The sequence below is a fragment of the Manis pentadactyla genome, chromosome 8 (assembly GCF_030020395.1).
Source record: "Manis pentadactyla isolate mManPen7 chromosome 8, mManPen7.hap1, whole genome shotgun sequence".
In the NCBI taxonomy this organism is placed as follows: Eukaryota; Metazoa; Chordata; class Mammalia; order Pholidota; family Manidae; genus Manis; species Manis pentadactyla.
The window spans coordinates 51832628-51976806 of NC_080026.1; the positions used below are offsets into that span (position 1 = coordinate 51832628).

General features: G+C 43.3%; 1 long non-coding RNA gene across 2 annotated transcripts; it reads left to right on the top strand.

Moving 5' to 3' along the window:
* Window positions 1-4904: 4904 nt before the first annotated feature.
* On the top strand, window positions 4905-72734 carry LOC118929299 (uncharacterized). 2 transcript variants are annotated; one of them, XR_008998851.1, is made up of 5 exons: window positions 4905-7916; window positions 21930-22023; window positions 27217-27292; window positions 65111-65278; window positions 69386-72734. It is a non-coding gene; the product is annotated as an uncharacterized LOC118929299 (long non-coding RNA). The 2 variants fall into 2 exon arrangements; XR_005031536.2 differs by lacking the exon at window positions 4905-7916 and having other exon boundaries at window positions 20815-22023.
* Window positions 72735-144179: the final 71445 nt, after the last annotated feature.

The following is a 144179-nucleotide window of genomic DNA, read 5'->3' on the forward strand; positions in this document are numbered from 1 at the left end:
TGCAAGGAAATTTGTAGAACTGGAAGGGATTCAATAGCAATTTGATGCCAGAACCCTCCTATTGACTTTTTGGAAGAGCATGATGAAATTTACTTTTCCGGAAAAATATCTGGATGTGGGTTTAATGAACATTTAAGACACTCACTAGAGTCCTTTAAAAGGTGTCACTAGGAAGATGCTAACAAAATAGTGAACTACTTTATAGATGTTTGGAAATATTAAAATGGTACATTTTCTCTCATTAACTTGCTTACTTAAAAGTGTAACTTTCCTACATACATATTCAATAACAAGGGAACTGAAAAAATATAAAATGTTAAAATTCTAAAAGATTAAGAATAATACAAGGGCTTTGTATTTATTATTTCTTTCATACAGATGTTCAGAAAAGATATTTCAAACATTCTAATATCTTGTCATCCTTTTTTAGAAACTAAAACTTAAAATATTAAAGGATTAAGCGATTTGTCTATGGTAACGTTAAAGGAGAGTGTCAGAACTGAAATCCAGATGTGAATCCTGTTGTCTAACAACCATATTTGCATTTTGCATTTAAAAAAATCATGTAAGTACAGTTTAGAGGCCTAGCAAAAGTGTGTTAATATTTGTGAGTGTTTACAAAAAGAGTGTTAAGATTTGCTTATTTCTATCTATATTTATAGGAAAAAAGAAAATTCTAGTAAAGTTCACAGGACATGCAATCCAAAGAAAAGTAAGCAATCACAGCAAATAGAGGGAGATGGCAGACAGTTGCCACCATGCCTTGCCTAGTATGGGATTCCTTAAATGTCAAACCATCTTGTGCTGGTCTTTAAGAACCTTAGATAAATTTAATGTTGGTATTAGAATAAAAGATTTAATTCTGAGATTTAGTTAGGTGAGGCTATGGTTTGGACATTCACCAAATTGGAATACTGTACCTCCAACTTTTTATGACCTATTTCTTTAAAAACAAAAAGGAACATCTCATAAAATCATTTAATTCCTATCGGTAAGATTCCAATCCTGGCTATTTGCACTCAGACACATAAATACAATGAGCTACAAGACACTGAAAAGAACAAAAGTAAAGTCAGATATTTCATAGAATTTCATGGTTACATAGGGGCTAAAAGAAGCAAAATGATTATAACCTATTCAAATAAGTTCTTGTTGTTACCTTTTCTTATGAAACAGAAATTAGCCAACATGGACTGATTTTCTCTTGATGAGAGCAAAATAGATTTTGCAAAAGAATGTCAATCCACAGGAACAGTTGGCCCCTACCAATGGGGTTTCAATAATCTGTTCCAGTGGCTTACTTATTCTAGTCTGATGTGTTTAGCAAAAGAAAAAATAAGTAGTATTATTTAAAACAATTATTTTGTGTGTATAGCTGACAGTCCAGTGATACCCAAAAATCTAAACATTTAACAATAAAATTCTTTTTCCAAACTTTTTCCTTTTTTGGTCCATTTTATATATAAAGGAGACACAGATTGCCCTCTGAAAGAAAGAAGGAAGGAATGTTTGAACAACTAATTCGTGGACTGCAGTTTATTAACTGGAGTGAATGTATGCATTGGCTCATCTATTCCTGTGTCCACATGGTAATACCTCTTTACCAAGGGGAATGCAAAACCATTGAGAGAATTAAGATTCATACTCAGAATGGAAGTTCATACAGGGGAGAGGAAAACATGGAGCAGGCAGACTGGATTTGAGCCCTAGCAAAAGAGCCCTGGTAGACAGAAATAGAGAAATAGGTTTCCTAAAGTGACTGCCTAAATATAGTGTGTTTACTAAAAAGCTTGTCACAGACAGCTAAAATGCAAATAGGAATAATTTTGATGGACTTGTTGGCAAGCCTCCTCAACCCTTCAAGCAAATTCTTGAGTGAGGAAGTTGATTTTGAAACATTCTCGGGACTACACACATGTGAGCTTCATGGGGGCCATTATCTCTTAGCATTTAAGAGATAGCTAGATTTTAAACATTTTTCAAACTGTGTTTATTCTATCTATATTTGCATCATCAGACCAATTTATTATTCTTAAAAATGTCTAAGATGTCAGTGTCTGTTCACTTGATTAGTTTGGTAAACTGAGGCACAAAGAAATTTGCCCTGAGAAAAAGAAAATGCGCACTTAACCACAGCTAGAATTCAGGTTTCCCAAACTGCAGTTCTTTCTCTAGCCCACTGGTGGGCTGCCTCCTATTTCTATTTTCTTCACAGGTTCTTCTCTACATACATAGGAATACCTGCACAGGAGATAGCTGAGTACCCATAGGCTGTCTTCATACACCCAGCATGTGACCTAAGGCAGTTCACTTGGACACTCTGGGCCTTTGTTTTTCTTGTGTGAAAGACGAGGTGCTGAACTTGATGCGATTTCTGCTCTGACCCTTCATATGATATGGTCTATGGGAATAATGGGAATACAGGAGATTTTGACAAACCCAAGTCCAACACTATTCTTCTGACACTTATGGTATCACAAAACAACACAGGAAAATGACCGGTAGGTGCCTGCCCATTGTTTGGGGGCGTTGTGCCATCCAAATAAAGTTGTGAGGTTAAACAGCTATGAGATCATCACATCATCTGAGAATGTGTGTTTTTGGTTTGGGCTCAGATTCCAGGCTAGGAGTGTCTACACCACACTCTATACTTTAAGTTAGGGATAAAGCATCTGTATCAGCATTAATAGGCCCAACTAAAATGTCTCAAGACTTACAGAAAATGCTTCTTCCCACAGGAGAGCTCCCTACCTTATAAATATTAAAAATACATGTAAATCAATAAATAAAAATGATCTGAGATTCAATATACTTTCCACAGGCCATCCAGAGTACTGAGGAGGATCTCATTGGAAGGAAAACAAAAAGTCCCAAACAAAGAAGTTCCATGCACTGACAGGCATTTGGCTGAATAGATCAGCAGGATGTGGAAACTTGTTTTGAGGTTTTTTTGTATTCTCACCAGGATTCTACTGCATAATAGCTGTGGGGCTTCTTTGCTGGGTATATACTGAATTTATAAAGGATGCTATGAGAGCAAGTCATCAGAATTCTCATGTTTTGAAATTTGTTGTGACGTTATTAACTATAGTGAAACGTTATGTTTATAACATATGGCTTTCATTTATTTGGGTCTGATTATGAAAAAAAATGAAGTTGCTCAAATTCTATATATTTCCAAAATGGTTGTGATGGGAAGCGCTTATGTGGAGATGTTTCATTTAAATTATCTTTCACAAAGCAAAAAACAGCCATATTCTTCACTTTACATATAGAGTACTCAATAGATTTAAAAATGATTGTTTTGGAATCAGATTTCTATGTTCGGTGAATTCAGAGTGTGGGAAAGGCTACACAACCCCTTTTAGCTGTAACAGGAGACATTCTTTTAAAAGCCTGGAATGCTGAAGCACTCTTATACTGAAAACATGTCAGGACATGCCTTTTTGGGATGCTGTCAAGTGGTTTAGGCTCAGAATTCTACATTCCATACTTTTGAAGCTGTTTTCTGTTGGTCGATGACCTCTTGATTATTTTCATGTGGTAGGTGTTCAGGCCAACCTCCCTAGTTCCAAGTAATTAAAAAAAACAAAAAACAAACCCACACTTCATGAAGTGTCCATATTTTAGCATAAAGTTACAGATTGTATGAATGCTAGGCTTATAAAGGTCAATTCTGAGCCCAGTCACAGTTTCAACAAAAGTCAGTTCAAAATCAGGCACACATTATCTAGAATGCTTTATTCTCCAGTGCTCATTCCTGCTTCTTAGTAGTGTCACCATGCTGTGAAAAAGTTTTCACCTTGAAAGAGCTGTTATTTCCCTAGTAAAATTAAACAGCAATTTCCATTCACCTTAGGTCCTTTTGGATGAAGGCTGAGAATGGATTCAGGGATGAATAAATCAATGAATTAGTAAATGGAATTTCCTTCTCCAGACTGAAAGCTTCCTTCTCCCACAGGAGATATAAGTCAGAGGCAGGCCAGTTCTCCCATCCCTCAGAGGCCCTGTTTTTAGGAAGTTCTGGTTTATGGACTGGAGAATTACACCCCATTAGTAAATTGTACGTCATGGACTGGTTAAATTAAAAGTAAATTTTCCCCCTGCTACCACCACCAAAGTTCATTTCTCAGGTGCCACTATCTGCAAGTCCCAAACAAAGGTAACTGATTTAAAACTCCATCAACATTTGCCTTATTATAGACCACATGTTAGTAGATGTTTTGATATTTCTTGAGCACCTGTGGGATTCTCAACATGCCCCAAAACAGAGAGACATGATCTTGGGTGATAGTTTAAAAAAAAAAAAGGTGTCATCTCATTTCACTTTGTGGGAATTATTTTTTAATTGTCTGTTTTATTGGGAAATTTCCCAGAGATTTATATGCAATGAGAAACTAGTTTGGAAGAAGACAAACAGGACAGGAATAACAGAGTCAGAGTTCTTTTAAAGCACATCGTTTTGCAGACCAAGAATACAACTTGTAAATCTTTTTAATGCTTTTATTACGGTGTATATAAATTCCGATATTTTAGGTGAAGCCAATAAACCAGCGTAGGGAAGAAAGTCAGGTTCTTTTCGCTTTCCATAGGTAGTATAATTTAAATAATTCTATGGCAGAGTTTCAACACCTCTGATTGAACACTGTTGTTTACGAAGTAGGAATGGTAATCCTCATGTAAAAAGGTAGGATTGTTAATCTACAGCAGATGGTGTTATTAAATACACAGGCAAAGTCTAAGGTCATAAGGAACTAACAATTAACCAGAAGTATGATCTGTTACAGTTGTTTAATGGGTGACCCACCAGATATATGCCACTTGTATTATTGTGGAGTGTTGGGAGGTATATTGTCAAGCTGCAGAGCAGTTACACAATCATCTTAGAAATTGTAATTATATTCTTGTTTAAGTATTTAGTGAATGAAACCAACAAACCAGAAAGTGAAATCCAGTGTGATTTCCTCATAATATTGCTTTCTGTTACCTACTGTGAAAAATGCTTTACTGATTCAGATGGCACAATTTCATAGCTATCCCTGAATATAACTGGCCCACCCAAACTAATACTGTCAATATTTTGGACTTTATACTGCTAGTTTGGGTTGTTCTAAGCTCTCTTTACATTATCATAGGCATCATTTTGCCGCTGCAGATTTCACATTGTGAAGGTCATGAGAAAAGTGGGCCATACTTGACAGTACCTAGGAAGACAGCTGGAAAGCAGGAGTCAGGAGGAGACCACTGAGTTGGGGGCAGGGGACAGAGGGAAGAGTGCAGTCAAAGACTTACTCTTTGACTAATGAGGCACTATTAAAATCTGGAAACGATCTCAAATCAAATACAAATATATTCACAAAGTAAGAGCTCTACACGTACAGCCCAATTCTTGTGAGAGTTTCCCAAGGACACTTTGCTCCAGAGAATGTGTGTCCAGTTTCCTTTCCAGTTAGGGCTTTTGAGAGTGAGGAACTGAATTCTAAACTCACCCAAAGGAAAAGTGACCAACAAAACCACAACCAAGTCAAAATCACAAACAACAAATAACTTGGTTAGAATTTGGAAGCACGAACCTTGGCCCACAGACAAGAACTCTGAAGTGTATCAGAGTTGAGACTCCAGTCATAACCAGTCTGAGAAACAGCATCTGGAAATGCTAAGAAATCTCCAGTGCCCCGGGTGAGCAGAAGATGAACACAAGAAAAACAAGATTCAGAGGTCACTGGCTTATCAGAGTGGACAGTGGGTGGATTCCAGTCTTTGGACAAAACTGTTTTTAAATCCTCCTGTTGTTGGATTTGGTGAAGAAGTCTCAATCACAGAAAATGCATTCTAATAAGGATTTTTTCCTATACAGTTTCACATATTCAAATATGTTTCTTTACATTTCTTCAAATTTGAGTGGAATAAGGAAGCACAGCATCTAAAGGCACAGATTTCCAATTTGAGACCTTCACCAACAAGCTCAGGTAGCTTGATGTTCTATGTGGCCAGGACTCCTGCTGAAATTTCCAGCATCCCTCAGAAAAGCTGGTGAGATACCCTTGGGCTGAATGAATGAGAACTTTCTGAAGAGCAGGAGATGGGTGGAGGTCCAGCTGGGAAAACATGGCAACAGAGGCAGAAAGAGCGCTTCATGACCAAGAGCTTTATAAAAAATATCTGGAGGCTCAAGGCAGCCACTACAACCTAAGATCTTACTAAGCATGATGTATGTTCCTACTTCTAGGACTGCCTCCAATTTACCTGGCCCACAGCCAGTGCCACATCCTCAGGCGCCCCTGGGGATGAATACCATCACACCACATCCCACCTCCAAGGCCAGAGTCCCACACTTGCCCCCTCTCCAACCCTGCCTCCCCTACTCCCCACAATGGAGCACTGGAGAGGGCAGCTTGTTGGGTTGTCCTGAAAGAAAACAAAGTTTGCAAATCATTGTAGACAGTTTGTTTTATAATAGATGGGTCAGGCGGGGAAATGACCATGGTAAATTCTCTTCTTAACCACACATGAACTCAGAGCATTTTTGAGCTACAACCGCATAGACTGAGCTCAAGGAACAAAACCAGGCAGTCTGAGTGAGTTTCAGACTAGGACACCATGAGGAGATGACTTCCACAGATAAATGCAGAGCCTTGAGATTTTACATCAGTCCCTCTCTGCCCAAGATCATTTTCAAAATAATGGAAAAGAACATTTGATCTTTCCATGTTAATTCTCTATAATATCATCTCTTATTGCTAATGACCACTTGTCACCGTCACTGAGTTTTAAGAACATTTTATATGGAATGCTGTTTCCCTTAGAAAAGAGATAAGTTAAGAGGAGATTATTCAGAATTATAAACTTATATAAATTATTATAAAATTATTCACACTTTATTAAGTCTGTAACTTTCCCGAGGATTGCAAAAGAAAATAGTAAGTTCCTCTGAAATACTTAAGTAGTATTAGTTTTTTTAAAATTTAGTTAACAGATTCTTTTAAAAGACACACCCAGATTGTATTGGGGGGATAGAGATGTACACTTCTTTATCCTCAACTATGGTATCCATAATGAAGCCAAAGTTGGCATACTATTTTTCTTCAGCAGATAACACTGTCTCTCTTTTAGCTTCTCTGATGGATGTTCTCCTGCCATTTCCCCTGAGTTGGGCAGTAATAGAAGTAACAATTACTGTAGTCACAAAAACCAGAGCCTAACTTTATTACTCGGTCATTGTGACTATTGTCCTGCCACTTTCTCTCTGTCCAAGGACACACATTTCTAAGGCATGTATTTTCATTACTGGACAGAGAAAAGCCAATAGGCCAGGCACACACTCCATACTGATATAGCAATGTCATGAGCTTTTGATAAAAAAGAAGCAAATTAAAGCCCTTTATGCGTAGGCTGTGTTTTTCCTCATAGTAACTCAAAGCAAACACCAAGATGACTAATGTGTGTGTGTGTGTGTGTGTGTATAATCATTATTGCATTATATTTTTATATGTAATTAATACATAGTATTTTAAAAAAATCTTTTAGTATGTCATTGGTTCAGAATGAGTTTTCCATTTGTCTAGCCAAAGTGGAGGGTGCGTACCCAAGACCATCTGGGCCTAATGGGGAAGGATTTTGAAAGCTCAGCATTTTCTGGATGTTCAGAGAAAAGAAATCAGTTTTCTCAAGTAAAACTTTCCTCTTTTGGGGCACCAGGAATACAGAGAGAGATACGTGCTAGGGACTAGCTAAATGTTTGTTCTTTTTAATGGAGCCCCAGCTTCCCCTTGGCTGCCTGGCTCTATTTCACAGGATACTAGGAGCTCCAAATCCCTGACTATAGCCACTCCGAGGTTTAAGTCATGGGAAAGCAACTCATGCTCTGTGATGGCTGCCAGTCCTGCCTCTGCTGCCATATTACTGTGTAAACACCGGTAAATCACTTTTCTGTGCTTCACTTGCCTCTGTGGATTGATACAATAACAACAAAACTAAGTGCCAAAAAAATTAGTGGGATTTACTGTTTCCAGTGACCACTCATTATGGGTAAGTATCACCCAGGGGTTGAGAGTCCAGGACCTGGAGGCAGAGCCAGGGTTCTTGTTCCAGTTCTGCCACTTTTACCAGGGGTGTGATCCGAGGCAAGTTACTTAAACTTTCTGTGCCTCAATGTCCTTATCTGTGAAAGGGTGTAAAAACTGCTCATTGCAGAGGTTGATAGGAGGCTTAAATGACATGCCAAATGCCTTAACAGTGCAAGGCGCACTGCAAGCCCTCAGTGAACACGGGCTTTTGTTATGTTGGGTATTTCCAGATCAGGCTGAAGTGGGCACTTGTTCTATAACCAACTCGCTCTTCAACCTCCCCTGGTCTGACTTCTGGATCCTTCTTTGGGAACAACCCCAGCCACTCAGCATCCCTCCACACCCTCCACCGCAGGAAGCAGTTGCTACCAAAGCTGCCAGTGACCTCATTTTGACTGTCTCCAAGTGACACTTATCTCTCCAATCCTTTTTGGATAATCTGCCACTTTTGATATTACTTGTTGGATTCTTTTTCTAGCTTTGGCTTTTAAAGTAATATCCAAGACCTGAATTTGAAGGAGCTAAGAAAAAAGACAGGCAGAGAAAGACAAATAAATGAAATATGATTTCACTTATAGTGGAATCTAAAATCAAAACAAAATGAACAAAACAGCAGTAGACTCAGAGGCAATGGTTACCATGACAGAGAGACACGTGGTCACTGTGCCAGAGGGGTTGGGGTGGGTGGGTGAAAAAGGTATAGGAAATAAAGAGGTACACAATCTCATATGTTAATTAATCAAGGGGATGAAAGTACAGCATAGAGATGGTCAATAGTTCTGTAACATCTTTCTATATTCATAGATAGTTGGGGTGAGCATTTAATATTGTGTATAACTGGTGAATCACTATGTTGTATACTTGAAACCAATATAGTACTGTATATCAACTATACTTCAATTTAAAAATAAAGAAGTCCCTAGGTATGGTGCCTTATCTGTTTGCTCTCTGTCTCCCTCAGGTCCCTTAGTCCAGGATGGATGTTTTAGCACTCAGCACATAGTAGATGCTCAATAAATGTCTGTTGCACTGCCTTGAACTTTGATGCTGAAGTACTTCCTCATCTCTGCCCCTTTGTGTCATTTTCTTGGTGTTTGAAGCCTTGCTGCTCTTCGTTGGAGCCTCTGCCACAATGAAATAAATCCTTTAAGTTCTTCTGACTTCACAGTATCCATCAGTTTCTTCATTTAAGATCCGAAATTCTTTGTAGTTAAATTATACCTGTTTCAGGTTTTCAGTTTTGTGAGGGGGGAGTACATTTTCAAGATCTAAATTTCACATTATTCACAAAACAGACTTAGAAATTAAGCCCCTAAAACATTAAAGGCAGACACAATTATTCTGAAAACAACTCTTCTTGGAATGTACAAGATGTATTTTAATAAGGGGATCTTATCCTCCTAAGAGGATATAAAATGAAAAAGCATCTCAAAAATAAAGCTTCTTTCTTAGACATAGTCAAGTAAGATAACCATTGGTTCAGTCTCACCCTGAATCCCTTCTGCCACATGTCTCAGTTCAGGACCACTTTACTGAACAAAGAAAAGCTTATAATACTAAGAAAAAAAGAGGCGGACCTCCCCTTACACACACACACACACACACACACACACACACAACACACAATTTTCTGAAGTGATCTGTACATGATTTTTAAAACATTACCCATTATTTTGGATTATTCACAGCATTAGGCACAAGAGAGCCCATGATACTTTTAGGGATCCATGAAAATGTTTTGATTTTAATTTCTTTTAAAATAAGAAGGAAGAAAATATAACAATTGTGAATATATCATAATTAATTCAGTCTAGGTTATATTTGGCTTTATTCCACTGCAGTGACAGAATATAATTTTTAATTTAATTGTTTGCTTGACTTTTACTTTTAATGAAGGAAGGGGCCCACAAAGACAAAAACACCCATGGCATTTCTAGGAACCTCTGAAGTTGTAATACAGTCCTGGTAATGATGACTGATTTTGTTAAATTCAATGTATTCATTTTAGATATTCCTTGAATATTTTCATATTTTTAATTTACACATTGCCCAAGACATATGGATCCTTTGGAGACCTTGTCCATTTCATTACTTTTGTTTGTGGTCCCTAGAATAGTATTTCCAAATCTCTCTCCCCTTCTACCCTTGCATCAAATTCTGACTTCAGATTTCAGCTGCCCAACTTGGCATTTCCACTTGTGTATCTCATCACTGGCTCAAAAACAACAAACATATAATTGATCTTCCCCTTTCCATTAGAATTACTACCAGTTTTGTACTCATTAATGGGCCAACCTTTAGCTGGCCCCCTTAGCTCCCTGAAGATTCGGTTGAGCACAGGACACATGCCCACTGCTGTCCCTATTTGAATCTTGCTGTCCATCCCTTCATCTAAGCTCTACTTGCCCCTCATCAGTTACTGACACTACAAGTTCTCTACATTCCAGCTTCCTCCTACAGCATGATTGTTTAATACTACTTTGTAAGAAAGAAAGGTACTAGTTGGGTGGGTCCACATCTGAGCTGAGTTTCCACCATATATTTGGGTGACATATATAATAGTTGTAAGTGTCCAGCTCACATGTGGACCCACCCAACTAGTACCTTTCTCTCTTGCAAAGTAGTATTAAACAAATGAATTTACTTAATCTAGTAAATTTTATTTATTTTATTTTTTATTTTGTTATCATTAATCTACAATTACATGAAGAACATTATGTTTACTAGGCTCCCCCCTTCACCAAGTCCCCCCCACAAACCCCATTACAGTCACTGTCCATCAGCGTAGTAAGATGCTGTAGAATCACTACTTGTCTTCTCTGTGTTGCACAGCCCTCCCCATGCCTCCCCCCACATTATACATGCTAATCATAATGCCCCCTTTCTTTTTCCCCTCCCTTATCCCCCCTCCCCACCCATCCTCTCCAGTCCCTTTCCCTTTGGTAACTGTTAGTCCATTCTTGGGTTCTGTGATTCTGCTACTATTTTGTTCCTTCAGTTTTTCTTTGTTCTTATACTCCACATATGAGTGAAATAATTTGGTACTTGTCTTTCTCCGCCTGGCTTATTTCACTGAGCATAATACCCTCTAGCTCCATCCATGTTGTTGCAAATGGTAGGATTTGTTTTCTTCTTATGGCTGAATAATATTCCATTGTGTATATGTACCACATCTTCTTTATCCATTTATCTAGTGATGGACACTTAGGTTGCTTCCATTTCTTGGCTATTGTAAATAGTGCTGCAATAAACACAGGGGTGCATTTGTCTTTTTCAAACTGGGCTGCTGCATTCTTAGGGTAAATTCCTAGAAGTGGAATTCCTGGGTCAAGTGGTATTTCTATTTTGAGCTTTCTGAGGAACCTCCATACTGCTTTCCACAATGGTTGAACCAATTTACATTCCCACCAGCAGTGTAGGAGGGTTCCCCTTTCTCCACAAGCTCGCCGACATTTGTTGTTGTTTGTCTTTTGGATGGTAGCCATCCTTACTGGTGTGAAATGATATCTCATTGTGGTTTTAATTTGCATTTCTCTGATGACTAGCAATCTGGAGCATCTTTTCATGTGTCTGTTGGCCATCTGAATTTCTTCTTTGCAGAACTGTATGTTCAGCTCCTCTGCCTATTTTTTAATTGGATTATTTGCTTTTTGTTTGTTGAGGTGTGTGAGCTCTTTATATATTTTAGATGTCAACCCTTTATCGGATCTGTCATTTATGAATATGTTCTCCCATACTGTAGGGTACCTTTTTGTTCTATTGATGGTGTCCTTTGCTGTACAGAAGCTTTTCAGCTTGATATAGTCCCACTTGTTCATTTTTGCTTTTATTTCCCTTGCCTGGGGAGATAGGTTCATGAAGAAGTCACTCATGTTTATGTCCAAGAGATTTTTGCCTATGTTTTTTTCTAAGAGTTTTATGGTTTCATGACTTACATTCAGGTCTTTGATACATTTTGAATTTACTTTTGTGTATGGGGTTAGATGGTGGTCCAGTTTCATTCTCTTACATGTAGCTGTCCAGTTTTGCCAGCACCATCTGTTGAAGAGACTGTCATTTTCCCATTGTATGTCCATAGCTCCTTTATCATATATTAATTGATCATATATATTTGGGTTAGTGTCTGGAGTCTCTATTCTGTTCTACTGGTCTGTGGGTCTGTTCTTATGCCAGTACCAAATTGTCTTGATTACTGTGGCTTTGTAGTAGAGCTTGAAGTTGAGAAGCGAGATCCCCCCCACTTTATTCTTCCTTCTCAGGGTTGCTTTGGTTCTATTCAGGGTTATCAGACCACAGGTGACAGGCCCCTAGATATGGGCAGCACAACACAGACCAGTGATGATGGAGGAATCTATAGGATGAGTGGTCCTGAGTGCAGGAGAAATGCATGATATGCAGGATAAATTCTAAACTCTAAAGGTGACAGATACTTAGACTGGCCTGGGCTTCAAGGAATGAGACAATAGGGCTAAAAAACAAACATAGAAACTCCAAACCAAAAACCTGTCATTTCTCCTTATAACTTCCTTTAGATCTTAATCCTTATATGTTTTAAAAAGAATTTTTGAAAATATTGTATAATATAGGAAAAGTTAGAAACAAACTCAGTATACAAAAATAGGGAAATAGTTCAATAAATCATAGTCCATTCATATGATAGAGTGCTTTGTAGATATTTTTAAATCCTATTTTTGGAGATAGTTATTGATAATGGAAAATGCCCAACCTATAGCATTCAGTGAAAAAGGCAGATATGCAACCACATATTCCATATAATTATAACTTTGAATGTTTATGTAGATATGCAGAAGAAAATTGGAGAGAAACATATCAAAATGTTAACTTATTATCTCTAAGTGACAGGATTACGAGATTGTTTCTTCATATTTTTCACTATCTTAAGGTTTTTTTCTACAATGAGCCTGTATTGTTTTTAATAACAGAAATATTAACCTTTAAGGTTATGATATACATGTGTGTTCCTTTTAAGTGACAGATTCTTCACCCCTCCCTACCCCCTGCCCCAAATCAGAAACATGGGCACTTTGTTTTGGTTTTAATGCAGTGAGGGGGAGAATTATGATTAAACACTGTATTTTCACATATTAATGATTCAATCATTGAATGGATATTTACAGAGTACATACTAATTCAATCAGCTAATGTCTTTTAAGCACTTGCTAATGTGCTTGTCACTGAATTCATGCCCAGGAGCCAGAGGACCTCAATGGCCAATGATGCAGGGTTCTGGATGGCAAAGGTGAGAAACTCCTGTTCTGTGTACTTGTGAATGTTACATGTCACTGAAGAATGAGATGCTCCTGAAGGCTGCACAGACTTGCCCAGGCTCACTGCCAAGGAGTTTCAACTTTGGCCAAATGTCAAAGCCCCCCAGGCCTAGGGCTACCCTGGGCCTCACTGAAGTGTGCAGGCAAAGCTTTTGTAGGCTCCTGTCCTGGCCCCCTGACAGCTTCATCCTCTGCCATTCTGCCTCAGAAGGAAGTTGTGTTAGTCCAAGGGGCTTGCTTTGCTCTATAGTTGTAGGGCTTAGTACTTTCTTAGCATCCCATTTAAGTGCTGACAACTTGATCAATGGTTGCTGTATTTCTCTATATGCTAGGTTGACAACCTGATAATTTGCAAAGTCAATCTCCCTCTCCTTTCCCTTCTCTCTCTCCCCATCTCTCTCCAATTTACACATTTCTCTTTTCCAGTTGCTTTATCTGCATTTCATTAAGTACCTCAAAATAGAGAAAGCAGGGGTTCTGGGATTACCTGGCTCGATCCCTGCATAGTCAGATACTTGGGGCTTGCTATGTTCTTAAAAGCCATTGAGGATGTAGCTGAGGCAGCCTCTTATCCCCAAGAATTAAGGCTGCTGCATGACTGCCAGTGGCCTGTGCCCAGAGCACATCCCTGAGGTCCATATGGTGTGCTTACTGGGAGCCCCTGTTGAAAAGGGTGAATCTGATTGTAAATATTTTGCTCACTGTTGCAGAGAGCCACTTAGTGAACACAGAAGCAGAGAAACACATAAGCAGGTGGTATTCTGCTGCAGAAGCCTCCCAGATGTGCCTTCTTCCCACATCAGCCACGGCCTTTCCCAGTCCCTGACTTCTGGTTTCATGTGAGTCACTCTGAGAAGCCATGTACCAGTTATTAAACAGTGCCAGCATGCTCAGCCATTCCACCCTGTGCAGAGCAGGATCCTGCACATATCCCAGCTCTTTACATTTAAAGGGGCTCTTTTTCTCAACCCTTCCCTGCCCCTTGGGAGAATGAGAGTCGTTTACAGGGTTAAACATTTAAACCCTATTAGGAGACAGCATAGCCTGCTGGTTATACCCAACCTGGTTTCAAATCCCATCTCTGTTGTTTGCAAGCTATGTGTCTTTAAGGAGATTTACTTTAGTTCCTCAAGCTTCAGTTTACTCACAGGGGTGTGGTTAGGTGTTGCCCCTTAACCCAGTGCCTGGCTGATAGAAAGTCCTCAGTAAAGGGTAGATATTGCAGTTTATGTTCCCTGCATGACAAGGTGTGTGTGTCTGTGTGTGCATGTGGGTATTGCGCATGGGAAGAAAGGAAGGACACCATTGAAAAGGCTTGCTTTTCGAGTTGCCAAAGTTAAACTTCTTTTCCTTGGGAAGATATGAATGTGTTTTATCTACCATATGGTGAGGTGACTTAGATTTTTCTTTCAGCTCTTCATCTTTTGAAAGAGTATTTGGTAACAATGAGTAGTTTTAGAAGTCTATCTGGGAGCCACGCTAAAAGCAAAAGTAACTGAGACAGTGAAATTTTCTTTCTTTCTTTTGTAACTATGAGTATTTGTCATTTATTAAAATGGGAAGCTGTCAGAAAATATTTTTTGACTCCATTTTCAGATTGGTTTATAAAGAGGGAAGTGTGCTTTTTCTCAATTTTGTTAGAAAAAAATCAGTTCCAGTTATTAAAGTACATTGAGATTTATTGGTAAATTTTTTAAATTGAAGTATAGTTGACATATAATATTAGTTTCAGGTATACAATGTAGTGATTTGACAAATACAGAACTAAATCCACACCACAATAAGTGTAGTTACCATCTGTCACCATACAAAGTTATTACAGTGTTACTGACTGTATTCCCTATGCTGTACTTCTCATCCCCATGACTTAGGTATTTTAGAACTGGAAGTTTGTACCTCTTTATCCCCTTTGACTATTTCACCCATCCTCACATTCCTTGCCCTTCTGGCAACTACCAGTTTGTTCTCTGGATTTGAGTCTGATTCTGTTTTGTTTGTTTGTTTGTGGACAGTGAAATTTTGTTTGTTTCCTTGAGGAAACCCTCTTTTCCCTACCTACTGCACCGACGGTGTAATGTTCATTCATATCCTCACCAGACAATCCCCTCCATTCGGCCTTTTTTTTTCAATTCTTCTCCTTTCAAGTAATAGTATCCTTCACAGTGCTTTAACTGTTCAGAAACAGAAAAAATGTGAAATGACTCTTGAAGGACGTGAATCATACTAATCATGTGATATGTAATAATTGCACATCTTTACATGGCACATAAGAGCACAAGCACCGTAAAATCCCCGGCTGTCTTTGGGGAAGTAGCTGCTCTTCTTGGGGAAAGCTGCCTTCTAGGGAGGAGGAAGGGAGGGGGGGAGGCAGGGAGGAAGAGAAAAGAAAGGAGACATAAGGACATTTGGGGGAAAAAACTTTCTAAAATGTAATTCAACTTTTCCTGCTTTGAAAGAGTCTAGGAAACTTTAACATCTTTTTTTCCTTTTCTTGGTCCTTCTTGAAGTCATCGTAATGAGAATTGATCTAATGTGACCGTATAATAAAATCATGTCTTAGGCAATAGAAATAAATAGGGATATTTGCCTGTACACGTAGAAGCCCCAAATTACTGTGCCTTTTGGATTCTTATGTCTGTTTTATACTATTTTCTATTTCCTCCTTCTTTGGGTTGCCAGCAGTCACTTCTCATTAGCGTGTTTGTCTATAGAAAGCTCTCTCCCTATTTCTAATTTTCTATTTCTAAAGTGCTGTGGGCATGAAAGTGAAAACAACACACTGGTGAGAGCTATCTGTACAATAAACACAAATACTTTTTGAGTCAGGGCCTAAGGGCTCTTTCCCCTATAATAAAGAAAAAATTTAATTTTTTAGAATTCCGTGTTTCTAAGCAATTTTCTGGGTGAGGTTATATGATGCTCAGTTCTATGTAAATAAAAATATATTAAGTATTGTCGACCTACCCACCCCACCCCTGTCAGTTGTACGAGGCTGGTTATCATTTATTCAAACGCTTACATTCAGATGATCTATTTCTTTAGCACCTTGAAGTTTTGGAAAATTGAATAGCTCGCTGGATTGAACTGACAGGAGAGAAAACTACTTCAAGGCTCCTTCAGTGATTTTTGTGCTCATAAAAATGTTCTCAATGTATTGAACATAATGTTTGATCACAGAAAAATAATACCCTCAGAAATCTCTCTCAGTTGCTATCTCCCTGTTGAAGACACTTTCTTCTTTTCCCAGTTGGCATATAAGATACATTTTCCATGACTGGTCATTTCTGTTTCAGACGCTATTGTCAAAAATGTAATCTAGGCAATTGCCAGTCCTTCAGGATTTCCTGGCAGAAACTGTCATGAGTATTAACAGCCACTGGGTTGAGCGCAATTAGTCACCAAACTCTGTCACGTGCAACTCTGCAATGCTCCTGATTTACCACTTGGTCCTGTTTCCTCCAATTCTCTCCAACAAGCAAAAGCAACTCAGGAACAGACTGCAGCTGGAATAGCCTTCCAGAAAGATCCACACATTGGTCCCTGGACCCTGGGAGGCCTCCGCTGCCCTGACACTGTTTATATCAGCTGTCACTCACAGAACAATCATGTGGTGCACTTTGCAGTCAGCAAGTTTATCTTGTGTTAAAGTTTTACCAGTAGAAATCAGGTAGTGTTTACCCCAGTTCTGTGGCAAGTCATGTGCAAATAACACCTGTGAACATTTTCAGCAGACACGGACTCATTGCAATGAGTGTTGGGGGAAAAGCCAGCAATTGTCAAATCTTTGGCAAATGTTAAAATATTCACCAGAAATGGTTCACAATCACTGTTGACAAGGTGCATGGGAGGTTGCCATGGTCACTGTCAGAGCATATTCATTGATTGCAGATGTTCCTTCTAATATAAACCCAAACTTAATGCACAGGTGAAAACTGAATGCCATTAGCAGATAGTTCCTCTCTGTAACAAGAATACTCTATGGTTAGAATCTTTTTAAATGTGTAAGAATTTTAAAGGGTGCCATAAACTGGCTTTCATGTATTTTCCAAATTCTTTAATGTTTGCATATCAGTCACAATGTGTTAAAGCACTAGTCTAAGTGCCTCAAACACCAATTCATTTAATCCTCATAACAACTTGGTGGGATACATACTATTACCCAGTTTACATTTGTGTAAACCTATGCACAAAGAGGTTAAGTTATTTGTTCAAGGCCACATTGCTCTTAAGTAGCAGAGCAAGTGAGGTAAAGCCAGGCACAGACAAGGACAAGAGGAGAACCACCTGACTCTGCTGCCTCTTCGTGTGGATGTATGTATTGCTAATACTGTCCTGTTTTCTTTTTCAGACAAACTGAACCAAACTGGACTTTTAATATCTGTTACATTAGCTTGCTAGGGCTGCCATAATAAAGTGCCACAGACTGGTTGGCTTAAACAACAGAAACTGAATTTCTCACAATTCCAGAGGCTGGATGTCCAAGACTGATGTGTCAGCAGGGCTGGTTTCTGCTGAGGTCCCTCTCCTTGGTGTGTCAGTGCTATTTGCTTCCTGCGTCCTCACTTGGTGTTCCCTTTATGGGGGTCTGTGTCCTCATCTCCTCTTCTTATAAGGACACTAGTCATATTGAATTTGGACCTATCCTAATGACCTCATTTTAACTTAGTTACCTCTTTTAAGACCATATTTACAAATACAGTCACCTTCTGAATCACTATAGGTTAGAACTTCAATATAAAAATTTTGGGAGACCCAATTCAGCCTATAACATCTCCTGAATGGTCACAGACATTAGCCATTATTATAAAATGTCAAAATGAGCTCCATATTCTTTAAGAAGAGACAATATTTAAGATGACCATTTATTTCAATGACAAAACTGAGATAGCTCTTGTTTTCTTCTATAGATGGTTGGCATGACAAGTCTCTCCAATTAGAAGTAGGACAATGAGACAACACTGAAACCACTGTTTTACCTTGACTTCTTCCCTTCCTCTTCTTACACCAACTGTGAGAGTATGGGAAACTCTTTATCTGTCTAACCATCTATCTAGTCATCTATCTATAACTATTCATCTATCCCATCCATCCATCCATCTATTCATTTATCTATCCATCTGTCCATCCATCCATCCATCATCATCCCAAGGAACCAGAGACTGAGAAGTGAAGTAGTCATCTTGTTAGTTAGTGCATTTTGGGGGGGTCTTCAGAAATATTTCACTTTATCTTTCTCATCATAAAATGTGTCTTTTAAGACAACTGCAGAAAGAATGAAGTCATATAATGGGAAAGAACTTTATGGGAAGAAATATAAGGTAAGCCATCTTTTATGACTAGAAGTAAATCCCTAGTTACAGTGAAAAGTCATATGTGTGGAAATAATTGGTGTGTGTACATTTAAATATGAGATATTCATCTTATAGTGTCTGGCATATAGCAGATAGTTAGTATATATTAAGGGAGGGAAGGAAGAAAGCAAGAACACAGCAGGTTCCACTTTTCCATGACAAATGGCAGAAATGTATACCAGCAAAGATTTAGGTCCCTGCAATGACAGGTCACACGTAACATTATAATTTTACTCTTTATATAAGAGCAAATATTGTCATTCCTCTCCTAGTTCTGATTCTAATTCTTCAAGTATTGCATGTCTGTCTTGGCTGTGCTCATCATTTTCGTAACTGTTACTCATAGAGAGGAAGTGCTATCTAAAGAAATTCTAAAGCATTATACAAGTATTAGCATTAATATTCATCACTTTATTCCCTTCTTTTGGTTTTCAAATCCCAGAAAACTAAAAACAAACTGGACACCAGTGAGGTGATCAGCATAATGCTGAATGAACTATGGCAATACTTTAACAAGCTTGGTATTGTAATAATGTGGGTTTATATTTGCTTATTAAAATTTTTTAAAATATGATCTTTTATCAAATGTTGGGCTTAGATCAGCCTCCTTTAACAATGACTTTCCTTTCCCTTGGGTTGTGTGTGCCAAGATTGGGGAACTGTCCCTGCTTTATCCTTCAGTGAATGAACAGAAAGGTAGGTCTAAAAAAAAACTGTGCTCTTAAGCTCCTTAATATTTTGGGAAATAGCCAGGTGTTGACTATGGTGGATTATATATTGTTCACACAAATTTATTCCTTCTCCTTTAAAAGGATTGTACATCCCTACCCGTGGAGGATATACATATACTTCTTGTCAGGCTTGGTCAGGTGATTTACTTTGAATGACATGTGAGTAGACATGATATGTGCCATTATGAACAGAAGCTTTAAATGTGATTGTGTGGATCAGCTTGGTCTCTTGATCTTCTGACCCCTTCCAAGAAAACAGCAAGTTCTATGTAGGGACTGCTTCCTTTACCTGCTTCAGGGGATGAGAAACACATGGGACAGAGCCCAGCAGACCTATGGCCCTCTGTATAATGAGTGAGAAATAAATTACTACCATAAGCTACTGAGATTTGGGGTATGTTTGTTATGCAATGGAGCTGACTAATACATTTACACAAGATTTTGTTGAGTTTGCACAAATAAAATAAGGGAGACTGTGAGTGTGAGAAGGCATTAACATTTCCAGCCAGTAAGAACTAGTTTATAAACATAAAAGAACACACAGCTTGCATAGCATAGCATTTGTTAAAGAATATGTCTTAGAAAATCATGATGCCACAGATATATACTGAATGCCTGACATAGGTTAAGAATAAAACATTTCCAGCAGAGCAGGCCTTCAATATTGGCAGACCTTGTTTCAGAATTGATACATCCTCCAGAAGTTTTGTTTTATATTTGTGTGTTTATGTGTATATGTGTGAATACTCACCCATAATACTATTTTCATTTTTTGTACTCTAAGCCCCCCATTTTCTGTGAGTTCTTGATCTTGTCAACTGAAGTTTTATCAATATTTTTCAGAAATGCATGGTTGATTACAAATTATAGCTCTGTAATCCAATAGGTTTTTGATAAGTGTTTACTGAGTATAAATTTAACAAAGAGAAAATTAGGGCAACACGAAAAAACTTGAGCTTAGAACAATGCCTATCATTGGGTAGGTGCTAAAAAAACTTACTGATTGACTGAATTAATTTTAAAACCATAGTTTAGGTAAGATAAGGAGTTACTTTTGTACCAAGGTTTGTTTGTTCTATATGTAATTATGAATTATCTCCCACCTTACTTCACAAAGACTCTGGGTCAGCTCACTTTAGGGAGTATGCCTCATATAGTAATTTTCTTTTTCTTTGCCTGTTATCCCACACAGAAAGTGGGAATCATGAGTAAGGAGAAAATGTCTAAAATGTTTTGAGAACATTTGCACTTTGTAATTATGTTCTGTTGCTCTTTCTGAGTGTTTTTGATAGATTGCTATTGTCCCTGTAATTGATTCCAGTCTACTCTGCTGGTCTTCTTTTTGACCTTTTCCTTATGCTGGGCTGGACATGACTATGAGAGGAAGACACGTCCTTCTTAAAAGGACGTTTGTTGGGAGACAATGAATTGAGAAAACACATTCTTTGAAATTCAAATAGGTGGATCCAAAAAGCATTTAATACAAGGATCACTTAGTAAGTACATGACTTAACTCATATAATGTAAGGTAAATAAGAGAATTCATTACTTCGTTCCTACTGTTTTACCTATGGATTCTATCACTTACCAAGATCAAGTTTATCAAATGTGGCCTGTCACTGGCTCCTGAGAGGCACTCACACAACTTCTAATAGAGTCTAGTGGCTAATTTGTTTGCCTCAGTGCTGTTATGAAAGGCTTGTGGAGTCTGGAGCTGTGGCAGCCATCTTGCAAATATGAAGAGACAAGGTGGAAGGCAAAGCCAACAATGCTGAGGATGGAGAAGCAGGAAGGAACTGGGTCCTTGATATCAGCATTAAACCTCTGAGTTAACTACTCTATCTCCAAATTCCTTGTCATGCAAGATAATAGACATCTTTTTGTTTAGACCACTTTGTCAGGTTTTTTGTTCAATAAAGCTATTGCTATCCGGCATGATACTTGGATCTCTCACCCTTTCACAGATGGATTGTTGTGGCCACATAAGTCTGAATCTCTGCAGAAGACACAGCCTAGATTCATCATAGGCTGTCCACTGTAGGTGTCCATGGTCGCTATGAAGAAATAATAAACTGCCACAGAATCCACAGTTTCTGTCTTTTTGCTTTGACTATAACATACAGGCCATAGAGTGAGCACCCAAAAGTAGTGATTGCTTGTTTTTCATAGAAGAGCTGCTGAATGCATAAATATATACTTTTGAGACTGTGTAGATACTCCCATAGGAAGAGTAGCTGCACACCCCTGGAGGATGACTGTGTTCATGGGAGTCCAAGCTCTGTCCTCCCTGGGACCAAGTGTCCAAGGGAACCAGAGCGTCACTGACCTTGTAAACCCAAACCCACAAAGGTGGCAGGAAGTCTACTTTCCTGCCTCTACCCTGAGTGAGTACATTTCATAGATATAACATAGTACCTGTGTTTTAATTAAATAAATTAAATACTTTGGAAATGAGATATAATAAATAATAATAAATCTCCCATTTATCCCCAGCAATCATTTAGGTTGTTACCTTCCCTGTGAATAGTACTCATCCCTCAGGAATGGCTGAAGCTGCCTTTTCTCTGTCTGGATGTCCCACCAACATGTACACAACAGCCACATCTACCTGGTTCCTTGTGGGGTCTGCAGCTCCTACCTAAATTCCTGTTTATTGTAGATGCTGAATACATTCTCAGTGGTTGCAGAAATGAGCTCTAAGGAGGGGTCTAAAGCTCTGAGATGGTCAGCAGCTATCAGGCCTGGCAGGGACTGCTCCTGAGCGAAGCTGCCCTAGGGATTCTAAGAAAACTTCTGTATGGATGAGTTAGCACATTGGTGGTGAAAAGGCCTTCAGTGAAATTCCATTGTAAATCTGTTGCAGAAAAGGGCACATACTTGGGCATTTAATGTTAAACAAGTACAGGAATCTATAACAATAAGGCTTTCCATTTACTGGGCAAACACTACACTTCAAATAGTGCTGTACGCTTCAGACATGAATTCTTCCAGTCCTCCCACCACCTCATTGGTGCTGTGGCTGGCAGCCTCTGAGACAGTCCCTGACAGTCCCCACCTCCTGGCATTCACTCCCAGTACAGTCCCCTCCCCATGAGTGTGGGCTGGATTTATACAGTCACTTCTAATGAAGAGTGTGATAGAGGTAACGGGAGGTCACTTGCAAGATTAGATCACAAAGAACTGACTTCCATCTTGGGTGCTCCACCTGCCATGCTGGAAGCAGCCCGGTAGAGAGGCCTATGCAACAACGAACTGAGGGAGATCCCCAGCCAAGAGCCAGGGAGGAATTGGGACCCTCAGTCCATGAGCCTGCCAGCAACCATGTGCATGGACCTGGAAGAGGAGCCTCCTACAGTAAAACTTTCAGATGGGATGGCAGCTTAGATGCCAGTTTGAGACATCTTGAACCAGAATCTTCCAGCTATGTCATGCCTGGATTCCTAATCTATGGATAGTGTAAGGCAATAAATGATGACTATCTTAAGCTGCTAAATTTTGGGGTGATTTGCTATGCAGCAATAGATAACTAATATGGGAAGGTGCTGGTATTGTTTGCACTTTATAGGAGACAAAACTGAGGTTGAGAGAGGATAGGAAATGGTGGAGCCAGGAAATGGACTGACACGGTCTGACCTTAGAGGCTACTAGGGTTGTTTTCGGATGGTGTTAAGCACATTACAATTGTTTGGCCAAAGTTTGTATTGTACAGAATCTTATGTCCCCAGATTTTGGGAAGGCTAATATGTCTCCTCCCAGGCCAGGGAAAAATCTTGAAAGATACCAAAGGAAAAAAATTATAGGTCATGCAAGCAATTTTTAACAAAGATGACCTCCCTGTCTGCCAGTCTACCACTCCCAAAATAACCACTTTCAGCAGTTTCTTCTGTTCTCTACTCCCCCGAAATTATGCAAATTATATAGAAAATATGCATGTACGATTGAATTTATACAAATATCCTCTATATCAAGAATGTATAGTATACACACACACACACACACACACATATGTGAAAATCTCAGATCATGATTGTTTTTGTTATCTGTTGCTATGTATTGAATTACTCTAAAACCCAGAGATTTTTAAAGCAAAATAGCCTTTTCTTATCTCCCAATGGTTTTGAGGGGTCAGGAGGTTGGAAAGTCTCAGCTGAGTAGTCTGCCTTGGGACTGCTATACAGGTTTGCGTCGGACACAGGCTAGGGCAATTGGGGGCCGGGCATCTGTCTCTCTCTGGATGGTCTTTCCACATGTGCTAGCTAGTCTGGGCTTCCTCACAGCACCGTGATGGCCGAGAGAGTCTGTCTGTTTGCTTAGTGGCTTAAGTCTTCAAGAACAAGTATTCTAGAGACAAGGCAGAAAAACAGTATCACTTCTCCTAACCTAGACTCAGAATCACATGTTGTCATTTCTGCCATATCCTATTGGTCAAAACAACTGCAAAAGCCTGCCCAGTTTGAAGGGGACAAGGCATAGACCTCACCTCCAATGGGAGGTGTATCAAAGAACCTGCAGATAGATTCTTAAATTGCCAGGGTTATATACTCCCCTTTACTATAATGCAGAGTCAGTGCACACACCTGAGGGGGGTCCCTACAACTATTTATGGGGGCAGGAAAAACTTTAGAGCTTATATTTTTTGTGTTTTAGTTCACTCCTTTTGTGCTATCTTTATCTTTATAAATACATATATATATACATATATATTTATAAGTATATACATACACGTATATTTATAAATATATAAAAATACATATTTTTTAAGATCTATAAAAATACACACATATATTTATAAATAAATAAAAACATATGTTGGGGAATGTGCTCAAGAGATTTTGAATGGGATTCACAACTTAAAAATTGTGTCAGACATTTCTAGGTCCCTTGTCCAGCCCAGAGCCCTGCTGTTTTTCCCTACTTACTAAAAAATCAAATATCCTCTGTATCAAGACCAACCATCAATTTTTAACCTTTTTAAGAATCTGTGTCATAGAGTTCTATTTTCTAACCAGTCTCAGCTGATGGATATTTAGGTGGATTCCAGCTTTTTTGATATTCCAAACAATGCTGGAATGTGCATTTATGTCATGGCATAATTTCACCAATATAGTTGCAGGCTAAATTCAAGCAGTGGAATTCTTGGATCAAAGGTTATGTACATTTAAAATTATGATAGGTATTGCTAAATTGTTCTTAGAAGAATCTTAATATTGGCAAAATGACCACCATCTCCATTAAAATATTCACAAATACCTGTTTCTCTCCATATCATCACAAGCAGTAATTATTATAAAACTTTACAATCTTTGCCAAACAGATGAAAATGACATCCTGTCATCACTTGGATATGTGTCTTTAATTCTGAGTGAAGGTGCTTATTGGACATGTGTATTACTTTTCTATAAGCTACCCATTTATAGTCTTTGCCCAATTTTATATTGGGTTATTCTGCTTTTTCTTAATTCATTTGTACTAGCTCTTTGTAATTTAAGGAAATTAGTCCTGTGTTTCTCACAAATGTTACAAATATGTTTCCTGTTTGATCACTTTTTAAAAGTTCTTTTTGTCATACAAAAGTATGTACACTTTCATGGTATGAAATTTATGTTTTTTAAAAATTTATGGCTTCCTTGCTAAAAAGGACTTCCCTATACAGAGATGACCAATAAATGCACCTATGATTTTTAAATCCTACGGTTTCAAATTTTATTGTTAAATTTTTTATCCAGGTGGAATTTATTGGGAGCAAAGAGTAAGAATCAGCTCACCTTTATTTTTCTAAAAGGCTAACCAGTGGTTCTGACACCATTTGTTAAATGATCTCTCACCACTTTCCAGTAACTCTTACTTCCTGTATATGATCCACTCTCCTTGAGTATCCATTTTGGGTAGATGATGACAGTGACCTAGATTTTGGGTAGAAGCTATGTTTAGCTTTGGAAAGGAGAGAAAATGGAGAAGCCCATTTATCCAACTTCTCAGTACAAGCAGGTCCCTGCTCCACCTGAGAAGTGAGCTGAGCTGTCACCCTCTCCCATACTCCTGCCCCAACCCCAACCCTCCACTGCAGGCTTTGCTGAGAACATTTCTGCTATGTCTAGTTGGCAGTTCTTGCCCACATGATCCTGTTTTGAATCAGTGCACAAGCCTGGCCACTCCACAAGTTGCTTTCACAGCATGCTTTCGGAGACTGTTTGGGAAAAGAGGCCAATGAATGAAATGGAATTTGAAATAAACCTTGTGTCTGTGATGGTGAACAACTGCAGGACCTTATAGTGACATGGACTTGGCCTTTAGGGGGGTGCAAGGCGCTCCACCCTATGTCATTAATCCATTTGACATGGTGGTGGTGGAGTGGGCAGGGTCTGGTGCGAGAGCTTTGGTGGCACTTGGATTCAACCATCACCTTGACAGCGACAGGTATGAGAGTCACTAGCATGGAGGTTTGCATCAGTGACTGCAAAGGTCCAGGATCTGAGGTGCCTTCAGAGAGGTCAGGAGCACCTCCTTCCCACATGTGAAACGTGGCACGACAGTAGGCCAGCCCTTGATTCTTATCAGAGACAGAGGAGCATCCCATTGAACATGGGGGCAGCCTCAGCATGCACAGCTAGCAGAAGCAGAATCCGGGAGCTGGAGCCCCTCAGCATCTCTGCCCCATGGCTCATGCCCACTCTGCTTAGGTGCTGAGGCTGGGCCCACCGAGACCTCCCCAGCACCCAGGGTGGGTCAAGGACCGAGATTTCCACCGAGGCTTCATTGCCCAGCCCCAGCAGAGTACTGGGACAGGGAGAGGAGAGAGCTGGCAGATAAAATCTCACCTCCTTGCAGCTGCGCACATGGTCTCAGTGCCCAGCTTTGCAGATAAGAAACAGAAGCACAGCCACCTCAATTTAAAAACAGTTTAAGATATCACGCTAATTAAAGGGGTCTGCAGGCACAAGACCAGACTAGATTTGGATCCAGTGGTTTAACAAAAATCAGATGGCTAAGAACAAGAATGTTCCGTAAATAAAAATATGAGCCCTCAATGTGCAATTGAGCAGAGCAGTGATTTTTTTTTTTTTCCAGACTGGGGGTACTTCCCTGTCATCAGATACATTGTTTCTGACAGCAGAGACATGCAGGACTACTGACTTTTTTATTCACTTAAAAATCACTGCAATTTGCTGAGAAAGGTTGAAGGACTCCTACTTTTTTTTCCCGGTATCATTAATCTACAATTACATGAGGAACATTATGTTTACTAGACTCCCCCCATCACCAAGTCCCCCCCACAAACCCCATTACAGTTGCTGTCCATCAGTGTAACTCCTACCTTTTTATTTAAAAAAAAAGAGAAGCTGAAATGAATGGCTTTCTTGAATCACATTGCTGAAGAACTAACACCAGCCAGACCACCCAGGCCCCCTGCACCAGTTTTCCCTCCTGTGCTCTTTGAAGGCAGAGTTTAGTCCTATAATTAGGGAAGCCCTTTGTTTCTTTAATGACGAGAACAGCCATGCTCAGGGAAAGCACCTTTTAGGTAACAGGGCAGCTGCCACCCCCAGGGCACCAGATGCAGGAGGACCACACTGAAGTCTGGCTCTGAAGCTGCCTGAAGGAGGAGTCTGCTCACTGGGCAGGTAAATGGGGGGCATCCACTCACCTGTGCTGCTTAGGCCCACAGAGGTGCTAACACAAAGGACTCAACTGTCATTATAGGAGGTAACAAAAACTACTTTGCAAAAAGAGAACCAGAACTGTTTGGGTCTTGAAATGTTGAAGTGTCCTCTTCTCCCAGGTGGCTGTCGGCATCTGAGAGAAGCACCTGTGGGAAGGCGAGCCTTGGGGTAGCAGCAAGCCAGCAGGTCCCTAAGGTACCTTGTTGAATTTCTCAATCTAACTTGTTTTGTTTGGGGAAAACATTTTTCGGTCCTGAAAAAAATTCACTGTGGTTTCTTTCCTATTCCCACCCTCTATAATCGCTGCTTACAATAAAGAGTTTCACCATTTTCCCATAAAACCAAAAAGAAAAAAAAATGAGGATGCTGGGCAGACATTCTTTGTTTCTTTTCTTCCATCTCTGTCATTCCCCCCACACCAACCCCGCTGCTCCGGGCAGGCCTGTCTGCCCACTATCCCCACACATCCCTCAGCACACATTGTGCTGGGCTCCAGCCAGGCACTGTCCTGTCCCTTTGTCCGGGTCAGTCTTCCTCTTCCAAAAGCCAGCTCAACACTCACCTCACTGAGCAACACAATGAGAGTATTGGAGGTAGCCAGGGGTCCTTGTGCACCCATCCTGGCCAGGACAGCCCCATGCTGCCTGCACGGGGTGGGGTGAGCTCACTGCTCCCTCCCTGCAGTCACTCCAACTGTCTTGCAATTCCTCCTTAGTTGCAAGGAGTGATTCCTTTCCCTGTGGGTCCCACTAAGGGTCAGTCGCGTGGCCCAGTATCATTTTGCACCTGCTCCTCTGCAAGTTTCTAAAGCCATTTCACAAGGTGGCCATGCAGGCATCCTCTTCTCAACCAACACACTTCAAGGGATTCTTTTTTTCTTCCAGTTAGTTTCTGTTGCCGGTCTTCTCCCACAGTTTCACTCATATCTTGGCACCGTGTGCTGTTGACAACCAATTCCTGTCCTTTCTACCCCCTGAAGTAGGGTGGGGTTTGGGCTGAGTAGCCCATTAGTCAAAGCTCCTGGATTCTCTTAAATTGTCCTGCTACTGACTCACTGTGTGAGTGTAGACAAGTCATTTCCCCTTCTCACCCCTAACTTCTCCAGCCTTCCCGGACACTCCACACATCTTGAGAGAACAAGGTAAATGAACAGCATGTCCCCCATATATAGGATGAGTATGCATGTAATTCATTGTCCAGCTGTCACCTTTGAGAGCAAAAGGGGGTGATCACAACAGGCTCATCCCTGGAAGGTTCTAGAACCTCAAGTAAAAATTGAGATGGGGCAGGCTTTCCTTAGTGTAGCTCCTCCTAGCTCATGGAGCTAGAATCACAGGAGCCTACAGCAGCCTGTGCTCTTAGCTTCGCTCTAGAGGAGGGGGTGAGAAATTCAGACTATCTTTCAAATATTTCTCACCTACATGCAAAAATAATCAGGCATAACCCTGCCACACTCACTGGGTCATCTGAGAAATGATGGGTGAAGCTGAGCAAAGCTGGGACAGTGACAAAGGAAACTCTTATCTGCTCATGGTGAGCCCAGCCTCAAACATTATGCCATGCCCTGCCCTCTGATGCTCAAACAACCTTGATATCAAGCACTTGCTTATCTGAAGTATTGAGAATAACACTGGACCAAGTTGATTAAGCTGGGTCTGGAGGAAGGGCTAGCGTGGCCCTAAGGGCCCTTTGGAATGCTCTGAGAATTTAGTTGGTGGGTGTGTTTGCATGTAGGACCTACATCTGGGCCCATAGCTCTCAGGATCCTTCACTGAATTCCTTCTTCTGGGAAAGGATATCCAGGCAAGAAGAGAGAACCAATACGCAGCAGGCAACCATGATCAAGAATCAGTAGAAACAGAGCTACCCATGCCTGGCCCAGAAACCAGATACAGGCACTGGGCAGGAACTCAGCCCTGAGAAGCTGTTGCTTAACCCTTTAGTCCCCCAGATTCCCTACCTCCTCGACAGAGGCCAAGCCAAACAGGGATTCTGGGTGAGGCCAGACTGCCCAGCCAATGCCAGCTGACTTGGGGTTAGAGCAGGGCTGGGAGAGGCATAGCCAAACTTGCCAAATGCCAGGGGTGGGCATGTCTCTGCAGCTCCCATTTTCCAGGGGAAAAGTACAGGTTTCTGAAGGACTGTTGAGCAGAAGATTCTGATTGTTTTCAGCCTGGGTCTAATTGAGCTGGAGCCACCTGGGGACCAGGATTGTACCTGGATCCAGTTACAGACTTTGCCAGGAGGAGGAGAGGTTTGGCTCCAACGAGCTCCAGTAAAAGTCCAAGAACAAGCCCAGCCCCTTGGTGTAGAGCGAGGTCTGTGGCCTTTGTCCCTTGTAGCCCCATTTACATCTTGAAGACTGTTCCACTCTCAAAGAGAGAGGAGGAGGAGAAGCACAAAAGATGGTTGTTTGTATATACTTATTTTCCTTTAAGACAAACTATAGTAGAAATGTCCACAGGGACACCTAAGGCATTTTGACTGTCAGCCCATCAGGTGGGCAGTCCACCTAATCTCTGGCGTGACCTGCACACTGTTGGCATTTGAATGGGTGACAGCACCCCCATTGTGATGGCCACCTGGACAGGACTCTCTGGGAAGCTCAGGAAGGTCCCTGGCATTCATCAGGGCTCCCTTCTCATTCAAAGTAGATGGGCTGCAGCAACCTGGAACGATCACTCTAAGATTAGCGCTGAATTGAAAACATTTCTCCTTTCTCCAGGAGCCCAAATACAGCACTAGTGATCTTGGGGAATATGAAGAAGAGAGGGAGCTGAGAGTCAGTCATGCTGTCCCCAGATTCGGGGTCTTACCAATTTTAATGAAGAATAGCTAAATGCACACTTGACATTCATATCATGGAGAGAGCCTGTCTCCGCTCCAGGAGGTGAGAGTAGGTAGCTGGTCCTTTAGCCCCTTTGATTTCTTGTCACTCAGCCCCCAGTGCAGAAGCTCAGAGGCCAAGCTGTTCCCAGGGGCTGACAAACAGCTTAGACATTTCTAGAAGGTGAAAGTTGCCAGCTGAGGGTGAGAAAGACCAGCAGGAGGAAGAACCCATCCCAAGGGGCTCATCCTCACCACTGCCCAGTTTCCAAAACTCTGATTTACTCCTTGGGCCCTTGGCTTGGTCTTGAGGCTGTCCCTATAGTCAGAGGGAAGACTCAGCACATGGGAAACAGGCCATCTGGGCCAGAGCTGAAGAGGTGCAGGTTCTCAGATGAGTTAGAATGAGTCACCAGCCCAGGCCTCTCTCTAGTTAAGCAGAAGCCCGGCCCCAGTTTTGTAACGCCTACAGGTGCCACTGGTGGTGGGCAAGGAGCCCACCTTGATCTGCATATGCTGGGGACAACTGCAGGCTCAGGTTCCAGAACCCGCGGCCCCTCCAGCTGCTCAGAGACCTTGTAGGGGCTTATACAGCCTTAGTATAATACCAGCCTTAGTGAGCCGTAGTCAGCCAGCCCCCTCCATACGGCAAGTGCTGTCTTCAAGGGAGGAAGCACCACTGTTGGCATCACATCCTTGGAGGGAGGAGAGAGACCCAGAAGGGGTGAGACAGTGACACAGCCCTGTGCTCTTAGAGCTGGGGCAGGAGGGCCCCTGCACTCCTCGGTGTTGGCTCAAGCCCCAGCGCCTGAGACACAGACCAGGATGGGGTAAAGTCGCTCTAGGACGGGCTCCTGAATCTTTCACTAGTAAATCCAAATGGCATAAGATAAGATGTACAATAACCTCAATTGGACTAATTAATTTACTTATTTATTTAGTGAGAAAGTTTCCATTTTGTTCTAAATGAGTAAAGCACAGACTGGGGGCCTTTGAATGGTATCAGATGGGTGAAAGACAGATTTGGAAAAAGCGTGTAAGATCTCCAGGCCAGGCTACTGCCTTGGACGGTGGTTAGATGGGAGCCATCGGAAGTTTACAATTAAAAGGAAAACAAGCACGAGTCTCCTTTTCCCAACGCTTACCCACGGATGGTAAGAGCTCCCCACAGATTCAGCAAACCCTGGAGTTCTCACGCGAGCAGCGGGTGGTTCTGCAGACTGACCAAGGTGCTGGCATGGGGTGTGGAGTCCTCCGTCTGTGGGGCCTGTCCCAGTCCGTCAGCCAGCCATCACAGAGCCTGCCTGGCTATCCGCCCGTGTCCCGGGGCAGGAAATAAGGAAGCAGAGGTGGGGCAGCACTGGGACAGCCACGTGACCTAACCTGTGTCCCTTCTAGGTTCAGGGGCCTCCCTCAAGGCACCGGCTCTGGTTATAGCTCAGGAACCAGGACACCAGCCTGTCCCTTCCATGCCAGCCATGACCTACAGCAGCCAGCCAGCCACTCTCACTTAGAATTCCCTACATCCAGGACACTGTGGGGCATCTGAGGCTGTGTGACCATGGCTCAGGGCTTGCGGAAGGTGAGTTAGGGAAGTGAGACTTGAGCATGGAAGACCTTCCAGAAGCAGCCAGGAGTTGCCGCAGAGTGACCATGGTGGGCAGGCTGGAGAGGAGGTGGGACCTGGAGGAAAAACAGAATTAAAGGAGGAAACCAGAAAATGGGAGGGACTTGGGGGTGGTGAGGATGGAGTGGGCAGACATGTACAAGGTGTGCTTTGGAGAAAGTGAGCGCTCAGCATGGCAGTGTGGGCCCCTGTAGGGCAGAGGGACAGAAGGCTGCCAAAGTGGGTTCATATCCACCTTTGGACGACCTTGAAGGTCAGGCTAAGGGGTTGGACTGTATTCAGAGGGTAAGTTGGGTGTCCTTTGGCAGGAAAAATATTTCTTCCTGGGGATAACAGGTCTCATTTGGAGGAGCTGATGACCCCAGGACAGAGACAATGTCAAAATGAAGAGGAGAGGGAGGTGAGACTGGGCCCAGAAAATATTTTAATAATTAGACAGTATTTCTTGAGAACTTAAACAGCAGGGCAGACAGAAGAGAACTCAGGAGGCACGGAAGCGGAGGAGGCAGGCATTTGGTCCCCGAGTCTGGCAGCCCTCTGAAAGACGGGCAGGACAGGAGGACACTGGGGGGTGTAAAGCATCCTGCAGGACACTACTGAGCGTGGCTTGGTTTGAGTGACTGAAGCTGGAACTGACACGGGGCACCAAGGAGGAGGGGCGGGCCCTGGCGCAGCTCTTGGGGGGGTTGGCACCGCCTTGCTGGGGGATGCGTGGATTTTTCAGCTAAAAGGAGCAATCTATCCTGCTAGCTCTCTCTCTTTTAAATAAACCTATCAATTCTCACAAAGACCACCACCCCTGATAAACCTTTGGAAGTATTTCTGCCAAGTCACTTTCCTGCATCGGTGTTTCTTTGGTTTTAAGCATACCAGGTGTGCAATTTTGTATCCTGCTGCCTTCACATCCCAGCGTGCATATTTTTCTGCATGTTAAATTTAACCTGGTTATTGTGAATATTCCTATTTCTCAATATACGTACATGAAAAGGCCTCTTCCCTGCTTCTTTCCTTCCTTCACAAGAAACTTTGAAAATGCTGTTTCCCCTCTTCTCTCCCTCTCCTCTCCTCTCCTTCCCTTCCATCCTTCTTTCCTGCCCTCCTTTCTTTTCCTTACACTTTTCAGTTCCCTTTTTACTGTCTGTCTTCCTCTCAGGTCTCCTTTTTCAGAGTCACAAATGAACGTCGCTTTCAAATCTGCAAGTCTCTTTGTAAGACATACACCAGAGGGTTTCTCTAAGGCCTAAACTGTCAGAAGTTTTGAGGCACCTTCTGGGCAGAGGAAAGATTCCTGAAGATGGCAGTTCTCATTTGGAGGGGCTGGGGCCTGGTGGCTGATGACCCCAGCCAGGGACAATATCAAGATGAAGAGGAGAGGGAGGTGAGACTGGGCCCAGGAATGGAAAGGTGTTCCCTGGATTTATCAAGACCACTGAGTCTCAGAGCAAAATACAACATACTCTACTAAGAGGGAAAATTGTGCAGTCTGTCAACTAAGCCACTGACCCACACTTGGGAAAAGAGTTGTAATACTATGCAGTGTTTACAGTGATGTGTGCTAAGAATCAATTTGGCCTTCTCTTGCTTGATTTCATTAATAGGTAGATAGACACAGCCTATCTCTCTCTCTCTCCTCTTTTCTTATCTCTCTCTCTCTCTCTCTCTCTCTCTCTCTCACTCTCTGCCTCTCCCTTAACCCAGTGAAATTTCCAAAGCAGCCTTTGTTCAGTAATCATGATAACAAGCTCTCTTTGTCCCATGTGCCTGTCACTGTCCCCAGCCCTTATGCGTGTATTTCTCATGACACTGCCAAGAAGTAGGAGCTTCACCTCATTGTCCAAGGTCACACATTCAGATGGTGTCAGAGCCTCCCTGGAGACCCAAGTCACCTGACCCCAAAGCCCACTCTCTTCACCACTACACCACACTCCTATTTCTCTCTGTGATGCACTTTGAGTGTCACTGTTTCCAAGAGGACAGAATACTCAGACCTCTTTCATTGTGAATGTACATTGTATACCAAGAACTTGAAACTTTTTGTAGTTCAATTTTTGGGTGACTGCTTTTTTGGGCCAGCCACAGAGCAACTCAGGAGAAGCCCTCGCCTTTTTCTGAACCACACAGAAAACTGCTCAGAGTTTTGTCTCAGCTGTGCAGCCTAGACCTAGAGATGTGAAGGCTTTGGGTTCATTTGGCATCCATGATCAAGGGCCTCAGAGTAAGAACAGGGTGCTCTGCTGGCCTGATCTAATTAGAGCATTGCTACACCGGCTTGCACTGTCTCTGCGTGTCACAGAGAATCTCCCCTCCCATGTCCCAATGCCTCAGGTCCTGTCGCTATTGGCTAGCAGAGTAAGGGGCTCAGGGGGTTGAGAACTTTGTCAGGAAGAGGAAGTCACCAACCCATATGGATTTCTAAAGATCCTTTCTGTGTGCCTCCCTCCGTAAGACTCTTGAGTGACTTTCGCTCGGTGTCATAGTCCTGCCCAAAGTCCACTCACCCCCACTTGCCACATGCTTCCTGCCCCAAATGTCAAGGTTTTCATTTGATCATGATATAATGAGCTGTATAAAATTAAAAACAGCTAAATACCATCTTATTTACAGTAATTTTCTGAAGTCATCACAAAAACCTCTCCTTAACGACACCAACCTCCAGATCATACCAGTCACCAAGGAGAGGCCCAATCAGCCCCACCACCAACCACAAAAGAAATCCACCCGGAGCCCTGGGAGCCACTCTTCCTCCCTCTGTTTTCAGCCTAGGCAGGTTTTTCTGTCACGTGCTTTTTCGGCAGCAGAGAACTCGGGCAGGGGGCATGCTCATTTCCCTTCCCCAAACTGGAGACACTCAAAAATAACTCCAGGTAAGCAAGCAGAGTTCAGAGGAATGCTTATTCACACTTGCAGGCGCCCCATTGGGGGCTTGGGCTGCAGAGCACCCTCCATCCTACACTTGGACTATGGCCAAGGCCTGCATGTGAGACCCTTTTGCTCCACTGCTGTGTCTCCATCTGGGTGGGCAATCTGGCCACAGCCCTAACTCCTCTTAAGGCCGTCTGTTAAGGGCTGAGTTGTGTCCCCCTACCCCAAATTCATTTCTTGAAGACCTAACCCCCCAGTACCTCAGAATGTGACAGTGTTTGGAGACAGGGTCTTTAAGGAGGTCATAAGGGTGGCCCTAATCCTGTAGGACTGGTGTCCTTACAGAAGAGGGAGAAGCATCAAGGGGCAAGGGCCATGTGAGGACACAGTGGGAAGGCGGCCAGCTGCAAGCCAAGGAGTGAGGCCCTGGGAGAAATCAAACCTGCTGACACCTTGGTCTTGGACTTCCAAGGCTGTATTTTGAAAATGCAATTCATTTTATGATTTGGGTACTTACTGGATTTTGTTTTTCCTCAGATATACAACATAATCCCATGCCTCAAAATAGATCATGGATATTGAACTTCAGTATGCTTTCCTGACATATTTAAGACTGGGTTTTTTTCTTCTAAATTACCTACCCCTGCAGTCATTCTTTTATACTTGTTGAGTATAGATTTAATTATTGTCATATGCAGTGAGTCTCTGCTTTTTATCAGGTTTCATTCCCAGAAAGTTTATGACATAGTGAATTGCCTTAAAGTAGCTTATATTTCCCCATAGGAACAGCAATATAAATGAGAGTTTTATTCTTGATTTAACATCCAATGAGTTTAGATATGGCCATCATATGTCACAAAAGCAAAAACATAGCAATTTTCAACCTCTATAATCAATTACAACAGTAAAACGAATGCCCAATCCATTTGAAATGGAATTAAGTAGATTATATATATTTTGTAATCAAAAGGGTTTTGTGTGTGTGTAAAATATAAAATGTCCCTGTTTTCCCACCTCTTCTCTGATTGTTGTTTCTACATAGTGGCACCAGATTATCTTTGTAATAGATGATACTCGAAGTTGATAAACCTTCGCTAGGTACCCTTCACTCGCAGGATCAGGTGGAAACCCTGGGCGTGGAAGTGCCTCACACGAGAGCCTCAGCTGCCTCGGAGCCCCCTTCCACCCCTTCTCAGCCTAGCCCACTGCTTAGCAAACTGGTTGGCAGCTGCAGTCTTTCACATACACCCCATCTTTCCCTGCCTCAGTGTCCTCTCTGCCTACTCCACCATTGCCCATCTCCCCACTCAGACCAATCCCATGCCTCCTAGACTCTGCCTGAGTCCGTGTGCCCCCCTGGCCTCACACACTGCCTGCATCCCAAGAAGACTCACCTGCCTGATGCCAGCACACAGGGAGGCAGGTCACCTTGCACTGGGGGTGGCTCTAAGCTCTTGCTGCTGTATTGTGCTATCACCCTGGACAGCTTGATCCATCTACTACTGTGCTTCAGTAAAGGAAAGGGAGAGAAACCACATTTGTTGAGGACTTACTATGTGCCAGGCAACATGTCTGGCATTTTTATGCATATTCTGCTACTGAATCCTTACCACCACCTTATGCTGGAGGTATTAGTATTTCCCTTTTAACAACTGAGAATGCAGAGGATAAATAATTTCTTCAGGTAGCTCAGCTGAGAAGTGATGGAGCCAATAATTATTAAGACTAGAAGCACACAGAAAAGATAAAACTGGAAATCAGGAGAGCTTCAATTCAATTAACTTCCCTGAGTCTCATTTTTTCTCATTAATGAAGAGGGCTAACACTACCCACTTCCCAGAAATGTGCAAATTAACTGAAGACATACTTTAGAAAGGCTTCATCAGCGGTGGAGGTAGCATGTCTCATGGTGCCTCGTGCATTCTAACACTCAGTGAATGCCTGTTACTAGATTAAGAGTTGCAGTATCTGCTAGTGTTGCTTACGGGGCTCCCTGCTCTTAGCTGGTTACAACGTTCATGTTTTCTACTTTGAAAAAAAATCATGCCATGATCTGCTGAGAACCATTTCCCAGTCCAGAATGATCAGAGAGTCAATACTTACCTGTACACATTTGCAAACATTGCCTAATGTCCTCAGGAGAATTCCTCCCCACATTTTGTAATCTGTGTTGACGAGTGGTAAGGAACTCTAATTGGTAACGTCAGTTTGCTTCAATTCCCTGAAAGGTAACAATGGTCAATAATCACTGCTGTGTCTCCTACTAGTAGGACTCACTTAAATGGGCTGAAAACTCTTGATAGTAAGAGACTATCAGCCTTTTTTCCCTGCAGACCAAACTACCTAAGAAAAGCAGTATTGGTCACAAGCTAAGTCACTTATATTTTGCTAAGAGTTCTGTTGTTCTTTTGTGTGATAATAGTAACTGAGTTTTGGTTTCCAATTTATCTTTCCACACTTTCTGAATATTGGTGCCCTATTTTCGGAATCTTTTATGGCCTGGGTTTCTGTTATTTATTTGGGTCTTCAGGTTTCCTTCTCTGTCCTTGTCCTTCCTTTCCTGACTATGCAGCTTAGCTACGTGAGAGGGAGTACATCTTGTCTATTTATTTGGCTCACAGTATGATTTTACCCTCAGCTTTCCCATTTAACTTTTCAGAAATTTCCCGAAGCAGTCTGCTCTTGCCCTAGTGTAATTAGAGATCCTGTCTCTGAACCTCTATAGTCAGAACTTGCCCCAATCTGTGATTTCTCTCCTGTTTGTACATTTCCTTTCATTTAAAGGAGTAAAATCAGTAACTCTTTACATTTTTTAACTGTACTTTTAATTGCTTGGATTCTTTTTGTAGGAAGCTTGCTTACCCTTTGGAGTACCTTTCTCACCACAACTTGCTGTACAAAACTGAAGTTATTTTTAAGATGGAGTGGTCCACAAAAATAGGGCACCCAGAGTACTTTTGTGCATCATGCTAATAACTTATAGATATAGAAGTTTTTATTTCTATTTCTCTATCATACATTTCTGCTCTATAAGCCCACTCAGTGATGAAAACAGAAACCTTACCCAAGAAAAAACAAATCCGTTCATGCAACCGTTTCCCCTTCTTGCCTGATATACAGGCCTTTTTCACTCAGTGTGGTTCAACTCCTCATAAATATTAATTGATTTATCTTTCTACTAATAGACAACTCTTTGGACAGACATTAGATAGTGTATCAGCCTGAACCAGCATCTTCAATTCTCCTTTTGGAAGAATGCATGCTTTAGAGAAGTCCAGGAGACTCCTCTCCTGTGTTGCTTGACCCAAGGAAAAGCCAAAGGTGACAGGGGTTCTAACCCCAGGCACTCCTTTCTTCCTGTCAGTCCTCACAGTGCCTGCCTCTCCCCAGAGCCTTCTCTCCTGCCTGCCCGCCCCGCTTGTTATTCAGCACCTGTGCTGCCCAACTGCCCCTGCAGTGGCCTGCCCTTCCAGCTATCTTGGCAGCTGTCCTTCCTGGTCCATGTGTCCTCCCAAATAGCCCTGTGAAGTGGAGATACGATAGGAGCAGGGTCACTTAAGGGATTGCTAATGGATTGCTGACAGATGGGGTGGACAGGAGGTCAGTGAGAGCCACCTTTGCCATGGCTGACTGCTGACTTTCCTTGGTCAAGCTGATCCAGCTCTCCTCATGTGGGGACACTCTACCAAGGCAGGCAGAGTCAGCCTGCAGGCACTGGCCCCCCTCCCTTGCCAGCTTTATTAGGGGACAGGTCTCCAGTACAGAGGGGTTCTCGCCATCTGTGCGGCCACCTGAGGCAATGAGACAGTTTCTCTGTTGCTTGTGTGCAATGGTTTTGGAAATGGTTTGTTCAGTGGCCAGAGGAGGTGAGCCTGAGAGATGATTAGGGTAGAGGTACCATGCTGAGTTACAGAACAGAGGTCAGTGGGAAAAGTGAGAAGTGAAATTCAGGTTTTTCCCTGTTAGAGTCCTCCCACTGCCAGGGAATAGTGAATAATAGGCAGTGATAATCATCATCGTAACAGTTAACCCTGTGCTCTTTTTTGCACTAGGCATTGTTATGAGGTAGGCATTGTTCTTATGTTAACTCATTTGATCCTCATATCAACTACAACGGTCCCCATTTCACAGATGAGGGAAAGGGACATTCATAAGTTAAGTGACCAAAGTCACAAGAGAGAAGTGTGGTACTGGGACCCAAATCCAGCAGTCTGGGCCCAGAGTCCATGGTCTTACCCGTGTGTGTGTGTGTGTGTGCGCACACGCGCGTGCACGCACGTGCGTGTATGAGTGCATGCATGTGTGTGTGAGTGTGGATATGTGTGCGGGGGTGCATGTGTGCATGAGATCGTATTTATATGGAATATCAATCCAATATTCTGGGTTCACTGACATATTTACAGAACTAAGTGATAGTCTGTGAGGGCTTGTCTGGGACAAAAGAGCTGCCTCAAAATGTAAGGAAAGAAGATGCTATATGATGGTATTTCTACTCCTCAACTCATCATAAGATATGCTTGTTTTTGTCCTTACTCCTCAAGAGGATTTTTGCCTAGCCACAAGGTAAGAATGTCATCTGGACATGAGCTAGAGTCCAACTTGACTGGTAAACTCATGTGTGGCTCCATGCAGCATTATTTTATGTGGGGTTTTTGTCTGCAGGAGGATGAAGACTTAGGTAGCTGGGGGAGGAACTGAAATGGGGAAACCAGAGTGCTATCTGTGTCAGAAATTGCCTCTAGCCTAGCACTGTAAGTCCCTGGTCAGTCCACAGGCCAGAAGGTCTGCAGGCCAACTGTAGGAGCTGAGTCATGGGGACCTTTGGGCAGAGGGCAAGAGCATTCTGCTTTGGGGGAGTGATAGTCATAGGGGTGGAGGAGAAGGCTGTGACTCCACTTCCAGAGGGGTCTGGGTGCTCCAGGAGGAGCAGGATGTTCTCTTGAGGGTGGGGGCACAGACTGCAGCCATCGGTGGAGTGGGGTGTGGGTGAGGGAGCCAGTAGAACCATGGCAGGGCTGTTAGTGAGCACCTGAGATGCCTCCCAGGGCCCACAGAAATTCCTGGAAGGTGGCACAGAGGACTGAAATCTTGTATTCTGAGTGTTGGGGACAAGGGGAATCAAAGCCCATGAAATCTGGGTTATTGCTGTTAAGGCAACTCATTAGTATCCACAGACCACTGGCACCTGGGCTTTTAAGAACACCCCCTATACAAGTGGTAGGTCCCTGAATACAGGTGTATTCTACCATCAAGCAGCCTCTGAAAAGGAAGTAGTTTCACATTAGGGCTTGAGGGTATAAGCACATGCCAAAAGAATATATAACTAGATAGATATATTTCCCTTTAAAAAGGCATCTTAGGGCCTTTAGTTCCAGGATCATGAATACGATCCAAGTTACAGGAGCTCTGAGTATAGAAACCTGTGCCTAACGAACATAGAGACATAAAGTTGCACAGAATAAATACTGGGAGCAGCGAGGGTTCTGGGAAGGCCCATCTGTCCAGAGGCTGAGAGCGTGTGAGCTGAGTAAATGTGGCGTCTGGGCATCCAGGCTGTTTTCATAGACATTCAGATAGAGACACATTTCACGGGCATAGGGGCTTAGTCTCTAGGAGCTTGGCCTGGAGCTCCACCCGGGTGTCCAGCTCACCTGACACTGCCCCCCAAACTCCCCAGTTGGTGTCAGAGCCAGACGCCCAAGCGAGCTGGGGCAGGGCTTCCTGCGCCTTCACTACGTCCAGGCAGACCACCAGCAGTGCTGGGCACAGACCACATGTCGGCTAAGTCTTTCATCTTAATATTGTGTCTTGGTACTTCCATTAAAGGAGCCCAGAAAGCTGATTCCTAAAAGAGGCTGATATTGAGCCAGGCCTTTATATAGCACACCTATGTGCTATAAAAAAGAGCACTAGAGTGAGATTGGAAGTGCTCCCTTTCTTGTCCTGCAGTTTGGACAACAGCCTTGAAAGAGTTGTCCATGAGGACACCACCGTCCAACATGTATTACTGAACTTACATATTCTCTCCCTTTGTAGTCCAACTTGAACTTCTCATCTTGGAAGAAAGTCGAGGTTTTTTTCCTCAGCATAACCCTTAGCAGAACACCAGGCCTAATACCAGTAGCGGCAGCCTTGGCAGAAGCTAAGAGCCTGGGAAGTGCCATGGATCAGCCAGTCTGATGGCAGCAAGAGGGAGGAAAGTCCTCAGCAATCCTTCTTGTCTTTCTACTGCTCCTTCCCAGCCATCATTAGCTTTGCCAGAGGGAGAAATTATTTTGCAGGATTTAGTAACTGTCTTCATTTTGGCACACATCACAATCAGGTGCAAGTTAGGAGAAATTTTCATTAAAAATAAGAGAGAGCTGGATTAAAAAAGAAGAAGAGCATACCCTCTCTCAGCTGGCTTTGTCTCCTGCACCCCTTCACCCTCTGACTCAGTGACCACAGGGCTGTACCAGTCAAGAAACCGGGCCTCTGGGCCTTTTTGAGGAAGCCTGTATTATTACCTTCCTACTCTTTATCTTCCTTCTCTCTCCCTAATGTTGAGAGATTTCAGTTCCCAGATAAATGGATGGAATGGCTTGGAGGAGAGGGGAGGCTGATGGTGATGAAAGGCAGGGGTGGGGGGCACCTGACAACAGTGTGTCCTGGGGGTTGTACTTCTGGTGTACTCCACTGAGTCAGCGAGTTAGGGAATCAGGTGGTGGGGCCCTTGTGGAATATCTGAGCTACCTTAGATGAATGTTTGTTGGACCCTGTCATCTAGGCTGGGAGATGGGTCAGTGCAGCCAACCTGCTTTCCTCCTGAAGACATGAGAAAACGAGTCTTCTTAAACTCATTTATATTTTGCCACTTGATCTGTTATGAAATGATTTAGATGTGTTAAAAAGTTTCCTATCATTTTTGTCTGTCACTTAATTCTTACACTTTGAACAAGTTTTGACATATATATCATGGTTATGTAAGTTAGGACATAAAATTTATGGTTGTTATCTATTTCATTTCTTAAGATACATTCTTTATCAACAAATACATGCTCATCCAATGAGCGTATCAACATTGCAACAAAAAATTAATTCTCATCCTAAATAAATCACTGCAGAATGTGACAGATGTTTACAAATGTGTAAAGCTTTCCAAATCAATTTATAAACTTATTCAATCTTATTAAACCTGATTAAAATAGAACAAAGAAGACAACTACACACCAATCTCATTTATAATTATAGATAAAAAACTTCAAAATGTTTTAGCAAATCAAATCCAGCAATATATTAGAAGCACAATATACCATAGCAAGGATTTTTTATTCCAGGAATGCAAAGATGGTTCAATATAAAGAAACTGAGAATAGAATTTATCACACAAAATGCTTTGAGAAAAAAATGATAATCTCAACAGATACTAAAAAGGCAGGTGGTAAAACTCAACATTTATTCCCATGAAAACCAATTAATAAACAAATATCCAACATCACAGTTCACAATGAAATAATAAAGATGTTCCCAATATAATAAGGAAACAAAGGAAGTTTATCACCATCACTATATTGTTAAATGTCTTTGTGGAAATTTCCTATATAAGACATACAGAGAAAATAATAAATAACAATATCAAAAAGGAGGAAAAAGTATTGCATATCATATGACTGCCTAAAGAAACCTAAGTATAAACTAAAAAAAATGAAATTATGTATCGAAATACCATTTGACCCAGGAATCCCACTCCTTGGAATTTACCCAAAGCATAAAAGAATACAACTTCTCAGATTCAAAAAGACATATGCACCTCTATGTTTATTGCAGCACTTTTTACAATAGCCAAGATATGGAAGCAACCTAAGTGTCCCTCAGTAGATGAATGGATAAAGAAGATGTGGTACATATACACAATGGAATACTATAAGGCTGTAAGAAAGAAAAAAATCCTGCCATTTGCAACAACATGGATGGAACTGGAGGACATTATGCTCAGTAAAATAAACCAGGCAAAGAAAGACAAATGCCAAATGATTTCCCTCATTTTCAGAGTATAACAATGAAGCAAAACTGAAGGAACAAAACCCAAAGACATACACAGACTAAAAGTGAAGGGATGGAAAAAGATATTTCATGCAACTAATAGAGAGAAAAAGGCAGGAGTTGCAGTACTTGTACCAGAAAACATAGACTTCAAAACAAAGAAAGTCACAAGAGACAAAGAAGGACATTACATCATGATAAAGCGGTCAATCCAACAAGGAGATATAACTATTATAAATATCTATGCTCCCAACACAGGAGCACTGACATATGTGAAACAAATACTAACTGAATTAAAAGGGGAAATAGAATGCAATGCATTCATTCTAGGAGACTTCAACACTCCACTCACTCTGAAGGACAGATCAACCAGGCAGAAAATAAGGAAGGGCACAGAGGCACTGAACAACACACTAGAACAGATGGACCTAACAGACATCTGCAGAAGTCTACACTCAAAAGCAGCAGGATACACATTCTTCTCAAGTGCACATGGAACATTTTCAAAAATAGATCATATACTAGGCCACAAAAAGAACCTCAGTAAATTCAAAAAGATTGAAATTCAACCAACCAGTTTCTCAAACCACAAAAGTATGAAACTAGAAATAAATTACACAAAGAAAATGAAAAATCTCACAAACACATGGATGCTTCACAGTGTGCTCCTAAGTAACCAATGAATCACTGACCAAATAAAAACAAACATCAAGAAATATATGGAGACAAATGACAACAATAATTCAACACTGCAAAATCTGTGGGATGCAGCCAAGGTCGTGTTAAGAGGAAAGTATATTGTAATACAGGCCTACCTCAGGAAAGAAGAACAATCACATATAAGCAGTCAACTCAAAATTAATGAAACTAGAAAAAGAAGAACAAATGAGGCCCAAAGTCAGCAGAAGGAGGGACATAATAAAGATTAGAGCAGAAATAAATAAAATCGAGAAGAATGAAACAATAGAAAGAATCAATGAAAGCAAAAGCTGGTTCTTTGAGAAAATAAACAAAACAGATAAACCCCTAGGCAGACTTATCAAGAAAAAAAGAGAGTCTACACACATAAACAGGATCAGAAATGAGAAAAGAAAAATCACTACAGATACCACAGAAATACAAAGAATTATTAGAAATATGAAAAATTATATGCTCACAAACTGGATAACCTAGAAGAAATGGACAACTTTCTAGAAAAATACAACCTTCCAAGGCTGACCCAGAGAGAAACAGAAAATCTGAACAGACCAATTACCAGCAACTAAATTGAACTGGTAATCAAAAAACTACCTAAGAACAAAAACGCCTGGACCAGATGGCTTCACCACTGAATTTTATCAAACATTTAGTGAAGACATAATACCCATTCTCCTTAAAGTTTTCCAAAAAATAGAAGAAGAGAGAACACTTCCAAACTCATTCTATGAGGCCAGCATCACTCTAATACCAAAACCAGGAAAAGACCCCACACAAAAAAAAATTACAGACCAATATCCCTGATGAACATAGATGCAAAAATACTCAACAAAATATTAGCAAACCAAATTCAAAGATACATCAAAAAGATCATCCATCATGATCAAGTGGGATTCATACCAGGGATGCAAAGATGGTACAACATTCGAAAATTCATCAACATCATCCACCACATCTATAAAAAGAAGGACAAAAACCACATGATCATCTTCATAGATGCTAAAAAAACATTTAACAAAATTCAACATCCATTCATGATAAAAACTCTCAACAAAATGGGTATAGAGGGCAAGTACATCAACATAATAAAGGCCACATATGACAAACCCACAGCCAACATTATACTTAACAGCAAGATGCTGAAAGCTTTTCCTTTAAGATTGGGAACAAGACAAGGATGCCCTCTTTCCCCACTTCTATTCAACATAGTACTGGAGGTCCTAGCCACAGTAATCAGACAACACAAAGAAATAAAAGGCATCCAGATTGGCAAGGAAGAAGTTAAACTGTCCCTGTTTGCAGAGGACATGATATTGTACATAAAAAACCCTAAAGAATCCACTCCAAAACTACTAGAACTAATATCTGAATTCAGCAAAGTTGTAGGATACAAAGTTAATACACAGAAATCGGTGACATTCCTATACACTAACAGTGAACTAGCAGAGAGAGAAATCAGGAAAACAATTCCATTCACAATTTCATCAAAAAGAATAAAATACCTAGGACTAAACCTAACCAAGGAAGTGAAAGACCTTTTCTCTGAAAACTACAAGACACTCATGAGAGAAATTAAAGAAGATACCAATAAATAAAAACACATCCCGTGCTCAGGGATAGGAAGAATTAATATTGTCAAAATGGCCATCCTGCCTAAAGCAATCTATAGATTCAATGCAATTCCTATCAAAATACCAACGCATTTTTCAATGAACTAAAGAAAAGCGTCCTAAAATTCATATGGAACCACAAAAGCCTCAAATAGCCAAATCCTGAGAAAGAAGACTAGAGCAGGGGGAATTATGCTCCCCAACTTCAAGCTCTACTACAAAGCCAAAGTAATGAAGACAATTTGGTACTGGCACAAGAACAGACCCATAGGCCAGTAGAACAGATTAGAGAGCCCTGATATAAACCCAACCATATATGGTCAATTAATATATGATAAAGGAGCCATGGACATACAATGGGGAAATGACAGCCTCTTCAACAGCCTGTGGTGGCAAAACTGGACAGCTACAAGCAAGAGAATGAAACTGGATTATTGTTTAACCCCATACACAAAAGTAAACTTGAAATGGATCAACGACTTGAATGTAAGTCATGAAACCATAAAACTCTTAGAAGACAACATAGGCAAACATCTCCTGAATATAAGCATGAGCAACTTCTTCCTGAACGCATCTCCTCAACCAAGGGAAACAAAAGCAAAAATGAACTTACGGGGTTAGATCAAACTAAAAAGTTTGTGTATAGCAAAAGACACCATCAACAGAACACAAAGGCATCCTACAGTATGGGAGAATGTATTTGTAAATGACATATCCAACAAGGGGTTAATATCCAAAATACATAAAGAACTTACACACCTCAACACCCAAAAAACAAATAACCCAATTAACAAATGGGTACAGGTTATGAAGAGACAGTTCTCCAAAGAAGAAATTCAGATGGCCAACAGGCACACGAAAAGATGCTCCACATCACTAATCATCAGGGAAATGAAATTAAAACCACAACGAGATATCACCTCACACCAGTAAGGATGACCAGCATCGAAAAGACTAACAACAACAAATGCTGGTGAGGATGTGGAGAAGGGGGAACCCTCCTACACTGCTGGTGGGAATGTAAGCTAGTTCAACCATTGTGGAAAGCAATATGGAGGTTCCTCAAAAAACTAAAAATAGAAATACCATTTGATCCGGGAATCCCACTCCTTGGAATTTTCCCAAAGAATACAACTTCTCAGATTCAAAAAGGCATATACACCCCTATGTTTATTGCAGCACTTTTTACAATAGCCAAGATATGGAAGCAACCTAAGTGTCCCTTAGTAGATGAATGGATAAAGAAGATGTACTACATATACACAATGGAACACTATTCGGCCATAAGAAAGAAACAAATCCTACCATTTGCAACAACATGGATGAAGCTAGAGGGTATTATGCTCAGTGAAATAAGCCAGGCAGAGAAAGACAAATGCCAAATGATTTCCCTCATTTGTGGAGTATAACAATGAAGCAAAACTGAGGGAACAAAATAGCAGAAGACTCAGAGACTCCAAGAATGAACTAGTGGTTACCAAAGGGGAGGGGTGTGGGAGGGTGGGTGAGGAGGGAGGGAGAAGGGGCTGAAGGGGTATTATGTTTAGTACACATGGTGTGGGGGATCAGGAGAACAGTGTAGCACAGAGAAGGCTCATAGTGGATCTGTGGTGTCTTGCTGCACTGATGGACAGTGACTGCACTGGGGTATGGGTGGGGACTTGATAATGTGGGTAAATGTAGTAACCACATTGTTTTTTCATGTGAAACCTTCATAAGAGTGTATATCAATCATCCCTTAATAAAAAACTTGAAAGAAAAAGAAATTATGCATCAAATATGCATTTGAGAGACAGTAAATCTTGATACCGAGGGACTGGGCTCTGGATTGCAATTTGAATTCTGATTCTGCCATTTACCTGCTTTGTGACCATGATAAGTTATGTAACAGTTAAGGCTGTTTCCTCATATACAAAGTAACTAATATTTATTGAGCACTTACTTTGTGCCAGTCATTCTGATAATCAATTTACATGCATCCAATGAAGTAATTATTATCATCATCACCCCCATTATGTAAGTGAGGTATTTGAGGCATAGAAAAAGTCAGGTGAACCCAACACCACAAAGCTAAGAAGTGGCAGAACTGGGATTCAGATCCACCCAACGTGACTCCAGAATTCTTCCTCCTCACTGCTGTGCTACATTGTCTTTCTTTTTTTTCATTCAATGAAGTCTAGCTATCATTATTAGAGCAATATAAGAATAATCAGTACTCTCCTTATATACCAGTAATACCAATTAAAAATATATTTAAAAGTATAATTAAATTCACAACACCAAAATGATATAAAATCCCCAGAAATAAACCCAATAGTAAAAGTGAAGGATTCACATGAAGAATAATAAAAAAATTAATGAGCGGTATAAAAGAATATTTGGGCAAATAAAAAGATTTATAAATTTTGGAATAGTAAGATAAACAATAGGAAGATATAAATTCTTCTGAGATAATTTATACTAATGTAATTCTAATGAAAAATCTAAGGGATTTGGGGTTTTTTTGAAATTCAACAAAATGACAAGCATTTCATTTGCAAGAAAAAAATGAGAACAGCCAAAGTTGTTTGGAAAGTGAAATAAGCAGGAAAAGTGACTTACATTGACAGAATTCAAGATGTTTTATACAGCCATAAGCATTTAAATTGTGCAATTCTATTTCTCGCCAATGAAATAAAATGGAAAGCCCAGAAACAGACACAAATATGTTTAGTATATGATAGTGACATTATTTCCCAAAGCAGGTAGTGGGGGGAGGATAAATCGTTTGATAAAAGGTTTTCTAAAATGAAATGCATAGAAAATATCACAAAGAAACCTGTTATTTAACAGATTTGTTTTGACCACATTTTAAATATATGTTAAAAATACAGTGTCAAAAATATAGTCAACAAGAGAAAAGATAAATTGCTAAAATAATTGCACAATGCATTCCAAAGACCTCCTTAAAATATAAAGAATTAAATTTAAGTTTAAATTAACAAGGAAAAATACAGACAAGAAGAAACAATTAAAAGAATAAAAATTACTGTGGTCAATAAATAGACAAAATAGGATCACCTGACTAGTAATCAAAGACAAGCTGATTAAAATATTGGTATGTAAAATGATAGTTATATATGTATGTAATGACCTGGCATTTTATCAGCAACAATCAGTCTCAAAATATGTTGGAAAATTTATCTATTCTCAATAGCAACCAAAACCATAAATTAGCAAGTTACAATCCTATAAAAAAAGTACTTTCCAAATTTTCTAACATATGCAAAAGATTTGATTCAATGAAGATCTCTATCATGATTCTGAAAAGGAATGTAGAATATTGTAAAAATGCAAATATTACAAATTACTGCAAAGAAATACATCTCAGCAACACTGATGAATCTTACAAGATAGGTCAGGAAAAGAAGCCAGTAATAACAGTTTCCTTTTATATAAAGTTCAAAAGCAGGCAAAACTAATAATTACTGGTGATCAAAGTCACAAGAGTGGTTACCCCTGGAGAGGGTTTGGGGACCAAGAGAGACATGGGATGGCTCCTGGGATGTGAGTCAGTTCTGTTTCGGGATATGAGTGGTGGAGACAAGGGTGTGTTCAGTAAACTCAGAGAGTGCCTTTATGACTTGCACACTTTTCTGTAGGAATGTCATACCTCAATAAAAGTTACTTTAAAAAAGAGAAGTACAAAGTTAAACTCTTAGTTCATGCTTTATATTGAAAACCTACCAGTGAATTGTAAGAGTTTTCTATAAAACTTAAAGTAATAAAATATGAGAAGGTGAGCTCCATGAAAGTAAGTTCTTCAGTCTATTTTTCATTTGCTGTCTTATTTATACCTTATGGAATAAAGCTTGGCTCCAGTGGTGCTTCATATTTATTGAGTGAATGAATTAGAAGAAAATGCCAGTGGATATTTAAGATGTTGCAGTGGGAAAGGACATTCTAAATCTAAACACAGTGGGAAAGAAAGTATATTTTTAAAATACTGATATAGTTAACTACACAACACTTAAAATTTCTATAAATAAAATGCATAAAAGGTGTAAACAAAATTTAGGACAAAAAGCAAATTGGCAAAACGTTTGTAATAAACGTGGCACTGAGGAATAATCTTTAATAGGTAAATCACTTAAAAATCAATAAGGAAAATACTAACATCCCTGGGGAAAAACAGATAAAAGCAAATGTTCAGTTTGCAAAAAAAACACGAATAACCAACTAACACATGAAAAGATGTTTGATCCCATTAATAATGGAAAAATGCAAATTAAAACTAAAAATGCCAAAGTTATTTTGTTTTGTTTTTTACCTACCAAATTCTTCCTTCATTCATTCAACAAATATTTCTTGAATGACTAGTAGGTCAGCATTCTTGGGGATTCCATAGTAAAAGAAAATAGCCAATGTCCCTGCCTTCACTGAGCTTTCATTCTGAGAAACACAAAAGAAAATAAATAATTGGACATTACTTAGTTTATCAGGTGGTGATCATTACTATTGGGAAAAAAGCATAGGTTCATAGATTGTAACAAATGCTCCACTCAGGTGGGGATGTTGACAGTGGAGAGACTGTGCATATTTGGGGGCAGGAGGTATATGGGAGCTCTCTATACTTCCTGTTGCATTTTGCTCTGTATCCATAACTTCTCTAAAAAAAATCAAGTCTACTTTAAAAATAGCAAATAAGGCAGGATAAGGGAAAGAGTGATTCAGGGCTAGTGGTGGTGGTTGCTTTTATATATGGAGTGGTATTTTTTTTAAGCCTCTCTCATAAGGTGGCATTTGAGCAGAGACCTGAAGAAGTGGGAGATGGAGATTTGTAGTAGAGGTTGAGCATGCCAGCCAGAGGAGCAAGCAAAGACCCCAAAGTGAGAGAAGGTTTGGTGTCTTCCAGGAACAGCCAGGCAGGCTGAAGGTGGAGGGGGCTGAGCAGGGTATGGAAAGGTGGAAGAGCAGGTCAGAGGAGTGGATGGGTGGGGCTGGGTGGTAGGGACTGGATGATTCCACAGGTCCTTGTAGGCATTGTAATACCTTTGGTTTTCTACTCAAAGAATGAAGTCTATTAATAAACAAAATTTTTAAGCAAAATTTCTCAATCAACTTCAGCTTTTACTCTGAGTGAGAATCCACTCAAGAGTTTTGAACAGAGGTGAGACATGATCTGACTTACATTTTAAGAGGATCTCTGGCTGCTATGTTGAGAATAGGCCTAGTGTGCAAGCATGGAGAACACTAAGGAGGCCACTGCAATGGTCCGGATGGAGATGATGGTGGCTAGGATGAGGTGGCAACTTTGGAGTTGATAAGAATTGGTCAGGTTCATCCACATTTTCAAAATGGAACCAACAGATTTATACAGGGACTAGACACAGAGTGGGAAAGAAGAGTTAAGGGTGCCCCTGAAGTTTCTGGCATGGGCATAGGGTCAAATCAATGGATTGTTGTTCCTGTTGGAGATAGAGAATAGTTAAAGCTGGGGTACTGGAGAGTCATTTAGAAAGATAAGAGATGATAGCTGGAAAATGGGGTGCTTGACACTGAGACTTTGGAGGAGATACAATCACTGGAAATGACATTTAGCTAGAACCAAGTGAATAGATGACTGTATGGAGTCAATCATTGGTGAGGTACAAGACATCATAGGGGAAGAGGCCAAGGAACTGAGAAGCCAGAGGATTGGAAAGATCATCCATGAGGGTCTTGATATTGCTGAGAATCATCACATAAGTAGTGCTGATGAGAGGGTATGTGAGCCACAGGCTAAAATCTTTAATGAAGGGAAGTAAATGACTGAAGGAAGGATGGGTAGCAATATGGTTTTTAAATTGGGGGCATTTAGAGAGGAGGGAGGGAGAATGGACTGGAAGCATTGGTGGGGGAAAGGTAGCAAACATACACTACTCCAGATGAAGTAGGTCTAGAAGTGTGGGAGAAAATTGAGGAATGATGTAAAGAGGCTGCAGGGAAAGGAGTGTCCTCAGGGAAGAGCCAGGTTCTAGTTAGAGCAAGTTGACAGGAATGACCAAGCAAGACACTGAGGATACAGGAGATTTAGCTGGTGACCTACCATGAATTTCAGAGGCTGCAGTGGAAAGTCTTCAGTGGTGGGGAAAAGCAGGGGGGTGGATCAAGTTAGATGAGCATGTGGAGATGAGTCTGGTCAATGAGATGACCTGGGAGTTTAGGATGGGGTGGCCCTGTAGGTAGCAAGGCTGACTACAGTGATGGAGTGGTGACTGGAGAGGGAGGGGATTGGAGGGGCTCTTTCCAGAGCAGTTAGAATTCTGCAGTTCCTTCATGCTCTTGTGGATGGAGGTATTGAAGAAATGCGTGGAGTGCTGACCCACTTAAGTACTGCCAGGAGCGGGTGGACACCTAGAGCCCACTATGCTGTGGGGTTCTTCTTCTCCTCTAACAGAGTCAAGGATTAAACCAAGGAACAGCTGTAATGCTGGGGAGGTCCAGGGAAGCAAGCTCTCTCATCCACAACTTATGGAAATGGAACTCAGTAACTTATTTTTGGAAACAAATTTTAAATACATACTGAGAACCTTAAAATTGTGCCTATCTTGTTTCACAATTTCTTTTCTAGGAAATCATTGCAAAGATAAAATCAAACCTATTAACAAAGATACAAGTATAGAATGTGCATCATGATTTTATTAATATACCAAAATAAATGAAAAAAATTAAATAATAAGGAACTTGCCTGGTAAAATACACTTTGGAATAACATGAAGATTTTAAAATGTGCAAGAATGGCAATAACAGAAATGCTTGTTATACAATACTAATAAAAAGCAAAGTCTTAACATTTTATATGTGTATATATATATGTAAATATACACATAATTTTATTTTATATTTATTTTACATTTTATATTTTATAAATATAAAGTTTATATTTTTTGTATATTTTATTTTATTTATGTATATATAGTAAAGTCCAAATTTTGAAGTGAAATGAAAATGCATAGCAAAGCTGGAAAAGAAAACACTCAAAATTAATGAACTTTTTTTTTGGTATGATAGAAGGTAAAATTACCTTCTAAGGCGTTTTTTATTTCTTTCTTTACATTTCTCTATTCTTTCCTTTTTTGACAATAGCCTATATTTTACTCTTTAAATGATAAAAGTAAAGATGTTTTAAAGATTGGATAACAATTATTAAAATAAATGTGCTATTTAAAAGTTATATTGCAAATGAAATTACATTGCCTCAATCTCATAGTGTTATATAGTAGGAATTAAAAATTTTCCTACAGTCCAATACTTTGATTATTCTACTAAATCAGGGCCAAACTGAAATTTAAACCAGAAAGTCCAAAAGGCAAGGAATAACAGTGGTGAACTACAAAAATTTTTGCAAGTCAGAGGTCAGTATTCCCATCAGCATCTACTTTGGGAAGGATGCCCAAAATATTTAGGGTAAACAGAGGCAATTCCTATCCTATCCTCTTCCCATTCCCACCATGAGTAGCTTTTATCTCCTAAAAAATAAAGAATACTCAATGGAAACTGTTAAAATGCTTGGCAGAACTACACAGACAAACACCCAGGCCAATTAAGTATAAATAGTTCATACCAGAACTCTTTTTGACCTAGCCACTAATATCCATCCAACTTCAGATTTAAATGTTTGGATGGAAATTACAGAGTAGACAAAGGCTGGCCAGCCAGCTACAGGGGAGCACCCATTAGTTGTTCACATCTGTCTGAAGAATATGTGTATAGTGTGTTTTCCTAAGAGCATGGGAGAGGATATAGCTATCTGGCCATCTCTCTAAACCTGAAGAAGGTGATTTTGCTCCTTCAGATTTCTTCTTTCTGCCAACACTACCACTTGTTTTTTTGGTCTAAAAGAGAAGGGTGCACTCCCTTCTTTATATTTTGAAGCTATTGCTATAATTTTTTTGTCTTTTAAGTCCTAGACTCTTTAGACTGAAAAATAGATGCACTAATAACCATTATGAGAAGACAGCTGGCTTTTTGGAGGACAAATGCTATGAGGCAGTATAACCCTGAGAGTTCAAATCCTGACCTTGGCATTTAGTATATGATTCTTGCTGTATTTTTTTGCCTTCTTGGGCTTTAGTCTCCCCATCCATAAATACAGGTGGCAATACTGGCTGTGTTGTGAAGTTGTGAGGATAAAATGAGATAATGCTTTGTTAACCTCTTAGACTCTAAACAGTTTAAGGTGATGCTGTCCTCCTTATTTGGCTAAGTACTGTACACTAACTGCTATTGAAGTAAAATTGGAACAAAATACTTGGTAATGCAAAAAGAAATCATTATTTTAGCCTGTTCATACAAAGATGATTAAGGTAGAAAATGTTCTTTGAATTACTTTTTTCTAATAACATGTATTTGTAAGGTGGCATTTGATAAGAAGTTAACCACTTTATAGATGGCCTCCCTGTATATTAAAAAACAATTTCAACTATTTTCAAAGTGCAGATGAAAGTCTCCATATCGCAAAATAAATGAATTAGATTATCTGAAATCTCTTCTTTTATAAAATACCTAGAAATATTAAAAACCTATAACATCCTTTTAAATTCATCATTTGAATTCCAAGAAAGTAAAATAAATTCCCAGGGTAAAAAACAAAGATTAATATGAATACCAAAATGATAAGTATGAGCTAATGCTGCAACTCCCTAAATAAGGAAAGAGAAGTTATAAGATGCCAATTTTATTATGCAAAAGGACTTATCTATCCCTAAAAATTTCACACACACACACACACACACACACACACACAGAATACTATGAATCCTCCATATATTTATCAACCAAATTTAGCAGATGCTATCAAGATTTTGAAATGTCACATTTATACTTCCCTTTCTATTTGCATTTTTACCTTTGCTGAAGTATTTTACTTTGAATCCCAGACATCATGTCATTTCACTCTATATACTTCTATAAGCATACCTGATAGATATGGTTGTTTTAAATAGCATGACAAAACATACATAAATATGTTTTATAAACATAAAATCAAAGACTTTAAATAAAAACCCTATACTTGAATTGGAAATATTAGCATGAACTCCTGATTTGTTTTTATCTCTTAATAGAAAAATCCTAATGAAAATGAAAACTCAGTAGCAATAGATCTTAATTATTTCTTTTTTTTCTAGCATTAAAAGATGTCCCAGGATCATCTTGGGCATTTCTTCCCCATACCTGTAATCAGCCATTTCTTCCAAGGAGCCCTTCTGAGGAGTTTCGAGTTAGTTGAGAAATGATTTTTAGCAACCAACCCAGAACTGATACAGATGCTGAAATAAGCATATCAGAATATAGAAGCAGTTATTATAACTGTATCCCATATATTCAAAACATTAAGGAAGATGTAGAACATCTTCTTGAAATTAAACTTCTAGAGGTGAAAAACACAATGTATGAGATGCAAAGTACACTAGATGGGATGAGAGTATTAACAGCAGATTAGCCATTATAAAAGAAAACATTTATGAACTTGAAGACATAAACAATACAAATTATCCAAAAAAAGAAAAAGAATTTTTTAAAATGAAAAGAGCATCAATGAGCTGTGAGACAACTTCAAGATTTTAATATATGTGTAACAAAGGCCCAAAAGGAGGGAGGGTAAGAAAAATATTTGAAGAATAATTTCAAAATTTCCTCCAAATATGATAAAAACTATAAACCCACAGAGCCAAAAATTTAAATAAATCTCAAACACAAAAGTTATGAAGAAAATTACACTAAGGCACATAATAAGAAAATACTTGACAGAAGTAAGAAGAGAGAACATCTTAAAATCTGCCAGAGGAAAAAAGACATATTAACTACAGAAGAACAAATATAAGGATAACATATAAAGCAATACAAACAAAAAGACAATGGAGCAACATCTTTGAAGTATAAAAAAAAAAACTGTTGACCCATAATTCTATACCCACTAAAGTATCTTTCAGAAAGGAAGTGAAAAAAGAAAAAGACTTTTTCAAACATACAAAAAGTGAAAGTATCAGTACTAGTAGACATGCACCATAAAACATTCAAGGAAGATATAATACAAATTTAACAAAAATTCTTCCAGAAAATTGAGGAGGAAAGAATATTGCTCAACTTATTCTGAGACCAACATTACTCTGATACCAAAAACAGAGAAATACAAAAAAAAAAAAAAAGAAAGAAAGAAAGAAAAAAAGGAAACAATATGCATCCTGAGCATAGATACAAAAATTCTAAACAAACTTTTGGCAAATCAAATGCCACAATACATAAAGAGGATAATGTTTGAGTATACCAGGTGGAATTTATGCCTGGAATGCAGTGTTGATTTAATATTAGAAAATCAATCAGTGCAATTCCTCATATTAACTTAAAATGAAAACCATACTATCACTTCAATAGACATAGAAGAAAATTTCAAAATTCAACCTGATTTTTTTAAAAAAACTGAGTAAACTGGGAACAGAAGAATATATCCTCAATCTGACAGAGAACATCTATGAAAAACTTACATCTGACATCACATTTAATAGTGAAAGATTGAATATTTTCCTCCTAAGAAAGGAAGTCAGGGCTGTCTGCTCTCACCACTCTATTCAACATTTTACTAGAAATCCTTGCCAGTACAATCAGGCAAGAAAAGTAAATAAAAGGAATCCAGATTGTAAAAAGAGAACTCAAGCTGTCTTTGTTCTTCAAGACATGATTATCTATACAGGAAATGTGATAGATTCTACAAAAAGACTACTACAACTAATGTAAGATCAATATGCAAAAATCAAGTGTTTCTATAACTAGCAACTAAGTAAAAGAAATGGAAATTTCAAACAATACCACTTACAGTAGCATCAACAATATGAAATTTTGACTTCTAGTCTGACAAAAGATGTCCAAGCCTTGAACATTGAAAACTACAAAACACTGTGAGAGAATTTAAAGACCTAAATAAATGGAATTATGTTCATGGGTTAGAAAACTCAATATTGTGAATATATAACTTTTCCTCAAGTTGATCTTTCAACACCATCCCAATCAAAATCCTGGCAGGTTCTTTTGTGAAAATTGGCAAGCTGATTCTAGAATGTATATGGAAATGCAAATAACCTAGAATAGCCAAAACAACTTTGATAAAGTAGTAGGATTAACACTACCTAGTTTCAAATCTTACCATAAAGCTACAGTAATCAAGACAGTGTATTATTGAAACATAAAATAGACAAATAGCTAGTCCTTAAATAGACACACACATACTTAGACTATTGATTTTCAATGAAAGTGCAAAGGCAAATCAGTGGTGAACAAATAGTCTTTTCAACAAATAATGATGGAACAATTATGTTGGATATACCCATGTAAACAGAGTGAGTGGTTTGTTTGTTTTTTTATAAAAGACAGACTGTCATATGAGATTTAGTTGTGTCTGGAGTCTTGGAAGCTTGACTACCCTATGTTCTTCTATAAATGGGCCTTGAAAGCTTATTTGTTGATTCTAACAGGGGAGCACAGCCACTTGTGTACCTTTGACTGAAGAATAGTCCTGCTCTATCAGGAAAGGTCATCCTCTTTGACCAAGCATGCAGCTTTGGGAAGGATCCACATGGAACAATGAGAGAAGGGGATACCGGCCTTGCCAGCCAGATCAGCTGACTCAACCCTAGTGATCAATGGAGTGACAGGTGTCACAGCCAGGTCTCCCTCACATCCTAAAGTGAGTTTTGATTCATACTTCACACTTTATGCAAAAATTAACTTGAAGTGAGTCATAGACTTAAATGTAAAAGCTATAACTATAAATCTTTTAGAAGAAAATACAGGGGAAAAAAAGTCTTTTGTAACCTCAGTTTACATAAAGATTTCTTAGATATAGCACCAATTTGCAAAATAAAAATATATATAAATTTAACTTCATCAAAATTAAAAATTATTTGCTCTCTCAAAGGCACAGTTAAGAAAATGAAAAGAAAAGCCTCACAGAGAGAAAATATTTGCAAAGCATATATTTGATAAAGGGCTTGCAACCAGAATGCATAAAGAACTTACAAAACTCAATAAAAAGAAATAACCCAATACACATAATGGCAAAATCTTTAGACACTTTACCAAAGATGGTATATAGATGGCAAATAAGCTCATGAAAAGATATTTAATGTTATTCATTTTTAATGAAATGCAAATTAAAGCCACAATGAAGTACATATACACACATATTGAAATGACTAAGATTATAAAGTCTGACCATACTATGTACTGGAAAGGATGTGAAGGAACTAGAACTCTTATACTCAGCTAGCAAGAATGTAAAATGGAAGCCATGGAAAATAGTTTGGCAGTTTTAAAAAAGTTAAATATATACCTACAATCTGATGTAGACATTCCACTACTAGGCACTTATCCAAGAAATATCAAATTCTATGTCTATGCAAAGTCTTGTATGGAAATGCTTTTAACTGCTTTATTTGTAGTAGCCCCAAACTGGAAACCACCCAAATGTCCATCAATGGATGAATGGCTAAGCAAAGTGTGACATAGCCATTTCACAGTATACTGCTCAACAGTAAAAAGTATTGATATGTGCAACAACATGCCAAATTTCAAAATAATTATACTGAGTAAAAAGTCAGACACAAAAAGTGTATCCTATATAATTCCATTAAAACAGATTTCTAGGAAATTCCAAAATAAAGTAGATCAGCAGTGGCATGGGGATATGGTGTGGGGAAGAGCAGGAGGAAGAGATTACAGAAGGGTCCAAAGAAACTTTGTGTGGGAAAGGATATGTTCACCATCTCCACTGCAGTTTCATGACTGTATACCTATGTCTAAACTTATCAAACTGCACGACTTCAATATGTGCAGCTCATTGAATGAAAAAATCATAGAAAAAAAGAGAATAATAGTAAATGATTCAGGCTCATCAAATATATAAAAATTCATGACTTGAGACTGGTGTCCATTAGAAGTTACAAGTGGCAACATTTATCACTATTCTGAAAATTGATAAGGAAGGAGGAAAGTCAAGCCTTTATAGTGACTTTTCTGTTTTTACAAATTGTATTGTTCAGAATTTTTAAATAATTGATGAGTGAATATTTTTCTTTATAGATGAATGCCAGCAAGGTGTATGCAGAAGGAATTACCGAATTATAAAATTATATTGCAAACTAAGAAATCCAGGCAGTAATTATCTGAAGATGCCGAGACCCCCTAGGTGAGAAGCTGATGGAGACTTCTGTAGTGAGAAATAAGTCCAGACACTACTGAACCCATTGCCCAGTCTCAGAATCATTACAAGTGAGATGACCAGACATGACGTGCTGAGATGCAGAGCAATAGGAAGTGTGCAGAACTACCTGTGAAGTATTTTTTCAAAACAACAATAAAAATTGAACCTGAATCTATACTGCACCATTGACTTAGGGAAATAAAGGAACCAGTTAAACATCAAATGCTTTGATACTGCTCAACTCAAATCAAAATACCCTGATGCCAATATAGGCATGGGTATTGCTCAACACTCTCAGATATTTTCTAATAAGTAGAATATGCACATATCATTTTTGCAGGGGGAAGCTCTTTATGCCTTTTCTGGCAACTAGGTATCTTAGAAACTCTGACTTCAGAGAATGCTGCTTGGTGAATATAAAACCAGACCACAGTGGGTTCTCAAGTGTATTTGACCCTAGGCACAACAGAACTTTATGAATTAATTGTGCTTCACCCCAGGGAACTCCATTCTAATACTGAATGACTATATCCAGAAGAATCATGCCCTTATATATGTTTCCTTATATATGTTTTTAGATTTGTGTGTACCCTTAAAAAAATGGTCATTTTTAAATTTTTTTGTGTTTATGCTTACGTATTTTTAATTTACACAAATAATGCACCATAGATCTCATTTTGTTTGTATCATTGAAAAATGTATAGTGTGATTTAGAATATATATATTTAATAACAACAATAAAAACAGGTCACCGAGGACCTACCCTGTAATGGACACTTTCGTAGCTGCTGGGAACATGGTCACTTGGGGCACATGAATTGAATTTATATAAATAACACCACACTCTGTATCTCAATCTTTCTTTACAGTTATTAATCAATACTATCTTATTACAATCTACCCATCCAAGTGTATGTCTGTTTTATTATTCTAATTGCTGCATAGCATTAAATCAAATGCCCATATCAATCCTCCTTGTGCTGAAAACTTACATTGCCTCCAACTCATCACTACTACAAATAATACTGGGGGGATAACTACCCTCAAACATATCCCATTATAATCAGAGTTTATCTGGATTGTATGCCCAGTTGTGGGACTCATGAAACATTACCAGGCTGTCCTTAGAGTATTTGCAACCCTCAATAACAATTCTAATAAGTATTCAATTTAGTATAGTAATAAGTATTCAACTAAGTATTGTAATATGTATTCAAATAAGTGTTCTAATAAGTATTCAATTTAGTACTTTTTCCCCAGAATCTGATGGATGCAAAATGGTATTTCACTGTTGTCTGCTAATTCTTTGATTTCTAGCTTGACTATTACCTCAGATTTGGGTTTCCACTAGTGTGAATTATATCTTCATATCCTATTTTCTATTTTCCTATTAGGTCACCTACTCTTTTCTTCTTTGCAAGATATCAATCCCCACCCCACCCCCAGGTAATACATAGAAGGTAATTCCAATCCAAATTCCAGCCTGAGTTTGCCTTGTGTTGGGAGCTGTTCCTCGTGTGGCATTTCTTCTCCCCCTCAGAGGATGAGGCTGTTATTACCTTTGGGTCTCCCACTCAGCCCAGAACCCCACTCAAAACAGGCTCCATAGTGCTTGTTGATTGACTTTGTGTGTGAGCCAAGCACAGGGGGCAGACCATGCCACTGACTAAACTGGCCACTTTTTAAAAGGCAGCAGCTGGGCAAGGGGGCTGAGCAGGCTGCCCAAGGCTGAATGAGGGAGGGGTGGGCAGCAGGAGTGGGGACAGCATGCATTCTTGCCGAGGGACCAGGACCAGAGCCCTTTGTAGACCCATTTCTAAAAACAGAAAGAAAGAAAACAATGGAAGCAAGAAAAAATACCTATAACTTTTTCAGCTAGAAATACTCCTCCTAAGAGTCCCTTGTTTCCATAGTTCTGAGGGTTTGTGTTAAGTTCAGTCCTGAAGCTTCCATGGACTGTGGCCAGTGACTATCTTAGACAACCTTACATGGAGTCCTGTTCTAGATGCCAAGGATGATAATAGCATTCCTTAGAGGCAGCAGGCAGCATGGAGAACACAGGAAGAGGCTGTCCTGGCTCAGCACCTGTCACCCAGATTGTATGCTGACTTTTCTGGAGCTGTATCTTTATTCTGCATGTTGATTAATTGGACTCAGCATAGTAAATTGCAGAAGACTTCAAAGGTTCTGTAGTTGAGTGCTGCAGAGAGACAGGGATTGCGTCCGTGCTGAATGAAGACACTGGATTTTGTTTAGCTAGCATGCCACGCTGAGTGAGTTGGACCTGGTTCCTTGTAGCACAAGCCTGGTTAGCCAAACACAGCTCTGAGATAATAGGAATTACTTTAAATTGTACTTACTCGCTTAAGGGTGTATGTCTTAGTTTCTCAGATAAACTGCAAGCTGCCTGAGGATATAAACCATAGATTATACCTCTGTCTCTTGTAGAGAGCTTTGCTCATAATAAGCACTCGATAATTATTAGTTTAATGTACTAATGAGTAAGTTAATTAGAATGAGTAATCAAGGCTGGATAATTAATCTCCTCGCCTAAACTCTTTGGAATTGTAAGCAGGCGCCTGGCCTACCAGGCATACTGATCTAAAATTTAGAGATTGTCAAATCAATTTGGAGCAATATAACTTTGCAGATATGCAGAGAAAGGCATGAAGGAAGAGAAAAGGAGTTAAAACCACAAAGCATAAAGGACTCCAAATTGGTCTAGACTGGTTGAGAGCACATTGCTTTGGGTGTCTTGGGACCTTTGGTTATCTCTGTATTGGTTGATTGGGTTCATTTTTCCAAGCCCAATTTCTCTTCCTAGCTTAACTTGCTGAAAGTACAGCCCCTGGATAATCAGGCCGTGCAGGCTCCAGTTTATTAGTTTGGTGACAGATAAGAGATTCAACCAGCCAATTTATTGATTGGTCAGCAATCAGAGGCCTCTCGAGGATTTTGAGTGAAGAGACACAGAGAAACGAGGAAGCAGCCCTTAGGAGTAGACCACGTGGTCACATAAATCCCCGGTCACTTAAAATACCCCGGGGGTAAATTCTTGCTGTTGAGGACCCCTGCTTTCTTGAAGCCTGCTCATCCTGGGTCCTGGTGCTCAGCTTTTCTCAGGTTTCTGCAAGAATTCTTTCTATCCTTACAATGCATACCTTTACACTTTCCCCTTTTTCTTTCTAAAATCTAAGCTACTTTGAACAGACTTCTGATCTTTACAACCAAAGTATGTCGAAAGCACTCCCCTCCATGCTGGTTTTCATATCTTGGGTATTCGATGGGCAAACTGCAGCCCCACTCGCCGCTCCAGCAGATGATTACCCCTGCAGGTAGTAGGGAGGCTTGAATGATCCCCAGCATCTTAGCTGTAGGAGGCTTGTCTCAAACAGACCTGAGATGGCCCAAAATAGAAGGGATTAGGGCAAGCTGCCATTTCCCAGTGGTGCAGCCACTTGGCATCTGCTGATATCTCAGATTCAATTGACCACATACAGTGGCCTTCACGCCTGCAACAGCCATCAGTCCGGCCAAACCAGGTGTACTGGCAGCAGGGTCATCCAATCCCAGAACTGCAATAAACTTTAGAAATCTCTTAATTCATGAGTCAGCTCTACAGTTTTTCTTCCAAGTGATCATCCCATCTCTACTCTAACATGACAGGGCACTTTACTTCTGGAAAACACTATTGGAAAAAATACTGAACCTAATTTTAAGCCAAAGTCTACTTCCTTTTAAGTTTTCCCCATTGGTACTAGTTCTGCATCTCTGCAGACATACACATACATAGAATCCTTTAAAAAATGAAGTCAGCCCTTCAAATATTTGGACAAAAGTATCATATCTTTTAAAAATCTTCCTTTCTCCAGGCTAAATTTACTGGGTTCGTGCACTTGTTTCTTCTGTAACATAATACTGGATCTCTTCACCACCACTGTCACCTGTTTCTGGCTGTGCTCTAAGTTGTCTCTGGATTACTCTTAAAATATGTCAGCCATGTGCCTATGCATGGTATCTGACCAGGAAGGAATAGAGCAAGGAATGGAGAAAGGCTCACCTCCTTTTTGGCTTATAATTTCATTCACCTTTGGAGCATACCTCACTTTTAAGTGCTGTTGTGTTTGAGTCTATCCAACCCCTCCAGTCATCTACAATGCTGGCCTAGAGTCAGACTGCCAGGCTCTGACCTGCTGGTGCCATGCTGGGGGCACTGGAGTAGCTGACTGTGTCCTCCTGACCTCACTCCTCAGGAGCCTTCGTCAGCACCACAAGGGATAGCCCCACTCTCTACCACAATCCTGGGATGGCGGTGGGCCTGTGATCTAAGCTGAGCCCAGGAGACCCCTACCTGGGTCGGCTAACTGTGAGGAGTTTAGCTAGAGGTTACGTGAATGTGGAAGTGACTCTGCATTTTGAGGTGGTTATGAGAGAGCAAGGAAGCTAGTCTGCAGAGGGCATGAAGACAGCTCCCAGAGCAGAGAGAAATCCGTAAGGCCCCTTGGAAACAGAGTCAGAGAACTTAATCAGTGAGTTGCCAATTTCCAACCCTTCCCACTGAATCTCATTCAACTGGTTTCCATGATGTTTCTCTGTAATAAATCCTCTTTTAAATGTAAGATTCTTTGAAAGGATTTGGGTTCTAAACAATCTTTAACTAAGACTTTCAGCAAGTCTTTGAAACTCACTGGGCTTAATTTTCCTTATAGGTGAACAGAATTGAATGTACGATAGTCTCCTTTCACACTGTGGTGCTACAGCATATTATTCCCACTCTACACTTTTATACTTGGGAGGGTTAAAAACAAAACCCGAAGTGTATAACTTAGGTGTAATCCCAGGTAAATGTCATTTTGGTTTTTCTTAATTTTCCAAAACATCTCACATATTGGAATATGTTTGGGTCTTTATCAAGTAGAAATAGAAAAATTGAGAGTATTGGATACACACATCTTCACAGAAATCTAGGTAACAGTTGTCTCTAACATTGGATGAATTTTCCAGAAATGTCATTTATAAATGACTCATAAATTCATTCATTCATTCGTTTGTTTATTCATTCTGTAATTTAACCAGAAGTTTATTTTAGAATGAGGCTATGATTTTCCAACATCAGCAGAAAGATATGTGAACAATAGCTGTAAGAACTTTGATTTCCTGTGAAGATGTCCCATGCACACTACATCCATATCTTGAAGGGCCCTGAAAGTGGGCTCTGGTACGTCAGACTGACTCGGTCACTGCCCAGAAAGAACTAGAAGCTCGGGTCAATCAATGTGCTATTTGTTAGCAACATGGGCATAAAAACTTGGTGGGAACAGATGTAGGAATTTTGGCTAAAATGAGCTTTTGGCTTATCTTCAGATTTCAATTATGCAAGGCTGTACCCATCCCTCATTACCACGAATATATTAAACATCAGCTTAGAGTTCAACTTGGAAACTGGGAGAAAACAAAGAATGAATATTTGAGGCAAAATATGTGCTGCATGTATTTGAAGTTCACATACGCTTCAAAGAAGCAGGTGGACAGAATGTAAGGCAACTCTCCCAACCACGGGGTTAAACAACAAAGGCAACAGGAATGCAGGGCATTCCTTTGCACGCCCTGTGCTCTGTGAAAAACCCACACCTCTGAATATGATGTTCAGAGCATACTGAAGAGAAGAGGACAAGCAGAGAAAGAGGGAGCAGACATCTGCATTACTGTCACCTGAAGCCACCTTCCACAGAGGGCCTTTGCGGCGGGCTCATCCCCAGTAACTATAATGCTCATGAGGTAACCATCCCGCCTAGATCCTTGTGTCTGACCTTTCTCACCAGCCGGAACTGCTCCATGCCCCAAATCTAAAATGTAGACATTCCTCAGCCCTCCACTTCTCCCTCACCGCACCGTCTTGTTCGCTCCTGTCTGACCTCATTTTATTTCCTTCGCGACCACTCCATCCTTCTGCTTCCACTGCTCAGCAAGTCCCCATCCCTGGGGGAGGGGGTGCCCAATGATCGGTCTTAGTTTTTTCATTTGGAAAATGGGTGTAACTGCACCTACTGAATCTGGCTGCTGTGACGCTCGGATGATGAGCATGCTCAGTGAGAGGGGCAGGGCTTACTCCTAGCGCCCCTGAGGTGAGGCAACTACACTACACGCTACAGCCCCTCCCCTGTTCCTCTGTCCCTCTGCTGCACACACGCTGTTCCCCTACGGCAGTAAAATTCTTTACGGTTGTCAGTTTGTCTTCCTCCTGCTCACCACTAAACTCCAGCAAGGACTTGTTTACATTCACTGCCTCCCCTGCGTCAGTGACCATATTCTTGAAGCCATGAGAGTCTGATTTCAACCCCATCATTCCCTGACTTCCTGCCTCATCCTGCCTCGCCTCCTGATTCTAGTCTCTCAAGGTGAAAATCTCAGTGTGATTCTCAATGCCACCCTCTTTTTCATTCCCTGTACTGAACAGGTAATTAGATTTGGTTGATTCTGTCACAGAAATGCCACCTTCCTCTGTGTCTTCACAGCCTCAAAGCCAGCGATCTGCCTCTCCAGCCCAGACTTGGTTTCTCTCATCCATACTTCACACCCATCTCTGTATAAACACCATCCATGACTGTTGTCTCTAGGACAACACCTGAATTCCTTAGCATGCATGTGGGTACCCACTGGTGGCCTCAGCCTTCCTCACTGATGGCCAGGGCCCCCATACAAGGAGCTGGACACACTATGTCCCACACCATGCCCCCTACATGTGCACGTGCACCCTTCTCCTAGCTGGAACATTGCCCTGTCCCTGTTAAACTCCTAGTCCTGCTTTAAGACCCACATCAAAGGTCACTGCCTTTTTGAAGATGTTCTCACCCTGCTCCTCAGGGTCCTGCAACTCTTTGCTCATGTTCTACAACTTCTTTCCAGGTGTGCTCGCCTCTCCCAGTGGGGTGGGCTCCCAGCAAGGGTGATCTTAACCATGAGAGGAGCCTCAGCACCTGGCACTGGCCAGGCTCATGTTCTTTGACCAAATGCTGTGTGACGCACAGTTAATAAAATGAGAGAAGAAATGCTCCAGGGACCTCTGAGCCCATGGGATGAGGAACCCTAGGAGAAGTGAGTGACATTCCAGAGAGGCATTATGCAACCTCACCCTCTCCCCATTCATGTTTCAGGATAGACTTGAGAGCTGAAGTCCAGAAGCTAAGTAATGAAATCATACTCTGGAATGGAGTGGCGGTTCTGACTGAACACAACAGACGAGGTCTAAGTTTGGTTTGGCTGGTGCTCGTCAGCTCGCTGAAATGACAGTCCTCATGGAGAAGAATTTGCCATTTATATAGGTGAGTCACAGTGTGCAGTTATCAGCATGGCTGTTCCAGGCAAGGCCACACAGAGAGAATAATGTCACAATAAGCTTCACAAGTCTTACTAAGCAAGAACAAGGGCAGGTTGGGAGAGGGAAGCACAGACCCGAGAAACAGCCCATTCACTTTTGCAACACTCCTCTGATGGGCTGGCTGAGCCCTGCAGTTCTGGCGGGTGGAGGTTTCCCAAGACAAACCCAACACAGAGACTTTGGAAATTTAGAGCAGTGAGGTCTGACCTGAAGGCAAGCTAGCAAAGCAGTGCATTGCTGAGCAGCAAAGACCAAAGGCAGTGCAGAATTTGGAAACTTTTATGGCAACAGTAATGAGAATAAAGTTGGCTCTGCTCAGAGCAGCTCAGAGAGAAACAGGCCTGGCCACACGGAACAGGACAGATGGGCTGTAAAGGCGTGTTTATCCGCACTGCTGTGGGAGAAGGAGCATACAAACACTTGCACAGCCCCATCAGAGATTCTAGGTGACACTATTAACATATGACAGCTGACATGAAGGTACCATCAACAGAGGCTAATGGATGACTTGGAGGCATTATTTATTATTGCTATTTTTGCCCTCCCTCACAGTGGTTTCTAGAAAGTGCTTTGTCAAGATTTCTAGGCCCAGGCATGTACAAATGACATAGGGTGATTCTCACGGGAGCCCTTGTCTGACGCAGGGCTAAAAGTTAGAAGGCAGCTTGAAAGCAAGAGGGAGAGAAGGGTCAGCTGAGCAGCACCAGACCAGAATGGCAAATGATACTCTGGCCCCAAGAAGACTAAGCAGGCAGATTAAAGCCTGTGGGACTGGAGAGGATAGGTCAGGATGAGCCCCACAGCCCAAGTACTGAAAAGGAATGAACATTCTTCAAGGTGAACAAGCCTGCATTGGTTCAAAAATATCAGCAAGCCCAGTGCTACATTAGTGACCTTGTATATAAATTAGATCTGGAAACATTTGCCAAGGGACTGATGTATCTCATGATTTACACAAAGTGATGGTAGGGTGATTACATCAACAGAGATGATACAAATTTTAGGCCATTGCATAACAAACTCAATATGTGGGAAAAAACTAGGCTCTTCTTAACATTAGGATGTACTGTTAGGAGAGTGAAGCTGCACAGCTTTTCCCTTGGAGCTATCTATCCATCTGTCATCTCTCTATTGATGGAGACAAGGTGGAACAGGCAAGAAGGCATTTACATGGATGTGCATCAATAGATACTAACAGAAGGGTTCTAGAATCCTAGAATGTTTTCCTTTATTTATGTACTTGTTTGTTCCATTGTTTCTTTCTTTTAATTTATTCCTGAGGCTTAGGGTCTTCTTTTGGGTTTGAAAACCCAAAAGGGTGAGCAACCATATCATGGCTTAGATTTTGGGTTCCCTGAAACTGAACATGTATATTAATATGCTACCAAATGCCCAAGTTACTTTTGCATGGAGTTCAATAAGGCTTTCCAGGAACTGAGGAAACCAGAAAAGAATTTTTTGTGACAGCTGACAAACTGACCATGGATAAGACCATTGAGCAACTGTGAGGTTGCTTGGGCTATAAATACCTCTGTGGCAAGCTGAAGGAGTCAGTGAAATCCTGAGGACCAACACATCTTTGAAGGGACAAACCCACTCTGAAGAGGGCCAGGGGTCAAGACACGATTTCCCCAGGGCAGCATTTTGTTAGACCGCTCATGGAGTGGTTGGCCAAGTTTCTCTATATCTGCACAGCTTCATCACAAATAATAAGTCACCTCCAACAGTATCTCTGGAGCATCTGGGGCCTGCAGAAGCAGAAGCAGGGGGAGCAATGAGGTGAGGGTGAGCAGCCAAAAGAAGAGGGGAGAGTGAGAGGGTCCAGGCTCCCCAAACTAATCTGAAAAGATTATTAGCATAATCCAGCTCCTTCTTGGGAACTGGATTTTCCTTCACTGTGAGCCAGGTATAAGTAGTGCCCTTCACAGAACTGATAACAGGGCATTAGCTGCACACACAACCCCTTGTGCCACTGATGAACAGCTCAGAGACAGATTTTAGGAAAACCAGAATCCAGGCTAAATGCTGCAGTGCATTCCAGGCATCTGTCAGCCAAGGGGGCTGGAGATGGTCAAGGCCAGGAGGAGAGGGAACAGAACCTGATCTCATGGTACCAAAGGGACACAGCCTTAAGGATAGCAGTATTCTAGTCACATGATAGCATTACAGGAAAGAATAAGTGGATAAACCAATGGGAAGGCCCAGGGTACTTCCTTGGAAAAACCTAACAAGGCCCTTGAGCAACAGCTAGGATTATATAAACTGTTCACACTTGGCTGGAGAGTTGGCTTTAGGGAGAACTCATGATTAAACACTCCCTGGATATGTGCTCATAGGAATGATGAACGCTTTTGATTCCAGAGCTACGCTGGGGCCAAGCAAAGCTCCAAGGTCCCTTTGGTCCAAGTAAACAGAGAAGAAGGCCTCCCAAAATCCTGGACCTCACATGCAGGGAGGTTGTTTGCCCATCCATGACTTCATGTTGGCTGGACCATGCTTCTTACGACATTCTGGACAGCTCTTCTTAGTGATACAGGCAGTAGTCATCCCAGATGGGTTAAGAAAAGGTAACGGAGTAAATGGAGAATTCAGGGCACTAGGAGGAATTAAAAGATAGGTTTCATCAGAGTAACAAGCTCTCTTCTGTTCTTATGGCATATAATTACAATGTCTGTAATCAGCTTGGTATCCATCTTCCTGCACTGACTCAGTCCACAAATTTTCCTCTGTATTTCTACAGGACATGTATTGCTTTGAATCATTCCTAAACATTTCCTGTATATGCCATACTCTTTCCCTCTTATGCCTATATTCCATACTATACCTGTAATGGAATTCAAAGGCAAGTAAATAAGGTCAGTCCTTGTCCTCAAGGCACTTAAAGTCCAGTGACAGAAACAGGCACACAAATGATAACATGAATGTGGAAGCAGAGGTAGGAACCTGGGGGCTGGCCCAGCCAGTGGGGGTCAGAGGGGTAGGAATGTGCTGGGATATTTTTCCCAGAGACAATGGGTATGATTTTATATCTAAAACCAAGGGAATAAGCCAGGTGGAGAAACACTGTGGGAAATCACATAGAAATCTAAAAACCAATGAAGCCAGAGTGGCCAGAAATTGAGAATCAAGTGTGACAGCCAGGGCAAAGGGTATGGGTAGGTCCACTGGACTTAAAGCTCAAAGACAGAATGATAAGATGGAGCAGATTTAAGAGATGATAGGAAGCAAATGGTTATGAGACATGAGGGAGAAGGGCCCCCCTAAAATCAACCTGATGTCCTCGCTTTGAGGTGGCCCTGTAATTACACAATGAAGAGATGAATTGTTATATGGATCAGGGGAGATACGGGCTTGAGGAAGAAGGGGATCTGGGCCATGTCAAGTTTAAGGCTTTCAAGGGATGGCCAGGTAGAGTTGCTGCTTGGTAGGGAGTTGGAAATACAGTGTTGTATCCCAGGATCTGGATCAGGACCAGAGTCATTAGTCACGAGCTTCAAAAAGTGAACAGCAGGTCCCCAGACCAAAACTTGGAGTCATCTCACATCCCAGGACAAGCATGAGTGTGAGAGAGCCATTCAGTGGAGTGGTCAGAGTGGAAGCTGACCTGCCGGGCTGAGGAGCAAGGGGAAGATGGGGTAGTGGAGGCAGTGAATGTAGCTTTCTTAAATATGAAATTGATGGTGAAGGGAAGATGCGCTGGACCAGCAGTTTGAGAAAAAGGTTCTTCAGAGTAGGGGGTCTTTGGCATGTTTAAAGGACATGGAAAAGGAGCCAGTGAGGATGAATGAAGGTTCAAAATAGGTGATCACAGGGAGCTGATGTCTTAGAGGAGCAATGTGGGGGAGGGATGGGATCGAGGGCAGCCTTTAAAGAGCCATGACCTTCATCCTCTGCAGCAGAGGAAAAGCTTTCAGGATGGCTGAGAGCTGTGGGGCAAAAAAACACAACCCTTCTCTCAAGACTGTGTGTGGTGTAAACTACACTGTCTTGCACTTAGAGGTCAGTTTTCTCTGCATGTTTCAAGCATGGACATTTTCTTTCTGTTATATAGTTATCTCTTTGAAGGCAAGGACTGGAGCTTTGATTTATCTTGGGATCCCAAGAGCACCAAGTACAAGAATTGAATGAGTCATGAATGAATCTGGTCTGCTCATTGCTGATGGCCTTCATGTTCCAGACAATCTAGGCAAGTTTGTAAGAAGCACCGAGTACCAGGAACTTTTCTTCTTCTGGGAGCTGAACTGGGCCTTTAAAGGTTATTTGTATTGACGAGGCATATTTTGTAAGCATTTATTTAATATGAATAAGATGAGGAGAAAATCCCAACTTACAATTGAAAATAATAATTACTTGGTGGAAAGAGAGGATATTAAAAGAAACAAAGACACTTTCTTTTCTGTCTTTTAAGTTACTATTTTCTTTAGAGTTAGACTGAGCTGGAAGTTTCCACAGTGGCAGTTTGGTACATTTGCTCTTTTAGCTTCCCTCCAGATCTCTCTATTAGTCCTGACAGGGCACATGGTACTCTCCTCATGGGGTAAATCAAGTTTGTGAGCCTCCACTACCCAAGACCAGGGCATGGGATTGGCTTCATTGTCTAGCTGTGACTCAATACTTGACACAGATCTACTAGGAAATTTCCTCTATATTGCCGTCTGTCCTCAGCTCTTTCCTTCCTGTCCACTGACAGCATTTGAAGGTCACCCTATTCATCTTTAGTGCTGGATGACGGTCCACATACTATAGTTACTGATGTTCATTCATAGCTTATCTCCTTACACCACAAGTCCTAAGTTCTTGGAGAGGGAAGTCCATTGATTCATCTTTATATTCCCATCACAACTAGATTAGACATTGAGTAAATATTTGTTCTTGAATGAATGAATCATTCACTGTTTCAACTGTTTTATGTGTTCATGCTTCTCTGCAGTCTACTTTCTCATTTACAAGATGAAGAAGCTGAACTAGATTCTGTAAGGTCTTCCCACCTCAGATTTCCAAGTATAATATGGTTCTTTTTCCTTTACTGACTTCATGCCCATCAAAGAGTCATTCCTGAGAGGTGGTTACAAGGGTTTTAGCCCTATGCTAAGACATGGTGGTTTTTGGATTTAGATGGAGAGACAGGTAGAACCCTATGAAAATAGCCCCAAATATGCCGAGCTGCTTATACTGACATCTGGATTGTGTGACAAACCCTACAGATGAGAGGACAAACAGAAACTCAATGCCAGGGACACATGTGTGGACAGTGTCCCTTTAGGAATTACCTTATATTACTCAAAACACCCTGAGTAGGATTGCATTTAAATTGCATGGGTCCTTAGCAGATTATGGCTATGGAGGAAGGAGAGGGCTTCTTCTCAGCACCACACAGAAATATGGCCTAGACCCATTGTGTTTTGGTAAATGGTCTGAGGAGGGTCTGGATACACAATTGGGTGTCAGCAGGCCATGAAGAGCCTGCAGTTGCAAAAAAATACTGGGGCCTTGAGGGAGAGAGCACAGAAAGTCAGGTGTTGGGGACAGAAAAGGGGGATGAGGAGCTAATAATAAGGGCTGGCATCCTTCATTCTGCACCTGCATGTGCTGGGGTTCTGCTGTGGAGAGGGGTCATGAACAGGCTGGGATGGAATGGGAAGTGGAGCCTGGAAGTGGGCTAGAGTCCCTGCCTTAGAACATGTAAGTACTTCCTGTGGCTTATCGATGGGGTGCATGGATGTATGGCAGTGAGTAGGGGGCCATCTCCCTCCACCAACAGAACTGGCTCTGTCCCTTCCTCTTCCTAATAGAACTCCCAAGCATGGGCTTGGGTAAACCCTAAGGATGCCATTTGAGGGCTGTGTTATTGCTGGCCCATGGCTTCAGGTTCTCAGGTGATGGAGGCAGCACTCCCTTCCATGTTAGCCACTCCAGGACCCCACTGGAGAGCGAGACTGAATGGGGTAAACAGCCAGCGGAAGTGCTGGAGTGGGGTGGGGGTCGTGGGGGACAGGGGCTTTTCAGTTAGCGTGGAGATACTCTCCTTGAGCCTTTGGCTCTTCACAATCAAGGCACCAATTTCAATTTCTCCAAACCTTAAGACTTCGTGGAAAAAAGGTTGTTATGCCTGGGAAAGCGGAGTGGGGCTGGGGCAGCTTCAGGAGATCTCAGGGTGCTGAGCTGAGTGCATGATCCCTGTCTCCCACCCCCAAGTCCACAATCTTAATGTAGAGGGAGCACTTCTGTCATGCATGGTTTCTGTTTGCTAATTTGTCTGTTTTAATAATGCATTTGAAGTGCCCTTCTCATTCCCAGAAACCCTTCCTATGCTGGCAAGGATTCACCAAAAACAGGACAGCATGGGAGACCAAACTCAGGAGGTCACAACTTCCCTATCACAGCCCAGGCTGCAAGCCTGCAGAAGGCTGGGAGCCCTGCTCCAGCCCCGTGGGGGCCTGGCCTAGAGGAAGGAGGAGAGTCAGAGACAGAGGGAAACACCAGGGCCAGGCAGTAGCTGTCCCTAGGCTTAGGTTGTTCTCTCCAGCACTGCCCGGGGCAGGTTCTGGTTGCCTTAAGTCACTTGCAACATCAGGGAAGTGCCCTTGAATCTTGGCCTAGGGCTTGCTTTGGGTTTACCCCAGAGGTTCCGTTTGAAATGCACTTGCACTAAAGGCTTCCTCTTTACAGTTAGTTTCAACAGTGAGTCAAGTTCTCTTCAGTTCTGCAAATATTTGGATTTGGGGCCAGGCCAAAATACATGGGTGCGTACGTCACAAAGACTTGTAACATAGAGTCCCAGAATTCAAGGGATTTGCACTGCAGTTGAGGAAACATGCTCATTAAAATAGCAATATTTTATAACTAATGCTTAATACTTATTCAGCCTACATTCTGCTGTGACACATACAGTCACTGTCTTCATCTCCACCATCTAGTAAGGAGGTAGGAAGAACTGAAGTAAACAAAGAAGGAAGGAACTAGAACAAGGACAAACAGTGATATGTCCTGTAATGAAACAATGGTGGGAATCTCTCTTAGACAAAGAGGCATGGAAGGTCTTTCTGAGGAGGTGACATTTAAGATAAGACCAGAAGGATGGGGAGTGAGGATTCCAGAGAAAGGGAGGGAATAGCCTGTGCAAAAGACCTGAGGCAGAGGGAAGCCCTGAAGTAGTTCCAGGAATCACCAGCAGGCTGATGGTACCAGGAGGAAGAGGAGGGTGGTGTGAAGGGAATTAGTGGTGAGCCCTGAGGTGTGTGGACTTCATTCTAAACTCATAGGGAAGTGAAGTGGTGACATATCCTGGAATATGGTTTAAGATGACCACTCTGTCCCATGTGGAGAGTGGGCTGGAGGGATTGTAGAAGCAGCTGCATGGCGGGAGGGGGGAGGTAGGGGGTGTCAGGGATGTTTAGACATGAGAGGGCAGTTCACCTCACTCTGATGCGTGAACAGGAGTTTGCCAAGTGGTGAGAGAGCAGAGCAAACTCGAATAAGGAAGATTGCAACTGCATAAAATCAGCCGGAAGGTGTATGGTCATGGAGGAAAGGATCAGGGGAGAGGAGGTAGAGAAGCAAGGCTGGATCTGAGGCTGTGCTGAGGCACTGGGCCTTGTGCTGTGAGCAGCTGGGGGGCCCCGAGACACACCCAGACCTCCTGAGTAGCCTCTAACTCCTTCAAGGGGGCTGACTCAGTTCAGATGAGTGTCCTCAGGTCTGAGGGCAAGGGGCCACTGGTTAGGGTCACCCTAACATCAACAGAGACTCAACAAAAGGAGCTGAAGTGAGTGTCCTAAAGTGTCCCAGGCTCCCTGCATGGTCACTAGACTACCTGTCCGGGAAGGGGGTCAGGAGGGGTGCAAGACTCCAGGCTCGGGCTACAGACCTCAAGGGCTTCCTGCTATTAAAGCCCTACCAGCCTGGTGCCTCCTGCCTCTCTGAATGATTACTGAGTATCTTGGGATGGTCAACGAGTACCCATTTCTGCTCTTACCATCCACCCAGATCTCCTCATCCTGCTAGTCACCACTGTGACCTCATGCCACTGGGTCAGCACTCCCCAGCTCCCCTGCCCCATCCCCAGTCACCTGTACACCTGATGATTTGTGCAGTGGTAACACTGGGTCCCAGCAAGCCTTCCCAGGGTCAGGGGAAGTTCAGGGGCCAACAGGGTCAACGCCAGAGCAGGCCCATGCTGAGGGTCCAAGGGCAGAAGTTAAAGCCACTGCTTTCCTGTGAGGCACGAGCAACAAGCAGTCTGGTGTTCAAATGACAGGTGTGACATAAAGGGCTGGGAAGGGGAACAGCTGCCCTTGTCTGAGCTGGGCATAGCAAAGCACCTAGCCAGGGCCCAGGAACCAGGGTGGAGATGCCCTGTGGAGGCTCCTCTGCTGGCACAGACAACAGCATCCCCAGGAGGGCACTGGGGGAGGCCTGGTGGTAAACACCACCCTCGGGTGGCTTCATGAGCTAACAGCATGGACAAGGGGGCTGTACTTGTATGAACAATGTGAAACTCTGCTGGAAGTTCCCAGGGTCCTGAGGGAGGGACAGTGAGAGTGGAGAGGACTTGGTGGGGTGCCAGTGTCCTGTAGAGGTGTGCTGTGATCGAGAGCAGAGGCTGCAGTAATTACTATACCTGTGGTGACGATGTGACTTCAGAGGATCTAACTGAAATATGTTTGCTTAGAAGACAGGGACCATGCATCTTGCACCAGGGCAACTCCACCTCCAAGATTTCAAACATCACATCCATGAGTGTCCCCATGTGTACCCCCATGTTTGTCAGGTAACATGTTTCACTTTTCTGACTCAAAACATGTCTCTATTTTTCCATACCTCCTTCTATTTTATTTCTTGCTTACAGCACAGTAGCTGACACCAAAAAGGTAAATAAATACCTCTTGAGTGATTGATTCTCTGAATCACAGAAATACCTTTCCATCTATGAGTGGACACTTTAATTTTAAAGTAACATTGTGTTGCATTTTGTTCCTGACCATATGGTGGCCCCAGCTCAGCTGTGGGGTACCAGGATCAGCATTTGAATACCGGTGAGCTCTGACTGTTGACCTGGAAACCCAGTGACTGCAGAGCTGTCTCAGGAACAGGCCCCTGAAGTGGGGCCATAGCACATCCAATACTTGGGGCCTGCACAAAACACACACCCAGCTTCATAGATTTTTCTCTGTTAGTATCCAAGGCTGGTTTAAAGACTGACTCTAAAGAGTCATGGTCATGGTAAAAGACTAAGAAAGGGATGAAGTTGAGATAATCCATTTCTAACAGTCAATGTCAAAGTCTTATCTCTGGCTGGGTCCATTTGATCAATAGTTAGGAGTCTGGTTAATTACTAATGAGTGATTTATACTTTTTTTTTAAGGAAATGTGGCAAGAGAGTTAAAAATTGAAAGAATACATATGGAAGGTTAAAAACCATAAAGTTGATCTCTAGGAATGAATATTAAGAGAACTGTGTGACCAATCCAAATGGAACAATATTCACATTACAGGGGTACCAGAAGAAGAAGAAGAAGAGAGAAAAAGGGATAGAAAGTGTAGTTGAAGAAATAATTGCTGAAAACTTCCCCAAGCAGAAGGAAATAATCTCTCAGACCATGGAAGCCCACAGATCTCCCAACACAAGGGACCCAAGGAGGACAACACCAAGACAAATAATAATTAAAATGGCAAAGGTCAAAGACAAGGACAGACTACTAAAGGCAGCCAGAGAAATAAAAAATATCACCTACAAAGGAAAACCCATCAGGCTATCATCAGACTTCTCAACAGAAACCTTAAAGACCAGAAGAGAATGGCATGATATATTTAATGCAATGATCAGAAGGGCCTTGAACCAAGAATACTGTATCCAGCACGATTATCATTTAAATTTGAAGGAGAGATTAAACAATTTCCAGACAAACAAGCAAAAGTTGAGGGAATTTGCTTCCCACAAACCACCGTGACAGGGTATTTTAAAGGGACTGCTCTAGACGGAAGCACTCCTAAGGCTAAATAGATGTCACCAGAGAAAAGAAAATCACAGCAGAGAAAACAGACCAACAAAATACTAACTAAAGGCAAAAAATAAAATCAACTACCCACAAAAGTAGTCAAAGGAAACACAGAAGAGTACAGAATAAAACACCTAGTATATAAAGAAGAGAGAAAGATGACTAAGAAGGGAGAGAAATAAAAAATCATCAGACTGTGTTTATAATAGCTTAATAAGACAGTTAAGTTAGATGGTTACATAGCAAAGAAACTACCCTTGAACTTTTGATAACCATGAATCCAAAGCCTGCAGTGGCAATAAGTACATATCTATCGATGATCACCCTAAATGTAAATGGACTGAATGCACCAATCAAAACACACAGAGTGATAGAATGGATAAAAATACAATACCCATCTATATGCTGCTTACAAGAGACTCACCTCAAATACAAAGATATACACAGTGTAAAAGTGAAGGGATAGAAAAAGATATTTCATGCAAACAATAGGGAGAAAAAAGCAGGTGTTGCAGTACTTGTATCAGACAAAATAGACTTCAAAAAAAAGAAAGTATCAAGAGATAAAGAAGGACATTACATAATGATAAACAGGGCAGTCCAACGAGAGGATATAACCATTATAAATATATATGCACCCAACACAGGAGCATGGCATATGTGAAACAAATATAGAATTAAAGGACAAAATAGAATGCAATGCATTCATTTTAGGAGACTTCAACACACTACTCACTCCAAAGGACAGAACCTCCAGACGCAAAATAAGTGAGGAAGCAGAGGCACTGAATAATACACTAGAACAGATGGACCTACCATACATCTACAGAACTCCACACCCCAAAGCAGCAGGATGCACATTCTTCTCAAGTGCACATGGAACATTTTCAAGAATAGACCACATACTAGGCCACAAAAAGAACCTCAGTAAATTAAAAAAGATTGAAATTGTACCAACCAACTTCTCAGATCAGAAAGGTATGAAACTAGAAATAAATTGTACAAAGAAAACAAAAAGGCTCAGAAATACATGGAGGCTTAATGACATGCTCCTAAATAATCAATGGATCAATGACCAAATTAAAACAGAGATCAAGCAATATATGGAGACAAATGACAACAACAACACAAAGCCCCAACTTCTGTGGGATGCAGTGAAGGCAGTTCTAAGAAGAAAGTATATAGCAATTCAGGCCTATTTAAAGAAGGAAGATCAATCCCAAATGAATAGTCTAAAGTCACAATTATTGAATCTGGAAAAAGAAGAACAAATGAGGCCCAAAGTCAGCAGAAGGAGGGACATAATAAAGCTCAGAGAAGAAATAAATAAAATTGAGAAGAATTAAACAATAGAAAAAATCAATGAAACCAAGAGCTGGTTCTTTGAGAAAATAGACAAAATAGATAAACCCCTAGGCAGACTTATTAAGACAAAAAGAGGATCACCACACATAAACAGAATCAGAAATGAGAAAGGAAAAATCATGACAGACCCCACAGAAATACAAAGAATTATTAGAGAATACTATGAAAATATATATGCTAACAAGCTGGAAAACCTAGAAGAAATAGACACTTCCTAGAAAAATACAACCTTCCAAGACTGACCAAGGAAGAAACAGAAAATCTAAACACACCAATTACCAGCAATGAAATTGAATTGGTAATCAAAAGAATACCCAAGAGCAAAACCCAAAATCCAGATGGATTCACCACTGAACTTTATCAGACATATAGAGAAGACATAATACCCATTCTCCTTAAAGTTTTCCAAAAAATACAAGAGGGAATACTTGCAAACTCATTCTATGAAGCCAGCATCACTCTAATACCAAAACCAGGTAAAGACCCCACCAAAAAAGAAAATTACAGACCAATATCCCTGATAAACATAGATGCAAAAATTCTCAACAAAATATTAGGAAACTGAATTCAAAAATACATCAAGAGGATCATACGCCATGATCAAGTGGGATTCATCTCAGGGATGCAAGGAAGGTACAACATTTGAAAATTCATCAACATAATTTACCACATCAACAAAAAGAAGGAAAAAAACCACATGATCATCTCCATAGATGCTAAAAAAGCATTCGACAAAATTCAACATCCATTCATGATGAAAACTCTCAACAAAATGGTTACAGAGGGCAAGTACCTCAACATAATAAAGGCCATATATGACAAACCCACAGCCAACATCATACTTAACAGTGAGAAGCTGAAAGCTTTTCCTCTGAGATCGGGAACAAGACAGGGAAGCCCACTCTCCCCACTGTTATTCAACATAGTACTGGAGGTCCTAGCCATGGCAATCAGACAACACAAAGAAATAAAAGGCATCCAGATTGGTAAAGAAGAATCCAAACTGTCACTATTTGCAGATGACATGATATTGTTCATAAAAAAACCCTAAAGACTCTACTCAAAAACTACTAGAACTAATACCTGAATTCAGCAAAGTTGCAGGATACAAAATTAATACAAAGAAATCTGTTGCTTTCCTCACTAATGATGAACTCGCAAAAAGAGAAATCAGGAAAACAATTCCATTCACAATTGCATCAAAAAGAATAAAATACCTAGGAATAAACCTAACCAAGGAAGTGAAAGGTGAGATTAAAGAAGAAACTAATAAATGGAAACACATCCCATGCTCATAGATAGGATGAATTAATATTGTCAAAATGGCCATCCTGTCTAAAGCAATCTATAGATTCAATGCAATCCCTATCAAAATACTGACAGCCTTCTTCAACAAACTGGAACAAATAGTTCTAAAACTCATATGGAACCACAAAAGACCCGAAAAAGCCCAAGCAGTCTGGAGAACGAAGAACAAAGCAGGGAGGATCTTGCTTCCCAACTTCAAGCTCTACTACAAAGCCACAGTAATCAAGACAAGTTGGTACTGGCACAAGAACAGACCCACAAACAAGTGGAACAGAATAGAGAGTCCAGATATTAACCCAAACATATACAGTCAATTAATATATGATAAAGGAGCCATGGATATACAATGGGGAAATGACAGCCTCTAGAACAACTGGTGTTGGCAAAACTGGACAGCTACATGTAAGAGAATGAAACTGAATCATTGTCTAACCCCAAACACAAAAGTAAATTCAAAATGGATCAAAGACCTGAATGTAAGTCATGAAACCATAAAACTCTTAGAGAAAAACATAGGCAAAAATTCTTTGTACATAAACATAAACACAAGCAACTTCTTCCTGAACATATCTCCCCAGGCAAGGGAAACAAAAGCAAAAATGAACAAGCTGAAAAGCTTCTGTACAGCAAAGGACACCATCAATAGAACAAAGAGACATCCTACAGTATGAGAGAATATATTCATAAATGACATATCCAATAAAGGGTTGACTTCCAAAATATATAAAGAGCTCGCGCACCTCAACAAACAAAAAGCAAATAATCCAGTTAAAAAATGGGCAGAGGATCTGATCAGACACTTCTCCAAAGAAGAAATTCAGGTGGCCAACAGGCACATGAAAAGATGCTCCACATCACTAATCATCAGGGAAATGCAAATTAAAATCACAATGAGATATCACCTCACACCAGTAAGGATGGTCTCCATCCAAAAGACAAACAACAACAAATGTTGGCAAGAAAGTGGAGAAAGGGGAACCCCCCTACACTGCTGGTGGGAATGTAAATTAGTTCAACCATTGTGGGAAGCAGTATGGAGGTTTCTCAAAAAACTCAAAATAGAAATACCATTTGACCCAGGCATTCCACTCCTAGGAATTTACCCTAAGAATGCAGCAGCCCAGTTTGAAAGAGACATGTGCACCCCTATGTTTAATGCAGCACTATTTACAATAGCCAAGAAATGGAAGCAACCTAAGTGTCCATCAGTAGATGAATGGATAAAGAAGATGTGGTACATATACACAATGGAATATTATTCAGCCATAAGGAGGAAACAAATCCTACCATTTGCAACGACATGGATGGAGCTAGAGGGTATTATGCTCAGTGAAATAAGCCATGCTGAAAAAACAAGTATCAAATGATTTCACTCAACTGTGGAGTATAAGAACAAAGAAAAAACTAAAGGAACAAAACAGCAGAGACTCACAGAACCCAGGAATGGACTAACAGTTACCAAATGGAAAGGGACTGGGGAGGATCAGTGGGAAGGGAGAGACAAGGGGGGAAAAGGTGCATTAGGATTAGCAGACATAATGTACAGGGGGGCACAGGGAGGGCCGTACAACATAGAGAAGACAAGTAGTGGTTCTATAGCATCTTACTATGCTGTTGGACAGTGACTGTAATGGGGTTTGTGGTGGGGACTTGATGATGGGGGGAGTCTAGTAACCATAATGTGGCTCATGCAATTGTAGATTAATGATACCAAAATAAAAAACCATCCATGAAGTTACTAATAAGGCTTAAAACTCTTGGCCCAGATCCCCAGCCCAATTAATGGCATCTCCATTGGCTGAAGCAGAATCTGCGTCATCCTGGACCATCCTCATCCTCCTTCATCTCCCAATCTAGTTTTCCTTCAATGCTACTGATTTTACCACATATTTCCCTAATCTCTCCACTCCTCTCTGCAAGACTGAGGAAATAACATACCTACCTCACTGGGGGGAGGTAAGGATGAAATGTTTTAATAAAGGGAACAGCATGCTTAATATATATTCACAAATATTATTAGGAAAACCCTGGTATCTACTTCTGGACAATGAAGGACAGAAAAAGTAGACAAACATCTTGGCTCTGAACCACCAGGGCTTCCAAAGAGCCACTGAGTTCCCATGGGAAAGAAAAATGCAGAGAAACTGGTCTGTGCTGTCTGGCTTTTTGTTCTGGGTGGGGATAGGGAGGATGGGTGGTACAGACAGAGAGCAAACAGCAAACAGAATGGGAGATGGGCCAAGGATCAAAACTCCACCGGTACAGAGACCTGAGTCTTAGCACTTCCAGTACATAGGATAGGTGATGGCTCTATGGATTCTGGGAGAGACTGGATCACCAAATCCTTAGTCTTGGGGTTTGATGGCAAGGTTTGCAGAGAGGGGAGATGACCAGAAGGGACATCTCTGTGGATGCCCCTTCTCTACCCAGGGGATGTAGGGGCCAGCATAGGCTGGACACTGTAGACCTGGCATTCTTTACAAGTTCTAAGCCAGACCATTGACTGAGGAAGACTGTCTGATCTACTTTTATGAGAAGGAGCTCAATCAATCACAATTTGCCTTAGAAAATAAAAGAAAGGGAAACATTTCTTACCTTTCAATGTTATGATGAAATATATTACCTGTGTGCTGCTTGTAATCAAAATAAAATTCCTTTAAAAAATCATGAAATTTGTAGTAATTTTTTAGTCTGCATGCATTTTCTCAGTCAATGGTACTCAAATTATGAGGGTCTGAGAGAACTTTTTTTCGCATTAAATGTGGGTCCTCATTCCTGAACCAGTTGAGAATCACCAGCTTATGAGTAAAGTCTCATTGACATGGTGCAGAATTCCATCCACAACAGGGCTCTTGCTGGTCTCCCAGCCACATCTCCGGGCACCCCCGTGCCCTTGAGAGGGCAGTGCTCCTATTCTCATGGGGTCATTCGTTCATTCCACTAATATTTGTTACACAACTGACGGTGTCCAGCTGAGGTTCAGGTTTTCTCGGGAAAGAGCAGAGAAGACCCAGAGACCCTGCTCTCCTGGAGCTGACACTCTAGCCTCCTGACAAATCAGAGCTGCTCCACACCTGAACACTGTCCTTTCTGCTGAGATGTCCTGCCTCTCCCTCTCTATCTGCACAAGTCCCACTCATAATAAAAACCACTCAGGCCTCAACCTTCATAGCCCTACCAGACAGCAGAATCCCTGTATGGTCTTTGCTTCATATGCTTCCCAGAAGGACCAGCTGGTATAGAAATGATCCTTCACCCACCTGAATCCCTCTGAAAGTATACAGATGCCAGAGCCCAGAACAGAGCCTGGACAGAGTAGAACTCCTTAATGTTATAAAAACTTGCCAAAACATTGGCACGTGGCTGTTGCTTCTTCCAGTTATGGCCATTGATCCAGCAGTTCTCAAACCAGGCTGCACATTGAAATCACCTGGAGAGCTTTTAAAAAAGCACTGCCACCAGCTTTCCTCCTGAGACAATCTGATTTAATTGGTTGGAGGAGAAGGGGCAGGCACAGGTATTATTTAAATGCTCCCTAAGTGATTCCACTCAGCAGAGTTGAGAACAACCTCTATAGAGATACAAAAATAAAGGCCAAGGGATTTGGTCCTTAAGAAAGTTCCTGCCACTTTCACGGGCATATTGAGGGCATGAACTAGATCATCAGGACAACACAGAATTCATAGGTGCTTCTCTACATTCGCCATCTCGCAGCATTGCCCAGGGGCCTGTTCTTTGCCTGGGTGTAGGAAAGCAGGGACCAAAGCAACGGTAGCAAGGGTTTTGTTGTAGACAGGCTGGTCCATTCCAAGGGTCAGTGGTAGACAGCAGGGAGTGAGTTTTTAGGAATACTGCCAGTGAGGTTGTCCCCACATTTGCCATCTTGATGGGCACTTCTAGAACCTTCCAAGATGTGTCACAGACAATTCACCCATCTTAGAGCAGAGCAATCCAAGAACCTCACTCTGGAATCCCCTCAATGAAGTATGTGGGGGAAGAGTGTGACTCATGTGGGGTGACAACCCCGCCACTGCAGCTGTCCTGCTTATCTGCCCCCTCCATCCCAGCTGCCCTAGCTTCATTTCTGCTACAGGGCATGTCTCTGTTGTGATTTCCCTCTTTATAGGAAATGAATCAGGCCCTGTGGAGAAAGGTGTGTGTTCTCAATACCTCAAGCCCCAGGCCAGTATCATCTTCTCTGGGAAAGGTGTTAGGTGGGAGGGATACCCCATCACTCCTTAATTTCCACTGGTTTCTGAGGATGAAGACTAGAAATTAGATACTGGGCTTTCAGAGCAGATTAAGAACCCATGTCAGACTCTGTAGCCCAGGGACAGAGAAGTGTGGCATTTTAAAAGAAGAAATAAAAAAAAGGTCCCCAAGACCACACTCGGAGAACCTCTTCTCCAAATTATGGACCCTCTTCTACCAGAGAACAACCACAAGGAAATTTTCAATATATTTTTTTTCCCTAATATCTTCTCCCTACTTCCAAAAAAATATTTGAGAATCCACTAAGCATTAGTTATTTTTAGGACTTTTGTTCATCTATTATTTAACTGACATATTTCCTGCACACCTTAAGTTTATTTTTATTTTGGGCACCAGCTGGTGGCAATTAATGGTATGTAACCTCCGCATAATGCTTTTATACTTATAGACCAATTATTCAGTCAGCCCTCACTTCTTCAGGCCAAACAATACAAATTCAATTTGCATATGTTCCCTAGGTTATTGCAAAATCCCCATCTGAGTGCATTTGAAGTACAGAATGGCGATCATTTTAAATCACAGTCAATTGCCCAGGTTTTCACTTGAACGAAATTTAGGTACCATTTAGTCACAAAGATGATTTTACTTCAAGATTTGCAGTAGTGCCTCTTCTCTGGAGTAATCTCCCTCACCACCCCCAAGTCCTATTTCTTTCTTATTGGCCCTTAAACTCACATGACTACATTTAAAAATCATGAATCAAGAATAAAATGTAATGGAAATAGTGCTGTATTAGAAAAATGCACTTGGAATCCCTGAAAAGTGGGGAGACTATATTATTTATTTCTTTGATAATTTTGAAAAAGGGCAGTCTGTGCCTCCAGGTAAGGCAGCCGTGGTATCAGATGCAGAATGAGTCAGTGGGGACATGCTTCTCAGGCCTATATTTGCTTCTTTGTCCAGCCTAAATGCTCATCATTAGCTGAAGCAGGAGCAGCACTCCTGGAAAGTCAAGACGTGCGGGGCCATTGCCAAGGAATGGGAAATGCCCAAGCACACCCGACAAGCCTCTTCTTTGTATGGGTCAGTACTGAGCATTATGGCCTGGGACAGCCCTGTGGTCTAACACAAAACTCAGGTTTTGCTGATGACCTACACCTGTTTAGATTTCCATTTCCTTTGTTCTCTCAGAATGTGGTCCTTCCAGGTTCCACATGTGTGAAAGGGAGAGACTCACAATGGCTCCAACAAGAATGAAAAGGGAAATATGAATGGAATATTGGAAATCCTCAGGCAAGGAATGTGGGCAGATTCAGTGTCAGCCACCTTAGCTTCTGAGCACATAGCAATAGCTCAGGGGAGAAAGGGTGTACCTAGGTGAGTTTATGGGCTGGCCTTTACAGGTTTGGACGTAGGACTCTATAGGTGTGAATCAATCTATTAAAGACACTGGAAGGAGTTTCTTTCTGGGTTCCTCATCTCTTGTCTCTAGTTCAACATGGAGGAAGGAAGAAGGAGCTCTCAGTCTAATAACTGGGAGGATTTTACAATATGCATTAATGTAGAAAGCCACATTTTTCTTCCTGAGCAACCCCAAAGGAACCCAATGATGAGTTCAGCGGGACTGTGTTTCTTACTCCAATGGACCAGGTAACAGAAAAGAGCATCCAGAGAAACAGAGCCCAGAGCTCTAGACTCTCCTCTTTCCTTTGGCCACATGCCTCAAAATGCTCCTGATTGTAAGGAGAGATGAGTGATGCAGGCAGCTCACAGGATGGGAGCTGCAGGTGACTTTGAAGGGTTGTAGCCTAGTTGAGAAGACAGGAAACCAAAGGGTTACAAAATAATATAACACATTATATTTGGACATCATGGGAGGAATGTCCAAGTGTGATGGGAAGCAGAAAGGAAGGTGTTGTCAGATCCTCCGGAGAGGTTCAGAAAAGGCTTCCTGCATGGATGGAGAGGCAGCTGAGACAAGTCTTACAGAATCAGTAGAGACTATCAGGTGGGCCAGGAGGGACAGGCACGTGCAAAGGCTGGAGACCTGTGGGAATGGTAAGCAGCTTGCTGAGACTGGTTGGAGCCAAGAGCCTGAGCTCAAATATTCTTATGTGTTTGATGCTGGGCTCAGTCTGTGTGCATGTGGAGATTTGGCTGGAGTGACATGGTGGTATATATGAAAGATATACCCATTGGCAATGTGGAGGTAAATGTGAGGCAAAATGATGAACAAAATAGTGGCAGACACTTCCAGGTTATAATAAGGATGATAAGGAGCTGAGAGTGGGTGCAGGTTTTGGAGGGAAGATGATGACCCACCAAGCTGAGAGGGGCCGGAGGGTGTCTGTGTGGGTAGTCTAGCACATCTGGGTGACAAGAATCCAAAGCTCTGTGAAGAAGTCTTTGCTAGAGATGCAGATCTGGGGTTCCTTCAAATACAGATGATTGTGGGAGCCTCAATTGGGTTGGGCTATTGAGGGGCGACCAATGTTGCCTGGCCACACAGGCCTCTGTGCGAGGGAGAAAAGCAGACAAGCCACAGACACCAAGGCAAGGACAGAGTTTCTAAGCTACAGAGCCATCGCCAGTGTCAAATATTTCAGGAGGACTGAATAAAGTATGTGAAATATGCCTTTGGAATACAGTCATCCAGGAGATCTGTGGTGATCTGAGCAAGAACAGTTACATCAAAATACTTACAGGTAAGGGAAGAGGCCAGCTTTCCCGGACAAAAAGGAGTAAGAAGGAAATACTGGAGACAGCAAGAAAGGTATGTATACAGATCTTCCTCGACTTATGATGGGGTTACCTCCCAATAAATTCATCATAAATTGAAAATATTATAAGTTGGTATTTAATACTCCTAACCCCCCAAACATCCCAGCTTAGGCTCGCCTACCTTAAACATGCTCAGAACACTCACAATAGTCTACAGCTGGGCAAAATCATCTAACACAAAGCCTATTTTTATAGAAAGTATTGACGATCTCATGTGATTTATTGACTACTATACTGAAAGTGAAAAACAGTGGTTGTGTGGGCACAGAATGGTTGTCACTGCATCGGCTGGTTACCCTGGTGATCACGTGGCCACCTGGGAATTGTGGCTCACTGCCGCTGCCTGGCATCAAGCAAGAGGATGTTACTTTACATCACTAGCCTGGGAAAAGATCAAAATTCAAAATTCAGTTATGGTTCTGGCAAGTGCACATTGCTTTTGAACCATCGTAGCGTCAAAAAAATCTTAAGTTGAACCATCATGTGTTGGGACCACCTGTACTGGGAAGTGTTGAGAAGGCTGTGTGGACATCCGGCTCTCCCGTCTACCGGCTATGCAGCTGCAATCATGCAGCAGGCATTAGAGCATCTTTAGTGTGACAGGCAATGTGCTCAGCCACAGGGGATGTAAAGAGAAGCAAGACAAAGTCCATGTGCCCAAATTACTTTCTGTCTGTGGCTCCAGAGACATAGATGTCAAATGCAAAATGATAAATTCTGGACAGAACAGTATTTAGTTCGAGTCATGATCTGGAAGAAAAGGGTACAATCCTTGCTCTTAAGGAGCTTAATGTTTAGTGTGCACACAGTTATGGAAGAAGGGATGAAGCTGTAATAGAAGGATGTTGTACTTTGGGCATCCAGAAAACACCAGTAAATTAAATTTTAAGTGAGGATTGAAGAAGGTCTCCATGAGAAGGTGGAGTTTGATTCAAACCTTGAACAGTGGGCTGTAAAGGCTAATGGGATGATAGAGATGGTCATTTCAGGGAGAGGTGGTGACATTTTAAGGAGAAGACACTCTAAGGGGAAACCTCTGGAGACCCTGTCTTAATCTGAAGGAGTAAGCATAAAGGATGAATTTAGAGCACAGAGTCAGACTTAGGGGAAAAGTCACTTGGATCTAGGACTTCCATGTCATCTCTAGTCATCCAGACTCAAACTCCCTAATCGCTCCCGGACAGAGGGCTGGCGGCACATCGCCACGTCAGCACTGACGTTTCATCCTCCCAAGGGCACATCCCTGTGGCTCCGTAGTGAGGACAGTGGAACAGCCTGCCCTTTGTTTCTGTGTGCGCATGCGTGTACACACTCCGGGCGAGTCTGTGTTCCTGTGGCCTTTTCCCCCGGGGGCTCCCTGGGGGCTGATATGACACTGGCGTCAGGGACGATAAAACAAACATGTTGTCCTGCATTGGGTAAGGATAGCTGAGTAAACCTGCAGTGAGCTCATGGGGGAGTGTCCTGTTTGTGGTTCCATTATGACCGTTTTTCTCTTTTAAAAAGACCTCATGTCCTGATGTAAGTGTTCGTTTTTTAAAACATTGTATGTATTGAAAATGTTATATGAAGATAGGGCCTGGGTACAAAATACAGAAAAGTGAGGTTTAAACATGGTTTGGTAAATTTCTAAAAAAAAAAATCATATCCCAACTTTTAATTAAGGCAAGGGTGTTGAATTTAAACAAATAAATGACTAGAATTGACTACCAGTGTACAAACAAGGCCATCATTTAAAAATGTAATCACCCCTTTTTCCCTTCCAGATATTAGTCTGGTCTGAATTTCTAGCCCTGTTTTCTCTCTACTAGAGGCTCAGTGAGCTGAGGTTCTGACCTGTTTCAGAGCCACTTTTTTGGCAAACAACGCACAGCAATCAAATCAGCCTCTGAGTTGGCCCAAAACATCAAATGGGCCTGAACATGATGGCAGCTTTTCAGGCACATATAAACTTGGCCTGTATTCTTCGGGGCGTTAGTCTGGCACCTCTCAGGATCAGTAAATAAGCTTTGTGAAAAGCCCAAACAAACCATAAGGAAATCCTGCATTTTGAAACAAAAGGTATAAAAGCTAAGTAAAGACACACATTGCCATTGTCTGCTCTGCCAGGATGTGAGCCATTGCCTTGGAAGAAAGATAACATGAAAGATACCATAATGGCAAGGCCAAAACTACAGGTCCCATGAAAACAGGACAAAAAACAGCAAGGAAGAAATGCTCCGTGTGCTTTCAGCTGGCCCAGGGGAGGAAAAAATCAAAAGAGCAACTCCCTCTTGAACTTGTTGGAGAAATGGAGACACAGGAGGAGGAAGAGGAGAATGAACAGTGGGACCAAGTGCAGGTCTTGAGGAGAAACATGAGGGTGGGAACGAAGACAAGCAGAATAATTTAACGCCAGCCGAAGGAACTCAGGGGCAGAGAGGATGTTTTTTTTTACATATTTTCCTTTTTTGTTGTTCAGGGGGAGGAGGATGGAAAAAGAAAGTCAGCCTGTTTAATGAAGGAGCAGGAAGTTGAAAGCCCAAAGACTCCCCTTTAGCTGAGCTTTTAAACTGCCTTTAAAAAAATTGCCTTAAATAAGAAAAGTAAAACTAAGGGGTAAGGACAATTGGAAAATAATGAAGATGTTGTCAGTAAACTGTTGATAAGGGGTTAAGGGCCTATTTAGGGAAATTGAAGACATGCAGATGAGAGGTTGAAATAACATGCACCCGAGCCTGTTCAGCGGAACTAGCTAAAAGGATCAGCAACACCACTGAGACAACTATTGTTTAATGCCAGTCAGTATACAGGGGGTACTGAGAACAGGTGTGGTAATGCTATATCTCATCTCATATTAATATCGAGCATGATAAATGCATTAATTGTTCTCAGAGTTCAATGTACCCATCTGGATCCCATCTTTCTCTCCTCTCAGTAATCATGTGATAGGAGTGACTAAAGAAAAAGATGTTTAAAATGCTTTTTGATATTAAACAGAAATAGAATCACATATCCCAATAAAAAAGAGGGGAACTGAGGCAGTGGAACCAAGGAATTGTTGAAGATCAAAGGCCAAGTCGGTGACTGAGTTATAACTCATTTTCTAGAATCCAGACATCTTCCAAAAGAGGACAGAGCAGAGAAGGCGACCTGGTCTCAGGTGTTCACGCAGGCTAACCAAGGGGGCTCAGGGATGTCCTCACACTTTTACTGGAGCTGTTAGCACTGGGAGCCCTTTCAGAAGCAGACCTTGTCTGAATTCATAACATGACCACTACAGCCACAGCTGTTGTTTCCCAGCCATCTTCCTACTCTGAGACATACTCAACCAGTGGTTGACCTAAAAATCTGAACCTCGTTATTCTTTCACTCCCTACCCTCAAACAAATTTCAGAAAGACTCTCACTCTGCCTTGTGAATTGCAGAATAAATCTGGACCCGCCTCTTTACCTGTTGAAACTGCATGGTCAAGAAAGAAGATGAAAAGTTTGAGTGGTTTCTGCCCATAGACCAGATCAAGGGAGAAATTAAACTTCAGCAAGTGATAACAACACAGGTTTTCAGAATTTAGAAGACAAGGAGGTGAAGGTAGCTTAGTGGACACCCTTACACACCTTATAAGCATCTCCTGCTAAATTACCCAGTCCTGGGCTGGCAGGCCACCTGTGTCCCCAGCTGGTCTCGACGGACCCCTTCACTCCTGCCCCTCCAAACCAGGCAGGGCACTGAAGCCTCCCTGCTCACCCCTGTTCCTTGTTCCCAGCTGCCTGATGGGAAGCGACATCAGGGTCAGTGTTTTTATTCTGCCTGCTGGGTTGTGCTGATGGACCAACGACAGTCAGCAAGGAATAAACTGTGCCAGAGAGGAATGTCCTCTTCTAGGAGGACTCAGCTTGGGATAGGAAGACAGGGAGCCCATGGCATTTGGTGAAGTCCTTGATTGTCCTTTATGAAATATTAACTGAAAATGGATTTGTATTGGCCTGGTTCTAAGAAGGTCATCCAGGTTGACTGTGAAAGGCAGACGCACTGAGTCAACAAAGGGAAGTGAGAAGAATCACACCATTTCTCTGAGCTAATGTGTCCAACTGTGTACCACTGGGATACTTTAATGGCACTCCACAGATTGGCGTGTTTTTATGATAACTATCTCCATAGCAACCAGGTAGCCAGACACTAAACAGATCTCAAGGATTTTAAATCTCAGCCCGGTGAGGGAAGCCCACTCTACCTACTGTTCCCTTGGAGCCACTTTGCATGGAGGGCAGGTGTGGGGCCTCCCTAAGGCCCAGCTCTGTCCAGGGACAGCAATGGCAGGAGGGGAGCCTTTTTCTTTATCATTTTGACTAAAGAGCCAGAAGAAAAGGTAAATAGCAGGTAAATTAAACTCACATGAAAGTGGGAAAGCGTTGTAAACACTAGAGAGACTGGTGAGGCTATGTCAATGGCCACAAAGAAATAACTAAGTGAGAAGTGTCCTGGAAAGCCTTGTCTGGGGTGGGAAGGGTGGTAGAAGAGACTTACATTGCAGGAATTGTCTGAGGAGATAGGGAAGGAAAGACAACAGAGCTTAAAACAGCTCAGAGACTGAGAGGAGGGTCCAGCTGGGCAGGAGCTAGGATGCCAGTCAGGGAAACCAGCTCCCTGGGGCTGTTCCAGTGAGTCCAGAGGGCTGACCCAGGGCACAATAGCAGGGAGATGGTGGGGGCACAAGAGGCCAAGAGCACTGCTTTTACCTCTGAGTGCAGCCCTGCACGGCTCACGTGGCACTCTCCCCAAAGGTGAGCTTGGCCAGTGCTGAGCCCTGGGACTCCTTTCACTTAGCAACGGCTCCCCTGTGCTAACTGCACATGGAGGGCAGGATAACAAGGTTCCAGGCAGAACCAGAAAGAAAACACAGCTGATGAAATGGAACAAAGGGATATGTAGCTGGAACCCCAGGAAGCAGTTTCCTCAGTGGCATCTGAATGGGCTGCAAATGGCCCTTAGGAGGGAACTCCCCTCTCTGTCATAATCTAAACCAGGGCCAGACCAGGCGTGGTGGACCACTGGGGAGGTAACATGTGGATGGAGGGAGGAGAGCAAGGCCACCCGCGCTCCCTTTTCCCTCTGTGATCATTCCTTTAGCCCATGACTCATGAAGCTGAATTTTAAAATGTGTGGCTTGTCAATTGCATATGGATCCTCAGATTCCGCCAAGCTAGGTGTGCCTATGAAGAGAGCTGCCCTCTCCCAAAGGACAGCTAGGGATTCAATCTGTAACTGTCAGCATATCTGGCAACAAAATAAAAGGAAACCACGTTCTCCATAAATGAAGGAAGAAGCAGGAGGAAGGTAGTTTTTTTCTTTTTCTTTTTTTAAAGCATGAGTAAGGTCCTCACTCAATATGTTCGAGATTATTTAGCAAATTCTCTGAGAGGCACCTCAGGTCACTAAACAACAGACCATGGATGTAGAAACCACATTCTTCCGACTTCCCTCTCGACCCCAGAGGTAGCAGGTTGGGCATCATGGGGGTCTCTGTTTAGCTAACCATTAACAATTCATAAAAGTCCAGACCCCTGAATGATAAGCGCAGTCCTCAGAATGTTATTAGAAAATCCTATTTCTGGTCTGTTATGAAACAGAGGTTTTGATGTGCTGCCAGGGCTATGGGGAACTCTGGAAACAGAACACTTGCTGCTCTGAGAAGCTGAGGCCAGTGGGTGTTATATAAAGCATTCCCAGTAACTCGGGTTTATCGCAGAATGTGAGGCTACAGTGGAAAAAAAAGCAAACAGTTAATGCAAAACATGAGCCAGCCTACTATCCCCATTTGCTCTGTGGCCAGCCAGCCAATTTGCAGTAGTTATTTTACCCCATTATGCCGCAGGGGCAGGCTGGGACTGCAGTTGGCTAGGGGCTCAGCCCGGGGATGCTTGGGCAGCTGGGGCTGAAAGGCACCTTCACAAAGACCTCACGGAACAGAGCGCAAAGTATCTCTCTTCACCTCTGAACCAACTGCTTACTGACATTCACACAAACATCTTTCCCCTTCTTTTCACTGCTCTCAGCTTTCTCTGGGCACTGCAAAAACAAAAGGGAGTCAGGTCACATCCTCAAATCCTTGTCAAGTAAAATGCATCTCATGGCATGACTGTGTGTCTGAAGTAAATGGATAAGATTCTCATATCTAAACTCTAGGCTACAAAATTATGCAGATTAGGATTGAATCCTTTTCTGGTGATAGTTGCCAAATTTGTGGGGTTTCTGGAAGAGCATAGGTCCAGTCAATTGTTTGAGTCTCCCAGGGCTGGAAGAAGAGACCTGAAGGCAGAAACCAACAAAATATGATATCAAAGTTGCAAATCCAGGCTGGTGGCCTATCACAATCTGCTTACACATGGTAGCCCAAACTGCAGGATTATAGACGGGAAGAGAGAAAGATTTCCCAGCTGTGAGGACAAGTTTACCATGTTGGGCTGGGTTGAGGTAGGGGACACATGTCAAGAGGAAAGATGGTTGAGCTGGAACCCACGTGGAGGGAGGAAAGGCACTTGGAGAGAAGCAGCTCCTTGTGGGCAGCCCTTGATGCACCTGTTTGGGAACCTAAAGCCTCTCTCTGTGATGCCCTCATGCTGAGGCTCAGTGCCCACTTCCTCAACCATCATGGAGAGGAGCATCATTGGATTTGGGAAGGGAAAGAATGACTTCATTAAGTCCCAGGGCCCGTATCCATTCGAAGGCAATCACATAGTGGGTGGACAGCCTTTCCTTATACAAATAAGATCTCCCCAAATCTAGAAGGTCCTTGTCTCCCAGTCCTTCTTTGCTGAAGAGAGTGCAAGGAGGTAAAAGGGGTAAAAGCTACTTGTTTGCTTTAAAACAAAGAAACAAACCCCAAGATAGCCTACTTGGATTTGAAGTTGATTTCCCCTGGTAGACAGTGAGTTTCTATTTTAGGTTGTCCTTGAGAAATCACTAAAAAAATCCAGAGAAGAATTTGTACTAAGATGCCTCTTCAAAGAAGATTTAAAAAAAAGAAAAAGGTGGAGAACACACAAAAAATGCAACAGACCTGCCCAAGGCAGAGTGCAGGGTCCAGCCATCCTCCCTGTCCCAGCAGATCTTATCTCCATTGGATAGTGAGAAGAAGGGGAGCCCCCTGCCCTGCCCACAGCCCTGGGATGCTGGTGAATGCAGACAGTATAGCCATAGTGAGCCCGTTGCAATTGAAATGAGATCAATACTACTCATTTTTCTCTAGCTGGCTCCCGGGTGATTCATGAATCTGAAAACTAGTTCATGAATCATTGAGATGGGGTGGGGGCCAGGGCGGGGGCGGGGACATTTGTGCAGTGGCGAACCTCTGTTTCTTTCATGAACCCAGCCATTAGTTGCATAATGCTTGCCTGCCTGCTAGTTTAAACCAGTCTTTTCGGAAGCAGATTTTGGCTTCTACTTATTCACCTATTTTCCTCCTCAAAAGGGAGAGAATGACACTGTACTGATTGTGTGTCTGTCTGTCGTGGTGGGTGTCTTCAAGCCCTTTGTCTGTGTAACTGTTGCATGTGTGCATGTGTGTGTAATGGTCTTTGTATGCCCTTCATGTGCGTGCACACACCCCTGTGCATGTGTGTGAACAAGCAGTGTGTGACCAGCCGTGGGCCCTTTAAACCTGAACAGGAGCCAAGTTCATTTCTCAGCGGAGCTTCAGAAGGAAGCACGAGATGGGGCAGTTGGAAACCACAGCCCTGCGAGTGCTGATTACAGCCTGCTAAGGAAAATGAGATTTTTATCTCACAGGAATTCAGTTATAAAAATAAAATACAACGTCTGGCTTGATTCAGCTAAATGTACAAGCATCAGGGCATTTTTAATTTAACAGGGAAGCTGGACAAGAAGAATGACCTGAGAAGCCGGAGCGTGCGCGTGTGTGTGTGTGTGTGGTGTGTGTGGTGTGTGTGTGTGTGTGTGGCGTGTGTGTGTGTGTGTGTGGTGTGTGTGTGTGTGTGGTGTGTGTGTGTGTGTGTGTGTGTGTGTGTGTGTGTGGTGTGTGTGTGTGTGTGTGTGTGTGTGTGTGTGTGGCGCGCGCTCAGAGAGAGATGGAGGGAGAGAAGGAGGAGGGAGGCAGGCAGGGAGGTGGAGAGAGAAAGCACGCTGCTGGCAAATGAATGCAGGAGGGATGATGTCACTGGAACAGTTGGAGGAGAGGGAGAAAAACAACTCGGAGCCGTGCTAATCCTGTTTGCTGCCCTGAAGGGAATGGAAGGCGGCCAAGGCGGGGAGTTCTGGGAAACCATATAAGGGTGCCAAACAAGCTTTGCCGCCAACATTAGGAACTGACAGCTTTGTTCTTTGTAACTTGGCTGCCTGCCAGAGGCCTCATTTCAGCTCTGCGGCATGATTACCCTGGCTAGCCGCCAGCCCCGCGCTGAGAGCTCCTTTTCTTCTCTCCGAGCCTTTTTTCCCCCCTCTTTCCCTTTGCCAAACATGCAGCAGTTACCATGGCAGTCGAAAGTAAAGTTTAAAAAAAACAACAACAATGAAATAGAGAGGCACGCCTTTATCCAGATGTGCCCCATGAGCGGAGAGAAAGGCAGTTAACCTATTCATCAGGCCTTTGACGAAAGGAGAAAACACTGCAGCTCTAGCTGTCAGCCCCTGGAGGTGACTCCAGGATAAACAGAGGGCTGTGGTGGAGCTCGGCCTGGCTGGCTGTTTACAGGGAGGGGGGCTGGCTCTTAGGCCTTGTTTCCCTTCTCTCTCTCTTCCTGAAACATTGTGGAGTACATAATGTGAAACGGAAAATGTCATGATTTCCACTGGGAGTGTGTCTGCAGTTTTGAGAAAGCTCCAGAAACCTGGGTCCATAAAGCACTAAAGGGAACAGGAAGGAAGGGAGGGGGGCATAGACAGCCACAGTGGTCCCTCATCACCAGTGTGAAGCCAGGAGCAAGCAGCCATGGCTGAAAGGGCTCTGCGGGTGCTGCAGCACAGCCGAGCAACAACCCTGGGCTCCAGGCTGTGCAGGGGTTCCGGGTGCAGTGCAGAAGTGCCCTGTGCAGCAGGAGCCTGACTGGCCATGGGGACCTGGAATCCAAGGGGCAGGCACAGCCCTTCTTGCCACCTGGAGAAGCACAGGTCGTTTGGCTTACAAGAGGACTCTGCAAAGAGCTCAGTCTACTACTATTTTTAATCGGGTTTGTTTTTCACCTGCTTGGAAAGGTGACAAGTCATGATCAAAGGCAAGTTTCCAGGCAGATAGTTGACAGGTTTCCAAGGCAAAGGCTACTTGCAAATAGAGGCTTGGTTGCCAGCTTTCCCCCACTGTACAATCTGACACTCCTCACCCTCAGGTTCAGCAAGATTATGGGAAAGGCCTCCTCTGGTTCTAGAAGATGCTGCAGCAGGAGCTGACCTGGCTGTTTCCTGGCCTTTTTGGTTAGAAGCACGGGCTGCTGTTACAAGGCCTGCAGAGGCCTCCTGGTAAAATGAAATGAATGGGCCTATTGCAACAGATGGACCTGAACTGGCGCTCTGCAAGGGGCCCACCTGACCTTTCTAGAATATGTGTGATCACCTCCCATGTCCAGCAAAAGAAATGGGGGTGTGGGAATGAAACAGCTCAAGGTCATGGAGGGAAAAGTTGGCAAGTAGGAGATAGAGCCTCGTGACCCCTACTCCTGCTCCTCTCTGCTTTTATCGCTGGCCCAGCTGCCTTTCTCAGGAAAACCCAGGGCTCCACTGGGGGTGCGAGTCCTTGGGCTCTTTGGGGGACATTCCCGGAGCAGAGCAGGACTAACCCCCTTGGGGACAGCTCTCCCCCATCCCTGCTAGACCCCAGTACCCACCAGGTCCCACTGTCACATGTGCTGAGAACATGGCCACAGAGAGGTGGGGCACACAGGTGGGCTCCTGCTGGGGGTCCTGAGAGAGCAGAGCCCAGGAGGGTGAGGAGGAGAATAGCAAGCGGCATGTTTTCTCCTCAGGTCTGGAATCTTGTTGCCAGGAAGACTGATCCCAAGACAAACCCCTGTTTCTTAAGAATGAAGGAAGGAAAGGGTGGCAGGAGTTTGGGAGTGGAACCTCTAAGTTGTCTTGTGTTCATATGGGTGACTCAGTACCAGGAGCAAGCCAGTGTCTCACCTCAGAGCTGGGCAAGCCCTGCAGGTGGCAGAGCAGCTACCCTGAGGCAAGGCAGGGCCAGAAACATGGGAGCTCAGGCCAGTCAGGGCCTGGCAGGCCTTGTCCCTGTCCTCAGAGCTGACTCCAGTGAAGGAAACGCTCACTGGTGACTTTCTAGAAGCAACACTGAGTCATTTGGCTTTGGGTTCCTTCTGGCGCATGGGAGCTAGCATCTCAGTGTGTCTGAGCCGATGAAACACTACAGCTGCCAGCCCCATTCGCTCAGCTTGTCTCCCTGGAAAACCAACCTCTGGCTGGGATGTCTGGACTGCCCTTCCCACCTCTGAAGGACAAGGGTGGAAATCTGACTCCCTGAGGCCTTGCTTCCAAGGTTCTTTTCAGGGTTCTGCCTACAGTCTGAGTGGGAAGGCAAGTGGTGGGAGGGACAGTTTCGCTGGAGGAGGCTGGCAGGCCCTGCACCTCATCTAGCACCAGCGTGGGCAGGTCACCTGGCTCTGAGGAGGTGGATTTGGTTCCCCCACGGCCTCCCCTTTCCTTAGGATCCATGAATTTGACAGAGCATATATGAAACAGCAGAAAAACCATTACCCCCACTTACATATTAATGTGAGTTTCCTATTAGGTTTGTCAGACAGACAGAGCAGGATGATCCTGGGGGATTTTTCATTCCTGAGAAACCAGAGAAAGCAAAAACAGATCTGTATGATGGGGGGAGGGGGTTGACGTGGTAAAGGCACCTTCGGCAGCAACGGAGACCTAAAGCAAGAGCAGTATTTGCAAACAGGTTACCTGTTCAAACTGGCCTGTGATCTTTCATTTCTGGTGCTGTTGATTCCCCCTCTTTAAAAAGCCCAATTTAATTTCTTGCTTCACCTGCATGGTAAAAACAATTACATACCGACATTAAGCTTGCACTAAAAAATCAATGTCCAGAGAGATTCCACCCTTGCCTGTGGTCAGTCATTACAGGACTTCACAGCCATCAACAGAAAGCATTTAAAATGCTTCTCTTTGAAGACAGACAAGTGAAACTCATCACTAGCCTTGTAGCTGGAGAGGTGACTTTGTACGTTACCACAGTCAAGGATCAGAAATTTGAATAAGACTCCAACACAGATTTCATGGAGTCAAGGGCCTGTTTTCTTATTACAGGGGAGATACCAGGATGATCATCAAAATAAAATGCACTAACTTCAGACTCAGGGCTCCAAAGTAGTGCTATTACTTTAATGCACACAGGATTCTTCTTCATTATCTGGAACTCAAGCCCGAATCAGAGAGGGGCATAAAGGGAACACTGGTGAGAGACGCTGCATCCCTCCACACACCCAGGCACACAGCCATCTCACTGGCCCATCCTGCTAAAAGCTCTCCCTGGAATCTGAGGACTTGGAGGTTTAGTAAGGGCTGTCCACATGGGGAGGGAAAGTCAGTGGCCATTTTCATAAGTGTCTTTATAGCTCCATCCAGATGGATTTGGAGAGTTTGAAGACTGATCCAAGGGAGGGAGATACCTGCATTATCGGTCCCCAAATCAGTGTTTTGGAGCTTGCAAGATCAGCCTGGCCCTAAGAAGCTCACTCTACAATTTCTAGGAAGAGTGATTAGAAAAACTGCCATTTAGGAAACTGGTTTTAAAAGAGACTTGGAGGTTTGCACTAATGTTTGCATGTTCATGACACCATGTACTAAATCATGCATCTTTCTGGTACAGGCAGTCAAAAAGTGGCCCAGCTGACTCACACATAAATGGGTTTGGGTAGTCATATTTAAAATTATGCCACCTGGACATCTCTAGGATTAGTCAACAGGGTCATCACTTTTATCTCTACAGCTTGTTCCACCGGAGCAACAAGGCCTCCTGCTGCAAGATGGAAAGAGGGAGAGCACCACCACCTCCGTGTACAAAGCCACATGCACATTGATCCTGTGTGCATGACCTTTGCGACATCCCAGAAGGCAACAGGGACAGCTGCTGTCATGCCCCCACACAGATGGAGACCAGCCATTCACATTGCCTGAGCTAACGAGTAGCAGGGGTGGGCAGGACCCAAAGCTCCAGAGTCCTCCTGCAGGCACTGGGGACCACTGCTGAGGGGGGACCTCCGCTGAAGGCAGCCACACTGAGGGATCCTACAGAGGGAATGCAAAGCTCTCCCAGGTCATGGCTCCTCCCCAAAGTAGCCCAACCCAGAATGCCAGTGGAAATAGCTCATGCTTCCTGGCCCTTTTATGTTTACACAAGAAGGCATCTCTTAAAACCAGGAATGTTCTTTCTTGCCGCACAGTGAGCCCTGGCCATAAATCTGTGCTGACATCACACACACAGTGCTTCCTTCGCCTGGTTGATCTGAAGGGAAAGAATAATGTTTCCCTCACTTGTCTGCCAAGAGGAGCAACAGGGCTCTAGAGGCCCCATGAAGGGGTCACCAATGAACGTCCCCTAGGTGTTGGGGTAGCAGAGTTAGCCCTAGGGCCTGGCTGCTCTTCCCTTTAGCTTGAGGGCTGGCTTCTCAAGGTCCTAGATAAGTGGGATGCCTGGTGACCTTGGGCAAGTCACTTACTTCTGGGATGGTCTCAATTTCCCCATTTTGGTAGATGACATCTCTACAGTATTTGGTGATTCCACAATCAAATGAGAGGTACAGAAAATAAACTTAAAAATTAATCACCCAGTGCATGGCAGTACTGACTGAATAGTGATGATGGCAGAGGCCCTCAACATTCTGAGGAGGGAAGGCACTTAATACCCCTGCCAGTGGATGAGCTGGATTCTCAAGTCTGCACCACTGGACAGAGGGCTCCGTTTCTATATGTTCTGTACATGTGCACAGATACAATCATGCCACCTAAATACATATGATCAGCTATGTAAGTGCTGGTTCTCAAATGTGTGGCCTCTACGCATTTTCCTTTCCAGCCAGTGTGCATGCTCTCAAGGACTGAGGCTACATTTCAGGCCTCCCCTATAGCCTCTATTGAACCTAGTGGGACACAAGCCCTTGTTGGAAGTACCAAAAGTCCCTTCTTGGTGGACTAACCATCGAGAGAAGGGATGAGACCCACCCTAGAAACATGTGGTCTTAGTTGCACAGTCTGGGCTTGGGGAGGTCCCTGCAATGGGCTGTAGACAGCTGCTCAGACAAGTCAAGCTTAGGCTGAAGATGAAGGCAGTCTTGGGACATGTGGACACACCCCAGCACTTGCAGTCCAAAGGCTCACCTAGCCATCCACCTGCGAAAAAGTCCTGAAAGAAGACCAGAACATGCCCCATGCAGTCATGCTGTTTAGTCATGGCCCAAATCTGGAACATTTAATTCTGCTAACTGGCCTTTAAATGCAGTGGCATGCACATTTACATCAGTTTATGTGCAATAACAGTGGAGAGGCTGTTTTCTTGATTTTTTTCTTAAAGATAATGAGAAAAGTCTTTAATATTCACCCAGAGTGTATCCTTATGGCCTGCGTAGATTTTTAGCCAAGTGATACTATATATAATCAGGAAAAAGCAAACACGCATTATCTGCATCTCCTCATAACTACATGAGATAATATAAAACTGCAGGAAGTATCAAGCAAAATGAATAAAAGCAGTCTCTTCAAACCCTGGCATGCCCTCCCCTGCCTGCTCTAGGAACACTCTTCCTCAGATTAGGATGGACAAGCTGTGAGACACCATCCTGCCCCTGCATCTTGTCAATACTGGGCCGAGCTCCTAGTACCCAAGTCACAAATGACCTTAGCATCTGTCTCGTAGTTGCTGGTGTTCAGGTCAGGCAGGTGATGCAGCTAAAGCAAAAGTCACAGACTGGCTGTAGCTGCAGAGATTTTGTTCAACTTGTTCACATTTCCTATATGTGAAGATATAGGGAGGGCACTGTGAACTTAGGGAGTTTGCAATTCAGTAGGAGCCAAGAAAAGCGATGCAGGCAGCACATCTCGATTCCTTGGGAGGTTTCTGATTTGTAAGCATGACATGTAATTAAGAAAAACAGTGCCTAGTCTCCAGGTGGGGATTCCTGCCCAGACCCACCAGCTTCTGCTGGGTAGGGCAATGGTCCTTGTCAATGGCATCCTCAGAGACATTCACTGCACATCTGTCCTGCACAACAGCCCATAACCTTGCTCTGCTGGCCTCAGGACAGACTGCCCCCTGACGCTCAGCATCTCCAAGGCAGCAGAGAGAGGGTAGGAGGGGACCCCATGGCACACCCAAATCCGGAGATGGTCACCCAGACTCCGAGGGAACAAGGCACAGCTACATTTTAGGCCATACTTGAAGCTTTTGGATTAGCCAAGTAAGATCAGAGAACTGGACCCAATTTAAAGGCAGGGTCTGTGGCCTTCTGCAGACCAGGGAGAGTGAGCTTCTGAGCTGAGGGCTTGTTAATCATAGATAAACTTAGGCTTGTCTGCGCCCTCCCTCCCCCCATCCCAGGGCAGCCTTCCTTATAGTGTTGGCCCCAGAGAGCCCTGTGCACAGCCTCTGGGGCTCAGAGGTGTCCTTCCCAGCAAAGGCATAGGAAGCCCCAGACTTGATTCTCCTGGAGAAACACAGGCTCTGCAGTGGACAATCAGGAAAGCCTGGGATCGCTATATCTCAGAAAAGGAGTGGACTAGCACAGGGCCCGGGCAACCACCTGCAGGGAGGAGCCAAACAACGAACTTGTGAGAATGCATGTGCTTCACAGTTTCCAAAATGCTCTCGTAACTGTGATCTCGTTCAAAGGAAAGATGCATTCTCACTGCATACTGCTCCTGATGTCCAAAACCAAAGATCCACCAGAAACCAACAGGGTATGCATCCACCTCCCAGCTTCTCATAGCAGACACAGCTCTGACAGTTGGTAATGAGGAAGACAAGAAGGGCCTGCCAGACAAATCCTCCAAAGCTTCATTGATCTGATTCTTTCGCCATCAGAAGGGAATGTGGTAAGACCAGCATGAGCAGAAAGAAAAGAACAAGAGCGACTAGGAAAAACTGGTGCAGCACCTTCCTGGTGCCAAATCATGTGTTTACAGCAACCTGGGCCCATGGCAGCAATCGGTGACAAATAATGGGGACCCAACCATCATTCCTTCTGTCATCCTCACTTTTGAATAAATGCAAGAATTGGTCTATTTGTATGTACCCACACCTGCAAGAGTCATTAGAATTCACAGATAGATTTAAACACTCAACTGTTAATTCAACAATCACAAAGTTAGAAGAATAGCATCCTAGGCAGTAATTTCACATTTTAAATGGAAAAGCATTCTCTATGCACCTCTTGGGGTGGCGGAGGGTCTGTGTGTGTTGAGACTGTGGGACAGGCAGGGACCCTGACCTGGACTTCAAGCCACCAGCCCACCAGCCCCTGCAGGAGGCTGGCAGCTCTGGGCTGAGGCCCTCTCACTTTGCTCTCCTCTCCCTCCTGGCATGTCCCTACCCTCAGTGCCCCTGTGTCTTTCTTGGTCCTGATCTGCCAGGTTCTCTCTCCCATTTCCAGGCCTGCCTGTGGAATCTGGCTTCTTTGCTGGCACTCTTTCATATTTCCCAGCATATGGTGGGATGATGCTGTCCCTGCTCTAGGCCACCGAGGATAACCTCACGAAGAGCCCAACTCCCCCTGTGCGCAGAAGTAGCTCCTCAAGTAGGGAGGCCTCCTTGCCTTGACAGATATTAATTAGCCCCCACTGTCTGCCTGGCCCTCCCCCTGACTTGGAGACGGTGGGGAACACGAAAGTGCCTGCTCCTGGGGTGTTCCTAGTCTAGTGGGTGGAGACCAAGAATAAATAACCACGCCCGCCAACTGGGAAATAGTGCACAGCTGCTCTGCAGATACCCTAAACAGGACACAAGCGACCACCTAGGCAGTCCGCAAAGGCCTCTGGAGAGGTGACCTTTACTTTTGGATGGGGAAGGGAGCCAGTTCTGCAAGGTCTGGGAGCCGCATTCCAGGAGGGAAGCTGGTTCAAGGCCTCAGGGCTGGTATGAGCCTCCTGTGCAAGTGATGTGGGACAAAGGTGGGCACCTAGGTGACTTTGCATATATGATCTGAATTAGATGGGAAACCCAGCATGAGAGGGCTCCACGAAGGGTAGTGCCGGGGTGGTTTATCACTTTAGATCTCACTTTGTGGTGTAGAAAAGATGTCCATAGGTGGGTGGGGGGTGGGGGAGGCACCAAGGGGAGGCAGCATGATGGGTTAAGAGGCAGGTTCTGGGGACCCAGCAAGGGAGAGGGCTCTGACACTGGCCTCCACTGCTGCCACAGGACCCTGCATGACCCTCAGCAGCTGCCCATTTACCTTGGTGTGCAGAGCCCCAGGACCCTTATGGGCTGACCAAGCAGTGCCCTCCCCAGGTGCAGAGCCCAGATCTCACTGGGGACAGAGGAGCTGTGCCTGAAAGACCACAGGCCCTTGTCAGCCACTTTCTGACTCAGTGGTCCTGGTTGAGTGGCTGAAATGCCCTGAGCCTCAGTTTCCCCATATGTACAGTGAGGATAGTAATTGCCTCACAGAGTCATGTGGGAGCTAATATGTTAAATCCCCCAGCACAGAGCCTGGTACATACTAGTTAATCAAAATGGTCTTCAGTGGTAGTGATGGTTGGTGGTAGTAATAATAAAATACTGCTCATGTATTCAACAAACACTTACCAAGCACCTCTTATGGGTCAAGTACTGTTCTAGATGCCTGGGGCTCATCTGTGGACAAAATAAGCCAAACTCCCTCCCTATGGAGCTTATACTCTAGAAAGGAAGATACACAGAGGAATAACCATTCTTAAGAAAAAAAGTAAATAGCTTGTTAAAATGTGATAATTGCTATAGAAAAAATTAGAGCAGAGTAAAGGGACGAGAGTGTTGGGTGAGGGGGTTCTAAGCACGTGGTCACAGTAGTTTTTTTGACAGTCGAACAAAGACTTCAAGAAGGAGAGGGGGTGAGCTGAGTGGCTCTCTGGGGACAGACATTGAAGACAGGGGCACAGCTGGGCATAGCCCTTGCAGGAGAGTGCCTGTAGTGTCTGAGGGCCCCTGGGGCTGGAGGTGGTCAGAGCAGGGAGTAGAGGGTGGCATGGGGTGGTGACCAGGTTCCTCTTGCCCTGGGCCTTGTGGGCAGTTGTAAAGACTGAGGCTTTCACACCGAGCGAGATGGGAGCGGTTAGAAGGTTGTCAGAAGGAATGGGGGCTCACTGAGACTCCAAACAGCCTGCAGGAGCTTCAGAGTTGTGGCTCAGCTGTAGGGGGAGAGTAGAAGGCAGCTAAGAGGCTGCTACAGGGATGCGGGGCAGGGGAGGAGGGCTGAGAACACGGTGGCAGTCTGGCAGTCATGGCAGTGGTGGCAAAATTAACATAACAACTTCACCCTAGTTATCAAACATTGCCTGCAAGATAGACTCCGTCTTTCAGAACCCCTGCGTCATTTCTGTCTTTCAATGGCCTCACAGAAAAGAAACACCTTGCCAGAAGCTTCCCTTACTTAGCTAATGCACCAGGTGGTCATTTCTTGGCCTCCTGGACCTCAGCACCTCTTCCCCCTCTTCTGCATTCTACCTACCACTGGCACATCCCACTCAGCTCCACAGCAGATCCTGGTTACCCACTGATTTCTGACCTCCTGCTCCATGTCTTCACTTCCCATCAACCTCTCCCTCAGTCCAGAGGTTCCAGGGGGGAGAACACCCATCAAGGACCCTCCTGTTCCACTTGGCCCACAGTCACCAGTGCTGGGCATGGTCCTCCAGCGCAGATGCCACCCAGGCCTGGCCTGACAGGTGGGTAGACCCACTGACCTAGGACCATCAGACTGGGAAGCCAAGAAGAAGGGGAAAAGGTCACACACTAAATGGGGGGGGGGGTTATAGTAGAGCAAAGCACTTTTACTTATGGATTTCTAGAGGGTAGGATTCTAGGTGATTGTTGGAATAATAATAATAAACGTGGCCACTCACTGAGTGCCCACTTTATACCAGGTCCAGACAGGCATTTTGCATCATGTGACCTCACTACCATTGTAAGGAGTGGGGCTTGTCCCCACATTTCAAATGAGGAAACTGAGCTCGTGTCCAGAGCACATAACATACTCAGCGGTGCAGAGAGGCTTCATCCCAGACCTATTTTTGTAAAGCCTGAATCCTCATTCGTAGAGCTGCTCTGTTGAATGACTGCCCATGTAGCAGGGACATGTGGGAACATGTCAGAGGGGCTGTCCTCCCTTTTCCAAAAGAGAGTCAGGAAAAGGAAGCTTGTCTCAGGCCCGACCTGGGCCTCGTTGAGTGTAAATCTTGTGTTCAAGTGTCCTTGTTCCCGTTTATGTTTGTGGGCTTCTGAGTCTTTTTCAGGCATATCCATCTCAGATTCTCAGCAACTTGGTGGAAGGACTGAACTGTTTATTTCTTGTTTCTGGTGCCACAGCTCTGGGCTCTGCTCTGTACCGAGGGAACACTCAGCTGTTACTGACTGGCTGATTCAGGGCTTGTCGGTGCACATGAGCCATTTTGAGCAGCTTCGATGGGAATGGGGGCGGAGTCAGTCAGAGGCAAGTAAGCAGTCTGGTCGGTTCCTTCTCCCTCCCTGCTCCGGGTCCAAATGTGATCTGGAGAAAGCTAGTCAGCTCTCTGTCATCCTTTGCTCCACAAAGGAGACAAGAGGCTCTGAGAAAGGCCGCCAGCTCTCTCCCATCATCCTGATTCTCAAAAATAAGCAGGCTCTAGGCTCGGGATGGTAATTTTTCCACCATTCCTGCCATTCTCACCTGACAAAAATTATTAAACATCTGCTCCTTGCAGGGCAGAAAGGAACAAATGCAACCTGGCCTTTCTCTGTTGTCCTGGGAAAGGACCAGGGGAGGAAGATGATTCTTAAAATTTAAAAGAAAAAAAGGTGTTTGATTCCCTAAAAATTTGCTTACTTAGTCTATATTCAGAAACTTGTAGAAAGTATAGACTTCATTAGTAAAGTAAAGTGGATACAAAGCAGGTCAGGGCACATTTATCCTGTAGGACCTTCTAAGTCCTGAAGCCCAACTCTTTAGGACTCAGTATTAAAGAGGAAGTAAAGTACACATACACACTTGCTTGTGAACATGTCAACTATCTCTGATACAAACTGACAATTGGCTGGCTCTTGGAAGGAGACCTAGTGTCCACAGGATAGGCATAAGGAGGGAGAATTTTCACATTAAATTCTTTGGATTATTTTAAATCTTGTTAATATGAATAGAAGATGAATTTTAGATATAAAGAGATACAGTCTTTTAAAAAGCAAGAAGAGGGAAAGCAAAACTGAGGAGCTTGGAATACTCCAAGCTCTAGAGCACACCAACAAGAGCTTCTCCTAAAAGTGTGCCATCACTGTAATAACCTCATTGCATTCAGGCTTGGGGGGCCTTGGCACATGGCTTTTTCTATAGGGATCAGCTCTTTCAGAGCTGCTGGGTGCCTTTATCGTGTCCCATTAGGCCCAGGGCAGAATGTATGGATAATTAATCTTCAAGGAAGGAAGAGTGGTGAAGGACAGGTGAGTGGGTTGACCCCTGAAATGCTGTTTGAAACTTCACAGAACTCAGGAAACAGCAGGAGGCAGGAGCAAAGGGGCAGAACAATCTCTCCTCCAACTGGCCTTCCCCAAATCAACCTTGAAGGGGCCAACCCTTGACCTGGCCTGTTCAGTCATCCATTGCCTGGGCCTTGGTATGAAAGGCAGGAAGAGAATTTTAAAACCAGGGGAAAAAAGAAAAGAACAAGAACAAGATAAGAGGGAAGCAAAGAAGTTACAGGCCTAAAGGGACGGTTGTGGCCACTGGCAGTGAGGTGAGGTTGGAAGAGCTAGATCTTGGCTCACCTGACCCCATCCACCTACCTGACCCCATCCACCTACCTGACCCCACCTGAAGTCAAAGGGAACTTGTAAATGCTGCAGGCTAATTCCTTAGCCTTTAAAGAAAAGCCTCCCCTCAGCATAGATCACATGCCAGGGCCGAGTCCCGCCTTCTCTGGAGGCTCTACATACGCCTGGCTGTCAGCATCTCCGAGGCAGCGCCTGCCACCCCTGGGTGAGGGCGCCACCTAAGGAGGGGTAGAAAGAGCTCCTCGGGGCTGGGGGGGTGGGGGTCCCACAGAAAGAACGTCTCCTCTTCCTCTCCTCCAGGAACTGTCAGCTTCAAGGTGGCATCACTCCTGAGCTGCTTTCCATTTACAGATGAAAAGAGAGGGGAGAGAGGGAGAGGAGCAAGCACAGATGTGAATTACTGGGTAATGCTGAGTGGCTCCCCTGCTGAGCTTGTTGCCATTGCAACACACTCTGGTTATGGACCGCTTTGGGTGGTGGTGCAAAGACTTGCAGGGAAACATCACAACAAACAGCAGTGTGTGTTCCGGCCTAAGTTTGCCACATTTGGGAGGCATTTTGTACAGATGTGTGTTTTCACCCCTGCCCCAGCTCTCCCCCTGCATCTCCAGTGTTCATAGAGCATACCCCAATACTCACACTCTCCCCGGCATCTTTCCCAAACTCACACCTTTCCATCATTCTGAGTGCCTCTCTAAGCCTGCCTTCCCTAGTTAAAGCAGGAGGGTGTTGGATGTTTGCTCCAAACCTGCATCATTATACTCGTCTATTCAATACTGCTGTATGTAACCTGGCATCTATAATGGGGGTTTACTAAGTTTCTTGGGTCTGTCACATTTAAACTTGGTATGACCTCTGAGCACGTCTCTGTTCTGTGCCTTCACCTTACAGTGACTAACCTAGACTGAGGTAACTGAGCAGGCGGAGCTCTGTTTCTGCAAGGCCTAGGTCCAGTTTACAGTGGTGGGTGGTGAGGAGGGCAACTTCACTGCAGTCACAGATCTTAGACAGGAAGAGACATAAGTGAGAGCCTGGTCATCCAATCAAGTGCTCATCCAATTTCTTCTTGAATACCTCTAGGAGCCATTACCTCACTGTTTCAGGAGAAGGCCTATTCAGTTACTCAAGGCGGAGGATGCAGAAAGTGCTGGCTCTCCTTTAGGTGCACATCAGGCCCTGCTACAATATACTGAACACCTCATGAATTGAGTACAATATATTGAACACCTCATGAAAAGCGCTCTGCATTTCATTTAATTTTCACATGAATTCCTTTGAGGAGGGTGTTATTATCCCCATTTCATAAGTGGGAAAAATGAGGCTCAGAGAGGGACACACTCTAAGCTCCTCCATGCACAAATAGTAGAGCTGAGACTGGAGCGTTGTTGTGTCTGACTCCAAAATCCAGGCTGTTCTGCTGCCCCTGCAGCCTCTCAGAGTAATGATGATGATGAAGGAGAGGGTAGGAGGGGCAGAAGGAGCCTGACTGACCTGTTCTCAAAGATGCAGTTTAAGTTTTGGGGGTAGGAGCTCAATGTCACTGAGCAATTTACTGCCATGATAATTACATGCTTTCCACAACCTCCCTCTTGCTAAGCGGAGGAATAACAGGGTTGGGCCAGAGGGGAGCACGGCAGGTGCTAGAGACTATCACCTAGTCCTTAGTTTACAGTGTGACTGGAGAAGCTGAGCTTAAATAGATTACCCTGCGAGGTCACTGCCATGTTCCAGCGGCCATCCGCACATATGACAGTAAGAACCACACCACCAGCTTCCATTTACTGAGTGTTTATATACATCAGAACTATTTTAGATGCTTTATAGTCATGCTTGTATAGAACCAGCTCAAAAGTGAAAGTGGTTTGCCCAAGGTCCCACCTCTACTAAGTGACAAGGTTTTAACCTGGTCCACCTGGTTTCAGACCCAAGCTCTTCTCAACACCATGCTTCCACTCTCCAAGTCAGCAATTCATTCAAACGTGTTAATTTCCTATTATGGCAGGCACTGCTCTGGTGCTAAGAACACATCAGTATAAAAAAAAAAAAAAAAGCAAAGATCCTGGACTGCAGTGGAAGTGTGGGGGAGGGCTATGGGAAAAACAAAGACAAAACCAGATGGGAGAAGGGGGACCAAGTGCAGCAATTTTGGCTGTTCCCTGGGGGAGCCAGCAGACCCTGAAGGATGCTGAGCAGGAGCAAGGCTACCTGCCTTGTGGTTTCAAAGGATCCCTCTGGCTGGCATGTTCAGGGTAAGTGTAGGTTGCCAAGGGTATATGGAGAAACACCTGTTGGAAGCCAACTTCTGTAATCCAGGGTGAGATGACAGTGGCTCAGGGTGGTGGCAGTCAAGTTGATGAGCAGCAGCCAGATTCTAGATATGCTTTGAGGAAGTATGTGTGATTTCCTAGATGTTGGGCACAAGAGAACAAGAAAAGTCAAAGATGATTCCAAGGTTTGGAGCCTGAATGGCTGGAAGGCAGAAGTTCCCACCAGCTGAGATAGGAAGGTTGTGGGTAGAGCATGTGTGGGAGAGAGGTGCCCTTGAGGAGTGAGGAACTCTGTTTTAGACATGCTGAGTTTGAGATGTCTATTAGTTTTGCAGAGATGGCAAGGAGGCCTTTGAGCATATTTGAATGTGGAAAATATTTTAGAACATCTATAAATAAGTATGACTTTAAAGATTCCAGGTGTAAGCTTTATTCAACAGAGGAACAAAAACAGATATCAAACTTCTTGTTCCCAGAAGATACCTCATGGATTAAGTGCCATGGTATTCAGTACAATAGACATCCTGGCCCTGGTGAGAAGGAAAACTGGAGAGAAGTAACTCAGAAGCATGAGAGGAAACTGTTCTGGGATCAGTAATTGTTGTTCCAAATAATCAAGAGCTGGCTTGATTCATTCAATTGAGTCATTGAATTCATTCAGCAATTCATTCAAACATGTATTGATTTCCTACTATGGCAGGCACTGCTTTGGTGCTAGGAACACATCAATAAAAAAAAAAATGCAAAGATGCTGAATCCCAATGGAGGTGTGGGGGAGGGCTGCTTGAATTGAAGATTCAAGATGATTCTTCTTGAATCGAAGAAACCTTGTGTCTGAAGAATAAAATGATTTGAAATAAGTACTTTATCTGAATGGAGAATTCAAATCTCATGTATAGATCTAGACATAAGAAGCCTGATTAACTTTATATTCAGTTTGCAAAGCTCTTGGGACCTACCAGTTAACCAGAAGTTAACCATTCCGAGGTTCAGAAGGTGAATTATTGGTCATTTTTCCTCTGAATTAAGAAGGAATGAGCACAATAGTTCACAATCACAATATAAGTTGGTCACAGGGACAGTAGAACAGCAAGGAGCATGCAGTTAATGATTCTGTAACATCTTACTACATTGATAGATAGTGGCCACACTAGAGGAGGTGAGGATTTAGTAATATGGGTAACTATTGAACCAATGTGTTGTATAGTTGAAACCAACATAAGATTGTACATCAATGATACTTTAATAAAAAATAAAAATAAAAACAGAAGAAATGAGCAGCATAGTTCTTCTACCTGCTCCAAACCAATTTTACTTTAAAGCGTTACCAAATTTCTTGGCTAATCACTACGAGTCTCAGAAAAAGGACAGAGCTGTCATGTAATGCTTGGAGCTCACATTTTAGGTAAGTCCCTGCTCCACAGCGCCTTTCTTCTCTGAGTCTGAGCTGCTCTGAGTGCCTTCTGATAGCTCTGCTTTTTTCATGTAAGGAGAGCTCATCAGTTCAGATCTTGGGAAATCACCAGCCAGGGCTGTGGAGTTTCAGGTATAAAATAGTCATGGAGACATTAAGCGGCACCATCTCAATCTGAGCAAAGTTCAGAAGTTCAAATAAAAGGCCAAGAATGGTCCTTGGCAAGGTGGGGCTGCAACTTCAATGTGACAAGCAAGATGTCTTTTTGGAGAAATCTGGGTGCCTTGTCATGGAGTCCACCCGGACATCTGGACACTCCCATCTGTTTCTCTTCTGGGCTCTTGGGTCTGTTATAAAACTTCTCATCATGGCCAGGGGCGTTTACTAGCAAGTGCTGGGGCCTGTGTGCACTGAGTGACTGAGTAAGCCGAACACAGCCGGGGCCCTCCTGGGCCCTTGCAGTGCTTTTTGGATGAAGAGTGGCAAGGAAACTACCCTACTGCTTCATGTTGGCCTTTCACATATATCATTGCCATAGCTCCTCGGTACCCAAGGATGACAGCCTCCATTACTGTGGCCAGCTGAGAACATAGAAGAGGGTTTGCAAGCTCTTAGTGAACCAGGAGGCACTACTAACAGAGAGTGATGGGGGTCAGACCAGACACACACACACCCCATTCTGTCTGAGCATCAAACATCACTGATATTTCCCCCATTACTGCGATATTTGGGAACCAATTAAGACTGCTCCGTTTGGTAAACATTACATATATAGGCTCTGTATACTACAGTGATAACTGTCGAGTTGCCTATCTGTTTTCCACCAGACTGTGAGACCCTTCAAGACAAGGATGGGGAACTTACAACTTATATCCAACACAGGAGGCTGGTACACAGAGGGTGCCCAGTGAACTAATTGACTGAATGAGGAAACTGAGACACAGGGCTTGTCCTGAGTCATTATGAGACCAAAGTCTGGAAACAAGCTCAGAATTTCCATCTGCAGACTGGTGCTTTCACCAGAGGGTGGTAAAAGCATGTGCTCCACGCTCCACATGATCCACAAAGAACTTTTTTCAAAGCTCCTTTCTGAGAAGGGACCAAGGAGTCGGGTGTTGTTTTCCCCAAAGATGTTTCCCCAGGCTTTTGTGCTTTTTCCCATGGATGCAGCTCATCCACCACAGAGAGTGCAGCTCCCTCACCATCCATTTGGAACCTCATAGCTGGGCCACTCCCTCTGAGCTGCAGGATAAATGTCAGGGAGGGAAAGGGCTGCTGCACTGGCAGGCTGCATTCTACTCATTCTGCCCAGGGTCATGCTTTGAAAATATCTCTAATTTTGCTTTCATAGCTTGTTAACCTTTTTCTTCCCCAAACAATGCTCATGTTTGTTTTGGCTCCTTCCACACACTCAAGACGGGTCTAAGCTAGATGCACACAAGTATTTTACCCTTAATCTCATTACAAGGGCTTCTCAGTCTTGAATTCTTCCCAGGGCTCACTTGCAGTGAGGTGATTTCTTCTTGGAATCGTTTTCTCTTTGTGAAGCTGGGACAGCAAGTATGTTTGGTTTTGTAGGGAAACAGGGAGAGAAAGCAAAGGCGAAAGTCAAAAAAACAAAAAAACAAAAAAAGCAGTACTATGATGTACCAGGCAGCTCTAATATAAAATGGACACCACCTAAAAGGTCTGCAGCTTAGAGCAGGGATGTCCAAATTCTAATTTGCATTAGGATATCCCGCTGAGATCATTCTTACTGTTGGCTCTTGGCTACCTGAAATTTACAAAATGTGTGAATGGAAGGGCCAGTGCTGTCACAGCTGGCATTTCTCATGTGTTTAGAGTACCTTATTTCATCCTTTTTTGCTCCTTGAATGTTGTACATCTGCCCATTGGGCCACCCTGACTTGGTTCTCACAAGCATGTGACATTTCTGACATGTTCCTTCTGAGCATTGTAGACAAATTCACATTAAATTTTTATCCTAATGTTTTAATGCTCTTCCTCAATTCTTGAAGGAATTTCAAGCTCAACCAGTTTGCTGTTAATTTATCTATTCTTCCTCACTAAAATATTTATTTTCCCTTTGAGCTGGGTCATAGATGGTATCTGCAAATATGAAACTGAAACAAGGGACAGAGGATTCTGGAAAAATGGATGGCGAACCTGGGGGAAACTAACAAACAACACCCACAAAACCAGTCCTTTGTACCCTGAACCATGCAAGTGACCAAGGGCAAGGGTGAAAGTGTGTTTTCCCTGTTGTATAGTGTGTGAACTATTATATATTACAGAGAGACTGCATACAGGCTGTCGCATAGAATGGAAAAAACATACCTTCACCTGTCTCAGGCCCACATTTTACTCTATGTGTTAAATAAAGAAATGGCACAACCTACCCTTCCAGAGGCACTGCAGGCAGTGGTTAGAGCCAGGTTCAAAAGGCTTCCCAGCAATAATCGGCAGCCATTCTGGGACCAAGCCCTAACTCCTCTTACCAGCAAGCTACCGCTCCTCCTCTATAGGGCAGGACTAATAATAGTACCTACCACGTGGGCTCCTAGATAGCCTCCTTTCTTCTCCCCTTAAACATTAATTTGGACGTGAACTGAGAAAGGAAAATAAACAACACAGTCCTTGCTCTTTAGTAGCTTAAAAGCCAGTGAAACATACAAACTTATAAAAGAAGAGAATACAAATTCTTGACTGTATCTCCCATGTATTCACACATTGTCTTTCACCATCTCTTTATCATGTTTTCATGTGAAAACACGTGTGGGTGAGGGAAGGATTCTGAGAGGCTCTGCGTCCTGGTCCTCCAGCAGCTTATCAATCACCATTAATGTTGGAGGCTCATAGCCCCCATGCCCGTTTGCTGGAGAGGAGTGACTCACTCAGCCTGACTCAAACAGCAATGCTGACAGTTAATTGAATTCCACCGCTAACGTTTCTTCCTACCTACAGTGATTCTTCATGGCTCAGAGCTCAAGATTGCTCTAAGCAAGGCTGCTGTGTTTATGAAAGAGAGAGAGAGAATGCCTTTTTCAAGTAATTGAAAGGTTGTGTTTACATGTAAGATTCATTTTGCTTTGACTTTCAGGCTTACAGCTTAGGCAAGCTGGCCACAAGAAAATGAACCACACAGTTATTGTGGCCGAAGGTAGCTGTTAATGTCTTCCTATGAGGCAGAGGGAAATGATACAATGACAGAACAGTACTTTGCACTCCCAACCTAGATGGTATAATCGGCAAGTAACTGGCCCCTCTTTTAGCAATCCTCTATCTTCCCAGCAATAATAAAGAGCCATCATTATTTGCTGACTGCCTGGATGCTGTTTAGAAGTATAGATATTAATACGTGGGTCGAGAATTTTATTGAGCAAAAATTTATTTCTAAAGTCCCTTCACAACATGCGCATGTTTCAAGAGGAGAGTGACTCTGCAGAAAGTCACAATTATTTCTATTTGGAGCATCAAGTGTTTGGGTGATTGGGTTGATCTGTCTGATGGAAGTCAGGTTGTCATAGATTAAGGAGGAAGCAGGTGGTGAATAAATGTAGGTAGCAGATGACTCATTCAAGTAGTTCAGCAAACTGTCTCAGAGATCATGTGCACACAAAGTAAACAAATATTTGGGAAGATTCCAAATGAGGCAGTGGGGTCTGGGAAAGAGACCCCAGTGTGGCAGCCGCAGCACCTCCAGAGGTTTCTTCAGAAGCTGTTTTGCAGCAACGGTTTCTCATGATTGATCACTGGCTCTTTGTCTCTGGTCTCTGGTTAATCAGGATTTACCTGAGCCCACATAGGTGAACTCCTCTGGGCCATGCCCTCTTGCAGTCCTCTCTGTACCCTGCTAGGCCCTGGGCCACAGGACACAGCCTGCCTGGACCTTCCTGTCAGGGACCCGGCTCAGGCTGAGAGCTCCCCATGCCAGGCAGCAGAAAGCAGCTCTCGGCCTGGGAGTGGGCAGTGGGGAAACTGGTATGAGGGACAGTAGGAGGCCTGACTGAGGCCCAGGGCTGTGAGTCCCACAATCTTGCAGAAGCGATTTAGGGTCTTCCCTGTTCTTAGTGCAGACAGCTCCCTTTCTGATTATGGGGATCAGAGGACAGATATCTACACTGGCAGAAAGCTTAGTCATTTGCATCTTCAATCCCCTCTTGTTACAAAAAAAATATCTGACTCACATGTGTTCAGAAAATTAGATCTTTATCCTGACTTTTTCTAAGCCCTCTCTCAGACCACCTACAGGCCAACAGTGTGTTGTGGATGGAGTGGGAGAGAAGTTGAGACCAGCTGACTTGGTTTGGCAATACTGGTCTTCCAGACATTTCTATCCAACATTCTTGTTAGATACACCACTGAGGCACCACTCTGACCTCACAGTGTCTGTGGCTCCTCCCCTGAATTTCTTTTCTACCACATTTCACTTTCTGCCAGTGTTTTAGATATTCAGGGGCATGTCTTCTTTCTCCTCTAAAATAAATACTCACTGTGTGAACGGACAAATGTGTTGCCTTGAAATAGTTGATTCATATTTGTAGGTGCCTCCATGACTAGGTGATGAAAACTTAACAGGCGGGGACCACAGCCTACCCACAAATATAATTCCACCAACCAGCACAGTTGAAGCTCCAGCCTGATGCCCTGGATAAGGTGCTTCTGGAGTGGGGACAGAGTACACACACTCCATGTGCCCTTAAACTCACAATCTAGTTGGAAAGGCAAGACCAAAACATGCATGGAGGAAACGACCCAAATGTCCTTTAGGGATGAAAAAGAAAAATTATTGTATTCACATGATCTACTACTCCTCAGCAACAAAAACTAACAAAACTACTGATATACTCAGCATTGATAAATCTTACAGAAATTATGCTGAAGCAAAGAAGCAGGACACAAAGGACTATCATCTGATTCTGCTCATATGACATTCTGGAAGAGGAAAACTAAGCTATGATAATAGAAGTCAGATCAGTGGTTGCCTGGGCTGCCTGGGTGGGTGGTGCACGGTGGCCAAGGGAAGGGGCACCTGGGAACTTGCTGAAGTGATGGGAGGTCCTTTCCTGTTGGGGGCGGGGCTGGTTACGTGTACACCTTTGTCATCCAACTACATACAATTCTGTGCATTTTATTATTTGTAGATTATACTTGATTAAGTTGATTTAAAAGTGGAGAACTAAATAATATTTTAAAATGTAAATCACAGTTCAAGACAACCATAAAAGAGATGGAGTGAGTCACAATAAATAGTAAAGTTGAATTATATAGACAATAATGTGGTGAGGGTTTGAAGGAGGGCACCAATCCTCTGACCATGGTGGTCTTTAAAACAGAGGTTTGAGAAGAACCTCAAGGATAACAAAGAGAAAGAAGAGTGTGTGCCGTGTAGGGGCATCTTTTGCCCCTTTTGTATTGACAACAAGGCTCATCATAGACCCACAATTCCAGAAAGCATTTAAAAAATAATTTTGTAATAAATAGATGAGTTCAAAAGAATGAGTTCCTTCATTGTCTATTAAGGAAGTATAGACATATGCCAAGCAAGACCAGGTACACACACAGGTTTTTGGGCATTTCATGTCTGCCCCGTTGCCCAGGTGCCCCTCAGCCTGGAATTCCCTCCACCCTCCACCTTCTATGTCTGGAGAAATCCTGCTCATTTCTCAAGGCTCAGCTCCTCTTTGGTGGAGCCTTAAGGAGCTGCCCCCACCACCTGGTCCTCTCTCCTCAGCTCAGGCTCCTATAGTGACTAATTCATTCAGCTTCCCTAATACTTTCCCATCATACCACCATGTCTGTGAGCTGTTCCTAACTGGTGCATGCCAAGTAACCAGTTACTTTCCTAAACAGTCATTTGAAAAAAATGTGTGTAAGAGACAACGCCACGTGGTCGGGGCTGACTAAGGACCAGCCTGTTTTCCTTTTCATCCCGACCTCTGCTGCCTGGGGGAATACTCAGCTCCTCCAACTATTCAACTTGCAAGGTGACTGGATCCTGAGCATTCCTGACCCTTGGCCATCCCAGTGACCTACAGGAACAGTTCTTTAGAATGTGTCCTTAGTGCCCAGTATCATGAACCCAGAGGGCTGTGGACCATCTGTCTGCATGCTTGTCTGCAAGTAGTAAATTGCATGTGGTAAATTTCCACATGGTTAATCCTGCCAATCAGCCCCCGGCTGCCTTGGAGCAGAAGCCCAGGAAAGGAACTATTGCTCACAGAATCATAGGATATCTAACAGTAGAAAAATCTAAAATGATGATCTAGTCCAACAGATGGAGAGACTGAGTTTAAAAATGTGACATGAGAGTCTTACTAGGGGGATCTTCAAAAAACAAAAGAGAAGAGAAAGAAAACCTTTTTGTCCTCCTCTAAACACAGGGGGTAGCGAAGGGAAAAAAATCAATCAATCAAAGTCACCTGGAACAGAACCCATCAGTAAGGAAAGACATGCTATTTTCAGGTTTCTAAAAGGATATTAGTAACAGTCAGGGGGGAAAACCCACATCAAAACTCCACTGAGCAGAGGCCTTTTGTAAGCAGATAAAGGTGTGTTTTGCTGCCTCTTGGTCTTGAGCCTTTTCACTCGCCTTTGTCCAGCTGGGTTGGAGATTGAGGTCTTGGGGGTGTGATTGTATATTTGTTTCAACTGATACTGGAGTTGTTTGCTTTGAACAATGTGACTTTGTTCCTTTGTTGAATGTGGCCAGCAGCAGAGCTGTTGCTTAGGAAAGGAACACATCAGGAACTTGATGAAAGTGAAAAGTAGTTTTGTATGCTGTATTTTGGACAAGTGCTGTGGTGTCTTGGCATCATGGTGAGATGGAGCTCCAGCTATCCTGGCAGCAGGGAGGGAGACGCCTTGAATGCGTCCCTTTCCAATGCCACCCTGAGGCACGTGCACCGATCCAGGACTATTTCCAAGTTAGGTGCTCAGAACAATTTAGCAGAAGCCAGAAAAGAGAGCCTCATATTATTTAAAAACCATTTACAATTTGCTTGCCCCAGAAGAAGGCGTCCATTAGCTGCCTTCTGAAGGGCAAATAGGCCCACAAGCTGAGAGCCCTGGCTGCTGCCAGCCACAACTGTAGCAAGTACACCCACTGTGTGCAGGCACTGTACTAAACACTGCTCAACACTGTCTGTGCATTCCCTAGTTAAAGCATCCCATTAGCAGGCGGCCTCACTGGGCAGGTTCAGGGGTGTGCTGGAGCCAGCCCATGAGGCCCTCATGTGCATCTCTTCCCAAGGCTGCATTAAGGGACACCAAGGGTGCTAGCTTGAAATAGGCCTGATGGAAGTATTTACACCACGGAAATCGGCAAATGCTATAAAATCAGATGTCTCTTTTTGTTTGATTGGTTTTCCAAGAACAAGTTGTTCAACATTTACCAGCACACCACTGGACAGGTATAAGAATATCCTCACTTGAGAGATGAGAAACTGAGACCTTAAGTAACTTATCAGACAGACCATACAGGCTTCAGATCCAAGTCATCCAAAGACGAAGCCTTCTGCTGAGAACTCTTGCACTGTGCATTTGGACACCAATCGGAAGAGGCTAGGGAAGCTGATGGGGAGGAGTAAGACAGGAATGTTTGCAGTAAAATTCTCAGAAAGAGTGAGGGGAACTTATTCCATTGGATAGCTCGCCTGCGACAGGTGTGGAGGACTCAAACAACAGGATTTTACTCAGAGACTTCCCGGCAGCCTCCAGAGCTACTGGGCAAAAGACACCTTCCTGAACGAGGGTCCCGGAGGGCACCGGGAGGCTGCCCTAAGAGCACTGGAGGTGGGGACAGGGCAGGGCAGGAAGCCCTGTATTCCTGGTGAGCAGGCGCCCTGAGGCTGCTGCCGAGACAAGGGAGTATGGCTGGCTCCGCACACCCCTCCCTAAACTTCCCTGGAGTCCGCCTTCCTCACTCTGGCTTCTCCCTTTCCTCTTTGGGACAAGAAATCCATATTCCATCCCAATACCCTTTGAAGTGCTCTGGCCACTCCTGAGGTCAGCAAGCTCTCCGAAGTGAGGAGGGTAGGGCCGGTGTCAGCAGGGACCACCCTCTGGTCTGTAAGCCTCCATCTTTGTGACCGGCCGGGGGGTGGGGATGGGGGCGGGACCACACAGGCGGTTAGGAGACGTACGTGGGTGTGACTTCCGATCATCCAGGTGGGCATGTGGCGCCTGTGGGGAGTAGGGAGTGGTGCTGGGGGAAATGAGGGACATTAGGAGAAGCCACGTGTTCTGTGGGGAAGAACGGGGATGGAAAAGATGAGTGGGAATTTTTCAGCTTAGCTGGTCAGGTGAGAAGGAGAAGCCACCTTCCCCACCGGCCTGTGTGCTCCAGCTCCTTCCTCCTGGCAGACAGGACCCCTGCTCTCCCTTCCGTCCAGGCCATAGCTCAAGGATGTGTGTGGGCTGTTGAAGCTGCCAGGCAAGTTTCTGTTGCCTTTCTGCCACGGAGACCCCAAATCATCTAAGGGGCCACCTTGGGCATCCACACACACATATTTGATATTTGCTTTCCACTCAAAGCTGGGCTCTAGAAAATCCAGATTTGGGTCACAGAGAGAAATCACTACATCTCAATAAAGCCTGTGACAGATATAAAATGCTGTGGAAACCCTGTTTAGCACCTGCTTTCCACTACTTGTATAAATCAGAAGTTACAGGTGCCATTATAAATTGCCTCTTCTTGTGCATCAATAAACTTTACAAGATAATGGAGATGGAGCAGTGATGGTGCTGGAGTTTTTTCTCCACCCTTCTTAACTTTCTAAATCTTTCCTGGCTTTGTGGGATTGCTGCCTAGCAGAGTAGTAAATGATGTATGAAATGAAGTATTGCTTCCCCCCAGCCAAGCAATGGCTTTACCATCATTGCTCCAATATTTATTATTTGGAGTCCTGTTTGGGTTGGCTACAGTCAGAATAGACCATTGGTGTTAAAAAAAAAAAAAAGACCAAGAAAGAAGGTGGGGAGAGAGAAAAGCAAGACAGATTTGTATAAGAAAAATAGTCTGGGTCTATAATACCAAAATATTGAGTTGGCTGACCTTTCTCTAATGTTTCAGGATTGTCCAAGCACAGAGGAGACACCCTCCCACCACCTGTCTGCACCCTCTTCCATGGGCTTGCCTCTCCCATCTTGGCCATGGTAGTGTCATCAGATGGCTTACTGCATTTGGGTCACAGAGGTGTAGACCTGATTGTGTTCACTGTTTAACAAAATACCACAAAAAAGTGTAATTATCTGTCAAGATACAGGAAAGGTGCCATTTTTTGCATGGGGTTTTCCCCATTGGTAGTTAGCCCGTGGTGGTTCCAGCTGTTTGGATCTTCCTGTAGTTGTTGTCTGTGGCCACATAATCAGCCTCTTGTTTGTCCATTCCTTAATTATCAAAATACAAAACTTAGCCCATTTTTATGTCAGTATATAGTGCCATCTCTTTCCTCATTATTATTGGAAAGATTCTTGGACCTACAGTCTGACTTCAGATCCCAGCTTTGCTTCTTATTACTTGTGTCACCTAAAAACATTTACTTCACTCCCTTGGGCCTGAATTTCTCATCTGTGAGAAGCATATTGTAGCATATAATATGTTTGCAAAAGATACTTATATTGTGTATTAATGCAGATATGTGTGCCCTCTGCCTCACCATCCCATGCAGACTGTGAGTTTCATGAAGTCAAGAATCATTTTGCATATTTCTTGCATCAGTTGTAGAATCAAGCACAACACTGGACGTTTGTTAATGGACTAGCCATTTCTCCAGCTTGGAAATAGTGAAAACTATTTCCAAACCTTTCTGTCAGTTTGGATTTTAGCTAATGCATTCTTATAAGCCAAACAATTACTAGAGTTACTAGAAGCAACACAAAATATGCTCCCAAGTTCAATAAGCAAAAGCAATAGATCTAAATGACAAGCCCCATGTACCAAAAGAGGCCACACATTCATTTTTCTGTGTGTTCAATTTGGGGCAGATGTGGTATCACTTTTCTTACAAAACAAGCAGTGATTTTGTGTTCCATATAATGGATGTATTCTATTTCTACATTTTGAATCGACATGGGTTTTACCTGAGTTTACTAATAATAGCTATATTTATTGAATGCCTACTATGCAGTAGGGTGCTGATAAATAGGCTCTCAGGGGAAAAAAAAAAGCCCTGGTTTGTAGCATTTGCTGATTTCCACAGAGGAAATGCTCTTACTATGGCCAGTTTCAAGCTACCAACATCACTGAACACACAATCAGCCTTCATCTGCCAGTAGGGGCACCTCTCCAGCCAGGCCCCCTAATATGGCTGGTGCTAGGCAGGTAGTAGTAGTAGTAGTAGTAGTGTAAATTTCACAACAACCCTACAAGGAAAATATTATTATTATCATACCGTTGATGAGGAAACAGGCTTGGAATATTCTTTGCCCAAAATTGCATAGCTAGTAAGAGGTGACTTAGGGTTTAACCCATGGTCTACATGACTCCCAAACCCACTGTCTTTCCAGGACACCACATTTCCTTGCCATTCCACTATGTCTAAATGGGTGAAGGTGTAGCCCCTAGTCACAGATTCTGGCAAGACTGGGTGAGCAGGACTATGTCCAGACAAAGACTGTGCAAGAACTCCAAACCCAACCTTGCAAGGTTTCTCACAGTCTGAAAGAAGGATGGCTTTGGTGCCATTTGGCACCCTGGACAGTCGTTAGCTTGTTTAGTTCTGGCACGTTTCCAGGTGATGAAATCAATCCAGCCACGTGGTACCTGCTAAGTGTCCAGCAGCTCCAGGGGTGGTCAGTGTGTCTGGCCTCCTCACAGAAGGGGTGAGAAGGGACACAATGGCTTCCGCCCTTCCAACAGCTGCTGGCCAGCAAAGTGGGTTGGCTTTCGGCAATCCCGCATGTAACCAGAAATGGCATTTTCAGCACATCCCAAAGGTTTCAAATAGTCCTGCAGGTGAGGGTCCTTTGTTTTGGTAGCTCCAGGTCTGCGGACTTCTCCCTGTCCTTCAAGCTGGGGACAGTGGTGCTCATCTCTTTATGACCCTGGGGGATTAATGAGTTATTGTCTGCGACAGCTACAGAACCCTCAGAGGATAGGAGGCACACAGCACATAGAGGTTTCAGTTTTCCTCCTGTGACTTGGTTTTCTGGAGGTCATACCTTGCTATTGTAAGACCCCAGTATAAACAAAACAAACAAAATAATTTCCTTCCACACTCATTGCCTTTTTAAAGGCCCTGTGTTATGAAATAACCATAATGACAAAAATAATAATACCTTGTGCTTAGGTAACACCTCTCTTCTGAGGAGCTCAGTGGACTTTACAGACAAAAGAAAAGTTGTCAGTACAATTTATAGGGAAGAACTGACTCATGTTTTAAGAAGTTATGCTGTGGGGGATAATGGTTCTATTATTTTCTCAAATCAACTGGCAAACACAGTATCTATTTCTGGTCTAAACAGAGAATAAAAATGCCAAGCAGAAGGGAAGTGAGGGGATGTGGGGTGAGCAAGGAGATCAAGAGGGCTTCTCCCCTGGCCATTTACCTGAACACAGTCTAGACACGGTCTGAGACAGTTCTGGCCCCAAGTGACCCCATGACAAAAGGCTGCTCACTGGCCTGGACATTAACAGGAAGGGACAATGGCCTGCTTTTGAGACCTTCCTCAGTGCTTCTCTCTGGGGTCCAGATGGAGCCTGTTGATGATCTCAGCAGGTGCTCAGGAAGGTGAGGCTGGGAACTCATCCTCAAGGTGCCTCTCCTAAATGAACTCTAGGCCCTACCCTGCCTCTTAAATACTTCCCTCCCCTCGGTGTCCTGTGCTCAGAAGTTTACCTGCTGAACTCATCCAAACCCCGTAAGCTGTGGACAACCAGCTGCAGACCTCAGAAGTTACTTTGACTTGTACGATATCATCAAGCAAAGGCAGTTATGAGAGGGGCCACCCTGCAAAGCACAGCACTGGGCTGGAGGAGCGGGGAAGGAAGGGCAGGAAAAAACATTGACAAAGTAGTTTAGTAAGCGATTGCCAGGTCTGTTACATGCAGCATCTCATCTGATCCTCACCAAAACCTACTGATAGACACATGTTATCTCCATTTTCAGATGAAGCAGTCAGGACTCAGAGAGGTTAAATAATCTTTCAGAGACCACACAGCTATCAAGAGGCAGAACCAGGATTAAAACCCAGGGCCGTCTGGTCTTTCCACCTCAATAAGAAGTTTGGGAGAGTGGCTGAGAGGAGGCTGGGATGGCTGGCAAGAGAAGGCTCTGCTTTAAAGGTTGTGGTCAGGAAATGGAGGCTTAGAAATGCCTCAAACCTGGGACATTTGAGGACCATCATTCCAGCAGCGATGAGCAGAATGGACTGCAGATAAGAGAGTGGAAGCAGAGAAGTTGGCAAGATGTCTCCAGAAAAGAGAAAATAGAGCATGCATCACTTAGACAACCAGGAAAGTAGACTGGGTCCCAGGGACACTGTAGGGAAAGAACTTTTGGCTTGGATTGCCCCATACAGTAAAAGAGACAAGGTATCAGAGATGACTCCTGATAATGGGTCTTAATCACTGTTGAGTCCAGAACTCCTTGGACACTCAGATGAAAGCACTGGACCGTTCCCCTAGAAAATGCACACAGCCCACTCGAACTCTGGCATCCTTCCCAAGGGTGGCTGATTGTAGGTTACTGATCCTTGGTATGGGAAGGTACTTGATGGAATGGGAACATTAGTATCATATATTTTTGGCTTGGAGGGTTGTCAAGACAATTGTACATTTATTTTCAGAGAGAAAAGCTCTTTAAATTAGAAATTTAAATCTGTATTTATTTTTAATATGTGGGGGGCTCTCTTTCCTTTTCTAATCTCTTCTGCAAACCTGGCAGTGGGACAGTCACAGACACAACTCAGTCATTTCACACATCCATGAATCTTCTAGACTTAGAGATGCTTTTATGCAAAAAGGATATAAATCCCAGTTATGGGAGGTATGACATATAGAGACAAGTGTCAAAAATGAGGGCAACAGGATGGCTTTAAAGATGCTCTGGAAAAACTCAAGTCTCGGACACTCTAGAAAAGTGAGGCCTTAACACAGACAAGGAAAGGTGTATGCACCCAGCATATTGAGCGTATGTGCAAATTGGGGCAGTTACATTAGAAAGTGTCACTTCAGGGCAGGAGAAAAATACAGGTGGGGGCAGAGCCTGACTGGGCAGAGAGGTGAGCCTGGATGTCCCTGGCAGGTCCTTTCCACCCTTCCTGTAAGGAAAGGGTGAAAATACAAAGCTAAGTAAAGAAAACTAAGGGTACCTGGGGAAGGCAAGAAAGACACTCAGCAGCAGTTTCCACTACATCCAGGGGAGATAAAAAGTCCTCAAATCCAATGTTGACACCCCTTGCCTCCCCCAATCCAATGTTGACACTGCCTGGGCAATCTTGGAGCAGCACTGCCAGGCCCACCATGCTGTCCCTCCAGAGGACCGAAATCCAGGGGTGGAGAAGGGTGACCATACCCATGAGGGACTGCCCTTCACCCAGCCTCACTATCTGCTCTGCTGGACACCCTCCTTTCCCAGTGCTTCCCATGGTGTCTCCTGCCTAGACCGTGGGCTGACCATTGGCCGATTCCTCAAGCACATTACCCGGGTAGATGGTCCTTAATGAGACTGCATTTGATGCGGATGGGAAGATGAGCCTGACCAGTACCGGTCAATGCCTTTTCCAGCTTGGGGCTCCACTCAGCTGGGTGTGTGTGTGTAGAAAAACAGGGTGTGTGAGTATGTGCTCATGTATGTAGGTGTGCAAGCAATCGGAGTAGGCAAGGGAGGACCAGAGGCTTTCATCATTGAAACCAAGAGTTCCTGTTTATCAACGTGTGCTCATTGTTTATATCTGTGGGGGAATTAACTATGACACACAACCCATGACTCCAGACCCTCTATTGCATGTGCTCTATGCCATATCCACTTTCTCTCCCTACCTGAAGCCACAGAGTAGAAAATAGTTCTGTATCGGAACTATAACCAAAGGGAAAACACACTGAGAGTACTCCTTAAAGTACATAGGAGGGCCATGGAGGGCTGGGGAGACCCTCAGGTGATTACTGACCTGTGCAGCTAACCCTGGGAAACGTGTCAATGGGCAGAATCTGTGCCCCTATTGGTTAAATTGTCCCATTCACCAACTCCCTCTCCAGCCCTTTCCTGACCCCCAGCCACTGTGTGAAGTATTTGGCAGAAGGGGGCAGCTATGTGTGGGCTCCCTGATGGAGGCGGCAGTGGCTTACAGCATTACTCTTCCAGACCTTAAAGCCCCAAAGACTTTGAGACTCAAAACAGATGCACCCCAACAGACTTTGAGGCACCATCTTGGCAGGGAAGTAAAGCACTCATTTGTGGGAAGAGAAAGACAGAGGTCCCAATGAGGCAGCCCCAAATCTATCTGTGTCCTCAGCATTTCTGATGGTGCTATTTGAGTACTGCTTCCTCTTGGGCCTGCCCCACAGGTTCCCCCAAACCAGCCCTTCTCCCACAACCACCCCATATATTTTACATGGAGACTGATCTAGGACAAGGCCTCTCAGCCACCTCAGCAGATCTGGCACTTTGACCAAATAATCCCAAACGGGGATTGACTTTCTAGAAACTTTGAGGTGACATTCCTTACATCAAGACCGTTTAATTGGGACATATTAAAAATAATAATAGGCAATGGACACTGAGCATTTAATATATGCCAGATTTAGTGCTAAGTGTTTTACACACATGATCTTATTTTGTCCTTAAAATGGCCCTATGAGGGAAATAGTAGCATCATCCCCATTTTATGAATAGAAAACTGAAACTTGGAGAAGGTAAGTAACTTGCCCAAGGGTACACAGTCAGTAACAGAGCCAGGACTTAGAATCTTTCTGACTCCAAAGCTTCAGCTTGTGCCCTCTGAAGTGTACACAGTATCATTTTCTGGAAGGTTCCAAATCTTTGTTGCATTCAGTCCTAGATAACAATAGCAGAAAAGCTACCTCTATGGCAGAGAGAACTTGGAAGACATAGTAGCAGGAAAATGCTTAGCAAGCAGAAGATGGGTTAGAAACCTCAAAACACTTGGCAGGACCCAGCCCTCACACACACTTGGCAGGACCCAGCCCTCACACACAGCCGCCCATGAGCAGGCATGCCTCAGCATCCTCCTCTCTAGAAGGCTGTGGATCTGATGACTCTCTTCAGAATAGAGCACGATTGCTTCTCTGAAATGTTTCCAGCAAAAGCTCTACCACCTTCTCTGTCTTCTGTCTTTCCTGTCTGCCTCCTTCATTCCTATCCCCTTTGCTGCTCCTGAAGGACCTGGCTCTGCTAGATGACCTTGAAAATTTTGCATTTCTGCATATATTTCATCATTTGTTTTGTAAAATGAGTAGAGTAATTCCTACCCCTCAGAGTGGTTGTATGAATTCAGTCTGGTGCAGGAATGAGCCTAGCACGTAGCAGGTGGTGAGAAATGCTGGCCCCCTTCTCTTTCTCTCTCCTTCTCTCTTCTCTCTGTCTTTTCCTTTCCTTCTCTGCACATGGATCATAATGGCAATTTTGACCCCCTGCATCCTCCAGTCTCTTCTGTGACGTGAGTCACAGACAGCAGGGATTAACCTTGACCACCTCCTGGCACCTCCCTTTTATAACTCACAAATCTTGTTATCTGGGTACTGAACTCAGTCTGGCTGGTGATGGAACACAATGGTATAAACATGGAAAATTTTAACTATCTTCTAAAATAATTTCAGATTTTGAATTGGAATGTAACCCAAGAGGCTCCCTCTTCCTTAGGTGCTGCTGGGAAGGACTACTAAGTAATTCAGCAATGCAAGGATAGTGTCAAAATAGCTGTTTATCTCTGGAAAGATGTCTTCGGGGCTGGACAGCACCCCCTCATCCCAGCCACTTCCCCAGGAGACGGGCAGCATTCAGACCCTCTCCCCCAGCAAGTTCTCAGCCTTATCCTTCATGGCAGGAAGTTCTGTGTCCCAAAAACAGCCCCCCTGGTGCTTGGCTGGTCTCTGAAGATTGGATGACCCAGAAGAAGGGGACTTGCCCTGTCAGCCACAAAGAGAATGAGGCTGAGTCCCTGGGAGGTGAGCTGGATGAAGACTTCCGGGATCCCAGGTTGTGAGGATTCTGGCCAACTGAATCAGGAATTTGCCCGTGTCTTCTTCTTCTTTTTTTTTTAAATTTTTTATTAAGTTATTATTGATATACACTCTTATGAAGGTTTTGCATAAAAAACAATGTGGTTACTACATTTACCCATATTATCAAGTCCCCACCCGTACCCCAGTGCAGTCACTGTCCATCAGTGCAGCAAGACTCCAGATTCACTATTTGCCTTCTCTGTGCTACACTGTTCTCCCCGTGATCCCCCACACCATGTGTACTAAACATAATACCCCTCAATCCCCTTCTCCCTCCCTCCCCACTCACCCTCCCACACCCCTCTCCTTTGGTAACCACTATTTCCTTCTTGGAGTCTCCAAGTCTGCTGCTGTTTTGTTCCTTCAATTTTGCTTCATTATTATACTCCACAAATGAGAGATATCACTTGGCACTTGTCTTTCTCCGCCTGGCTTATTTTACTGAGCATAATATCCTCCAGCTCCACCCATGTTGTTGCAAATGGTAGGCTTTGTTTCTTTCTTATGGCTGAATAGTATTCCATTGTGTATATGTACCACCTCTTCTTTATCCATTCATCTACTGATGTACACTTCGGTTGCTTCCATATCTTGGCTATTGTAAATAGTGCTGCGATAAACATAGGGTTGCATATGTCTTTTTGAATCTGAGAAGTTGTATTCTTTGGGCATATTCCAAGGAGTGGGATTCTGGGGTCAAATTGTATTTCTATTTTTAGTTTTTTGAGGAACCTCCATATTGCTTTCCACAATGGTTGAACTAGCTTACATTCCCACCAGCAGTACAGGAGGGTTCCCCTTCCTCTGCATCCTCACCAGCGTTTGTTCTTCTTAGTTTTTTCGATGCTGGCCATCCTTACTGGTATGAGGTGATATCTCATTGTGGTTTTAATTTGCATTTCCCTGATGATTAGTGATGTGGAGCATCTTTTCATGTGTCTGTTGGCCATCTGAATTTCTTCTTTGGAGAACTGTCTCTTCATATCCTCTGCCCATTTTTTGATCGGGTTATTTGCTTTTTGGGTGTTGAGGCATGTGAGTTCTTTATATATTTTGGATGTTAACCCCTTGTCAGATATGTCATTTACAAATATATTCTCCCATACTGTAGGATGCCTTTTTGTTCTGTTGATGGTGTCCTTTGCCATACAGAAACTTTTTAGTTTGATGTAGTCTCATGAGTTCATTTTTGCTTTTGTTTCCCTTGCTCAAGGAGATGTGTTCAGGAAGAAGTTGCTCATGCTTATATTCAGGAGATTTTTGCCTATGTTGTCTTCTAAAAGTTTTATGGTTTCATGACGTACATTCAGGTCTTGGATCCATTTCGAGTTTACTTTTGTGTATGGGGTTAAACAATAATCCAGTTTCATTCTCTTGCATGTAGCTGTCCAGTTTTGCCACCACAGGCTGTTGAAGAGGCTGTCATTTCCCCATTGTAAGTCCATGGCTCCTTTATCTTATATTAATTGACCATATATAGTTGGGTTTATATCAAGGCTCTCTAGTCTGTTCCATTGGTCTATGGGTCTGTTCTTATGCCAGTACCAAATTGTCTTCATTACTTTGGCTTTGTAGTAGAGCTTGAAGTTGGGAAGCGAGATTCTCCCTGCTTTATTCTTCCTTCTCAGGTTTGCTTTGCTATTCGGGGTCTTTTGTGGTTCCATGTGAATTTTAGAACGATTTTTTCCAGTTCATTGAAGAATGCTGTTGATATTTTAATAGGGATTGCATTGAATCTGTAGATGCTTTAGGCAAGATGGCCATTTTGACAATATTAATTCATCCTATCCATGAGCACGGGATGTGTTTCCATTTATTGATATCTTCTTTAATTTCTCTCATAAGTGTCTTGTAGTTTTCAGAGAATAGGTCTTTCACTTCCTTGGTTAGGTTTATTCCTAGGTATTTTACTCTTTTGGATGCAACTGTGAATGGAATTGTTTTCCTGATTTCTCTTTCTGCTAGTGCATTGTTAGTACATAGGAAAGCAACAGATTTCTGTGTATTAATTTTGTATCCTGCAACTTTGCTGAATTCAGTTATTAGATCTAGTAGACTTGGAGTGGATGCTTTAGGTTTTTTATGTACAATATCATGTCATCTACATACAGGGACAGTTTAATTTCTTCCTTGCCAATCTGGATGCCTTTTATTTCCTTGTGTTGCCTGATTGCCATGGCTAGGACCTCCAGTACTATGTTGAATAGAAGTGGGGAGACTCGGCATCCTTGTCTTGTTCCAGATCTTAAAGGAAAAGCTTTCAGCTTCTTGCTGTTAAGTATAATGTTGGCTGTGGGTTAGTCATATATGGCCTTTATTATGTTGAGGTACTTGCCCTCTATACCCATTTTGTTGAGAGTTTTTATCATGAATGGGTGTTGAATTTAGTCAAATGCTTTTTTAGCATCTATGGAGATGATCATATGGTTTTTGTCCTTCTTTTTGTTGATGTGGTGGATGATGTTGAAGGATTTTCAAATGTACCATCCTTGCATCTATGGAATAAATCCTACTTGATCATGATGGATGACCTTTTTGATGTATTTTTGAATTTGTTTTGCTAATATTTTATTAAGTATTTTTGCATCTTTGTTAATCAGGGATATTGGTCTGTAATTTTCTTTTTTTGTGGGGTCTTTGCCTGGTTTTGGTATTAGAGTGATGCTGGCCTCATAGAATGAGTTTGGAAGTATTCCCTCTCTTTCTACTCTTATGAAAACTTTAAGGAGGATGTGTATTAGGTATTCACTAAATGTTTGATAAAATTCAGTGGTGAAGCCATCTGGTCCAGGGTTTTGTTCTTAGGTAGGTTTTTTATTACGAGTTCAATTTCATTGCTGGTAATTGGTCTGTTCAGATTTTCTGTTTCTCTCTGGGTCAGCCTTGGAAGGTTGTATTTTTCTAGAAAGTTGTCCATTTCCTCTAGGTTATCCAGTTTGTTAGCATATAACTTTTCATAGTATTCTCTAATAATTCTTTGTATTTCTCTGGTGTCTATAGTGATTTTTCCTTTCTCATTTCTGATTCTGTTTATGTGCGTAGACTCTCTTTTTTCCTTGGTAAGTCTTGCTAGGGGTTTATCTATTTTGTTTATTTTCTCAAAGAACCAGCTTTTACTTCCATTGATTCTTTCTATTGTTTTATTCTTCTTGCTTTTATTTATTTCTGCTCTAATCTTTATTATGTCCCTCCTTCTACTGACTTTGGGCCTCATTTGTTCTTCTTTTTCTAGTTTCGTTAATTGTGAGTTTAGACTGTTCGTATGGGATTGTTCTTCTTTCCTGAGGTAGGCCTGCATTGCAATATACTTTCCTCTTAGCACAGCCTTGGCTGCATCCCACAGGTTTTTGCAGTGTTGAATTATTGTTGTCATTTGTCTCCATATATTGCTTGATCTCTGTTTTTATTTGCTGATTGATCTATCAGTTATTTAGGAGCATATTGTAAAGCCTCCATGTATTTGTGGGATTTTTCACTTTCTTTGCATAATTTATTTCTAGTTTCATACCTTTGTGGTCTGAGAAACTGGTTGGTACAATTTCAATGTTTTTGAATTTACTGAAGCTCTTTTTGTGGCCTAGTATATGATCTATTCTTGAAAATGTTCCATGTGCACTTGAGAAGAATGTGTATTCTGCTGCATTTGGGTGTAGAGTTCTGTAGATGTCTGTTAGGTCCATGAGTTCTAATGTGTTGTTCAGTGCCTTTGTGTCCTTACTTATTTTCTGTCTGGTTGATATGTCCTTCAGAGTGAGTGTAGAGTTGAAGTCTCCTAGAATGAATGCATTGCTTTCTATTTCCCCTTTTAATTCTGTTAGTATTTATTTCTCATATGTAGGTGCTCCTGTGTTGGGTGCAGAGATATTTATAATGGTTATATCTTCTTGTTGGATTGACCCCTTTATCATTATGTAATGTCCTTCTTTGTCTCTTGTGACTTTCTTTGTTTTGAAGTCTATTTTGTCTGATACAAGTACTGCAACTCCTGCTTTTTTCTCCCTATTAGTTGCATGAAATACGTTTTTCCATCCCTTCCTTTTTTGTCTATGTATGTCTTTGAGTTTAAAGTGAGTCTCTTGTAGGCAGCATACAGATGGGTCTTGTTTTTTTATCCATTCAGTGACTCTATGTCTTTTGATTGGTGCATTCAGTCCATTAACATTTAGGGTGATTATCGATAGGTATGTACTTATTGCCATTGCAGGATTTAGCTTCGTGGTTACCAAAGGTTCAAGGTTAACTTCCTTACTATCTAAGAGTCTACTTAGGTCACTTTAATATGCTATTACAAACACAATCTAAAGGTTCTTTTTTTCTCCTTCTTTTTCTTCCTCCTCTATTCTTTATATATTAGGTATCACATTCTGTACTCTTTGTCTATCCCTTGATTGACTTTGGGGGTAGTTAATTAATTTTGCATTTGTTTAGTAATTAGCTGTTCTACTTTCTTTACTGTGGTTTTATTACCTCTGGTGACAACTATTAAACCTTAGGAACACTTCCATCTATAGCAGTCCCTCCAAAATACAATTTAGAGACTGTTTGTGGGAGGTAAATTCTCTCAGATTTTGCTTATCTGGAAATTGTTTATCCCTCCTTCAAATTTAAATGATGGTCCTGCTGGATAAAGTATTCTTGGTTCGAGGCCCTTCTGTTTCATTGCATTAAATACATCATGCCACTCCCTTCTGGCCTGTAAGGTTTCTGCTGAGAAGTCTGATGATAGCCTGATGGGCTTTCCTTTGTATGTGATCTTATTTCTCTCTCTGGCTGTTTTTAGTAGTCTGTCCTTATCATTGATCTTTGCCATTTTAATCACTATATGTCTTGGTGTTGTCTTCCTTGGGTCCCTTGTGTTGGGAAATCTGTGCATCTCCATGGCCTGAGAGATTTCCCCAGATTGGAGAAGTTTTCAGGAATTACCTCCTCAAAGACACTTTCTATCCTTTCTCTCTCTCTCTTCTTCTTATGGTACCCCTATAATGTGAATATTGTTCCGTTTGGATTGGTTACACAGTTCTCTCAATATTCTTTCATTCTTAGAGATACTTTTTCTCTGTGCCTCACCTTCTTTGCATTCTTCTTCTCTAGTTTCTATTTCATTTATCATCTCCTCCACCATATCCAATATGCTTTTAATTCCCTCCATTGTGCTCTTCAATTAGGATCCCCAACTGGAATTCATTCCTGAGTTCTTGAATATTTTTCTGTACCTCAATGAGTATGTTAATGATTTTTATTTTGAACTCTCTTTCAGGAAGATTCATGATGTTGATGTCATTTAAATCTTTCTCAGGAGTTGTATTCATAATTTTACTTTGAACCAGGTTCCTTTAGCATTTCATATTTGTATATGGTCCCTTCTAGTGCCCAGAAGCTTTACTCTCTGGAGCTGCTCATCCCCTGAAGCAATGTTGGAGGTTGCAGGGGAGTGGTATTGGTGCCTGGGGGGAGGAAAAAGCAGTTTCCTGTTTCCGGGCTGCTATGCCTGTCTCCACTGCCTGAACCAGTGGGCCGAGCACACAGGTATAAGCCTCTATGCTTTGCGTTTGTAGTTGCTGTAGACAGGTCTTCCCTCTGGCTAGCCTAACACCAGGGTAGGGTTTGCCAATTTGTGAGCTAGGTGGGGCCGGCCAGGAGAAAGGCACAGTAGGCTGCATATCATGGAGGGGGTCCTTCAAGCTGTGTAGCCAGCCAGGGAGCTGGAGCACCTGAAGATTGTGAAAACTCCCAACCTGCTGGTCAGAGTGCACCCAGACATTTTTGTCCACCTGTCATTTCTCCTGAGCAGTTAGCTCTGTGCAATCCTTGCCCCTTTAGCAGCCCTCTTGCTGTTAGGAATTCTCTCATACTGCCTGCCTTTCTTTTGTCCCAGAGGAGCCATATATGTATCCCTGCCTTCCACAAGTGGCTGGAATCTCAGTCTCTCCAGGAATTCTGCCTGCCATAGCTTTCCAATCCCCTAATCATGAGAGTATCATGTAAGCAACATGAAATGTAGGTTTGTACTCCCAGAACAGATCTCCGGAGTTAGGTATTCAGCAGTCCCAGGCCTCCACTCCCTCCCTGCTCCATTTCTCTGCCTCCTGCTGGTGAGCTGGGGTGGGGTAAGGGCTTAGGTCCCACCGAGCCATGGCTTTGGTATGTTACCCTGTTCCGTGAGGTTTATTCTTTCCTCCAGGTGTATGCTGTTCGGTGCAGTCCTCTTTCCTGTTGCTCTTTCAGGATTAGTTGTATTAATTTTATTTTCCTATTACATGTGGTTTTAGGAGGAAGCCTCTGTCTCACCTCTTACACCACCATCTTTAATCCCTCCACCCTTATCTTCTTAGAGTCCTCTTTTTGTCTCCAAGGGGAGGAATTCCTCTTTCACCTGCTGTAGGAACTGAGTTCCTCCTTGAATTTCATGGGAGAAAGAATTCTATCTCCAAGAAGTTTGGGAGCCTCCAGCTAGATGATATCCAAGGTCTCTGGCCCCACTTTGAAGGTGACCAATAGCCCTTGCCCATCCTGGGAGGACAGTCAGCCCCAGGAAAGTGCCCTGGGCTCACTCAGCTGGTAGATGCTAGATTTCCCCTCACAGAGAAGCAGGATGGCAGTTCTGCAGGCCAACAGCCTGTGCTCTGCATTTCAAAAAGCTTAAGAAAAAATGTGCAAAAGTTAAATGTGAAGGAACTGCTTCTAAGGACCCACTCCCTTAATTGCAGACCACCTACCTATGAATCCTGAAAACAGATCCTGGGAGAAGATGGGAACACCTCGCACATCTGACCACATGTCTGTGTTCTAAGAATCTGTCCTCCTTCAGAGATGCTCCCCATTGCCACTCTTTGGCTTTTTGGGGGTGGCTGAGGATTTGGGCTGCATGGGGAAAGAGGTGACCCACCTTTGGTTGTAATCTATTGGGGGTGAAGTACAGAAGCTCAGCAAGGACAGGCCAACCCTAAGAGAAGAGGTAGTCCAGGATCAGATTAGAAGTCCCAGACCCAGAGAGAGGCATCTTCCAGACACGAGGCCCCAGGTGGTATGCTAGGGTCATTGGGCCTTCACATCCTCCTTCATGAAGTTGCATCCTGAGTCTAGCCCAGAGCCGCATGGATCAGAAGCACAGTCCCAGCCAGCTCTGTGCCCAGGGCTAGGTACAGAATAGTGTATGTAAAGAGGCCACTGCCCTCAAGAAGTCTGCAAAAAGGAATGCCTCCTGCTCCCTGGCCAGCAGCTCCCCAGGACTCCCAGAGATTATGATATCCTGGCCACTAGGACCTTACAGGTGCTCTCTCTCATCCTGTCTCATCATGTCCCTCTTTTGAAGCTCTGTTCCTATTCCATGACCACCCAGATCCTGATAGGCTTCTCTGTCATGTCTTCCTTTTTTCTCAATGTGAAATGGGTGTAAATGTTGGGTACCCATTTTTTCAAAACCAATAAGGTAGTGGGGTACAAGTCTGGGAGGACTGGAGAGAGAGAGAAAGAGAGAGAGAGAGATTGAAAGAAAGGAAGAGAGGAGGAAGAGAACAACACTTATAGGGCTGAAACTTGACACTGTAATACAGAGAGCAGGGAGGGAGGAGGTGAACCGGGTGTAAGCTGGGGTGCCTCCGCATTCCCCCTGCCAGGGCACTGCATGTCCACCACTCCACACACCAGGCTCCTCACACCTGGAATGCAGTCACCAGCTTCAGTTATCAGATATGTAAAATCATAAGGAGAAAGTTCTGTTTCCTTTGACATCTAGTCAAAATGGAAGTTTTCTGCCATCGCGAATATATCCAGCAATGCAGCAAATACAATAATGAATGATCAGAGCTGATAACCATGCACACCTGGAATGCAGTCACCAGCTTCCTCCACTCAACATTTACTGACAACTTGGGGGTATCTTTCATCTTCCCCATTACTTCTGCATGGCAACTATATGTGTATATGTGGTGTTATGTGTGCACTCATGGGCATGTGTGTATGTGTACTCTTAAAATCAAAATTTAGCCCCTGTAGCAAAAAAAATTAAGACAGTATTAATTATGTTTTTGGATTGACTTCACAGAGATCTGGGAGCATAATTTAAATAAAAACTATCCTCATGACTCCGTTATTTGTACTTGAATTTTAACCCTAAAGAATTTTCCAGCCTGTCAGTCAAACCAACACTTGGGCAGACTTACCACTTTCAAAAGCTGAAATCATTCCAGTTGTCTACCTACTGAAAGACGTTTGGGATTCTGGAGCTCAGACATGACTGTGTCCCCTCATGGGTGATCCTCCCCATTTCCTGCGGCTTCCTGACTCACACTTAGCCCTCAGGTGGGTGAGATGCCCTTGAACATGCCAGCAGATCTGCCTTTGAGTGGATGTGCATTTGGGGGCCACTTGCTCCCAAGTCCTTTCAGTGTGCCTGGGTTCTATGGCCCCATTCCCAGAGCTCTGAGCAAACCCAATTCCATTCTCCCAACCACACTGTCACCGCAACTTCCAGGGGCTGCCGAAGGGCTGTCACCTGGGACAGTCAATGAGAGTGACCCCCTCTTAACACTACTTGTAAGCCCTTCCTGACACTTAGGAAAAATCAAATAGTCCCTCAAACCTGCATGGGGATAGGGGCATGGAAAACCCTGCCTGTCAATGGATTGAACTGAGAATCCCAAATTCTTCAACATCTATTAACAACCAAACCATCAGCCTTCCCTTGACTTCTTCATTGTTATGGAGTAAATTTCATTATATATATATATATATATGTGTGTGTGTGTGTGTGTGTGTGTGTGTGTGTATACACACACACACACACACACACATGATAGATAGATAATACATCCTAATTTGTACATATGGCATATATATATTGCATGACACACACACATGTATATGTTTTATATATATATGTGTGTGTATATATATATATGTTAAGATGATGTGTTCCAGCACAGAGACCCACCTACCCACACCCACCACACAACCATGCAGGGTTCTCTGAGGGCTTCTTAGCCACCCATGTCTCAATCAGCCACAGGATCCCTGATGTCCTCCTTGCCTGCAGAAATCAGCTCTGATCATTCATTATTGTATTTGCTGCATTGCTGGGTATATTCGTGATGGCAGAAAACTTCCATTTTGACTAGATGTCAAAGGAAACAGAACGTTCTCCTTATGATTTTACATATCTGATAACTGAGAGAAGTCTCCCTGCATTGCAAACTGTGTTTCTGCCTTCCTATTGACCCAGTGCTGGCTACAGACACCACAGAGCCTATTCACACTAGGCTAGGACCCCAGGCTCTTGGTGCCTGCATGGCCATGCCATATAAGCCAGCACAATGGGCACAAGGGGTATCCCCAGAAGCCATTTCTAAACCAGAAAAGTTAGTTATAGCTAAGCACTGAGGAGCCCGTACGCTGCATAAATACAAATCAGAATTAAATATGTCCCCAACTTAATTTCTTCTTAGCCAGATCCCAAAAATTCTCAAAGCCACTTTAGCACCACGAGAAACTAGTGAACTATGTGGAGGCAAAATTAGGATGGAAAGAGACAAAAGTCTTAACCTACTTGCTATGTTTTTGCAAATTTTACAAAACATCTGCCCATGCTAACAGATTGCTATGGCACCTCCACATCCGTGGAAGGGAAGATGTCAGCAGCCCTGACATTAAACATTATTAACCTTATGGTAAATCCAGCCCTGTTGATAAAAGGGATAAAGGAAATCAAGTATCCCAGCTGAAAGGCAAAGCATGAGCAGAGATGTGGCCAGCTCAGGACTGTGCAAGCAGAGAGAAGTTCATTTGGCAGAACAGTTGTGGGCAAGAAGCATGGCAGAAGATGTAGATCTGGAGGGCAGGCCAAGTGCCAGTCACAAAAGGTTGCAAACGTTGGCCTAAGATGTCTTGATGTCAAGGGTACGGCAAGAGACTCTGTAGATCTGCATGCCCAAGACCCAAGGCCAGAACTGCCCTCTCAGAGCCAAGCTTTGGAAAAATGAATTTAAGGTGGGTGGATGGGAGGCAGCAAGGCCAGTTCAGAGGCATCAGGTGCATTTTAGAATGTTTTGCAACAGGAACAGCAGGACATTCGACAGAAACACACAGTCACTGACTCACTAGCCCTGAGGCAGTGCCAACCTCTCTTTCTACCATGATCCCAGTCACCCTTGGAAGTGACATATAAGCCCCTTTCTCTGAATCCTGGTCACTCTGATCCATCCTCACCTGGCTCTACCTGGGAGTCCACCATCTCCAGACCTGCGCTCCACAGCCCCTCTGACCCTCCGGGTGCTGACTCTCAGGAGCACCATCCTGCGCTGACCTCACCTCTGCTGGTGCCGTGTCTGCCAGGAGGAGAGGAGGTGCCGCTTCCTTCAGGCAAGAAGTATAGATCCTCCAGAGGGCAGTGGCCTTGGGGACAACATGGAGGGGACCACATGGAGAGAATGTCGACTTGGCAAGTGAGTGTATGCAGGCAACAAAGAGGAGGGACGCTTCAAGGAGGTTTCGCTGAAGAAGGGGTGGGAATCAGGCGCTTCCTTGTGGATGACTTCAGCTGGAGGACGGCAGCATCTCAGACTGGCCACCAGTGCTTCATTTCAGGGCTTCATGTTTTTGAACTTTGGTGACAGTCCCTTACCTGCTGTCCCCCCTCTACTTCTACTCTCACCCCAGGTGATGTGACTGGAGCCCTGGCTTTTAATCTGGGTTTGCACTGAACTCCGTGCTTGCTGTTCCAGCTGGTGTTGGCAGAGCACCTGCCACCTTTGGCCTTATTCTTTATGGCCAGTGCCCATTCCGATTGGCCAATACCCCTGCCACAGTGATGATCGAATTCTTTTTGCTGTGGGAAAATGTACATAACATAAAATTTACCATTTAGCCATTTTTAAGGGTATAGTTCAATGGCATTAAGTACATTCACATTGTTGTACAGCCATACCCCCATCTATCTTCATAATTTTTTATCTTCTCAGACTGAAACTCTGTCCCCATTAGACACTAAGTCTCCATTCCCCCTCCCTCAGCCCCTGGCAACCACCATTCTATTTTCTGTCTCTATGAATTTAACTACCTCATGTCAGTGGAATCACGCAGTATTTGTCCTTTCATAACTGGCTTATTTCACTAAACATGATATCCTCCTGGTTCACCCATGTGATAGCATGTGTCAGAATTCCCATCTTTTTAAGAGTGAGTACTATTCTGATACACACACACACACACACACATACACACCATGTTCTGTCCATCATGTCCACACACCATTCATCCATCAATGGGCACATGGCTCTTTCCACTCCCCTGGTTATTATGAATAATGCTGCTATGAACCTGACTGTATGAATTGCTTTCAGTTTACTTGGTTATATGCCCAGAAGTAGAATTCAACAATTGCCATATTGTAATTCTGTTTAATTTTTTGAGGAACTGTTGAATATTTTTAATATCACACCTGTTATGAAATGTATATAACTGCTACTCAGCATCTCCCCTTGGTGTTCTGGTTAGCATCTCAAAGTCAAAATAGACAAAGTCTCAATTTCCCCTAATGTCCCACCTCCATGAATGGAATCACCATGTGGCCAGGGCTAAAACCTTTGGCATCATCAGTGACTCCCCTCTTTTTCCCACTCTCCACATCCAACCCATCAGTTCATCCCATGAACTATGCCCTCAAAATACAGCCAGAACCCAATCCCCTCTCACCATGCCCACTGCCACCCCTGGGCCCAGCCCACCATGACCTCTCTCCAGACTATTGCCATAGATTAGTTTTCATATAGTAGCTAGAGTGATCCATTAAAAATATCCATCAGATCTCTTCACTCCTCTGATCAGAACTTCCAATGGGTTCTCATCACAATTAGAAAAAAAGCAGAAAAACCACTGAATCCCTTCCCTGGTGCATGAGACACCGCATCACCCGGCTCCCATCCCACAGTTCTTGCATCCATCTACCCTTCTGGCCCCACTGGCCTTGACTATTCCTTGAACACTCATTGGGTGTTGCCCTGGGGCCTTCGCCCTGGAAGGCTCCTCAAGGCTCCTCAAGGCTCTGTCTCCCAGACTCCTAATTCTGCTTTGCTCCTCTTTGCACCTCAGCAATATCTGACCTTGCATTCCTGCTTCCTGGCAGGTTGCCACCTCCCCCTAGCATGTGAGGGCCATGAAGGCAGGGAGAGGTTACAATGGCTGCCATATCCCAGGGCATGGAATAGCACCAGATATTGAACTTAGAAGCACTTCCCATCGCAAGGCACATCAGCTGTCTCCAGGCCAGCTGAGTTTTGTAGAGACAAGAAAAGGAGAAAGCACTGAAATCCAGTCCCATGACAGGGGCAGACAAGTGCTTTAGGATTCCTAGAGTCTGTGTCCAGTTACTTTTAAGCTGCAAATCAGAGCTGGCCCTCTCAGCAGAGTAGAACATGCCCACAGAAATGACTTTAAGTGCTTTAGAAAGGCTCAGATTCACAATTAGCTCCACCAGTAACTAACCTATTGCCATAGCTTAAACTTTACCATTAGTAATTCTTTTCTTTGTTTAGTTCTTTCACCAATCTTATGCCCATTTGGTCATTAGAAACCCAGACCTTCAGTCATCCAAACAGTGTAGTAGAACTGGAGCTTCCAGATCCATGTCTTCTCTATCAGATCAGGCTACCTTCCAAGGGCCCCCGACCTCTCTTTGAGTGCAGTTTATCTGGATTATTCAGAGCACTAGGATTTTAGATATGAAATGGAGTGGATGGATATGTAAGGAGGATGGAGGGAGCAGTGGCTGGAGAGGCAGAATCAAGACGAGTTTCCAAGAGCTACCTAGTTGTTTGGGGTTTAAACAACCTGTATTCTGAATGCCAGAGCTTTAGAGCAAACCTGGCAATGGGAAGTAAGACCTTATGACAAATCAGCCTAACTGAGCTGAAAGGCCCTTTGAGAGGCCCAGAAATCACTGCATTGAAAGGGCCAGTTCCAGCCATGTGGCAGAACCTGGACATTATGCCTTCAGAACCTCATCTCCCCTCTTCAAGTCACTGGAGGTTTCAAAATAGTCATTTGGTTCAACTCTTCAAGGACAACCATACACTATATTTTTCAAACAAGTGTGCTCTTGAGAACAAAAGGAGGAACTCTTCGCAGTTATGCCAGGACAGCAGTGCGGATGGGACAGTCCAGGTTGGCAGGTTGCATAGTCCCCAGCTGTCTTTCCTCCCCATGAGGAATTGAGTTGGGACTCAACATTTTAATGCACCAAATAAGGAAGTGAAAGTCCCAGCCTCTCCTGGGGGTTTGGCCTCACCATGGTCATGGGACTGCCTGTCTCCCTCTGATCCTTCCCTGTGTCCCTGGATCTAATGGAAGTTTTTTCTCTAAGGTCTAAATTCTCTTCTGAGTCTTTTGTGTCAAATATCAGCCTGGGGTGCTCATTTCAGCTACTCTTTCCAGATCACCACAGGTTTGCCTGAGCACCCCCTTTCAGAGGGCTTCTCTGGGCACTGCATGCACTTTCAGTCCCGCACCATGGTGACTTGACTGTCTGGTGGGGGGCCCAGTCCCTCCTGGTGATGCCCTCAGTCCCTGACCACAAGCTTTGGAAAAATCCCCTCAGCAGCGTACTGCTTATGCTGATCTGCTTAAAAATCGGTTCCCACACCCTGAAGAGGAGCTGACCACACCAGAGCTGCAGAATGCAACTTGGCTAAGATCAAAGTTAGAACTGCTGAGGCGTTATGTCTGCATCATCACCACCCCCTACCCGGAAATCCCTGTGCTCACCCCTGAGCGGAAGCGATGGTAGCATGTGTGCAGAGGCCAGGTAAAGCTTACCCCGAAGAGGGGCACCAGCCAGAGCTTACCACAAAGAGGGATGCTCCTGGCTGCCTATTTTCTATGGCCCCTGTCAAATGGACAGGCACCATGTCTGCTTTCATGCTCTGCAGCCCAGCACACAACAGGTGGTTGGTAAACTTCAGCTGAGTCACTGGTCTGTCGTCTCCCTGCACCATGCTGAGGCGGTTGAGTCAATGTGATGGTCTGTGGTCCAGGGCTTCATAGCCAATTCTAGGACATTAGAGCTGAAAGAGAAATCACCAAATCTAGCCCCTCAGACCCAACTTCAGATGAGAAACTCCCATGAGGGCCCTGAAATGCAAGAATCCTTGTCCATATTTTGCTAACATCAGAGGCAACAACAGTCTCAGGGCTCCTGATTACTGATGCTCAGTTCCTCTATCTATACCTTGTGGCCAGCTGGCCCTTTGACCACTACGATTTGCCTCATGTCTCAGAACCACAACCCGGAGGCTCAACTTCAGCACCAGACACCCTGACTGTGGTACTGTGGCTGCCCATGCTCCCTCACACCCTGGCCCAGCAAAATAACTCTTTCCCTTCTCTTGGTTGGTGATTCATACCTAGTGCATGCCACTATACTGTCCATTTCCCAATGTATTCTTGCTGGATCAAGATGTATCTGCCCTCCTTATGATTTTACCAGGAATGCTATATTTTCCATCTTCATTTCTCTACTTTCTCACTTTCACCTAACATACATGTATTATCTGAATGGTGACTTGCTATGGGACCATGAGCCAATTGTTCACCATCTCAGGACCTTGTCTAGGATCTGTAAAATAAATACGGTCCTGCTGAGCTGTTGCCCAGCATGGCTGTGTTCTAATACATGTGCTGTTGCATGAATAACAGAAATGCAGAGTCCAAGACGGTGCTCAGCAGTAAATGCCTTGTGCTGAGAGCATGTCTTGGAAGACTTGAAAGAGGACTTTTCTGTCTGTGATGTAAGAAACAGAAGACAACTCTGAGCAGCTCTGAGTGCACACACACACACACACACACACACACACACACACACACACACAGTGTATCTGCATGCCCAGCTCCAAGCCCAGCACCGTCTTGGTGGGGGAGGAAGGAACTAAGTAGAGATCTGAGGGTGAGGACGTCTTGCAGAGAGGGCTTGACAAAACCCTGGCCCTCCTCTGTGAGGGCCCTAGGTGCTCCTTGGCAGGGTCTGCCCAGGCCGCCTGCCTCCAGTGCTGGGCAGCAAGGAGCAGTCCCCATCTCAACTGGATTACAATGCTGCAGATGGAGCTGGGAGCTAGCTGCTTTTAATTAGAGGTGCTCCTTTCCTGTTTTCCATGGGTGGCCAGTTTCTGAGTTTCCTGAATCCTCTGCTGCTTCCCAAAAGCAATTTTTTAAAGAATACCAGCTGTCTGGAAGAAGAAAGGAGATAGCTATCATTATGTGAGCTGCGTGGTGACTTCCTTTGGCTTCCCAGTCATTTGAAAGTTGTCAAAGGGGTGACATTACAGTCCAGCCATGGTCTGTGGAGCTTGGTGTCATTTTCTTCCCATACTACAGGCTCTGCTTACATGCATTGAGCTCCTGCTATATGCCACATGCACAGATGAACAAACACGGTCTCAGACAGAAGAGGCTTTTAGGTCCAGAACCAGCACTAATAACACTAGTGCTATGACAGACGCAGGTGTGGATAGAGCACCCCTGGACACAGAGAAGGCCTAAGGAGGAAGCAACAAGAGGACATATGACCAGTGGGCCACCCTCACTAGGGCCCTGCAGGTAAAGGACAGCCCCACCAGGCTCTGATACTGGCTAGAGCTTTCTCCCTCACATGGCTCAGGTAGCCCACGTTCACTTAGAACACAAGGGGCTCTGGAAGGGCTGCCAGATTTTGCAAAGAAAAATATAGAATGTGAACTCCTGATATACGACACACAATTTTTTAGTGTAAGTATGTCCTAAATATTGTAAAGGAGACACTTTTTAAAAATAAAGTTTAGAACATACTTGCACTAAAAAAGAATTAATTGTTGATCTGAAGTTCACATTGAACTGGGCATCCTGTATTTTATCTGGCAACTCTTTTCTGAGGTCTACAGAGAGTCCCAGACCATAAACCAAACAGTCCACTTACCCAACAGTGGGTTACACAGAATGTATCACCCTTGGGAGAGGTCAGCAAAAACCAGGAGGAAGAAAGAGAAGGTTAGCTGCCTTGTGCCACCATGATAGAAGAAGAGAGGCTCTAAATCCAGAGGAATCCACATTAGAGATACTAGGCTTGTTTTGCATTATCAGCATCCAAGGGGAAAATGACAGAGATGGTCCCAGACCAAAGGGCCTGCCGGACAAGCCGGGTCTGCTCAGAGGCCACTGGCTTGACTGAAGGAGGAGGGGCTGGTGACCATGTTCAGGAACCCAAGTCTTAAGCATTCTTGGCAGGGTCTGCTTTGATGCCCCCTCTAGCCCTGCCCTGAATATGTGTTACATGGTTTACATCATTAATTTTCATTTAGTTCAAGTTTAATTATATTTCAGAATGGTTTGTGAATAGGGAGAACTCAGACACCAAAAGAGTGAGATCAAGAATCCTTGCACCAGAAACTAGAAAGCTCTAGATCACTGAAAGAGAGAAGGGAATGGGAGGGCAACATCTCAACCATCAAGGGGACTTTTCTGGAGAAAGTAGCTGAGTGGAGTCTGGATGAAAGGAAGGACCGGAAATGCCCTCCCAGGCCGAGAATGGCCTGGATGGAGCGTGGCGCCCCCAGCTAACCCTCAGCCAGAGAGCCACACAGATGCCTCACGTTTCTCAGAAAGACAGTGAGACGGTGCAGCCTGCTATTATTTATAAACTTCTGCTTAGGCTGTGAGGCTCTCCACCAGGATCTCCTTTATGTAAATGATAATTAACAATGCACTGGGCCCACACATTTCATCAACCAGGCCTGCTATGTTAAACCTTCCCAGTTCACCAAATATTTTGTGCTTTCTCTTTGTTCTCCTCTCCAGTTTCCCATTTCATGAACCGAGATCTGAAGAATTACACGTGGTCAATAGGGAAGTACCAGTGGAGCAGTTTTAAGAGGCCATCTCTCCCTCCCCATCCGGCTCCAGTTTCGGCTTGGATATCCATTATGGGCTTTTACATAAGAAGGCTAATGCATTTTCAAAGCAGGCAGATCACCCTCCCATGTTTTGACAGTTTGGTTTTAGTTGAAATATAATTAAACTTTTCAAAAACAAGGGCTTTGAAACTCAATCTCCACACTGTTTACACATCGTTTTCTTTTTTTTCCCCTTAAGAGTTGGGTTTTTACTTGCTGCAGAACAATTAATTCGTCCTTCACTTTCTGCACTCAGAACAAACACTGGTTTTAAGCATTCAGCTTTTATGGCGCTGCATAGCTGAGAATGGAAAAAATAACATCAGACACAGGATGGGCTTTTGATGAGCCCTCCTTACGACAGACACATTTGAAAACCACCCCTGGTGAGTCACTGGCATTCTGTGCATACCCTCTCGGAGGAGCAGGAAGTGGGGGTATTTTAAACCCTGAGGCCAGAAGTTTGCAGATGCATCAGGCGCTTGGCCGGCACCCCTTCCACCAGCAAGCGGGCAGTGGCTTCATGAAGTGGCACAGCCTTCTTCCAGCCTCTCTTTCTTTGTTCTCCTTGCCCTGGTTTTGTTTTTGTGCTAGCAAGCCAAGTCGAAAAAGTACAGAGCTAGCGAATTTAGAAAACCAACAAAAACTTGAAAAAAAAAAAAAGAAAATCAGCAACAGCAATCAGAGCCCACGGTTGGTGGGGACAGGCAGATGGTGCAACGCGACGTCCTCAGGGGGCTCACTGGGGACCCAGCCTTGTGGCTCTGTGGTCAAAAGGAAATAAAGAAGTGGAGGCCCGGCCAGCGCTTTCACTTCTAACCTGGGTTGTTAGCTATGGGTAAAGAGTTCTCACTTCTCTGCTTCACAATCTCCAAAAGGCCAAAAGAATAAGATGGAGGGGATTGGGGAAGACACAGAACTGGACCAAAGTGAAATCACTTGAGATGAAAGATTAAAAAAAAAAAGATTTTGATGACAATGAACCAGACGTTTCCGTGAAGGATGTTATAGATCCTACCCTTGTTTGTTAAAGGAGGGAGGCAGGCTTGGGGAGGGACTCTCAGGTACTCAGAGCTTCCGAAGCTAGCGTGCTGGGGGGCGGGGAGGCACCCGGACTGGCCTCCTCATCCAGCACCAAGTGGGGGACCTCAGCTTCCTCTATGTGGAGGCAAGTCTTTCCAGAACATCAGCCTGTGATGTCACCAGTGGTTGATGTAGGAGGGCAGCAGACTCATGCAAGAATCCATTTTGTATTGTTTTTATTATCATTGGCAGTTTTCTTAAAGAGATGGAGTCATTTGGGAAATGGAAGCCCTGCCTTGAGCCTTTTTCAGTCTAGCAACATGGCAAGGCCCCTGAACTGGCTGGGAGTGGCATAAGCCACAGCAGCATCCCAAATGTTACACCGTACTTCTACTGTTACCAGCGCCAGCTGCCTCCCAACCATAAGAGAACCTAGAGGGTTTGGTGAGGGAAGAAGATCCTGGAGTTTTAATAAGCAGCTTCTGAGACATCAGATTGCTGGTGGCATCACATATTCTTGGAGGGATTTATCAAGAAATGCACATTCCTCAGAAGGGCATGGTGTTGAGGACCACAGGGCTTCCAACACAGCAAAGGCAGTTCTAAGCATCCAGGGTCAGCACAGGGGCATCACCCAGGACGCACATCAGACAGCTCTGTGTATCAGTCACCGACTGCTGCTGTAACAATGGATCCCAGACATGGCAGCTTAAACAACACACACTTACCATCTTACAGGTCTGTGGGACGGAAGTCTGACACTGGGCTAAAATCAGGGGAGGCAGAGCTGGGCTCCTTCTGAAAGCTCCAAGGGAGAATCTGTGTCCATGTCCTTCCTGCTTTTAGAGGCCAACTGCAACCCTTGGCTCATGGCCTCCTCACTCCACCAAGGCTGCCTCTGTCTGTACTTTCATCTGCAGCTACATCTCTGACTCTCCTCCTCTGCTCCCTCTTCCACTTTTAACAACCTCTGTGATTGCATTGGGTCCACATGAAAATCCAGGATATCTTCACTGTCCTAAAGGCCACTGATTAGCAGCTTTAATTCCATCTGCAACCCTGATTCCTTTGAGCCATGTAACCTAACGTATTCCCAGGTTCTGGGATGAGGATGTACACATCTTTAGGGGCTGTTATTCTGCGAGAGTCCATGGTATCCTTTGTCTGTAATTCCCACCGAGTGCTAGACAGTTTCTCATTTGTAATAATGTAATTGATATAATACACAATTACTATCTGTCATTGTTCTAAGTACTTCATGTGTACTTAATGTTCATAACAGTTCCATGAGGTAGGTACCGTTCCTCACCACACTACATGGATGAGAAAAAAATACAGAGAATGTCCACAGCTGGTAAAGGATAGAGACAGGGTTAGCACCCAGGCTTCTGGCCCAGACCCCAGGTTCTTTCCTATGAATGGTAAGTACAGGGGCA